Source organism: Phodopus roborovskii, unplaced genomic scaffold, assembly GCF_943737965.1.
Source record: "Phodopus roborovskii unplaced genomic scaffold, PHOROB, whole genome shotgun sequence".
Lineage (NCBI taxonomy): Eukaryota > Metazoa > Chordata > Mammalia > Rodentia > Cricetidae > Phodopus > Phodopus roborovskii.
Window position 1 is genome coordinate 9216698 of NW_026126434.1, and position 120884 is coordinate 9337581.

Consider the following 120884-nt stretch of genomic DNA (forward strand, 5'->3'; position numbering starts at 1 on the left):
CAACACCCACATCAAAAGGTCGAGTCCTTCAAAAAACAGGAAAAAATAAAATCCTAAAACCCTAAAAGGACCTAGATCTGTGAAGACATTAAGGCAAAAATGCAAGCAACTATAGAAAAAGCTGGTTCTCTTCCCAAAGTGGAAGCCAAATTCATTAGTCATGGAAAGAGTTGTTTCCAGATGACTGACCAGGAGGCAATTCAAGATCTCTGTCAGTGGAGGACATCTCTTTTATTTAATTTTTAAAAATAATTTATTTATTTTCATTTTGTGTGCATTAGTATTTTGCTTAAATGTTTGTCTGTGTGATGGTGTTGGGTCCTGGAGTTACAGGAAGTTGTGAGCTGCCATGTGGGTGCTGGGCATTAAACCTAGGTCCTCTGGAAGAGAGGTCAGTACTCTTAACCACTGAGCCATCTCTCCAGTTCCCCTGAAGGAAGCCTCTTTAAGAAAATGGTTTAGGGAATGGAGAGATGGCTCAGAGGTTAAGAGTACTGACTGTTCTTCCAGAGGACCCTGGTTCAATTCCCAACACCCACATGGCAGATCACAACTGTGTAATTTCAGTTCCTGGGGGCCTGACACTCATGATAAAACACCAATGCACATACAAATAAAAATAAATTAATAAAAATGGTTTAAACAATTTGAAATATTCCATCTTACTTAATTTCTGTAACAGTGGATATATCAGGCTTTCCTTTTTATAATGCAAAGTGAGATCTTTTCCTACTTTGTTTGATAAATGTTGTTCAGGTTCCATTGCCAAGAATGTGTTGTCTAAAGTGCCTGTTTGGTTTTCAAGGATGGAACTTCACCCTTCGCTTGATTTTAAGTATGTATGGAATGTTATGATAGGACATAGTAATAATGGTGGTCAGATGCGGAAGTGGTAGGGAGACAAAAATACATGTGAAATAAACTCAGTATTTTAATAAAGTAAAAAAAAAAGCCATGTAGATATGAAAGATATACAAGGATGTGCTCACTTTGGCAGCACATATACTAAAATTGGAAAAATACAGAGGGAGTCTGGATCCTGTATGGCATTGTGTTGTCTTTGAATTTTTTGATAAGAAAACAGCTGCTGGGTGACATGACATTGAGAAAGGGATGGCTGAATTAAACCAGCCTATATACTTTAGGTATGCCTTAACTTTAAAATGAAAGTTAAAAAATGTATTGCTTTGGGGAAGAGGTTATGGTTTTGTTTCCACAGGAAATGAAAGTTTGTGGATTCTTTCAAGCTTGATAGAGATCAGGTTTGATTGGCAAAGATTCCTGAAAATTCTGGCTACAGACATTAAGAAATAAACAACAAAACAAAACAAAAACAAAAACTACAACATAGATGATATATATTTTACCTGCTCAAACATATAAAAAAAAAAATCAACTTTGGCTGGCTTGTGTGAAATGCACAGTCCATACTTGTGTTAATGCAGGTATGTATATTACCTTTGAAAGTTTGTGTATTTTTGGAGCAAGGGAATCAGGCACTAACGAAATTGGTGGTCCAGATGATCCAGCCTCACAGACTGCAACTCTGTTGCAGTTTCTTCAGAGTTCTGTATCCAGAACATCTTCAAGACTGCTGGCTGAGATGGTCCAGCCTCACAGACTATTCTAGCCAGGACTGCAGATAATCCTTGCGCTTTCCGGTTGCACAGAGAGTGGACAATAAATGTTATAGCTGATTTCCTTAGGACTTGACCACTATCTCAATTTTCTCAGGTTCATTAAAGATGCCTTTAAACACAGGCAACAGAGGCAGTCTAGAGAACACAATGCCCGCATTCTCAAGAGGTGGAATGGGTAGATTTTGTGCTTATGGTGGGTTGTGGATATTTGTCATCATCTAGTGGGGATGTAGGAATATAGGCTAAATGACAACTATTAACCTAAAATACTTTTTGCATTGGTATAGATTTTGATAAATTGATATAAATTTAAAGTTTTTTTTTTTTTGGTTATACTGTATATATGTTTCTACTCTTGTTTGGTGTATTGTGCTTATGCAGCTCATTTAAGAATGTAATGTGCTGGTTGTGGTAGCACATGCTCCTAGAATTTGCTGAAGGAGGTGGAGGCAGGAGGAGTATGAGTTTGAGGTCAGCCTGGGCTACACATTTATAAAACTGGGTGGTGATAGCACATGTCTTTAATCCCAGCACTCAGGAGACAGAGGCAGGTGAATCTCTGTGAGTTCGAGTCTAGCTGGTCTACAGAGTGAGTTCCAGGACAGGCTCCAAAAGCTACAGAGAAACCCTCTCTCAAAAAACAAACAACAACAACAACAACAAAAAGGAATGTGTAATTAAGAAATGCAGGTTAGTACTTTGTCATCTATCATAATCAAACTTATAGTTACATATATTTTCAAGGTTAAACATATATTTTAGATATATATGGTCTTCAAACACATCAAATACTTACAGAATATGGCATTTAAGATGTTTAATAACCTGTAGTTTTTCATGACAGTAAGACACGTCTGCTCCTGGCAGCACCAATTTACTTCAGAGAAGATAATGGGCATTGAGGACACTCCATATGGAGTTTGCTTTTATTATGGCAAAGTTCACTGGGCAAAGAAATTGCTCTTGGCTTGAATGCTGACAGTATGCTGTACAAACTGAACAAGCAGGATGCAAAGGAAAAAGATTGCCGAACTTTGCCAAAGCAAGGTAGGACAGTCCTTCAAAATTCCTGCCTCATGGAAAAGTCTGGAGATGTTCTAGGCCTGAAGCCTAAAATTGAATGCCTCAGTGTTGCAGGAGAACCTGTCCAGGCAGCCAGATATCTGTTATTTCTATAGTTTTAGAAGTGGTTTGCACTGTACTTCCTGTTCACTTAGGTAATAATATATCCTTCTGGGGTCTTTGATGTAGTTGAAAACTAGATAGATATAGTTTCCCTTAGTTATAATAGAAAACAAATAAGATATAGAGCTATAGACTCATCAAGATAGAATAGATAATAGAATGATTTCTCCAAATTTGCCAAATGCAAATGGACTGGATAATTTAAATGTAATCCTTACTTGATATTTTTTCCTTGTTATATGTTGCTTTACTATGTTAAAGTTAAAATCCTTTCTGTTTAGGCAAAAAGGGGAAAATGTTGTGGAATATTCTCTTACACTTTCTATTGATATGAAGAGACACCAGGACCATGGCAACTCTTTTTTGTTTGTTTGTTTAAGATTTATTATCTATTATGCATACAGTGTTCTGCCTGTATATGTCAGCATGCTAGAAGAGAGAACCAGATCTCATTGCAGATGTTTGTGAGCCACCATGTGGTTGCTGGGAATTGAACTCAGGACCTCTGGAAGAGCAGCCAGTACTCTTAACCTCTGAGCCATCTCTCCAGCCTCTCATGGCAACTCTTTATAAAGGAGAACATTTAATTGAGTGGCTTACAGTTTCAGAGGTTTAGTCCATTATCATCATGGTGGAACATGGCAGTGTGCAGGCAAACATGGTGCTGGAGAAAGAGCTGAGATTGAAGAAGCTTGCCTTTGGGAATCTTGATCCCAAAGGCAAGAGGAAGTGATCTGAGTGTCACACTGAGTGAAGCTTGAGCAAAGGAGACCTCAAAGCCCACCCCCCATAATGACACACTTCCTTCAACAAGGCCACACATACTCAAACAAAGCCACGCCTCCTAATAATGCCTATGAATTTATGAGTGTTAATTACATTCAAACTACCACACACCCCAAAACCAAAGTAAAGACAAGACAAAAAGGGGAGAGGGGCGGAAGGAATGTTTGTTTGTTTGTTTGTTTGTTTGTTTGTTTGAGACAGGGTTTCTCTGTATTGTTTTGGAGCCTGTCCTGGAACTTGCTCTATAGACCAGGCTGGCCTCGAACTCACAAAGATCCACCTGCCTCTGCCTCTGGAGTGCTGGGATTAAAGGCATGTGTCACCATGATTGGCTTTCTAATTTTAATATTTCATTGCTTAAAAAAAAATTTTCAGCTGGGCATTGGTGGTGTATGCCTATAATTCCAGCACTTGGGAGGCAGAGGCAGGCAGATCTCTGTGAGTTCAAGGCCAGCCTGGTCTACAGAGGGAATTCCAGGACAGGCTCCAAAACAATACAGAGAAACTCTGTCTTGAAAAACCAAAAACAAACAAACAAACAAACAAAAACAAATAAAATAAAATAAAATAAATAAAAAATAAATAAAAAAATCTAAAGCTAAATAGAATGTTTTATTTTTGTAAAAACATTAGCACCTGACCAAACAGAGGCTGTGTGCTCATCATTGCAATCAATGTCCTTTCATTCAAGTGTCTGAGGAAGCTCAGCTTCCACAGGCATGTGTTGCAATTGAAGATGTCCCCACCCGCTAGACCACACTTTGGGGGCACAGTGAGAGAAGGGTAGTGAGGCCCAGAACTGCTGCTTCATTCCCATTTTGCAAATGAGGAAACTAAGGCTAAGAGAGATAAAGGCTTAGCCTAAGGAATGGACTTCTATTTCCCAATTCAAAGGGCAGGCAGGTACTTAAGATGAACAGAAGGACTTTGGGGCTGGGCTAAGTAAATTCTAGGGCTCCTCCTGTCTTTGCCTACCCAGAAATGGGATAATAAGTGTCTGGCTTCATGGGTTCTGGGGATTTGAACTCAAGTCTTTGAGCTTGCACAGTGAACACTTTATTGACCAGTCATTTTCTCGGCCCCAGGTGATTTTTTTTCTTTTGCTTGTCATTTCCTCCAGGAAGGATCTTCAGTTTCCTGTCTGGGCACCTGTGTCTGAGTACAAAGGCTTTCAAGCCATGTTGGAGTTGGACCAGAGAGGAGGACCCTTGCCAGTCAGAACAGGGACTTTCTCAGAGCCTTTACTTACAGTGTAGCTTCCCCAGGTCATGGCTAAGTCTCCAAACACAATTGCCTCATAGGCTTATTGTATCTATTGTTCAGCCTCTATCAGACCCTGTGGTTCTGGGGATGGAGAGGTGCCTCTGTGCTAGATGACAAGGACAGCCTGCTCCTCCTTAGCCACACTAGCCACACAGGGCAGCACCTTCTCTTCCTCTCTGGAGCCCTACTCTGCTCTTCTGACTACAGCCACACCTGAAGGACTAGGGTGTGGTCCAGTGGTTGAGTGTTTACTACCATAAATGAGGCTGCCTTGAGACACATCCCCAACACTTTGCCCAAGCACACAGTCACACACATGTGTTTGTTCTTGGGTTTGCTTACTGGGGATAAAACCTGAGACCTAGACAATGCTAGACAGGGGCTCTCCCATCTACCTACACCCAGTCCTGATATGTAGTCCTTGAAATGTTATGTTTTCTCTCTCCCTATTTTTTTGTTGTTTGTTTGTTTGTTTGTTTGACTGTAGCTTTAAGATGAATCTAGTGTCTGGATGGTAGTGGCAGAGGCAGGCAGATCTCTGAGTTTGAATCCAGCTTGGTCTGCATAGTGAGTTCCAGGACAAAACAAAACAAATAAAAAACCCAAAAAAGATGGATCTTGCTATGTGTTACAGGCTGGCTTTGAATTTGTATTTTGTAATTTTCCCACTTCTGACTCTAAGTATTAAGATCCCAGGCATATTCTGCAATGTCTGAGCAAAAATACTGTCCCACCTCCCTCCCCACAAAAAAAAATTAGAAGAAAACATATTTCTGTTCTTTCCTAGTCAGCCATGGATACTTAGAAGTATCCCTCTTGGCTGCTGGTTGTATAACATGTCTGAATGATGCTATCCTGACAGTTTGAGGATAGGGACCCTACAGCCACAGAACTCTCTAGATCTACATCTGGTGTTTTGTCAAACGCAGCATGGGAACACTATCACATATAGGCAACTGGATCTTGGAAATTTTAAATTTTATTTATATAACTAAAGTTTTATTAGCTGACAGTGGCTGAGTTGTTCCCAAGGCAGTGATTTGAGTTCATCTTCCTCAAATTTACCCTTTTACACATACTTGTTCCAGGTTTCCTTTGTGTCTGGCTTCCTGAGGGCAGAGGCAATTCAGCCGCCCACACCAGATCTGTATCACAGAAGGATGATGGTCCCTCATCCTGGAAAACACTTTTCCACTTTACAAAGCAGTTTTGTAATCATTATCTCGGGAGCCACAGGCTGTGATGGAGATAGGCTGTTTTCTTTTCTTATCTATCATTTACAGATGAAGAAACCGAAGCTCTAAGAAGGTAACTGATTTCTCAGAGGAGGTGATGCATGGTCTGGTGGAGATGGGTAGGAATTTTGGCTTCCCAGATAGACCTCTGCCCTCTCCCTCTGCCCTCTCCCTCTGCCCTCTCCTTCTGCCCTCTCCCTCTGCATTCCCTCTGCAACCCTTCCCTCTTCACCCCTTCCCTCTGCACTCACTCCCTCTGTACTCACTCCCCCTGCACCCCTGCTTCTGCCCTATTCCTCTACATTTTCTCTGCCCTCTATCCTGCCTGCTGCTGGCTGCATTCTTAAAGAGAGCATGGTGTGGCTAAGCATCCACCCCTGACCAACACTGCTGCAGACCTCACTGGGCCTTGAGCAAAAGCCAGGGACTGACTCTTGAGAAATGGATGAAAATGGATACCGATGTCATGGTATCCAGTCACTGAGGTGCTGCAAGCCTTTGAGAGATCTTATCTGACAACCTAGGAGCTAACTAGTTTTTATGTCAACTTGACACAGGCTAGACTCATTTTGGAAGAGGAACCCTCAATTGAAAAACAAACAAAAAATCATGTTCCCACCAGCTTGAGCTATGGGCAAATCTGTAGTATATTTTTCTTAAGTAGTGATTGATATGGGTGGGCCCAATGAAGCCACCCCTGGACATGTGGTCCTGGCTGAGCTGTAGTAGGTGGTGGTAGCGCATACCTTTAAAACCAGCACTTGAGAGGCAGAGGCAGGCAGATCTCTGTGAGTTCAAGGGCAGTCTGCTCTACAAAGTGAATTCCAGGACACCCAGGGCTACACAGGGAAACCCTGTCTGGGGAGAGGGGTGGGAGTTGAGTAAGCCTGGAGGAGTTAGCCAGTTAGTAGCACTCTTCCATAGCCTCTGTTAGCTCATGCCTCCAGGTTCTTGTCTTTAGTTCCTGTTCTGACTCCCTCAAATGATTGATTACAAGTTGTAAGATGAAATACACCCTTTCCTCCACAGGTTACTTTCAACCATGGTGTTTTAGCACAGAGACAGAAACCCTGCCTAGACATCCTGCCTGCCCTACATAGTAAGAATTACCACTTCTATTTTATCATGGAGGAAGCAGCTCCAGATAACTACTTGCCAATGTATCCTGGGTACCTCTAACAATTTCTTGTGCTTGCGTGTATACATGTGTGGGGGCCGGCTAGAGGTCAATGTTGGGGCCTCTTTCTCAAAATGGATCTCCACTTTGTTGTTGTTGATGTTTCTGTTGTACATTTTTATTTTCTTTATTGTTGCTATTAGTGCACATGCGTGTGTGCACATTCAAATCCCATGGTGTGTATGCAGAAGTCAGAGGATAACTTTGCAGAGTTATTTTCTCCCCTTCCACCTTCATGTGAGTTCTGGGAGTTGAACTCAGGTCACCAAGCCTGCTGGTGAGTACCTTTAGCAGCCGAGCCATCTCACCAGCCCCTTCCTTCATCTTCACTTAACCTGGAGCTTCCTGATTCAGCAAGGCTAGTTGGCCTAGGAGTCCCAGGAACTCTCTAATGCTGGGATTCCAAGGCTGCACCAAGACACCAGGCTTTTTATGTGGGTTCTAGAAGGTTATACTTCAGTCTTCACACTTGCATGTCAAACTCTTTATTTTTATTATTTATTTATTAATGTATATTGGTGTTGTCTTAGGGTTTTTATTGCTGTGAAGAGATACCATGACCACTGCAACACTTATAAAGAAAACATTTAATTGGGGCTGGCTTACAGTTTCAGAGTAGTCCATTATGGTCATGATGGGGAGCATGGTGGCAGTGTGCAGGCAGCCATGTTGCTGAGGGTATTACATCTTGACCAGAAGGCAGCAGGAAGTTGACTGTCACACTAGTGAAGCTTGAGAAAAAGACCTCAAAGCCCATTCCCACCGTGACAAGGCTACACCTCCTAATAATGGCACTCCCTTTGGGGGCCATTATTTTTGAAACAGTGTTTTGCCTGCACGTATGTCTGTATAGTGTCAGATCCCCCATAACAGGAGTACAGACAGTTGTGAGCTGCCACGTGGGTGCTGGGGATTGAACCCAGGATCTCTGGAAGAGCATCCCAGTGCTCTTAACTGCTGAGCCATCTCGCTAGCCTGTCAGATGCTTTGTTGATTGAATCATCTCTCCAGAGTTGTTCAGAGTGCCCAGGTTCTGGCTCCCCCACTAGCTTATAGATGACTGTGAGCTGCAAGCACAGAGTCTGAAAATTGTGGGGAGAAAACCCATTCTTTATGGGACACACTTCGGAGGATTCGTGTTAGGGTCAGCAGGTATGGTCATCCGGCACCAAACAGATCCAAGAAGTTTCTGGAAGGTACCAAAGCTGAAGAGGGGTAGGCAGGATAGCACTATGTCTGCCTGTCCCACTATGCCAGAGTGAACCACGCTTTCCTCCTAGTATCCATCCCTTTGGAGGTCCTGGAGGATGATGCTCTCTCTCATTACAGACTTTAGAAAAAGGGGTTAGGGAATGGGGAGGTAACTCGTTTGGTAAAATGCCTGCCATGCAACCATAAGGACCTGAGTTCAGAGTCTACACACCTATGTAAGAGTTAAGTTGGCTCTAATTTCAGCACTAGAAGAGGTACAGAGACAGGGGGATCCCCGGAGCTAGCTGGTTCACTAGTCCAGCTAGGTGGTGTGCTCTAGGTCCAGGGGAGACTCAGCCTCAAAAACTATAGTGGAGGGGCTGGAGAGATGGAGGGGCTGGGGACATGGAGGGCCTAGAGAGATAACTCAGTGGTTGAGAGCACTGACAGCTCACAACTACAAGTAACTCTGCTCCAGGAGATTAACCCTCCCTCTGGATTCTGCTGACATACATACATAGTCACATGCACACATGTACACATAAATAAAAGTTAAAAGTTGAAGCATCTTTGGCTTCCTCAGTACATACATACCCCTATACACACATGTGTATATGCACATACAATGTACACACATGGAAAGAAGGAAGGAAGGGAGGAAGGAAGGAAAGGGGGAGGCGGGGAGGGAAGAAGAGAGGGAGGAAAAAAGGAAGGGAAGTAGGGAAGAGGTATAGCTTGCTTAAGGTTACGTAGCCCTGGTTAAGGGAGCTTTTGAAGCTTGCTTTGAATCTGCTAGTCAACCTGTCACCCCTGTCTTTCTTCTTCTCCATCCTGACATCTACTAGAGGATTCTACAGATCAATAGAAGCCCCAGGCCTGCAGGGTGAAAGCAAGGTTAGAGCCCACAGCAGCCACATTGCATCGGGTGGAATGTGCTGGATCTGAGAGAATCAGCTCCAATGAGAGAAAGCACGGTAGGAATGGAAATGCACAGTCATCCAAACAGTTGAGTATTGGGCCACACCCTGCTCCCGCCTCAGTCCTCAGTCCACAGGCAGGGCACACTGTGTACCCAGCCTTCTAGCCAACAGTGCTTGCCAAGTTGAGGCAAGGGTTGCTGTCCCAGGAACTTGGCCATCTCTTGGGTGGATCTCAAGCTTGTCAAGTGTCATAGTGGGGCTCAGAGTAGAAGACAGGCCAGACTATCAGGGATCTGATTCTTGGAGAAGGATGTGGACAAGCCACCTGGCTTCTTCTTGATCCATCGAGTCATTTATTCTCACATGTCCACTCAGTACTTACTGCAGTCCTGGCTCCAGGTTCAGTGATGAATCAAGCTCACCTCCATGGAGTGCCCAGCTGGCTGCGGGGCCCACCTGCCTTGGCATCAACTCCCTGTCTACTGGATGGTTCTGGATGGAGCCATTCATCTTTAGTGTCAGTACTGGCCATGCATGTTGGATTGTGTCACCACCCTCTCTTCCATAGTTCTCATTGTCGCTTGGAATTTTTTAGAAGCCCTGTGTGGGTGCTGGAGAAATGGCTCAGTAGTTAAGAGTACTCGATACAGCCAGATGGTGGTGGTGCCAACCTTTGATCTCAGCACCTGGAGGCAGAGGTATGCGGATCTCTGAGTTCAAGGCCAGCCTAGTCTACATAGCAAGTTCCAGGACAGGCTCCAAGCAATATAGAGAAACCCTGCCTCAAAGAACAAACAAACAAACAAAAAAACGCAAACAATAAAACAACAAGCAAATAAACACCACAAACAAAAAGAGTACTTGTCGCTCACACCAAGGACCCAGGTTTGATTCTCAGCACCCATGTGACAGTTCATGACTCTCTGTGATTCCAGTTTCAAGGGATCTGATGCCATCTTCTGGCCTCCATGGGTACTGCATACACACGAGGCACAGAGAGACCTGCAGGCAAAACACGTAAAATAAACCTTGAGAATAAAAAAAAAGAAAGAAAAAGCCCAGTAGAGTGTCCTTCTCACCCTACTCCTTCTCACTTTCTTCCTGTCTCTCTGATGGCCATGTTTCCTCCTGTCCAATGGGCCTTTATACATGCCTCTTTCTTTTCCTGGTTGTTATTTCAGCAAAACGGGTATCAAGGTGAACCCTCCTCCTGATGTCACACCCTTAGTGTGGGTGGGACTTCAGGCTTCCTCCTAACCAACAGAATACTGCAAAGGTGCAGGAGACCATTCCTGTCTTTAAGTGACATTAGACTTTTTCTGTGGTCGGTCACACAAGTTCAGAAGCAGAACATTCACTTAGAAAACACTGGAGGCCCAGGTCTGTGACCATCCCTGCCTCGCCACTCACTGGCTTGGAAGAAGGAAGCTGCAGGTTGAATAGAATCATAGCATTGTCGTAGCACTGGCCTTAAATCCAGGCTGGAGTAGGACACCTCTTGGCTGTTCTATGTTCCAGATTTCAGAAAACAGACTGCCTTCCCACTGCTGGATGTCCCCCCCCTCCGCAACCCCCTCCCCAAACACTCAAAAGAAGGGCAAGGACAGGATGTTCTACAAAAAAACACCTCACCTGGTCTGAGTCTGGAGTCGCCTCTGATGCTTTAACACTAGGGGGCGCCGTGAGCCAGGTTTGCCTAACAATTCTGCTGTAGACTTTCAGCCATATAAATTAGAGAGCTTAATAGCCAGGGATGGAAAGTTTCCAGACAAATAGCTGCTTTGGATCGCCCATGATCCTGCAGCCATTTGGATAAACTCTTTCAAACATAAGGTTTGAGCTGTCAGAATATTTCTTGATTCCTCATTTAGGTGTAAATAGATCTTCCTGTCTTATTCTGTCTCTCCCTGTCTCTCCTTTCCTTCCTTTCTGTCTTTGTCTCTCTCTTTGAAAAGATCTCACGTAGCCCCAACTAGCTTCTAACTTCCTCTGTGGCTCAGGCTGGCCTTTTATTCCAGATCCTCTGGCTTCCACCTCCTCAGTGCTAGGGTTACAGGGGTGACCACCATGGCTGTAGCTGGTTTTCTTGTTCACTAGTTTTTGTTTTGGAGACAGGGTCTTAATAGAGCACAGGTCGTCCTGGAAACTCTCAGTCCTGCCTCAGCTTTTTGAGCACTGGAATTTTAGGTGTGAGCCACCAAGCCCAGCTGAACAAATGTTTTTGTTTTTAATGTTTCCTCAGGAAAAGAAAGAATGATGAAACAGATGAGTGGTAGAGCACTTTGTGCATGCTAGCATGCACAAAGCTCAGAGTTTGATGGAGGTGTGTGTGGCACCATCAAGCAGCAAGGCGCTTGGCTCCCTGAGTCCTACATCCACAAAGTTTAATTCTGCCAACATGGAAGCCATCCCTCCCCAGTCCAACCTCCATGTGCGCATTCTGCCCTGACTGGCACCTCCGAAGCCCTGAAGAGGATCCTCTGTGCAGAAATAGCTGGAATGTAACTGCTTTGTAAAAACTTGGTACTCTATGAAATCTCTGTAACCTTGGAAACCTTATGGGCTCAGACTAGCAGTCACAAACCTCCCTTTCCCTTTAAACATGATTCGCAATTGTAAGCAGGCACCTTACTCTTCTGATAGAGTGAGATCCCAGCCGGTTTGGTTCTTAGCAATAAAAACCTTTTGCTTTTTCAGTCACTTCCTTGGAGGTTAAGGAAACCGGTAGGCACAACAATCATCATGAGGGGTGTTCTGGATGAGATGTGAGGTGGCGATTGACCAAGGGTGACTGGTCAGTGGTTAGAGGTTAAAATGGTCTGAGGAGAGACTAGACCATATGTCAGGAGCGGCCCCAAGTCCGTACCTGAATGGAGGAGTGTGGATGAGGGAAAGGCTAGCTGTAGACAATAAAAAAAAGAGAGAAACAGAATAAAGGTCAGGAGGGCAGATCAGTTTTTTCGCCACTGTTATATACCTTATCCAAAAAGGGGAACACGGTATCATGTATATAGAACAAACAGGCTTTTCTTCCTCACTTATTCTAAGGGTTCAGTAACCACACCTTAGCTCCATCTTCTTGTTCCCTAACCCATAGCCACACCTCAGATTCAGGTCTGTTGCTATTTAGACTAAGACAGCCAAAGCATCTTTCTGTAGCCATACTTTTGACCTTTAGGTCTTATGACTTTCTGACAGCTTTGAACTCTCTGTCCTTGTGCCAAGATGGAGTGCAGCCATCTTTATGGGCACCCATAACCATAAATTTTCAAATTTGCTTTTACTGTGGCGCAGGTGAACAAGTCAAGTGTGCTAGGGGGCACGCTCCATCATGCTTTGGTAGAGCAGTGGCCCCAAGCCACAACCTGGCCTGGCAGGAGTGTGCTTCCTTCAGAAGTTCCAGGCTCTTACTTCTCACAGGAATATCTTGTATTCGGATCTGCTGACAATACACTTGGTAATTCTCTCATTATTGCACCTTCAAGGTCAGAGGTTGAAAAACTTGGAGGGAGAAGGCAGGGTGTGGCAAGGAGGAGATAGTTCCGATGTGGCTATTTTATTGAAGGCATAAGAGTCAGGCCAGGAGGCCTATACCTGTAGTCCTAGCTACTGGAAATGCTGAGGCTAGAGTCTTACTTAAGCCCAGAAGTTCCAGCCAGCCTAGGCAAGAGGGAGAACCTCGGCGGGGGGGGGGGGGGAAGGTCCAGGAAATACCAGTACATCATAGAGTTCAGGACATGGGTTGTTTGAACTGGCCTATATCTCTTCAAAACTATTCTTTGTATGTGTTTGGTTGTATGTGGGTGCACTTGTGTATACATGTGGTGCCTGTGGGTCAACCCTGGTTGCTTTCCTCAGATCCCCCTTTCTAGAGTTAAGGTCTTTTTAATTTTTTTTTATATTTTTGGTTTTCTGAGACAGATTCTCTCTGTAGTTTTGGAATCTGTCCTGGGACTAGCTCTTATAGACCAGGTTGGTCTCGAACTCACAGAGATCTGCCTGCCTCTGCCTCCTGAGTGCTGGGATTAAAGGTGTACACCACCAACCCCTGGCTGAGGTAAGGTCTTTTCATCATCCGGAAGCTCACCGATTTGGTGAGGATGGCTAACCAATAAGTCCCAGTGATCTTTCTGCTTCTGCCTCCCCAGTGTTGGGGTTCTAGGCATGAGCCGTGAATTCTAGGTGTCTTAGTTAGGGTTTCTACTTCTATGAAGAGAAACCATGGCCATGGCAACTCTTATAAAAGAAAACATTATTTTAAATAATTTATTTGTTTTTATTTTATGTATAATGGTGTTTTGCCTGTATGTATATCAGTGTGAGGGTGTCAGATTTTGGAGTTATAGACAGTTGTAAACTGCCATATAAGTGCTGGGAACCTGGGTCCTCATGGAAGAGCATTCCATCCAACTGCTGAGCTATCTCTCCAGCCCTGTGAAGGAAAACATTTCATTGAGTCGCTTACAGTTTCAGAGGTTTAGTTCATTGTTATCACAGCAGGCCGACATGGTGCTGGAGAAGGAGCTGAGAGTTCTACATCTTGATCTGCAGGCAGCAGAAGCAGTCTTTGACCCCACTGGACCTAGCTTGAGCAAAGGAGACCACAATACCCACCCCCACAGTGACAGACTTCCTCCAAAAGGCCACACTTCTTAAGAGTGCCACTCCCTATGGACCAAGCATTCAAACACATCGAGTCTATGGGGGCCATTCCTATTCAAACCACCTCACTAGGCATTAACTCACCATATTCCTTGAGATTCTCATGCTGAAGCCTGGATCTTTGGAGAAATCTACAGGGATGTGATCAAGGGCAAATGGACTCCCAGGGAAAGACAAGAATGTCCAAAATCTCTACTTTACCAACATTTTTGTTTGTTTCTTGAGACAAACTCATGCTGTAGTCCAGATTGTTCTGGAGCTTACTATATAGCCCAGATTGGCCTTGAACTCATAAAAATCATCATTCCTCAGCCACCTGAGTGCTGGAATTATATGTGTGAGTTACTATGTGCATGCTGGGAACTCTTCTAGAGAGACGTGCATCCATGCTCTTTTTTTTTTTTTTTTTTTTTTTTTTTTTATATTTTGCTTTGGTTTTTAAACTAAACAGAGTTTCTCTGTATAGTCTTTCCTGGAACTCACTTTGTAGATCAGGCTAGCCTTGAACTCAGAGATCCACCTGCCTCGGCCTCCCAAGTGCTGGGATTAAAGTCTTGTACCACCAATGCCTTTCATCCAGTGCTCTTAACTTCTGGGCCATCTCTCCAGCTCCCAGTTGTTAGATTTCTTGCCTCAAAAAACAAAACAAAAACAAAAAACCCAACAAGGTTCAGGTGCAGACCTTTATCAGACAACAATAACACTGACTGATTCTCTGGTGTTTGATGACCCACCCCACAATGAGGATTTGAGTCTAGAGAGTTCTCTGAGCCTTTGTGGGCAACTCAGTATCACTGCTGGGTGGCGCTAATACAGTAAAAATCAGGAAGGCAGCCTGCTGGGAGAGGGAAATAAGCTTTTTTTTGTATGAGTGAATCTTAACTTTTTTTTCTTTTCTTTTTCTTTTTTAGTTTTAAGTCAGGGTCTTTCTACATAGCTCTGGCTGTCCTATCTAGATCTAAGGCATGCACCACTGCCCTCATCTGAATCGTCATTTCTATGGTAAAGCTCAAGCCCTTTGAGGGGGAGACCAACCTCTTGCCTTGGTTTGTAAATGACCATTTTGCCTGTGACCCCATTTGACCTCCTTTCTATGCATGTCTGTCTGCACACAATTTTCACCTTAAAGACACAAGTCATATTGGATTACAGCCTACCCTAACAACCTTAATTTTAACTTGCCTCTGTAAAGATCCTATCTCCAGATGAGGTCACAATCTGAGGTGGTGGGGGTTAGGACCCCAGCTTCTCCCTCCCTCATCTCCTCTCTCCTGTGGTCCCTTCGTGGTGCTGGGATGAACCTAGGGCTTTGGAGCATGTCAGGCTGTGCTCCACCACTGTGCTCCCTAATACTGTCTTGAGACAGGGTCCTGTGAAGTTATTCGGGCTGATCTTGAACTTTTGTTTATTGTCTCAGCCTTCTGAGTAGCTGAATTATAAGCCTATACCATTAGGTTCATTTTTCCCCCTTCTTTCTTCCTCTTTTTCTTTTAGATGATGTTTCAATGTGTTGCTCAGGCTTGGTTCATAGTCTTGTTTGTGTGTATGTGAAGGCCAGAGCTAACATTGGATGTATTTATCAGCTACTCCCCATCTTTCTTCTTCTCCTCCTCCTCCTTCACTCAGGGTACATGTTATTTCTTCCCAAGAAGATGGGTTCTAGAGAAAGCCTACTGTATTAGCTCAAGGGCCTAAGAAAGGGTCTGGCCTGGTCTTGGTCATACAGATAGCATAGAGGTCATTTGGACTGCTAGCCACCTGCGATCTTGGTTGTGGGAGTTTGGGGAGCCCAGATGGTAAGGGCCATTTAGATTATTAGCCACCTTTGGCCCTGGTTGTGGGAGCTTGATATGGCCTGGCCAGACAAATAACACCAATCACTGGGCTATCAATCACCCCCAATTCCCAGCTTTCTGGATGGAAAAATAGGTTTTTTATCTTTCCCATTGGAAAGGCAATCCTGGTGCTTTCCCTTCCTGGCTTCTCTGGAGATGTGTGGGCACAAGGACCCTCATGCTTTGCTCCCAACATTGCATGCTGCTCAGTCTGTTCTTGAACTCAGAGGCTCAAGTGTATCAGACCCCCTGAACAGCTGGGACATAGATGTGCACCACTGTGCCCAATTGGGTAGTTCAAAACAACAGATACGTATTCTCTCACAGCTCTTAGATCTAGAGGTCAGAAATGAACTTGGTAGGATAGGTTCCCACTAGGGGGAATCTGAGGCCTGAGACTCTGTTCTTGCCTATTGCTAGCTTCTGGTCCACCAACTATCCCTGCATACCTACCCTTGCAGGAGCATCTCTTCATTCCCATCATCACATGGTGTACTGTACATGACCCTCCTCCCCTTGTGGGCCACCAATCACACTCCAGTGTGACCTCATCTTCACTAGTGATATCTACAATGACCCTATCTTCAGGAAGGACTTGTTCTGAGGTACTGGGGGTTAGGAGATTTTGTTTTTCTTTTTGTTTCACTGTTTTATTTTTCTTTTCAGAATGGTCTAATGTAGCTTATGCTTGTTTGAACCAACTAGGTAGCTATCTTAGTTAGGGTTTTATTGCTGTGGAGAGACACCATGACCATGGCAACTCTTATAACAGAAAACATCTATTTATTTTTTATTCATCTTTTTATTTTCAAATACTGGCCATAGCCTCCCCCATCCTCCTCTTCAAGACCCTCTTCATTGCCCCTCCCACCTCCAATTCCCTCTTCTCCCATCTCCATCCAGGAAATGGCAGGTCTCCCCAGAGTATCAATAAAACATGGTATATCAAATCTCAGTAAGACTAAGCACATCATGTATTAAGCCTGGGCAAGGTGACTCAGTATAAGGACTAGGGTCCCAAAAGTCAGTAAGAGTTGAATACATCCCCTGTTCCTGCTGTTAGGAATCCCACATGAGGACCAAGCTACATAACTGTAACATATATGCAGAGTGCTTATGTCAGTTCTATGCAGGCTCCCTGACTTTTCTGTTCGAGCTCCTATGAGCCCAGGTGAACTGGCCTGATCTCATGCGACCGGATTGGTGCCTGGCCCAGTTGTCAGTGAGGTGCCATCCAGCAACTGATGGAAACAGATGCAGAGATCCACAGCCAAACATTAAACAGAGTTCAGAATCCTGCAGATGAGGAGGATAAAGGAGTGCAGGAGCCAGAGGGGTCAAGGACACCATAGGAAGGCTCACACAACCAAAGGAAAACGTTTAGCTGGGCTTGACTTATAGTTCCTGAGGTTTAGTCCATTGTCATCATGGTGGCATGCGAAGCAACAGCAGACAGATGTGTGCTGGAGATGGAGCGGAGAGTGCTACATCTTAACCCACAGGCAGAAGAAGGAAAAATGTCACACTGGCAAGACTTCAGTTTAGAAGACCTCAAAGTCCATGTCCACAGTGACAACTTCCTCCAGCAAGGCCACACCTCCTAAGAGTGCCACTGTATAAGGGCCAAGCATTCAAACACACGAGTCTACAGTAGCTGAGGATGATCTTCACTTTTGAACTTCCTGCCTCCCACTTCTGTGTGCTGGGATTTCATTGGCATTCATGGGTTTTGAGGTGCTGGGGACCAAACCCAGAGCTTCTGCAATACAAGCACACTATCAGCTGAGCTACACCTTCAGCTCCAGGAAGTTTTGCATATCTTTTAGGAGGACACAAACCCTAAGGCCCTAGAATGTGCTGTGCTGCCTAAGCCCCCTCAGTGGCCAAATGTCACCAAGCAATGTATCCTGTCTCTTTCCACAGAGATCTCAAGAATGGAGGAGAGGGGACTCCAAGAGTCCAGGGCAGATGCATCCCTAAAGGAAAGCCTTGTATGCCACGTTTATTGCTTATTCTGGTAGGAGGCCTAGTGACTCACTCTGGTCAACTTCAGGGACTTCCTGAAGCTATTTTGAGTTATTTACTTTCTGTTTAAGGAGGTTCTTGAAGCCATTTTGAATTGCTTATTGCTTAAGGAGATTCCTGCAGGAGGGGGTGTTTTTGGAAATAGTTATGCAATAGAAGCTGTGGACATGATTGCTAGTCTAGCGCTTTGAGTCAAAAATACTAAAAAGAACTGCACCTTCTGTAGTGTGATTTACTGATTAGAACTTTGGAGATACAGAGAGGTTGGAATGATTTATTTTATGTATGTCTGTGTGAGGGTGTTGGATCCTGGAGTTACAGACAGTGGTGAGCTGCCATGTAGGTGCTGGGAATTGAACCCCCGTCCTCTGGAAGAGAAGTATGTGGTTCCTAACCGCTGAGCCATCTCTCCAGCCCCTGCTGAATTGAACTTTGGTGCTATAGAGAGTTTGGGATGTTGTAGGTCCAGAGCCAGGTTATTTTGTGGCATCTTTATGCCCTTTAGCAACCATAAGTTGTTGAGAATGCATGAACAGACCCGAGTTTCCAACCAACTAAAGGGCTGATTGCCCTCAGACTAGCATCTGAGGCCTATAGCTGAGGTGTTTTTCCCATATTCTTTGCTTTGTAACCTGGGATCCTCACCAATATACTTGAAAAGTGCCTGGATTTATGACTTTTTTGTTTGTTTGTTTGTTTTGATTTTCAAGGCAGCGTTTCTTTGTGTAACAGCCCTAGCAGTCATGAACTAACTCTGTAGACCAGGCTCTGGCTTCGATATCACAGAGATCTGCCTGTCTCTGCCTCCTGAGTGCTGGGAGTAAAGGCCAGCGCTGCCACTGGATGGCTGGACAGAAGAGTATTTACTGCCTCTATAGAGGACCAGGGCTTAGTTCCCAGCATGTACATGGTGGCCTCTGAAGGTGCCAGACACACAAGAGGTGTATAGAAACACAAGCAGGAAAAGCATATATAAATCTTTAAAACAAAACAAAAGGAAAACTGTTAACATGTTGGAACATGGAATAACCTACATCTGTGTTCTAGGGCTAGGATCGCTCCTATTTGGCTCCAGATCAACCATCTCTGATCCCCTTTGACCTGAGAGTTGCTTTTTTTTTTTTTTTTTTTTTTTTTGCGTCGTAGCAGAGCTGCACTCATCAGCCCATGTAACAATGCCCACAACGACTCGGTATTTTTAGACTTTAATTCCATGTTTTCTGCGTTTTGGAGAGATGAAGTTGCAATGCGATCTCGATTAGTGTTTCTTCACGTTTTTCAGAGTTCTCTGATCTGCCGAACTGAGCCCCATCTGGAGAAAACTCAGCCTGGAACAGCATCCTAAAGATGTAGACTGCAGGTACCGGCCCCCAGCGCTCTTGTCTTCAGCTGATTCTACACAAAGCAATTTCCCCCCTAGGTTTCTGAGCGCGCTGGAGGAGCTGAGCGCTGATTTGTTCACGCGGCCGGAGCTCCGGCCCTGCCCTGCCCTAGCTCTCATCCTTGCATCTTTATTGGCCAAGCGGCCATGCGCGCAGACCTGGCTGCCCTTGGGCCCCGCCCCTCGAGCTCCGCCTCTTGGGCTCAGAACTTGCCCGGGGTGCGGGCGGCCGCCGAGGGAGCGTGACTGATGGGCTCAGGTCTCTAGGACGCATTGTCGCTGTAAGTGCTGCCTCTAGCGGCCCACAGGCTTCGCGCCGCGCAGAGCAACGGTGGCCCGAGGCCTAGCGTGTCAGGGGCTGGGGAAGAAGGGAAAACAGGGTCCCAGGCTGTGTCCTTTCCCCTCCTCCAGGACACTTGGTAGCACTGAGCAGCGGCTGGGGCGGTGTCCTGGGTCGTGGACTCGCAGGTCCGAGATCGTTCGGGGTGGGGGGAATGAGCGGCTCGTGGTTACCGCTCCCGGACAGCCTACTTCCGTTTCCCCAGGGACACGCCGGTGCCCACGGGGAGAGGCAGCTGCGCATGTCGCTCTGGTAGTGTACCTCTCCGCCCCTGGCAGCATGGGACGCCCCGGTCTCTGTGATCAGCAGCCTCCCCAGCTCTGTTTGCTTTATTTGCCCCAGTTCCCACCTGCCAGGACAGCATGGTACTGGAGCGAGTATGAGGTCTGGGGGAATCCCGTCTTTGGCCTCTGGCTACAGTCACGGGCAGGTACAGTCTGAGGATGCTCACGTGCGGGGCTCCCCAAGACTCACAAACCCGGCGCCGACAAGTCCGGCTCACTCCCCAGCAGGCTCTTTCCCCTGGGTGGGAAAGTGGGTCAGCTCTGTTCTAGTCTCTAGAGGACCTTTGGGATTGCTGGGGTGCGAACAAGTACTGTGCCCTTCATCTCCCCACACCAGCTCTTGGACTTGGCAGGGTCCCGAAGCGTGGCCTGAGCCAGCAGTGGGGCAGCTCGTGCACATGGCTCCAGAGGCTCCAGTTGCCCCACAGCGAGGCTGCCAGACTCTTAAGTTACCAGTTGACCACAACAGTAACTAAATATAGGACCATCTGGTGCAACTGGAGTGTCGCTCTGGTGTCTTTGCAGAGATCTCAGGTAGTAAAGTTCTGGCCCTTAAGGGCTGGGTCACAGCTATGGTTAAGGTTTAAATACCCCAGCCCGTGTTTGGAATCTAGGTGATACTGGTTTCTGATCAGGCAGAGAAATTGCATAGCACTTACAATCACATCAAAGCAGAATAGCGTACCCACCTTCAATTTATTATGTGAAAACTTCCCGTCTATCCTTGTTTGATCACCTATTGATTGGTCATGCCTTAATGTGGGAAGCCCTATGTGGCTTGCAAAGCCCTTCCTGAGAAGTGATTTATCTTCTATTAATTTCTTAACAGCTCCATTGAGGAAGGTGATGTTTACATCTTAACAACTGGGGCTGCTCCACAGCATTAAGAACTTTCCAGAATAAGGCCACTAGAGATCTGGAAGAGACTGTAGGCCTTCTCCTCTCTGGCATGTCTTTGTCTCCCTGTTGCTGGCACTGTATGGTTTCTCCCATGGGGTCTTGACACAGGCTTCCATGCTGCCCCCTACCCCAGGCTATAACGGTACTGGCCTGTAAATGGCTCATTCTGCCTGCCAGTGGGAAGCTTGTTCCATCAGGCGTATCAAGTCTGTGGCCTGTGGGCCCAGTTCATCCCAGGAGCTTAATGCATGTGTAGATGACAGTGCCATGCTGCAGTGTCAAAAGGTGGGGACACCTCTAGTCCCTGTCCTGTCTTTTTGTCCTTGATTGTCCAGGGTGGATTGTCCAGGGTGGATTTTGTAGATGGTGACTAGAAGATTTCAAATTTAAACATGCCCTGGGACTGTATAACAAACTCGGGGAAAGGGCAGGTAAGCCGGTAGGAAGGGTTTGTTCTGTCAGTCCAAGCACCTTGGGTTTTGGAGTGATTTCTTTGGTAATTTCTTCCTTCTCCTTTTCTCTTTGGCTCCCTCCTTCCCTCCCTCCTCCCTCCCTTTTTGAGACTGGCTCTTGCTCTGTAGCCCAGGCTGACCTGAGACTCAAAATCCTCCTGCTTCGGCTTTCCTGGTGCTGGAGTTATAGATAAGTGTCATCATGGCCAGTTTCCTTGAAAGTTTCCGAGTCTCTCCCACACAGTTGCTGGGATGGGTGGCACTGAAACAGCCAGGCCCATGTGGGCTGAAAGCTCCTGTTTTTTCCTGACTACCTACTACTACCACCCATACTCAAAGAGTTGACCAGATCTCTGCTTCTGGAAGCCTACAACCTAGACCTGTGGGCTGGTCTGGGCCTGGGGTTTGTGCTGTTTCCAGAGAGATGCCCAGTGCCTTGATCAAATAGTGCTGATATGCAGATTGTGAATGGACTCAAATTGTTTATGTAGATTGGGGGAGGGAGCAGCCCACAGCGCTGTCTCTTGTTTGACTTGGACAGTTGTCTGCTTCTCTTTTTAAAACATTCAAAAGAAACAAAATAAAAAACAGCTATGTGTCCATCCCATGTCTACTACTCCCCACCAGTACTGGGATTAAGCCCAGGGCTATGAGAAGGCTAAGGTGCCCTTGAATGTGCTCTGTAGTCCAGATTCTCCCACTCCAGCATACTGAGTACCTGGAATTATAGGCCTGTGCCACCAGACCCAGCAAGGACAAATGTGTTTTTCTCCTCCTCCCCAGACTATCTCTTTGAGCTTCCATTAGGTACTAAGTAAATCCATTTGGTCCAGCCTTTGGGGCCAAAGGAGCCACTAAGTGCCTCTTGGTGGGGCTAGGAGTACACTCTAGCCCCATCATGTTTGTTCTCCCTCTGGCCCCTGTGTAGAACGTGACCTGCCATCTCTCCATCGCGTAGTCCTGCCTGCTTTGTCATCTGGCTTGGAAGGGGTGCCCAGCTGGATTGATGGAGCAGTTCTTTCTTGTGGGGAGAAACTTTAGGTGATGTGTGGGTAGCTGTTTGCCCAGCAGTGAGCGTGGTGAAGGTAGGCAGCTGATGTTTTAGGCAGCCTAGGGTATCTTTGCCGCACCCAGAGCATCACTGAAGTAAGGGAGTCCTCCTTCCTAGTAAGTTGGTTTGACACCCAGACTTCATATGTTGTTCCTGTTCATGCTTTCATGACCATTCTGACCTATAGTGTGGGGTGTCTGAGTTTTCCTAGGGACTTCTTTCATCAACAACCTACTGCAACATCACCACTGGTGGCATCTGGTAGAATTGCAGGCATAGTGGTTAATTGACAGAAGCCTAGTCTGTTCTAGGTCACACAGGCCCTGCACATCTTGGAAGTTTTTGTTTCTATATTTTTGTTTTGAGTCAGAATTGTTCCAGTGTTATTCAATTAAAGGTTAAATTTAACCTTTAAAAGAATCACGGGTCAGAGCTAAATCCTGTTATTTTCACTTTTATTCTTATGCCCTGTATACCTAACATAAATATTTATGATTATTGATCATGAGTACTTGAGAGGGGAAAGGAGAGAAGATGTTACAGCAGGAAGAGCCCCCTCCCCCAGGTTGAGAATTAGGAGACTTGGGGTCTTTGTTTCTATCTAACCTGTTGGCCTCCTTTCCTGGATCCTCAGTTCCCTGTTTTGTGAAGGAGTTAGGATAAATGACTGCAGGGCCAGTGAGTTGGCTCAGTGTGTAAAAGCACTGTTGCCATACCTGGTGACCTGAGTTTGATCCAAGAACCTACAGTGGAGAGAACACACTATTGAAAGGCAGCCTCTTCCCTCAAAGTGTGTCCCATAGTACACTTGTACCTGCATATTCTTTCTCTGTCTCTGTCTTACACACACACACACACACACACACACACACACACACACACACACACACACACAGAGAGAGAGAGAGAGAGAGAGAGAGAGAGAGAGAGGTAAAATTAAGAACTAGAGACTAGAGAGCTGTCTCAGCAGTTGAGAGCACTGGCTGCTCTCCCAGAGGACCCAGGTTCAATTCCCAGCACCCATATGGAAGCTCACAACTGTGTGTAACTCCAGTTCCAGGGTATCCGACACCCTCACACAGGTGTGAATTCAGACAAAATGCCAATGCACATACAGTTAACTAAGAAGTAAAATTAAAAACATAAAGACAAGTATGTCACCTCAATTTTGGTAATACTGATTCAGGCCGGGTGGTTTGAAGTGAGAGGCTGCATATTGAAGGTGGTGGGGGTCCCTTTGTCACAGTCCTCCCTTTTCCCACCGTCATGCACTGGCCCATGCTATGCAGGCCTGTGGAGGTATGCAAACTTAGGACTTTCACCTTGGACTCTGCCTTGGACATGTTGGAAGAGTCATTAGACTTGTATTTCAGATTTGAAACCCAAGTGGTGTGTGGGGAATCATCACACCAAGCATCTGTTTGATGAGAGTGTGAAGAGAAGCATAGGGTGGGAGTGCTCATGGGCCAGTGGGGGGGGTGGAGGGAAAGAAAGCAATGTGGAGAGAGAGAGAGAGAGAGAGAGAGAGAGAGAGAGAGAGAGAGAGAGAGAGAGAGAGAGAGGTTTTTACCTTCTTTTGGGTTTTTGAGACAGGGTCTCTTTATTATGTAGTTCTAGCTGTCCTGGAACTCACTATGTAGATCAGACCAGGTCTCTTTATTATGCAGCTCTAGCTGTCCTGGAACTCACTATGTAGATCAGACCAGGTAGGCCTCAAACTCTCCTGTTTTGGAATATTATTTTAAGATGTGTTATATTTGTTGATACTGTGTAAGATGTATTGCATTCTTTTATGTTGTATTTGTTTAACTCTGTGAAACTGTGTTACTTTGTCTATCTAAAACACCTTATTGGTCTAATAAAGAGCTAAATTGTCAATACCAAGGCAAGAGAAAGATAGGCAGGGCTGGCAGGCAGAGAGAATAAAGAGGAGGAGGAATCTTGGAGGAGAAGATCTAGGAAGGAGAAAAGAAGGGGCCAGCCACACAGCCAGACGTGGAGTAAGAAGGAAAGAAAAGATATACAGAAATAGAGAAAGATAAAGGCCCAGAGGCAAAAGGTAGACAGGATGATTTAAGTTAAGAAAAGCTGGCTAGGAACAAGCCAAGCTAAGGCTGGGCACTCATAAGTAAGAATAAGACTCCGTGTGATTTATTTGAGAGCTGGGTCCCCCCAAAGGCTAAAGAGCCAAAAGAGTAAAAAAACAAACAACTACATTCCCCAGGGATGGGATTAAAGGTGTGTGCCATCATGCCCAACAAACAACCCAAGTGATTTGTGCTTGGTCATTTAAGCATCACTGAAGCTCAGAGAGAGGCGGGACTGCTGAGGCTGGAGCAGTCAGGGTACACTTCCTGGGCGTGGCTCCATGGGAATTGTACTCATTCCTCAAGGAATGTGCCCAGGTGTGTGTTCAGAACTCTGTGGGTCATACACAAAACATTTGGTGCTGGTGTCACACCTGCACATGTCCTTCCAGCGGGCGTTTGTTGAGTGTTTATGAGTCCTGGGCTCAGAGTGAGGCAGACGCATGGGCTTTGCACAGTCATGTGTACTCATCAAGAGTGGTGTTACTAGGCTCACGTTCAGTGTGGTTGAGACCTCCTCCCACACGTTCCAGCTCTGCAGTGGTAGAGTTGGACTTGGGGCCTTTCCCATCTTCAGTGTGTTCGTTCTGGCCTTCCTGTGTCAGCATCCATCTCCTGGCTGAGGGAGGGGTGGGCTGGAGCATACCTGCCCTGCTTGTTCAGCTCTGGACACTGTCCCCATATCTCTTCTTTTGGCCTTTGTCACTCTTTCACCTCTGGTCCCTGACTAGGGTGGGTTTGCTGGAGTGACTGTTGAATTCAGGACTGGAGACAGGGACAGGGGAGACAAAGAATCCTGTCTTTGGCATTGAGTTTGAGTTCCTTTCTCCTTGTGGTGATGTAGGTGACTTCTGTGAAGAAGCAAATACCCAGACCTGGTTATAGTCCATTCCCCTTGAGCTTGTCCCTGGTACCTAGTCATTCATTGTTTGTGCTTTGGTTTCTTTCTCTGTAGTAACAAGGTGTTGAAGACATTTTTATGACTTTTTAAATTTCCTATCTATCTATCTATCTATCTATCTATCTATCTACCTACCTACCTACCTACCTACCTACCTATCTAATCTATCACCTATCTAGCAATGATTGCTTGAGACAAGGTTTCATGTAGCCCATGCTGGCTTTTAACATGAAATTTTTATATTGAACTTCCTAGTGCTGAGACTACAGGTGGGTTGCACCTTACCCTGTTTGTGTGGTGCTGGGGATTGAACCCAGGGCTTTTGTGACTGTTTGGTAGAAACCTTTTACCAGATAAGCTATACCCCCAGCCTATTTCTCAAATGACTTATCAATTGCTTTTCTTTTGTGTATATGGTATTTAGCCTGCATGTGTATGTGTACCACAAATATGCCTGGTGCCTTCAGAAGCCAGAGAGTGTGTTTGCCAGCCACCATGCATGTGCTGGGACTTAACCCAGGTCCTGTAGACGAGCAGCCGGTGCTCTTAACTGCTGAGCCATCTCTCCAACCCCCACACTTCTTTAAGTATCTTCTCCCCGGAGATCCAGTTATCTGGTTTCCCTTCTCACTTCCAGCAAGCGCTTCCTCTTTGCTTGTAGATAAATTCCGCAACAAGCCGAGAATGAGGCCTGGGTGCTGACACTGTACCCTCCTCCCCTCCACTCTGGCACATGGACAGGGGATTCCTAGAGACCACCCACCTGCAGGCTCCAAGGTCCCGCTGTCCTGGTACTTCACTTTCTGCTATATCGTAGGAACCTGGTGGATGGGGTGGCCAGCAGGGCAGCTGGCCTAGTTGTGTGGATTGAGCCCTGGCCAGGAGGCTGCAGAGTAGACAGGTGCCTTTCTCCAGCAGTTAGCTGGACCTGGCCTCTCCCTCAACACCCTGCCCTACCTGTTGAGTCACAGGCCATCTGAGTCCTCATACCTGCCTGGCCACTGGTTCAAGCTCTTGCGTATGGTGAGGTCACTTGCGTTGATCCTTTCAGGAAAGTGGTAAGACCCAGCTGCCCTCACACTCTGGGTGGCAGATCAAAGTAGCCCCTGAAAGGCTAAGCCAGTGTGGCCTGGGCTCTGGAGGAGGTGAGTGGCTTGGGGACTTCCTTGTAGCTTCTTAATGACCTGAATCCCTAGGGAGGAGAGTACTGGTCATGGAACCCTGGCTGGCAGCCATATGCTTCATGGTCCTGTGTCTTCCTCAGGCACAGACCCCTTTGTGAGCAGCAGACCAGCCTAGAGGCTGGGAGCCTGACCCCCACGTCTGCATGCTGAGGAAGATGGGTGAGGCTGTGGCCAGAGTTGCAAGGAGAGTCAACGAGACAGTGGAAAACGGCTCAGACACCCTGGGTAAGTGAGGTCTGGCTCTTCTACAGTGTGACTGGCTTGTGAACACAGAGATGGCACATAAAAGAGGTGAAGGGGCTGTCAGTGCGTGACTGGGAGGACAGGCGCTTCATGGAACTTTACTTCACTTGTGGTTAGTGTGTGTGTGTGTCTCACTGCAAACCTTGTTCTTATTTCCGGATGTCAGGGAACTCTCTCTCTCTCTCTCTCTCTCTCTCTCTCTCTCTCTCTCTCTCTCTCTGAGTGTGAGTGTGTGTGCTCCCTTGGACTGCATCAAACTGGCCACACTTGAGTTACCCCATGACAGGCCCCATGCCAGGAGCCTCTTGAGTGTTGTCTTGAACTGTCACAGCCTCCCTGTGGTGAACAGTACTTGCTAGTCACAGCTAGCCTGTGTGAGCTTTTGGGTTCACCCAGCTGGAAGATACTACCACATTCTGATGTTGTGACATGCATTTATTTTTTAAAATTTGAACTGATTATAGCATTTTAGCGGTTTGTTTACCCTGAGACTCCCAAGCATTTAAGCAAGCCATCCGTGTAGTTGAGTCCTGCAGTTGTGAGTGGCAGGAGGAGTCAGGAAGAGCAAGCAATTATGTCTGTGTACACAGGAGTTTCTGGTGCCTTTGTGAGATGAATGATTCATGTGTTCTGCACACACATGAGTGTGTGTGTATCATGGGTATCAGTGCCACTGAAGAGACATAGGCATGCTGGCACAATTGTAGGAATCCAGAGAGCACAGCCCTGTCATGGGGATGACAGTGCATATGGCTTAGATGGGCTTTGTCAGTGGAGAGGAATTTTCCAGGTGTGTGGGGTTTGTGTGTACATGTGTATGTCTTCAAGTGTCTGTGTCTGGAATGCAGGCTCCAATTCAGACGGTAACAACTCAGGTACTGGAGAGGCAGTCAGCCTTGGTCACTGACTCTTCCTGGAAGCCCTCAGTTTTATCCCTTCCTTCCTCCCTTCTTCCTCTGTAGTGACCCATTTGGTACCCCAGAGGGCAGGAACACTGTCGTTTCTCTCTCTCTCTCTCTCTCTTTTTGACTTGTGTCTCTGGCTGAAGTGGAATGCTAGACAGATCAAACCAGCCTCGAACACAGAGTGATGTGCCTGTCACTGCTTCCTTAGTATTGGTGTTAAAAGCATGTGCTACATGCACAGTCAACCCTGTGGTTTTTTGCTCTCTCTCTGTGAACCTAGTATGGCACTATGTTGGCATGTGGAAGGTTTGCTAAGCTGAGCCGAGGGCTGAAATGTCAGGAAATGGGAAGGTTTCTGCTGGCTTTGGAGGGGACACTTAGGGGTAGCTGCTAACTGTGGCCCCTTGGTAGAGCTCTGGAGTCTTACCCAGCATACAAGACTCTCTGTCGGGCTTAGGCTATTGGGTCCTGGGTGTCAATCCTGACTCTGCCCAGTACTAGTTTGGCATCTTAGCAGGTCACCTACCCATCTGAGCCTTGATTTCTTCATCTATAAAGTGGGGATGGTAATTGTGTTCTCTTAGGGCGGTTATGGACAATTGTGTCCTCTCAGAGTGGTTACATTTGTTACTTGCTCAGCATGCAGGGAGCTCAATAATTGGCAGCTATTTTTCTTTTAAAGATTTATTTATAATGTATAGTGTTCTGCCTGCATTATTATGCCTGCACACTAGAAGTGGGCAGCAGATCTCATTATAGATGGTGTGAGCCACCATGTGAGTGCTGGGAATTAACTCAGAACCTCTGGAAGAGCAGCCAGTGCTCTGAACTATCTCTCCAGCCCTGGCAGCTGTTATGCTTAATTTTTTCCTCATACCCCAAAGTGGTGGAGGTAGAGGCTAAGTCCTCATTGGTACAAAGGCACCTCCACAGGTGCCAATCAGCCAGGTCAGGTGGGGCCTGCTTCATATTCCCTCTGAGAGGTAGGCGGTTCAGTACAAGGTGTCATGTCTGTAAGGTGGCGATTTGAGGGACCCAGGCAGCATCTTCTCATCCAGATCTTGTGAGCACAGTGGGTAGTGACTGTACTCAGGGGGGAGAGCCAGACAGGGGGACCTGAACTCTGACCCTAGAAGCTTCCTGGTAGAAGAGGCACTGTGAGGAGGCTGGAGGAAGGGACCAGATGCTGCTGAGTTGGGAGAGGAGATGGCCTTTGCTGGCTTAGTTGTTGCTCCAGCTTCCAGGCAGTGCTGTTTAGGGGTGATACCCCCCAACTATGTGAAATCTGGACCTCTGAAAACCAGAGAGATTGCTGATGCATGTGTCTCAGTGGTCCGGTGCAGATATCAGCAAGCAAACTAGAGTGGCTTCTGTCTGGATGATGTGTGGGATGGTTTGGATAGAAGATGGCACACCAGCTTCTGCACCAGCTAGGGTCCATGCTCACAGAGGATCCCAAAACAGGCCTTCAGCCCCCACCTCAAGAGCACTGCAGTGCCTGGGATTAGAGCCCCTGCCTTGGGCACCAGAGCAGAAACCCTCACTCTACCATACAGCCTTGGAGTAGGGTGGTAGCTGGTGATTGCCAAGATCCTGGGGGCAGCAGAGCTCCAGTCATCATGGGTGAACCTTCAGCCATGGAGGCCCTGCTGAAGCTGGAGACTTTCCTGTGGTGGGGATTGGGCCTTTAATGTCAAGGTTGGAGTGTACAAGGCTTTTTATCCCTTTAGTGAGCCTACACACAAAATGTGGGACCTGGCCACTCTGAGTTCCCTGTAAGTTTGGAAGGTGATCTGACCAGGCTCTAACAGTATGAAGGAGCTGGGCTTTAAGAAAGCTGCTCTTGTTGAGCACCTACTGTGTGTTACCTATCTGAAAAAAACAAAAACAAGGCCTAGGTTGGATGGCTCAGTGTGTAAAGATGTTTGCCACCAAGCCCAAGGACTCAAGTTTAATTCCCAGGACCCACATGGTAGAAGGAAAGAACCAACTCCTACAGGTTGTCCTTGGACCTCCATGTGGGTCTTGTGACATTTGGATGTATGCACACACACACACACACACACACACACACACACACACACACACACTTGTGATTTCAGAATATTTTTTGAAAATAATTTGTTTTTATTTTATGAGCAATGATTGTGTTTTGCTTGCATGTATGTCTGTATGAGGGTTTCAGATCCATTGAAATTGGGAGCTATCGACAGTTGTGAGCTGCCATGTTCTTAACCACTGAGCCATCTCTCCAGCCCTGATTTCAGAATCTTTGAGGAGTTTTTTTTTTTTTTCCTTTTCAGGGCAGAGCTAGAGACAGGTAAGACAGATTAAAGAAAAAGTACTTTTTGCCCAAGCTCACTTGTTTACTGAAGGTAACACTTCAAAAACCCCAGCTTCCTGCAGGGACATGGCCTCAGCTTGGTACCTTGACAGACCCTGAGTGCCCATCCTGCCTCCTAGGGGTGATGGAAAACTAGTTCTGCCTCCCCAGTTCCTCTACTCACCAGGCACCATGTGAGCACTTTGCCAGTCCTGACTCATTTAATTGTCATGAGAACTTGATGATGTTACAATCGTGTTGGAAAGATGATGAAACAAGACAGGAGTGCCTGCCTCCAGATTAAAGGCATGTGCTACCACCACCTGGCTAGATCGTTTTGCTGCATAAACGTTTGCTGCTTTTTGTTTTTAAATTTTGTGAGGAGGTGGCACTATATGGCCCAAACTTACTAGACTCCAAACTCATTATATGGCTTAGGCTGGCTTTGCCCTCACTGTATAGCCCAAGCTGGCCTTGAACTTTAGGGTGACCCTCCCTGCTCAGTCTCCTGAGGGATGGGAGTAAATACAAGCATGTATCATATCATGTTGTGGGAGTTTTACAGAGCTTGAGCTAGAAAGAGTGCAGGTGACTTGCTGGTGATGCAGGTGTGGTTCACACCCTGATCCCCCTCTGGAGGTGCAGGAGATGAAGAGATGGGCTGAGAGCCAAGCCGCTGGAGGCTACCCAAGACTGTCTCCTCTCATGCCTCAGAAACACCTCTGTGAGCCTACCTTTTCATTCTTTTGAGACAGGGTCTCACTGTGTAGCCCTGACTGACCTGGAACTTGCTCATAGAGTAGGCTGACCTTGAACTCAGAGATCCTCTTGCCTCTGCCTCCTCCATACTTGGCTTGTATTTTCAATTATTCGTACTTACACACACACACACACACACACACACACACACACACACACACACAAATGCAGATGCCCTCAGAAGCCAGAGGACAGCATTGGATCCTTTAGAGCTGGAGTTACAGATGTTTTTTGTTTTTGTTTTTGTTTTTTTGCTTTGAGGTAGTGTCTCTCCATAACTCCCATTATTCTGGAACTCAGAGATCTGTTTGCTTCTGCCTTCTAAGAGTTGGGACTAAAAGCATGTGCCACCCTGCCTGGATCTACAAATAAATATAACACCTTTAAAATATACATTACTTGTTTATTGGATAGGGCACCATGGCATGCATGGTGTGTATGTAGAGGTCAGAGGACTTGCAGGGGTTGGTACTCTTCTTCAACCACGTGGGTCCTGGGTTCATCAGGTTTGGTGGTAAATGCCTTTCCCTGCTGAGCCATCTTGCTGGTGCCCAGTTCTTTATATGTTCTGGATCCAAGTTCTGTTTCCCTTCTTTTAAGTTTGAGTCAGGCCCTGACTATGTAGTCCAGACTGGACTCCAGTGCCATCTCCTGCCTCAGCCTCCTAAGTGCTGGCATCCTACATAGTCTCCAGCAAACCTGGCCAGAGTTTTCCTAAACCCAGTTTCTAGGCTCTGCCTTGTCTTTCAGCCTTATAACGGTATCTCCTGAAAAACAAATGTTTTATTCTTGATGAAGTCCAGTTTATCATTATTTTTTTTCAGGACAAGCAGTCCTGGTGGTACAAATAAGATACCTTGCCAAACTCAAGCCTGTGTGTCCTCTTGGAACTATCTGGAAGCTGGGCAAATGTACAGGTTCACGGGGCCCAAGGCCTGTGGAAGCTTGTGTGAGTCCCTTCTGCCTTGAATTTCTAAGGTTGGGCGGGTTCGTTGCCTGGCAGGCCTCTGGATATGTATGAGTGGTGAAAGCAAGAGAATGAACATGAGTTGGGAGAGGCCACATCCTTGGACGGTAGTTGTGACCTAGGCTAGGGAGAGAAGGGATGTAGCTCCGCTCCCTCCTCCCCCCAGGTTCACCAGCTCTTAGCTGCACTTACCAGCAGATGGCACCCTGTCACCAGCTGGCCTGGCTGTTGTAGGGTGTCAGTCCCACAGCCTGACAAAAAGTCTCCCCAGCCAGCTCACTTTCTGTAATGTATAATTGTCTGGGCCCTGTAGGGACCCCACGATCTGGAAATCCCCACTCCTCCCTCCCTTCCTCCAATCCTTCCTCTTTTTTGTTTTGCTTTATTTGGAGATAGGGTCCCAGTATTTAGCTCTGGCTGGCCTGGAACTCCCTATGTAGACCAGGCTGGCTTCAAATGCACAGAGATTTTCCTGCCTCAGTCTCCCCAGAGCTGGGATTAAAGATGAATGCCACCCAGCCAAGAACTCCGTTCTTTTATGACAGTATTTACCATGCACTTTGTGTCTCACTGAATACGAAATCTCTGCTGGCTCTTTCCCAACAAATATACACTGAGCACTGACTGTGTGCTCAGAAGGACCAGCTTCTCCAGGGCTGTCAGTGTGGAAACTGAATAGGTCTCGCTCCACATTCCCTCTCTGTACACACACAGGTTAAGGATAAGGGAAGCAGCCAGGGCTGGAGCAGGAACAGCCTCTCTGTCCTGAATTTAGTTGAGGTTTGCTAATCTACAGTTCCTGGAGCAACCTGTGAATTGAGGGGTTGTCTGTTTCACTGTACTGTTTCTAGTCTGGGGAGTCCCCAGGGTCTGCCAGGTCCCTTTCTGAGGGCACAAGGGTAGGGAGAGGCTCCCGAGGCATCCCTCAGACTCCCATCTCCACTTACTGAGAAAGCCAAAGCCTTTGTTCTGCTTTCCTGTCTCCTGCATCTCATGGGGACAACAGGCTGGGTGCTGACCTTGTGTCCACTGCAGAGCCTTCAGCTGCTCTCCCCAGAGCCCCTGAGTTCCTGTGTGATGAGAGCCTCATCCAGGCTCTGCCTCTGTATGATGCAATGTGGAAAAGGGGCGTGAGAAGCTTTCTATCTAAGCTGCTATTTCTAGACAGTCTCTCCAGATTGCAGGTTTTGGAAACCAAGCCTGAGCCTTCTTCCAGGCCTAGAGAGAGCTTTTTTTCCCTCCAGAGCTCAGGGCCTCTCTTGAAAGTAAAGCTTTGTATCCTGGAGGGGTGCCCCCTTCTTACACTATGGCTGCCTTGTGCACATAGTGTTCAGCACCTTCCCTGGCCCCAACCCAGAGATGGGTTGTGCTTTTAAGCACAGGTGGCTTAAAAGCATCAGAAAGATGGTCCAAGGAGGCCTTAGTGGACAGCATGCTGGCTGTGCAAGCATGGGGACCTGAATCTGGATCCCCAGAATCCACAAAAGCTGTAGCACATGGTGGAGATAGAGATAGAAAGCCTGAGAGCTTGCAACTAGCCTGACATATGAAGTGGTAGATAACAAGGCATCCTGTCTCCAACAAGGCGGGGAGGGGGGGTTTACACACAAGGTTTTTTCCACTTGGGTGTTTGTAACCAATCTCAGGTCCCTTCCAAGAACAGTATACATTCTTAACTGCTGAGCTATACATGCAGCTGCCTGCACATGGAATTTTAAAGAAACGCTATTTATTTATTTGTGTGTGAGTGTGAATGTATGTGCAAGTGTGTATTTGAATGTATGCACGTGCAGGTCCCAAGAGGATGTTAAGTGGTATGTGATGTCGGTCCTTGCATAGCAAGCATTCTTTTAGTTTTTTCAGACAGGGTTTCTTTGTGCAACTTTGGAGCCTGTCCTGGAACTAGCTCTATAGACCGGGCTGGCCTCGAACTCACAGAGCTCTGCCTGCCTCTGCCTCCCATGTGCTGGGATTAAAGGTGTGCATCACCCTTGCATGTAGCAAGCATTCTTAACCTGAACACTCTCTTGAGCACTGTGTGCATGAATTTTTAGCACATATGTCTTTGATTTAGTTTCTTCATTACTTAGAACCTTACGTGTGGTTGCTTGTAGATGTTTGTTATGTGCATCACTGTTGTATCTCACTGCATACATGTGCCTTAGTGTGTTCACCCTTAGCACTGTTCCTAGATTCAGGGCTGCCTAGCAGTTCTCATAGGCACGTGATTCTGTAAGGAGAGACTCAGGCTGAAGGCATCCTCTTCAGGGTAGTATGGGTCTTTAGGACAGATAATGTTCAGGCTGGTTGTAGGGCTGACAGAGTGGTAGAGCCAGTAAGCCAGGGTACCTGTGGTTCCTTGCAAACCTCTTAGGGTAGGCCTGCTGGTAGCAAGAGGAGTCCTGAGGCTTAAGCCTTATCTCAGTTAGGGTTTCTATTGCTGCAGTGAAACACTGACCAAAAAGCAAGTTGGGGAGGGAAGGGTTTGTTTGCCTGACCCTTCAGCATTGCTGTTCATCACTGAAGGAATTTAGAGCAGGAACTCAAACAGGGCAGGATCCTGGAGACAGGAGCTGATGCAGAGGCCACAGAAGGGTGCTGTTTACTGGCTTGTTCTCCATGGCTTGCTCAGCCTGCTTTCTTATAGAACCCAGGACCAGCAAGTCCAGGGATGGCTCCACAATGGGCTGTTCCCCTCCTCCCCCGTTGATCACTAAATGAGAAAATGCCTTACAGCTGGATCTAAAGGAGGCATTTCCTCAGCTGACGCACCTTCCTCTGATGACTCTATAGCTTCAGTCAAGTTGACACATAAAACCACCCAGTACAAGCCTTTAGCTCAGCCTTGTCCTTGCTAGGTGACATTGGCAGTCACTTCCTAACTCTGGCCTGGACTTCTGTCAGTTACGCAGGTGCTGAGGAGCCAGCCCACATTCCAAGGTGCCTTGGACATGTACGTTCTCAGGCCTGGGAGTCTGAGAATGCAGGCTTGTGTGGGCTGGCTGTGACTACAGTGGCTGTCAATAAGCCTTCGAGGGTCTGAGGCTGGTGTCCCTGGCAGGATGTGCCAGTGTAGAGAGGAACAGCGTAGGTGGAACCCTGGTGGGATGCGAGGGTATAACTCAGAAGGAAATAACTGGCTTGAAAAGGAAAATCAATAGATTCACAGAAGCAGAAGCTTTACCACCAGCAAATTGGCCTGGTGCCGAGGCCTGCTGGGCTTCAATGCAGGGCCCGAGCTTGGGCGGCTCTTGTTTTAGAGGCTTGTGATTATCGCCAGTCCTGGGGCACAAAGAAACCAAACATCAAGGACCACTGTAAATAGATGGTCAGTGAGGTCTCTCACCTTACATAAGGCCAGGATCTAGAGTCTGAAGGTGGAAAAGTCACCCCAAACCAAAATGACCTGTAAATAGGAATGTCCATCCACTTCCTGTCTTCGATGGACCAGACTGTCTCAGCTGCTGGGCCTACCTTCCATTTCATCCTTAACTCTGCGATTGGATTAACCTTAGAGGGTACATGTTACGCCTCCAACTTGTTATGTAGGTCAGGAAGATCTCGAACAACTTCAGGTTCTCCTGGCTCTGCTTCCAGAGTGCTTGGATTACAGGCTTGCATCACTATGCCCAGTTTGGATTTTTACATTTAAGTGAACATTGACCAACTGGGTTACATTACATTCCAGCCCCTAGTTCTGTGTTACAGATGAGAAAGCTGAGGCCTAGGGGTACTGAGCAACTTTTCCCAGGCTGTAGCTCCCAGGGGGATGTGGGGAGGGGGGATTTAAACCCAGCCAGAGTTCTCTCCAGGGTGGAGCACACGTTGTTCGCTCTGAGAAGGCTGTTGATTCTGTGTTTGGGAGCACTTGAGGCCCCCACATTTGTAGCCAGCAGGCCCATGTTGTAGGGAAATATGTGTGTTCAATGTCAGAGTCACGCACTGCCTCTGAAATCAGATAAATGAGTTCGTGAGCTGCTTTTGCTTTCTCTGATCTAGGTGGTGACAGAGGTCCCTGGTGGCTTCTGAGGAAGAGAGCTGCATGACCTGCTCGGGTCTAGAAAGGTCACTGCTGGGTATAGGGCCCACATGATTCCACAAGGGAGTCCAAGGGAAGAAACAGCTTGGCACCTTTGTGGGTGACGAGAAGGTGGTTAGGTGTGCTGTGTAGAAAGTGGTTACATTGTAAGAAACAGGGAAGCCTGGGTTATTTGGGGTTGGTAGTATGGGGAGTTCTGGTGAGTTTGGGGACCTTGTAAGATACCATGGAGAGGCTCACAGCAAGGAATTAGACAGATGGCTCAGCCAGCTGACACTGGGGATTTCTGCAGAAGAGCTACTGCCCCAGGAGCCCACCCCACCCTAGGTTGCTCCCTCCCTCAATCCTGTAGACCTGTGCAAGTCTTTGAAATTGCAAGGCTAATGATGCAGCTTCACATAGTGCGTGCTAGCAGAAGAGTGAAAACGCCTAGCCTTAGAAATCAGCAAATAGATAATTTCACAGTATCAAAAGCTCCTGTTGCTCAGGCACGAAAATGTTAGCCTTGGGCAGGCAACTTAACGAGGAGGCTTAGGAATATATTAAAACCAAATATTTCCACAAATGGCTGTTAGGGTGGCCAGGGATAGAGGTTCATCTTGGAGTGGACTGGCCAAACCTGCAGTTCTGAAAATCAAGCCTCTTCAGGACTCTAAATGTGATCTTGGCCTGTGCCAGAAGCCACTTCCTGCTTGATAAAGTTGAGAAATTGTGATTGCTCACAGAGATGATGCTGTCCAGACTCATTATCCTGGTAGATGAGGGTGAGGTTAGGGGGCCCTTTGAATTGTCCTGTCTTGGGTGACTGGATTGCCAAGATGCATATTTCTGTCATGCTCTGGTTTCTCTAGGAGGTTTCTTACTTGGTCAGGCCCTCTCTTTGGAAACACATCTCACCCTGTGCTGTGTCTGTGGTCAGGCTCTGCAGAGGGTGGACCGTGAAGGTACTGGAGGGAGGATCTAGGTAAGGAGCTCTGCAGGTGGCCCCTGAGGCTGCTGCACTTGCTCCTTATTCCTGCCCTGAGGCTTGTCTCACCCCTACCTTTGTAACCAGCTGTCCTAGGATACCCTGAGTGCCCTCTCAGGTCTGTGTCTCTGCTTACTGTCCTGGAGCATGATCTAGGTTCCTAGGAGCAACTAGCTAGCTCCTCACAGGCAGCAGTTGGCTATAGCTTACCATTGTGTCCTTAGACAATATTAACACAGTGACTACCTGGGAAAGACTTCTTGAATGAATGAATGAGTCAAATGAATTAATGATAGCCTTCAACAGGTGGTACTTTTGCATCACACAAAGAAAGAGAGCCAGATATGATGGTGTATCTCTAACCCCAGCACTCATGAGGCTGGGGCAGGAAGGTTGCCAGCGTGATAGAAGAAGAGACCTGTGCATATGTGCACAGGTAAGCACACCTCTGTGTGTGTGTATGTGTGTGTAAGAGTCTCAAGGGGGAGGGACAATGACCTTTATTGAGAAAAATGAGCATTTATATACAGAGAGCTAAAGTTGAGAACTAAAGAGTAACTTGCCAATGTTCACTTATGAAGAGCAGCAGCAGATCAGGACTTGGGTCCCCAGATTCTGCAGGGCCATGAACCTCAAGAGGAAGACATTCTACCCATTCCCAATTTATGGTATGACCTTGAGAAAAATCTCAAGTCCTCTGGCCTTAGCTTCTTCATCTGCAGAGGGGATGCCAGGAACCCCTCTCTTGGAGGTGGATGTCTGGTTTAGTCCAGTGATGTTCAGTCAGCGCTGAATGCCGTGCCCTTGAGGAAGACCATAGGTTCTGCACAGTTCTCTCCAGTACAATATGGCTTCTGCCCTGACCATCTGGAAGCCCCACAGAGCTCTTGGTGTCTGTGTTATCAGCATCATCATGGCTGCTGTTGTGACTCCTGACTGTGGCTGGGATGAGTCACTGACTAAACTAAAATAATGGGTGTCTCAAATCAGAACCTGTGTGCCGTTTTTGCAAAAAGAAACTTTATTTTTAATTTCTAAGTGAATATTGGTTTTCTTAAAATAGCAGATCAGCTTGTCAGCAAGGAAAAGGGCTTCTTTCTTTTTTGAAAAAATGAGTTTATGTTAGTTCCTTGAGAATTTTATACAGTGTACTTTGTCATGTTTATTATTCCCTTCCTTCAGTGCTTCCCAGATCTTCCCCCAACTTTCCTACCCACCCAACTTCATATTCTCTCTTCCTACTTCTCTCTCAAAGCCATCAAGTCTGGTTTGTGTTTGTGTTGACTGACTATTCCTGAGCATGGGGCCTGGAGTGTGACCAGTAAACCAGGTGTCATATTATTGAAAAAAAACTGACTCTTCTTCCAGCAACAATCAGATGCCAATAGCTCCCCAGCTAGGGGTGAAACTTCATACCTTCCTTTATGCAGGGATTTTGTCTGATTTGGGCTTTATACAAGTCCTATGCATGCTGTCACAATAGCTGTGAATGCATAAAAACATATGCCCTATTATGTCCAGAAAACACTGTTTCTTTGAATAGATCCCCAAGTCTTTTGGGGAAGGGCACAATAGATGTTTCATTTAGTATCTTACCCTCTTGCTGACCAGCTATTTGTTTGTGTGTTAACTGCCATTTACTGCAAGAAGGAACTTTGCAGATGAGGCTTGAGAGATGCAGTGACCTGTGGATATAGCAATATATCACTTGGAGTCATTTTTAGTATTATATCCATCTAGAAGAATAGTAGTATTAGGTTCTCCCCTGGGGCCATGTCCTATCTAGCCCCAGGTTCTTGGCTTGGTTGACAGTGTTAGGGGTAAGCTCCATGTTGTGGAGCTGTGTTAAAAAGAGGTTGGTTACTTCAGTCAACAGTTGTCATATCTTGCTTGTAAAAGGATAAAAAATACAGCCTAACTCTCCAATGACCCTGGGAAGCTAGAAGTTTAAAAATACTATCTAAGAAGCCCTAAATACCTCAAATTCCAGACCCTGTCCTCTGCCGGTAAATAGGCAAAAGGTTACACTTCTTGCTGCTTATGACAGGTCCTTGAGTACCTGATCCTGGCCTAGTAAGATAACAGGAAATGAGCTGCTTAACAGCTTATCTGACCTCACTAAATTGTTGTGAAACCCCCACCCCAGTGACCTATCCTAACTGCCATTTGTCACCCTACCCAGGAGCCAGCGCAAACGCAGACCTCTGGGGCTATAAAAAACTGATTGGTCTATAAAGCACGGGCTTGGATGGTTTAAATTGATTGGCCTGCACCACTTGGGCTCTGGATACTATGGGATGATTGGTTTGCAATGTGTGGGCTTTGTTGTAAACCCTATAAAAGTTGTCTCAATTCTGTACTCCAGGTCCTCAGTCCTCTACCCCAGCATGGCGTATGACTGTGGACCCCAGCGCGCTTGAAATAAAAAAGTCCTCTTGCTGTTTGCATCAAGACTGCTTCGCATGAGTAATTTGGGGTGTTGCCTTTCCTGAGTCGGATCATGAAGATCCTCGCTTTGAGGGTCTTTCACTTGCAGGGTTCATAGTGAGGTGAGATTGATCTCTCTCCTCTATAGTGTGCACAGTTCCTTCCAACCTGGTGAGAACTAGCCAATAGGGGTGAAGCTTCCAACCAAGTACTGAGCTAGATTTCTTCAACAATGGGATCTTCTTACTATCAAGTTCTGGAAGATAATTAAGCATTGGCAATAGCTTTTATTATTTGGGGAGGTTCTATGGGATCCCATTGGCCAACAACTCAAAAAGAAATAACCCATTCCTGGTATTGGGGTTTTTATTAGGTAGTGTATAGTTTCTTGTTGGAGCATTGTCCTTCATTATAGAGTAACTGAGTTTAAACTCTATATATGTATATATTTTAATAGTAAGTTTCTGTGTTTAAATTTTTTTAAAAAAATGTTTACTTTTATGTGCATGTATTTTGTTTGCATGTATAATGTGTACTTAATGCCCTTGGAGGTCAGAAAGCAATGGAACTCCTAGAACTGGAGTTAGGGTGGTGGTGAGCAGTCATGTGGGTGCTGGAAGTTGTATCTGGGTCCTCTATAAGAACAGTAAGTGCTCTAAAGTACTGAACCATCTTTCTAGCCCTCCATATGGCTTTTTATAAAAGGTCTTCAGTGTCATTATCTCTCCCCATATTCCTCCATCCCATCCTCCTGTTCGCCACCTCATTTAATCCTTCCAGTTTTTCCTTTATCTTTTATAACACTATACTCTATTTCCCCTCTCTTGAAACATCTGCTCCCCTATGACCCCTGACCCATGACCTCTGTGGGTTCTAAGTGAAACACATTGTATTATATTAGTCAGGGTTCTCTAGAGCCATAGAACTTACAGAATGAATCTCCCTCTCTTACCTATTTATATAATATATATATATATGGGAATTTATTGGAATGACTTATAGGCTGCAGTCCAACAATGGCTAGTTATGAATGGAAAGTCCTAGAATCTTTGGTCTGCTGGGATCTCACAGAAGGAAATGGGTGAGGGCAAGGTGAGGGCAAGCAGGTGAAGAACACCCCTTTCCTTGTCCTTACATAGGCTTCCATTGTCCTTATATAGACTTCCAACAGAAGGTGGTGGCCAGATTAAAGGTGTGTCTTCCAGCCCAAGGTCTGGATTAAAGACATGTTGTCCTCCTGCTTCAAGATCCGGATCATTAGTGTGCCTCCATTTCTGAATTATAGTTCATTCCAGACATAGTCAAGTTGATAACTGGGAATAGCCATCACAATCCACCTCTTGTCAGCTTAACACACAATCATATATCCTTATGTCATGATTAATTTCCAAATAAAAATAATAACCAGGTCATAATAACATCTAAAGACAGTATAACTACTCCGTGTACAATTGCAAATGCACTATATATTTAAACAGGTCATAATTACGCCTAGCATGATATAGCTATCCTTTATACAAATGCAAATGCATTATAAATTTAGAATAGTTGTAATGTTCTTGGGAGACATCCTTTTAGTATCTCAAACTTACATATGATAAATAACCACTGATATTCTCTTAGTTAATATTACAACATATATGATAAGGAATTTGAAAGAAAATACAAATACATTCTTAACAAATTGCAAGAGAAGCACTCATGCCAGTTATAATCCTTGTTTCCACAACTAGTCCCATGACCTTAGATGGTATTTATAACTACCGTCCTCTACTACCCATTCTGTATTTCCTCCACCCTCGCTAGTGCTTCAGCAGGCCTTGGCTCTTTTCCTGGTGGAGTGACACATACATAGTTCATTCCTGATGCGCCTGTGCCCTTTGTCATCCATCCTGCCTGGATTAGGCTGTTGTAGCTTCCCATTGACATTAATCATAGCGCATGGGAGCACCAAGAGACACCCTAAAGGTTCTCCTGCACTCCAGACATAATCGTTCTGACCTCAATTGTGAAGAGGCAATCCAATTTCCCCGTGGTAATCTGGATCTATCACCCCTCCTAACTGTTATTTCCTTCTTAACCTGCTGGTCTAAGGACATTAAAAGCCTGAAGTGACCAGGGGAAGTCTGAGCTTCCAGTTCAATGGAATTATGTTTGCTGTGGCTCCTAGGAGGAACACTCCGCACTCTGGAACCAAAAGCAGAACTTAAGGTTGTGGAACCAGAAAGCAGAAACTTTCCTAGTGGGCCACTAGGCGTGATAGTGAGTGGAACTATTCCCTTTTCCACCCCTTGATTCCTGGACCTGAAGATCCTGGCTATGGGAGAAAGTACCATATATTGGATGCTGATTCAAAGCATATACTGCCTTGGGGAGAACTTTTCCCCAGCCCTCCATGCTGCTGCCACCTAATTGACACTGTACCAGTGTCTTCAAAAGGCCATTCCATCCTTTTGTCAGGCCAGCTGCTTCAGGATGGTAGAGAACATGGTAAGATCAGTAGATTCCATGATTGTGGGCCCACTGTGGCACTTCTCTGGCTGTGAAGTGAGTTCCTTGGTCAGAAGCAATACTGTGGAAAACTGTGATGGTGGATAAGGCATTCTGTATGTCTACAGATGGTTTTGGCAGAAGCATTACATGCAGGAAAGGCAAATCCATAACCAGAATAAGTGTCTACTCCAGTGTCCTTTCCATGGAGGAAGTGGTCCAATGTAGTCAACCTGCCACCAGGTTGCTGGCTGGTCACCCCAGGCAGGGAATGGTGCCATGTCTGGGACTCTGTGGATCTCTGCTGTTGGCAGATCTGGCACTCAGCAGCAGCTGTAACCAGGTCAGTCTATGTTGTTGAGCCCATGCATAACCCCCATCTCAGCCACCCATGGCCACTTTGTTCATGGGCCCATTGGGCAATGACAGGATGGTGGGGAATGAGGCTGACTGTTCACAAAATGGATCCTTCTGTTTACTTGATTACTGAACTTCTCCTCAGCTGAAGTCACCTTTTGATGAGCATTTACATTGACACAAGTGTCTTCACCTCCTTTGCCCATTTAGAGAGAGAGATCTCTCCACATACTTGTTCCCCAGATGTCTTTCCTACAATTTTCCAATTGTTTCTCTCCAAGACCCTGACCATACAGCCAATCCATTGGCTACAGCCCATGAGTCAGCAAGAATATTATTTTGTGGGAGAGACAGATGATCAAGATCCCTTCTAAGTTATGACAGGGCAGGAGTGTTAACGTACCCCTGAGGCAAAACAATAGAGATATACTGCTGGCCTGGCCAACTAAAAGCAAATTGCTTTTGGTGGTCCTTATGGACAGGTACCAAGAAAAAGGCACTTGTTAGAGTAATAGCTGTATACCATGTACCAGGAGATATGTTAATTTGCTCGAGTAAGGATACTACATCTGGTATAGCAGCTATAATTAGAGATACTACCTGATTGAGTTTTCAGTAGTCAACTGTCTCCACGATCCATCTGTCTTCTTGTGCACTGACCAGATAGGCGAGTTAATGGGAGATGTATTGGGAACCATCACCCCTGCATCTTTTAAGTTCTCGATGGTGGCACTAATTTCTGCAATTCCTCTAGGGGTGTAATACTGTTTTTGATTCACTGTTTTTCACGGCAGAGGCTTCCCATTTAGCCTTTCCAACCATAGTAGCCCTTGCTCACAGGTCAGGAAGCCAATATGAGAATTCTGCCAACTTCTAAGTGTGTCTATCCCAATTATACATTTTTGGAACTGGGGAAAAAACCATAGGATGAGTTCCAGGACCTACTGGACCTACTATGAGTTGTATATCAGCCAAAATTCCATTAATAACCTGGTCTTTGTAAGCCCCTACTTTAACTGGAGGGCTACAATGTTTCTTGGGGTCTCCTGGAATCAGTGTCAACTCAGAATCAGCATCCAATAGATCCCAGAAAATCTGATTGTTTCCTTTCCCCAGTGCACAGTTAGTTACCCTTGTAAAAGGCCTCAGGTCCCTCAGGGGAGGAGCTGGAGAAAGGCTAAATATAAAACTTTTAGGTATCTTATCAGGATCCTCCCTCAGGGGAACCTGACCACCCCTTCATTCAACAGGTTCTGGGTCTGCAGACTGGCTCAAGTCTGGAAATGGAGTCACAGGCCAAGACTACCTTTTGCCACGATCAGTGCAGCCTTTCTTATTTGTTTGAACCTTTTTCCGCTTGTACAGATCAAACAGAAATGCAGTAGGCTTATCTATTTTGTACTTGGAAACACTATAATTAGCCATTACCAAAAGTCTGTATGTGTCATGCCACTGTAAAATTCACCTTGACTGTGCTGACCCTGCTACCTCCCGGGCCCAGTTAAACCCATTGCATTTAATTCATACAATTGAGCAGCAGTATCTCCAACCCTAGGTCTGCCCCAAGGAAAAGGGTGACAACAAAACTTTTCAAATGTGCTGGTGCCCCCCTCACCATTTTGTCTTATAGGATCAGTGAAGGGCATGTCTTCTGGGCCTTCCCATTGTGGAGGATTAGGTTTTACACAGCTTATCCACTCCAGCATTGGAGTTTCCCTGAGCCTTAAAATCCCTTCATTATCACTAAGCCATGGGATATCAGGCATCTCCAACTCCCTTTCAGTAGACCATTTTTTGATAAATGCTTTAGCCAACCATTCAAACAAGCTTTTCACACCTTTTTTTAATTGTGCAAGCTTCCATATTAAATCTAGAATCTCCGCTCAGAGAACTCATATCAATAAGGTTAGCCTGGATCTAGTTTTATGTTCCTTCCACCATTATCTCACACCCTTTTTTCTTTTTTCTTCTTTTCTTTTCTTTCTTTCTTTTTTTAAAAAGATTTATTTATTTATTACATATATCATATTCTGTCTGCATGTCTGCCTGCACACCAGAAGAGGGTGTCTGGAAAAATAGTCAGTGCTCTTAACATCTGAATCATCTCTTCAGCCCCTATCCCACAACCTTAAGATTGGTTTCCACACATATTCCCCAGACTTTTGCTTGAATGAATTAGCAAACTCCTTAAGCTCTTTAGTGGTGTAGCACACTTTCCCATGGACTACACTCTCCACTTTTCCTCTAGGAGCATGCTTTGCCTTGAGCTGGGTCAGGTCTAGAGGCAACTATTGGTGGACCTTGAGAGACACTGGTATTGTCTTGCATGGCATTTCCTCCAGAAAATGTCACTGTTGGTTTAGCAGACACTGATGGATTAATTTCCTCAGCGAAATGTGAAAGAGGCAATATTTCAAGGGTTGGGGCTGAGGGTACTACTTCAAAGTTCTGAGCTTCAATAGGACCTCCCCCCCCACACCCAAATCCTATTCTTTACCAATTAGTGCCTTTACTTTAACTGCCAACACCCTGTGAGGCTGAGACTTGAATTTTTACTGTAATTCAGCCAACCTTATAATGAGGGCTTCAGTTTGATTTTCTGAGCTCTGTGTCTACTGGAGAGAAGATTCTCTTTCCAGGGCATACTTAGAAAATTTCACTGTTTATTCACATCTGGAGGCAGTCAGCTTTATCACTAAGTTCGTTGTTGTCCTTTACCATATTCTGAAGGTGGTTAATTTTAGCATGGAGCTCATTCTTGTCTGTTAGCAGTTTATCCAGAGATACTAAGAGCAGCCACCAGCAGCATCATTTCCCCCAAAACTGTTAAAAGTTTCAAATATGACATCACGAAATCCACTGCCACTCACTATTGATGACTTAAGAGAATCAAAGGCATTTATCTCTTTAAAATTTAAATATAGTTTGTACCATGAGCTGTCAGTGCTTTGTGAGCTCCCAGGAGAGTGACTGGAGAGGCTTCAGTGCTGGTGAATTGGAAGAAGGTTCAGGCAAATTAAGAAACCTATTCCAGATCCTTAAGAGATTCACCTTTCTACTTCCGTTTCTCTAGAACCACTCTGGTACCAAAATCTGTTGGTCAGGGTTCTCTAGAGTCACAGAATTTACAGAGTGAGTCCCAATCTCTCTCTCTCTCTCTCTCTCTCTCTCTCTCTCTCTCTCTCTCTCTCTCTCTCTCTCTCTCATATATGGAGCTTTATTGGAATGACTTATAGACTGCAGTCTAACAATGGCTAGTTATGAATGCAAAGTCCAAGAATCTAGTAGCTGGAGGCTGGGTGTCTCAGCTGGTCTGCTGGGATCTCACAGAAGGAAATGGATGAGGGCAAGGTGAGGACAAGCAGGTAAAGAACACACCTTTTTGCTTCCAATGTCCGTACATAGGCTTCCAACAGAAGGTGGTGGCCAGATTAAAGGTGTGTCTTCCAGCCCAAGGTCTGGATTAAAGGCATGTTGTCCTCCTGCCTCATGATCCGGATCATTAGTGTGGCTTCCATTTCTGAATTATAGTTCATTCCAGATGTTGTCAAGTTGATAACTGCAAATAGCCATCATACATACATATTATTTATGTAGATGGATGTTTTATCTACATGTATGTCCAAACACCAAAAGAGGGCATCCTATCCCATGGGGCTACAGTTATAGCTGGTTGGGAGAAGCCATGTGGATGCTGGGAATTGAACTCAGGATCTCTGGAAAAATAGCTAGTGCTCTTAACAGCTGAGCCATGTCTCCAGCCCAGTATCTAAAATTTATAAGCCAACATTACATATGAGAGAAAACATGTAATATTTGTCTTTCTAAGCCTGGTTACTTCACTCAAGATGATTATTTCAGGCAAGGAGTAAGGGTTTTTTTGTTTTGTTTTGTTTTTTTCTCTAAGACTCCCATATCTTGGAGCCTGGGGAGATGGCCCAGTGGGTAAAGTGTCTGCTGTGTTAGCATAAGAACCTGAGTTCAAGGTCCAAAACTGGTAAAATGTTGGGGGTGGTGGTAATTTGCTTGTAGTCCTGGTGTTAGGGAGGCAGAGACAGGCAGACAATTGAGCACAGGGCCAGCCAGTCTAGCTGAATTAGTGAGCTCCAGGTTCAGTGAGAGACCCTGGCTCAAAATACAAGGTAGAAAATAATAGAGGAAGACTACCCTCTCCCTTTTAGCATCCAGGAAATGGAGGCAAGAGGATCAAGACTGGGACCTGCCTGAGCCATATCAAACAAGAGAGAGACCTTGTTTCAGAAACAAAAGGGACTGGGAAGATGGCTCAGTGGGCAGGTTTGCTCAGATCCCCAGAACCCATTTAATGTTGAGAAGATGTAGTCACTTGTGATTCTAGTGTTCAAGAGAAAGAGACTGTGTTGGGGGGGGTGGAGTGGGGGGAGATGTGTTCCCTGGGGTAAGCTAGCTATCTTAAACTAGCCGGAATTGGTGAACTCCTGGGTCAGCTGGAGACCTTGCCTCAGTAGATAAAGTGGAGAATGATGGAGGAGGAAGATACAAAAGACCAACTTTGAACTTCTACTTGTATGCACACATACATACACATGAGAGCACACATCCACACATATATATCCATACACATGTGAGTATTTATCCACACATGTATATCCATACATATGTGAACACACACCCACACATGCATGTACACTAAATAGGCAAGAAAAGGAAATAAAAGGAAAGGAAAAAACCAAGAAAATGAAGATCACCACCTGTACACACACACACACACACATGCACACACGCACACACGCATACATACACTCCTGTATCTCTTCGTTTCATAGCAGTGAACCCTGCTTATTGAATGCAGACTGCCTGGTAGACACTGTGCCAAACACATTTCATTCCATGCCCATAAATTGGTGGTTTTTTACTATAATTACAAGATTGTAAAGCCATTACCAGTGTCTAATTCCAAAACGTTTTTATCACCCTAAATATAAGCCTTTTACCCATTAGTTGCAGGCCTTCATGTCTCTGTGCCCTGTCTTCTGGTCACCACCAATACACTTTCTGTCTCCATAAACTGGCCTTTTCTGGACATTTCATGTATATGGATGTGACTGGCTTCTTTCATCACTTAAAATATTTTCATGGGGGGACCTAGAGAGACAGCCCAGTGGTTAAAGCACTTGACTGCTCTTGCAGAGGTCCTGAGTTCAATTCCCAGCAACCACATGGTAGCTCACAACCATCTGTAATGGGATCAGATTCTTCTTCTGATGTGCATGAAAACAGAGCACTCATATACAAAAAATGCATGAATAAATATTTTCACAGTCTTGCCATGTTATAGTCTGTTGGAATTCTGTTCATTTTATGGATGGATATTTTTCCATTGCATGATATACCATAATTCATTGCTCTATTCCTCTGTGGCTGGACATTTGGGTGCTTTCTGCTCTCGGGCTGTTGTAAATAGTTCTGTGGACATGCACAGACAAGTTTTGTATGGCTCATGTCCTCACTGTACTGAAGAAGTGTCTGAGATAGAGTTAAAAATCTGACCCAGGTGCCACAGCCAGAAAGAATTGGCCCGAGAAAAGCTTTGGTTTGGACCAGAGGAGATCTTCCTTCTTGGGCCTCTGTTTCTGCTGCTGTCTTCAGAGACATCCTAGTGGGTATGAAGCCTGTTGCCTGGATCCAGAGCCAAACATCGGGGTTGGAGATAGACACCTGCAGTCACCTTGCTTCCTATGAGGAGGGGGCTTTGCTTTGGTTGATGCCTTAGTTAGGGTTTCTATTTCTGTGAAGATACACTATGATCATTGCAACTCTTACAAAAGAAAACACTTAATTGGGATTGCTTAAAGTTTCAGAGGTTTAGTCTATTATCATCAAGGTGGGACATGGTAGCATGCAGGAAAGCATGGTGCTGGAGGAGCTGAGAGTTCTACATCTTGACCTCATGCAACAGGAAGTGAACTATTTAACACACTGAGCATAACTTGAGCTAAGGACACCTCAAAGCCCCACAGTGACACACTTCCTCCTAAAAGACCACACCTATTCCAATACTGTACATCTCTTAATAGTACCACTCCTTTTGGGGGCTGTTTTCTTTCAAATCACCACATTCTACTCCCTGGTTCCCAAAGGCTTATAGCCATATCATAATGCAGAAATGCCTTCAGTCCAACTCTATAAGTTCACATAGTCTATAATAGTCTCAAACTTAGTTAAAAGTCTAAAGTTCAAAGTCTCTTCTGGGATTCATGCAATCTTTTTGAAAAATATATGTGTACATTTGTCTGTGTGAGGGTGTTGGATCCCCTGGAACTGTACTTACAGACAGTTGTGAGCTGCTATATGGGCACTGGGAATTTAACCCAAGTCCTCTGAAAGATCAGTCAGTGCTCTTAACCTGTGACCCAGCTTTCCATCCCTCATGCAATCTCTTAACTGTAATTCCCTATACAATTAAAAAAAAAAAAAAAAAAAAAAAAAAACAGATCAAATACTTCCAGCGTATAATGGCACAGGATATACATTATTGTTCCAAACGGTAGGGAAGGGATCATAGTGAGGAAATACTGGACCAAAGCAAGACTGAAAATTAGCTGGTCAAACTCCAAACTCTGCATCTTCATGTCTGATGTCAAAGCACTTTTTAGATCTCCAGTTCCTTTCATCTTTGTTGACTGTAGCACACTTCTTTCTTTTTGGCTGGTTCCACTCCCAGTTAGCAGCTGTTCTCAGTAAGTATCCCATGGCTCTGGCATCTCCAACATCTTGGGGTTTCCAAGGCAATCCAGGCTTCACCTTCAGTTTCACACAATGGCCTTCCTGGACCTCCATGCAGGGACACCCCTGCCACATGCCTGGCCTCAGTGGCTTTTCTTAGTCTTGGAGGGAGATTCCAAAATTCCTTTCTTGTATCCTTGACTCTAAAGGCAGAACCACATGGACAAAGCTGCCAAGTTCTGCTGCCTGCTTGGGCTAGAACATACCCCCTCTCCCCAATCAATTATATCTTCACCAGCTTTCTCTTTTCCATGGTTTCCTTCACTGCCTAAGCTTGGTTGTTCTGGAACTTGATCTGCAGACCAGGGTGGCCTTGAATTTAGACATCCCATCTTTCTCTTCCTCTGGAGTGCTGGGATTAAAGTGTGCACCACCACACCCAGCTCTAAATTTTTCTTTAATTCCCTCTCATAAGTTGGGAATTTAGCTGGGGGGATCTTGCCCCAAGGTCACCACTCCCTTTATTCCATTTATTAATCTGTTTATCTCTTTGAACATTTACCTCCATCCGACCTCTTGGCGCTCCTTTTCTCCTCACATTGTATACTGTGCATTTTTCCTTGCTCAGCTTGCTCCTTTTCATTTTAAATATTCATTACAAATAATACCAGTAACCACACAACAGAGCCTATACTAGGCTGTTTGAGATTTCCATAGGCAATGCAGTTAATCTAAAACTCGTTACTTTAGCCTCAGGCAGACTTTTGGACAAGGATAGAAAGCAGCCACATTCTTCACTAAAATACCACAAGAATGATCTCTTCTCCTCTGAAACTTCTTGAGCCAGCTCCCCACAGTTCATCAAATCACATTCTGCACCTCTGTCTTTCATGCTTCTACCAAGATGGCTCATTAAGCAGCACTTAAAGCATTCAACTGCTTTTCTGATCCACAGTCCCAAGTTCCATATTCCTCAAACCAAGGCACCATCAGGCCTGTTGTAGCAATACCCTAGTTCCTGGATCAAACTTATGTCTTAGAGTTTCTGTTCTTGTGAAGAGACATCATGGACCATGGCAACTCTTACAGAGGAAAATATTTAATTGGGGTGGCTTACAGTTTCAGAGGTTTAGTCTGTTATTGTCATGCAGGTGTAGCAGTGTGCAGGCAGACATGGTGCTACAGAAGCAGATGAAAGTTCCACATCTTGATCCACAGGCAACAGGAAGTGAAATATCTACCACATAAGTAAACTGTCTCCTGAGCCAACACTCAGATATCTTTTCCTTGGGTGGGAAAGTGCATGCCTAGCATGTTCAAATCCCTGAGTTTTATCCTCAGCACTACATAGAATTGAGTGTGGTGGCATATTCCTGAACCCTAGCACAAAACAAAACAAAACAAAAAACATCCTTCTGATCACCCTCTTAACACCCAGCAGGGTAAATTTACCATCTTCAGAGGGAGACCTATTCTCTGTGATTCTCAAACTGGGCACCAGACATCTGTTGGGGCTGCTGAAATCGCTAGTGCCTGGGCTCCATCCACTGTCGGTCCAGAGTGGGGCCTGGGAGTTTGCAGGAAGACCAGAAGTTCAGGGCCATCCTCAGATACATACTATGAATCCTGCTTGGGCTACATGAGACCCTGTCTCAAAACAGTGCTTCAACAAGGGTCAAGCAAGGAGGCCTGACTCCTGAGAATTATCCTTTCTGACCTCCACACCACACCAATGACTTTAGTTATTTTTTAACTAAAAAAAAAAAAAATTTAAAGATTTATTTATTTATTATGGATACAGTGTTCTGCCTGCATGTATGCCTGCAGGTCAGCAGAGGGCACCAGATCTCATTAGAGATGGCTGTGAGTCACCATGTGGTTGCTGGGAATTGAACTCAGAACCTCTGGAAAAGCAGCCAGTGCTCTTAACCTCTGAGCCATTTCTCCAGCCCCCTAAAATTTTGTTTTAAAAGAACCAATTTTCACTCTATGTCTAAAAGCCATATATGAGTGAGTACATACCGTGTTTGTCTTTTTGTGACTGGGTTACCTCACTCAGGATGGTTTCTTCTAGTTCCATCCATTTGCCTGCGAATTTCAAGATTCCATTGTTTTTTTCTGCTGAGTAGTACTCCATTGTGTAAATGTACCACATTTTCTCCAACAATTCTTCACTTGAGGGGCATTTAGGTTCCTTCCAGATTCTGGCTATTACAAATAATGCTGCTATGAACATAGCCCAACAGATGTCCTTGTTGTGTGAATGTGCATCTTTTGGGTATATCCCTAAGAGTGGAATTACTGAATCTTGAGGTAGACTGTTTTCTGTTTTCCTAAAGAACTGCCACAATCCATACTGCCAGAAAAGCTAGGAAACTGGGAGGACCCTAAGAGATTTCATGGTCCCCTGGAGAAGGGGAAAAAGACAAGATCTCCTAAGCAAATTGGGAGCTTGCGGGGAGGGGAGAGGGAGTTAGGAAGAAGAGGAGGGCAGAGGTGGGCATGATGGAGCAGGAAGATTGAGTCAGGGAAAGAATAGAGGAGAGCAAGAAAAGAGATAATAGAGGGAGCCATTATAGGTTTTAAGAGAAATCTGGCACTAGGGAAATGTCCAGAGGTCTACAAGGATGACCCCAACTAACAATCTGAGCAATAGTGGAGAGGCTACCTTAAATGCCCTTCCCTAATAATGAGATTGATGACTACCTTATATGCCATCCTAGAGCCTTCATCTAGTAGCTGATGGAAGCAGAAGCAGACACCCACAGGTAAACACTGAGCTGAACTCTTGGAATCCAGTTGCAGACAGGGAGGAGTGATGAGCAAAGGGGTCAAGACCGGGCTGGAGAAACCCACAGAAACAGCTGATTTGAATAAGGGGGAGCTAATGGACTCCAGTCTGATAGCTGGGAAACCAGCATAGGACTGGCCTAGATTCCCTGAATGTGCAGTTAGTTAGGAGGCCTGGGCAGTCTATGGGGCCTCTGGTAGTGGATCAGTAATTATCCCTAGTATGCGAATGGACTTTGGGAGCCCATTCCACATAGAGGGATACTTTCTCAGCCTAGAAACATGGGGGGGGGGGAGGGCCTGGGCCCTGCTGCAAATGATATGACAGACTTTGAAGACTCCCCATGGAAGGTCTCACCCTCCCTGGGGAGCAGAATGGGGATTGGAGGGGGTTAGTGGGGGAGAACAGAAGAGGACAGGAGGGTTCGGGAACTGGAATTGCTAAGTAAAACAAGCATGTTTCTAATATATATATATATATTAGATATATATATATATCCAATTTTCAGTGTTGCAGCCATGTATGTTTTTTTAGGTCAGAGGGCAACAAGTCAGCTTTTTCCTTCTGCCATGTGGGTTCTTGGGATTGAACTCATGTCGTTGGGCTTGGCAGCAGACCTGTGGATTTTTTTTTTAATAAGTCATGTGACTTGAGCAAGCGGGTTTTCTCGTCTGTTTAGCGATAAGTAAGCACAGTGCTGTTCTGACAGAGTGGAGCTGGTGACTGGTGCTAACAGGCTCATAGCACAGCGTGGTATGTGGTGATCCATGGCAGTGGTGAGGAGTCAAAGTCAGAGCTGGGCAGCTTCTGCCTGTCTAAGAGCTTCAGAAACCATGGTAATGCTTCTACCTGGAGAAAAGTTTCTGGTTTTCTCATTTTCCAGGGAGCCAGCAGCAGAGGGAAGGGGAGGGGAGGAGGCAGGGGTCTAGTAAGTACATAGCTTAAGTTTTGCAAGATAAAAGCATTCTAGAGATTGAAGACAACACATGACCTTGTTCAAGGCCCCTGAACAGCATGCTCAAACACGGTACATTGGTTTAAAAAAATTAATTTTTTTATTAAGTGCAGTTTTAAGTTTGTAGCACAATGGAGGGGGAATTGGAATTCCCACAAACCCTTCTCCACCCAGCCTCCTCGCTAATTCACATCACCATGACCATAGTCCATTGGTCGGTTTCCTTTATTACTTCTGTGAGAAATTTCTAACAGTTGTTCAAGAAGAGGCTTTACTAGCTCAAGTCTGAGGATACAATCCATCATGACAGCATGAGCTTGAGGCTGCTGATCACATTGTACCCACAATCAAGGGGCAGATGGAAATGAACACTGGTTCAAAGTTTGCTTTCACGTCTATTCAGCCCAGGACCCCAGCCTGTGGTTAAGGGTGGGCCTTCCGACCTCACTTAATCCAGTCTGCAAACGCTTGCTCTCACAGACACACCCAGAGCATTTTCTACTGAGTGAGTAGAAATCCTGTCATGTGGATAACATTAAACATCACAGCCGTTACATGGTTAACTGCTAAACCTGCATCCCACACCATCTTTATGTCCCACATTGATTCACTGGAGAAACTGCATTCTCAAGGTTTGAACGGATGTATGATGGCATACATGTTACCATTGCAATACTGGGCATGTTTCCTGCTCCAAACGCCCTCTGTGCTCCCCAGCCTAGCCTCGAACTCTGAAACAGCTGTAACTTTGAAAATTGGTTGTTTTTAAATTTATTGCTGTGGTATGGAGCAGAGAGGTATGTCCTCAGAGAGTACGGTTTTTCCGCCTGCCGCTGCTGGTCTTGTCCCGCCGCTGCGCCAGCCCCAAATAACACACAGAGACTCTGTATTTGATATTAAGCTGTTGGCCAGTTACTATTTTCTTATCGGCTAGCTCTGTCTTAATTATTAACCCATTTCTGTTAATCTATGTATTTCCACGTGGTCTTCTTACCCGGAGCCGGCTGCTGCATACTGCTCTCTCCATCTCTCCATCTAGACTCCTCCTCACTACTTCCTATTTCCTCCTTGTCTCTCCTATCTTCCTTTCCTATTGGCCAACAGTGCTTTACTTATTAACCAGTATGAGAAACATATACAGAATGACATCTCCCATCAGACAGCTTTCATGGGTCAGGCCTCTCTTCTTGCTCCTTGTTGAAGCACTATCTTTTTTTCCTGTTTTTTGAGACAGGCAGGATTCATACTCACTACATAGTTGAGGGTGACCCTCAGCTTCTGACCTTCCTTCCTGCCTCTACCTACTGAGAGCTGGAATTGTGCACCACTGTACCCAGTTTATGCATACTGGGAATTGAAACCAGGACTTCCTGCATCTTAGGCAAATAGTCTACCAACTCAGCCGTCTTTTCCAGTGCATGTTCTGTCCAGCACACTTGACTTATGGCTGGCCACTCTGCCTGCTTCTTGGATTTTGTTTATTGGGACCTAGTTTCTGCCATCCATTATGTACTCACCGGGATGAATATGTTGGATAGCCTTTCATCAAGCACCAGGGACTTTGGAATAGAAGCCTCCTCTATTTACACTAAATACTGTTTCAATTAGAAGTTTGGGGTATACATTTAATTACAAGGATAATTATGCCTGATATTCACTGGTACTGTCTTGCAAGGAACTTCTTCTCTATTGAAACTGGGGAAGAACACTGAAATCCAGATGTGCTCCAGTATTGATGTGGGTGCCCAGGGTTGACCCTGCCTGCCTCCCCAGCTCCTAGTAGCAGTCTTCCACCAGGTAGCTCAGGATTTAAAGAGCAGGAGCCTTCATCTCTGAACATTTATGGGCCAAGGTGAAGCCCAGGAAACCAGAGAAGGCTGACCTGGAAGGTAGATGTCTCACAGAAAGACTCCTCAGGGCCTTTGCTCATGCCATTCTCTTAGGTTGTCTTGCCCTCTTTTCTCTGGATCAGTCTCCATCCATTAGCCTGAATTTAGGGTGACTAAGCATCCTAGTGTGAGGGGATACAGGACTCTTCATAGTAATATTGGAGAAGTCTTGAGTATATTGTTGATTGCCCTGCTCAAATCTCTGGTCCAGGATCTTCATGCTAATTTATTAGCCCATTTGTCTTACTGGAATGATAATGGGTGATCTACCTGGCAACCCAGCCCCAACCTTCCCATTGAGGGAAACTTTAGGTGGTTATAGGAACTGGAGGTCATACATCACAGCACAAGTGCTCAGTGTTATTGGCTGCATGTGTTTCACTGGGTTGAATGGGACCTTTGAGCTCAGCAACTCAGCCCCCATGGCTATAGGAATCCTCTCTGCTGACCCTGACCTGGGCCTCATATTGTGTGGTATATCATCTCTCACTTCTTTTATGATTGTGAACCCTTAACCCTTATCCTGTCTCATTGAGGCCCCCTGGATAATGGGATCCTCTTTCTAAAAACTGCAGTTTAATTCTAATTTTGTGTTGGGGCTTGCACATGCTACAATGTGCCTGTGAAAGCCAGAAGACAACTCTCAGGAGTTGATTTTTCAATCCCCAGGACCTACACATTGGAAAGGAAAAATCAACTCCTGAGAGTTGTCTTCTGGTGGCTGATACCTTTACCAGTTGAGCTATCTCCTTAGCCAGAGCACACTTGTTATTGTTGTTGTTTGTTTTGTTTTTCGAGACAAGGTTTCTCTGTGGCTTTGGAAGCTGTCCTGGAACTCGCTCTGTAGAACAGGCTGGTCTTGAACTCACAGAGATCCGACTGCCTCTGCCTCCTGAGGTGTGTGCCACCAACGCACGCACTCTAACTCAGTGTTGGCAGGATTTTTTTCTTTCTTTCTGCTACTGGAGATTAAACTAGTATATCAAACATGCTGATCAAGTACTCTCCCACTGAGCTACATTCCCCAGCACTAGAACCCCCTCCTGAGGCTGCCATTCTATCTGCAGCCTACACTGGCCCTTTCCTGGTTGAAGACCCTTTAACTGGTTCTTAATTGGGCCTGATGACCATCAACATCCTGGCCATACCTTCTGGAAGCAATGCCACTTGTCCACATAATCAAAGACCCAACAATGAATTTGGCTTAGCTTTTGGGGACTTTAAATCTGCACAAAACCATGGTCAGCACAGAGTGTGCTCAGCCTCTAAATTAAGACTTCAGAAAAACTCCATTGAGAGCAGAAAGCCGGGGAAGCCTTTTTGCCTTTCCTCAGACACACCGAAACCTTGGGATCACAGGCTTTGAAATGGAAAAGCCTCCAGGAGTTGATAGCCACAGCTGCAGTTTCCCATTGGGAAGCTCAACATTGGTTCCTTTCTATTTGTCTGACCTGGAGGTGGGTACCTGGGCATAGTCTTGACCCAAGCAGGTAGTATAGTAGAAGGTTTGGAATACAGACTTATTGGACCAGCAAGGTAGCTTAGCTGGTAAAGGCATTAAACCTGATGGACCTAAGTTTGGTTCCCAGAATCCCCATTGTAGAACAAAAGAACCAACTCCCACAAGTTGTCCTCTGATCTTCACACAGGTACCTACCTCCCATCAAATATACATGTAATAAGCCAGGCATGGTGGCCCTTCCCTTTAATCCCAGTACTTAGGTGGAGTGTGGAGGGACAAAGACAGGTTCCTTTTTGTGAGTTTAAGGCCAGCCTGTCTACATAGGGAGTTGCAGAACAGCCAGGGTTACATAGAGAATCCCTGTCTAAACAAACAAACAAATGAGATGAAATGTTAAAAAGAAAATGAATAGGTCATCTGCCTAATTTGAGTCTAGATTGCTTTCCCCAACTTCTAGCACTACACCTATCCCCAAGCTAAGGAACAGAGAGGACAGTGAGCAAGACACTTGTGTGTGTGTGTGTGTGTGTGTGTGTGTGTGTGGGTGGGTGGGTGGGTGGGTGGGTGGGTGGTCCTGGTCCTGGTGATTGAACTGTGTTAGGCAAGCACTCTCCCACCAAGCTACTTTCCAGTCACTTAGTATCGGTTTCTTTGTGTGGGTGGGTGGGGCATTGGCGTACATGAAGTAATAAAGTGATATTACTTATGGCCACATCCTTAAAAGCATAAACTCCAAGAATATTGCTCCTCATGTGCTGATGGGAAGGTGACTGGACAAGGTAGAGGTTTGTTCCAGGATGGCTGGGTACCTGGATATTTATGTTCTTAGCCTGAGAATATGACTTCTTCACTCAGCAGGGATGATGCTCTGTGGTGTTAGTGGCTGGTGATACAGCAGGAATGCAGCATGTTTGCATCAACTCCAGAGACCTGTTGAAAGGATGGATCCTTGTGATCTCTGCTGTCAATGGTAGCCAAGTGCCCTGATTAGATACCCCATGCTTGGTAGGCAGTTTGGGGTTAGAGGGTACATGAAGTCCCTGGGGAAAACGGCAACAAAATCACAACAGGAAGGGACAAGATAAAGATGTCACTAGATGAGGGCCTGGCACTTAGATGAGCCTCACTAGCTAATGGGGGATAGATGAGGGTAGTAGTGTTTGGGGTGATATCCCTAGCTCTTGGCATTTTTGCAGGAGCAGGATGGGTGGTCCAGTGACTTCCCTCAGTTGGCACAGGAAGCTTCAGACACTGTGTATTGCTTAAATCAGACTGGAAGAATGGAGTGAGAATTTTCTTCCCTTCCTGTTGATTAATTGTCTTGCCTTGGAGAATTAATGGACCTGCAACAAAGGGTGAGGGAGACAAGGAGGGTTTTATTCGTGTGGGAGTGACAGCCTGAAGGTGAAGTGGGCTGTGGCAGCTGACAGGGAGCTGCTTTGCCAGTGAATAGTGACAGCTTTGAGCGCTCAGTCTGTGGGAATAGAAATGAAAGACACAGTCAGTTCTCAGTGGCCTTGGGTTGCCAGCTAAGAGTGAGTCATTAGCTGGTTGCCATCAGGAAGCTGGAGTGAGCCTCTCCAGATGAGAGCCAGAGTAAGCCAGTTGTTTGAAAACAAAACAGGTCTCCCAAAAGGCCATGTCCAAGTATTTATATAGGTTCAGATGGGCTCTGACTGGCTGGCCATCTGCGAATTATGTGAAAAAATGAAAATCAAATAATTGGGTCAGTGGAGTGCTGGCCCAAACTGGGGCAAATTCTTACTTGTGGCTGCTGCTCAAGCCCCTCATCCCTTTTGATGTTGTAGCAGAAGTGGAGAAAATGAATTGAAGGTGGGTCAATACCTCTACCCCAGCACCCATGTGCACCCCACCCCTTCCCAAATCTGTGCCTGACTGGCAGCTCTGATCACAGCTGGGGCCCACCTATCATTTTTTTAATTGAGAACATACCTGACATATATGGATGGATGATTTATTTTGGGTTATGGCTTCAGACCATCCTGGTAGTGGGAGGACATGGCAGAGCAGCCATGGGAGGATGGGGGGAGGGAAGGACTATGTAAGCTGTGCTAGTAGGCTTTCTCATTTCCCTGCTTTTACTCCATCCAGGCTGGACCCACACTGGACCAGAGCTGTCCACATCAGAGAATGCCCTGTCCTAGTTGATCCTCTGGGTTCCTTGCTGATGTAACTCAGATGTACTTACTAATCCTAGGCACCTAGTGAGCTGATCAAGTGACAGTCAAGATTGGCCATAACTCTGGGAGCTAGGCCTAGAGCTTGGCTGTGGATCTCTGAATTGGCTTCCATCACTTGCTGCATGAAGGTTCTGTAATGACAATTAAAGTAGTCATCAATCTGATTACAGGAGAAGGCCAATTCAGGCACCCTCTCCACTAATGCGTAGGGTCTTAGCTGGGATCATCTTTGTGGCTTCCTGGGAATTTCCCTAGTGCCTGGTTTCTCCATAGCCCCTCAATCAAGGCATTTCTTTCCTTGCTCTCACTCTCTGCCCTTCCCCCATCTCAACCATTCTGTTCCCTCATGGGCTCCTCCTCCTTCCCATTCTGCCTTTCCTTCTCCTCCCCCCCCCCCCCCCGCATGCTCCCAATTTTCTCAGGAGATCTTGTCTATTTCCCCTTCCCATGGGGATCTGTCTCTCTCTTTCAGGGTTCTCTTTGTTACCTAGCTTCTCTGGGGTCATGGTTGAAGAGAGGGAGGAGTGATAATATGAGCAAAGGGGTCAAGATCGTGATGGGGAAGCCCACAGAAACAGCTGACCAGAGCTAGTGGGAGCTCACTGACTCCAGACTGACAGCTGGGGAACCTGCATAATACCAGACTAGGCCCTCTCAATGTGGGTGACAGTTGTGTGGCTTGGGCAGTCTGTGGGGCCGCTAGCAGTAGGACCAGGATTTATCACTGGTGCTTTAAATGGGCTCTTTGAAGCCCATTCTCTTTGCTCAGCCTAGATATAGGGGAGAGGGCCTATAGGTGCCAGACTTTATGGACTCCCTATGGGAAGCCTTACCCTCTCTGAGGAGTGGATGGGGATGGACTGGGGGGAAGGTGGGGAGAGCAGGAGGAGGGGAGGGAGTGGGAACTGGGATTGGTATGTAAAATGGAAAAAAAATGTTTTAAAATAAAAAAAAAAATTCTGGGAAAAAAAGATTGACCGTAACAATGATGGAATGATGGAGTCTACTATGTGGCATCCTGGGGACGCATGAAAGAAGTATCTATCTGTTCACCCCAAGTAGCACAGACTGAAGATCAAAGGAACAGTTCCTCTCAAGTCCATCTTGGTGAAATTGTGAGTGTACCAGGATGGCTTACAGGATCGTGGATGACTTAGGCAGTTATGTCTCCAGAATGTGCCCACCCCAGCATGGGTGAATCCTTCCCAACCCACATCCTTGTGTCCAGCTTGTAGGCATCTCCATTGAAGTCTCCTTTCTGTGTAGCTATATATTGCTTATATAACCTTAGAGACAGCCTTTGTGTATCTTGGAACTTTTTGAGCCCCTTTAAAAAAATTAACACTTTTTTATTTGTTTGTTTGTATTCAAGAGGGGTTCTCTGTGTAGTCCTGGCTGTCCTAGAACTCACTCTGTAGACCAGGCTGGCCTTGAACTCGGAGATCTGCCTGTCTCTGCCTCCCAAGTGCTGGGATTAAAGGTGTGCACCACCACTGCCTGATCTATTACATTCTTTTAGTTGTGTCTGTCTGTGTGGGTGTGTTTGTGTCACAGAATATGTGTGGAGATCAAGACAACTTGCAGGAACTAATTCTCTCCTTCTGGGTCAAACTCAGGCTCAAAGTTAGGTTGTCAGACCTGGCAGCAGATGCCTGTACCTGCTGAGCCAGTTTGACAAACTTTACTTATATGAGCATTTTTTAACCTCGATTTCTTGAGTTTGCGGAATCTTGCCAGCCCATCCCCTTCCTCCAGGAGGAGGTGTTTCAATGCGGAGGGAATAGTTAGACAGTAGGATGATGTGTGAATGTATAGGCATGATAAACAGGATGTGGGATGGCCGTTTCTGGGCTGATCTGCTCAGGGTGACAGGCAACTTTGAAGAGCCTTGGAAATGATTCAGATGGCTTTATGGCTTTAGTCTCTTCTCTAATTGTGACCACTTCCCTCACTTTGGGGACCAATGGCTCATTGCACAGTCCTTCACCTGTACCAGATGCTGAAGACCCCACCTCACAGATGCTGCTGTGATCCTGCTGAACTGTTCTTATCTGTCTTTTGTGGGCCTGCTTTTCTCCGTTCTTTTTACCCTTTTTATTTTAATTTTCATTACAAAGAGAAAGATGATGGGGTGGGGAGATGCTCAAGTCAAACAAAGTGTTCGCTGTGTGCACCAAGGGCTTGAGTTCAATTCACTCACATAAAACCAGACATAGCTGAGTGTCAGTAAACCTGGTGTGGTGGGCAGAGATAGATTGCTGGGGCTCACTGGCTAGCCATTCTGTCTAAAACAGTGATTACCAGGGCTCACTGAGGAAGACACCCAGCATAGATGTCTGGCCTCCACACATGCGCTTTCACCCATGTGCACATGTATGGTGTGGTGGTTTGAATAAAAATGGGTCCCATAGGCTCATGTCTTTAAATGCTTGGTCACCAGGAGAGGCAATGTTGGAAAGGACTAGCAGGATTAAGAGGTATGGCCTTGTTGGAGGAAGTGTGTCACTTTAGATGGGCCTTGAGGTTTCAAAGCCCCAGGCCAGGCCCAGGTTCTCTCTCTGGCTGTGGATCAGGATGTAGCTCTCAGCTGCTACTCTGGCTGGTGCCTGCTTGCATCCATGCTCCCTGCTGTGATGATACTGGACTAAACCTCTAAAGCTGTGTTGGGAAATTTAAGTACTTGTCCCTTACAGCTCTCTTCTCCCCACCCAGATGTAGAACTTCCGTGCAAACAAGGTTGAGCAAACAAGGTTGTTTTCAGAACATTCTGGTGCGCAGTGCAGGTGCCTTGACCCCAGGTGTGGGTGGTGCATGACTTCCTCCTATGCTTAGCCCATCCCCTGGCTTGGGTATATAAGCCCATTACTCTCTGTAATAAACAATGGCAGGAGCTTCTTCTTAACTTCTCATGGTCTGTTAAGTGTTTCAATTCCGACACCCTCCGCCAAGTTTGGTACTCAGGCCGCGAGGCAAGCTGTAAGTAAGCCCCCAGGTAAATGCTTTCTTTTATTTGTAAGAGTTGTCTTGGTCATGGTGTCTCTTCACAACAATAGAATAGCGACTAAGACAGTAAGAAATTACCAAGTTACATTTTCCCCCTCCTTTCCTCCTGCTTCCCATTTGCTCCCTTAGGAAGTCTAAGTCTGTTTTATCATCTTGTTGAGACAGGATCAAGGCACCCCACCCCCACCCCCCACCCCCGCCATGTCTAGGCTGAGCAAGGTATCTCTCCATATAGAATATATAGAATGGACTTGACTAAGTCAGTTTGTGCATTACAGTTAGACCTTGGACCCACTGCCAGTGGCCTCATATATTCCTCAGCCACATCATTGTCAACTATATTCAGGTAGTCTAGTTCAGTCTTATGCAGGTTCCCCAGTTGTCAGACCTGAGTCAGTGATCTCTCACTTGCTCAGGTCAGCCAATTCTGTGGGTTTCCCCATTATGGTTTTGACTCCTTTGTTCATATTCTCAATCCTCCCTCACTTTGATTGTATTCCAGGAGCTCAGCCCAATGGTTAGTTGTGGATTTCTTCATCTGCTTCCATCTGTTTCTGAGAGAGGGTTCTAGCTTCTCTAGGGTTGTAGATTGTAGGCTAGGTATCTTTTGTTTTATGTCTAATATCCACTTATGAGTGAGTACATACTATATTTGTCTTACTGGGTCTGAGTTGCTTCATCAGATGTTTTCTACTTCTGTTCAATCAAGTTACATTAAAAAAAAATCTGTCAAATGTTACAGAAATGGAATCCTCACCTCCACTGGGCACTGCAATCTTTGTATGTGGGAAATATAGGCAGAGATTAGAGAGTTCAAGACCAATTTCAGTCACATAGCAAGTTCAAGGTCATTCTGGACTACATGAGACCCTGTTTCAAAAAGTATTTTTTTTTAAAGTTTAATGTTTATAGACACATTTATTAAGAGCATGCTTCAAGTAGAAGACTGTTCCATGGAACACAGGTAGAGAGAGATCTGAGGACAACTTGGTAAGGGTCAGTTCTCTCTCTCTCTCTCTCTCTCTCTCTCTCTCTCTCTCTCTCTTTCTTCCTTTTTTCCTTCCTTCCTCCCTCCCTCCCTTCCTTTCTTTCTACCTTTGCATAGGTTCCAGGCTCAAATTCGGGCTGTCATGCTTATATAATAATCACCTTTATGAGAATTGGGCCATCTTGCTGGCCATGGTGCTCTGTTTCTGATGCCCAACAGTTCTGCTTGCCACCATCAGCCAGTTTCCAAGCCTGGGTTCCTGTCTATAGAATGGCATTGCCTAATTCCTGGGCGGTCCTTCTCCTGTAGGGGGCCTGGCTCCCTAATCCTTTCCCAATAGAGTCAGGTACCCTGACCTGCAAGAAGATGGAGAATGCCAGTGGAAATGGTGGCAACAGCAGATAGAAACCCACAAGTACATAAGGTTAGACTTACCAAAGGTGGAAGAAACTGTCTATTGTGTGACAGAATTCTTCCTGAGGAGATGCAACACATGTCTGCTAACCCTAGGTAGGGAACTCAGGACAGATCAAAGTACAGATACCTCCAGGATCCAACTTGGTGAACCAACAAGTTTTACTGGGGCTACTTATAGGCATGGGTTGGAGGGTTACTTCTATGGGGCAGAAATGACTCAAAAGGATCACCCTACCATGGGTGACAGCTCACAGAAGCTGGGAAACCTGGAGCACCACTGCACAGCCTGCAGGCAGCTCAGCAGGCTGGAGAATGTCCTTTCCAAGTGACTTTGGTCTAAACCTCTTCTAGGCAGCTGGGCTGGCTCACAAGCTTCTTATAGCTTTGCTTGACTGAGAGTCTTCTTTGCAGTTTGGTTTTACTTTTTTTGAGAAAGATTTTCAGCTTTTATTGCTTACTCTGGTAGGGAGGGGTTTAGTGAATCTGGTTGGTTTCAGGGACTTCCTGAAGCTATTTTGAGTTTTTTGCCTTCCTGCTTAAGGAGCTTTCTGGAAGGATGGAATGTTTCAATCTCAGAGGAAACTGTTATACATGTAAAGATCAACCCAAAGTCAATCAATTCCACTCATGGTTTCTAGAAGCAACAAATTTCTCTGCAAATGGTACATTTTTGTAATCATATCAAATGGCCCTGTGTTTTCTAGTGGCATATACCAGAGTGTGTTTTTGGATATGGTAATGGGCAGTGCCCATAACTTCACTGTGACATTGTATAAAAGTGCCTCATTATAAGTCATTGTATCTGCCTTAGCACTAATGACATCTTCCTAGATGCTTTTATTCAAATTGTTCAAGTCTGTGCCAATTGAGAATTCCATCTAGATGGAGGCTGAACACACACACCATCAGTTACAGACGCTGTGGAGGAGTGATTACCCAGACTGCTCCTGGGTGCTTCAGACAGACCTTGCTTTTCTGGCCCATCAGCTGCACACGGCCATCCTCCTGCCCTGCCAGCTTTGCCCTCTGCCTTGTTCAGTCTTATTGACAAGAAAGTGACTGCCTAGTTTATCTTCAAATTTGCCAGGTGTTTTCCCCATGAAAGTTCATTTTGTGATACATGTATTTTTCTGTCCTAAAAGTATCACTGTATATACCTATATTTGACATATTGTTTTATATAAACACAAAGTAATATTTTACTTATGTAAAACAAACATTGTGACTGTTTGTGGTAACAAAACAATCAAATACTCTCAAATAATTACTGTTAGCACTCTTTTTTTTTTTTTTTTCAAGATTGTCTTTCTCAAGCCTGTATACTTTTTATCTAGTTGAAACTACTGTGTATGTAGATGAGACACCATCTTGCTTTATTATCCTGCTGGCCTTGAACTGCTAGAGTCAAATGGTCTTTCTAGTTTAGTCTGCCAAGTAGTTGAGATTATAGTTACAGACCTTAATACTCAGCTTAATTTTAATATTTTGTTTAAAAAATTGCTAATCTTGGGGCTGGAGGTATAGGTAGAGTCTTGCCTAGCACATACAAAACCCTGGGTTCCATTCCTGGCTTAGCATAAAACCAGGCAGGAGGATCAGATATTCAAGGTCATCCTCAGCTAGTCAGTGAGATAGAGGCCAGCCCTGCACTAAAAAAGAAAAAGAAAACAAAAATCTAACCTCTATAAATGTGAACTATAAAAATTGGAAAGTTTGGTATGAATTATGAAGTTGGGAAAGTGTGAGCTATTAAATGTGAAAATAACCAATAGATGTGGGTTGACAGTTCCTGTAGAAGGAGCTTTATCAGGTTGTCAGTGAAAGCCCTCCAGAACACCAAACAAAATAACAAAAGATGAGAGCAGAATGCTTCATGGGGGAAATAAAGATGGTTAATTGACTATGAAATGTAATTAGTCTTATTACCCAAAGCACTGCAGATTAGACCAAGGGATACCATTCCACTGATCATATCAGCAAGGTATGTCTTTAAAGCACTATGCTATTGTTCAGTAGATTTATATAAATCAGCATAATGTTCTGGAAAACAGCTTGCAATCCATGTGAGGGCTGTGTATTTATCTATGACTTATATTTTCCCTTTGTAACTGTCTTAGATTCTATTTATTGATTAGTCTTAATTTTTCTTTATATTATTATCTTAAGCATTTTCATTTTCTTTCTCTTATTTATAGACTGTTGCATAATCTTTTTTTAACCTTATTTTGTTTGAAAGGTCCATTTTTTGTTTTTTTTTTTTTTTGAGACAAGAATTTCTCTGTGTAGCCTTGACTGTTCTGGAACTCACTCTGTAGACCAGGCTGCCCTCAAACTCACAGAGATCCACCTGCCTCTGCCTCCTGAGTGCTGGGATTAGGTTGTACACCACTACTGCCTGGCTAAAACATCTCTCTCTCTCTCTCTCTCTCTCTCTCTCTCTCTGTGTGTGTGTGTGTGTGTGTGTGTGTGTGTGTGTGCCATGTAGTGCAGTGTCCCTTGGAAGCTGGCAATGGCATTGGATCTCTTGGAGCTGGAGTTACAGGTGGTTGTGAGTTGCTGGGAACTGAACTTGAGTCCTATGGAAGGACAGCAAGCACCCTTAACCACTGAATCATTTTGCCAGCTCCTTGCCTTATTGTTATTATTACTATTGTATACAGTTTTAGTTATTCAGAACAGGGTCTCTCTCTGTGTCCTTGGCTGTCCTGAAACTTGCTCTGTAAACCAGACTGGCCTCTAATTCTCAGAAATCCACCTGCCTCTGCCTCCTGTGTGCTAGAATTTAAAGGTGTGTGCCACCACCACCTGGATGTTTTTTTTTTTTTGTTTTTTGTTTTTGTTTGTTTGTTTGTTTTTAATATTCAGTGGTCTGTTTTTTATGCAGTTCCTTACATGATCCCTAGGTTTGGAAAGATACCTTCACTGAGCGGTTACATAAACATGAACTCTAATCATTTCTGAGTTTTCTGGTGAGGATAAAACTTTTAAGTCTCCAGGGGGTCTCCTTTTCATTTTCCCCAAGCTGTTAAGTGAGGGAACCGATGAGTACTTCCCTTTCCCTGCTTCATTTGGGAGGCTTCCATCAGTATTATTCAATTATGATGTGTTTTCTTCTGTGCTAAACCTTCTGGGCTCAACATTTTCTTTCTATTATGTTTGTCCTTTTGCCCTCTCTTAATTAGTGGGAATTCTGAAGTGACTGTAACCCTGCCTTACTCTTCAGATCATTCTATTTACTCATTGAGAGATGGGATTTGTGTACAAAATACAGCAGATGTTCTATTAAATATTTTTCCTTTTAAAAAAGGTAACATGGAGCCAGGCAGTGGTGGCACACACCTTTAATCCCAGCACTGGGGAGGCAGAAGCAGGCAGATCTCTTCAGTCCAGCCTGGTCTGCATAGTGACAGCCAGGACAGCCAGGGCTACACAGAGAAACCCTGTCTCAGAAACAAACAAACAAAAGACAACACAGTCTGAAAGATGGTGCAGTGAATGGCCAAGAGCCTTGCTGCTCATTCAGAGGACCAGAGTTCAGTTACCAACACCTAGGTGGGATGGGTCACAATCACCTGTAACTCCAGCTTCAGGGGATCCAACCCCCTTTACTGATCTCCTTGAGCATCTGCACATTCAAGCATGTACATACATAAACACACACACACACACACACATACATGAATAACTTAGAAGTCAAATGAAATCTCTTTTTAAAAAGCAACATAATATTTGTTTCTTGTTACCAATGAACATATTGTCTGTCTTCACAAATAAAACCTAAAAATACCTAAAAACAGACACAGAAAGATGTCAATAAAACCTAGGATTAAGCTGCCTTCCGGCACTGCATGAGACTCTTGACTGGAGGAGCAGTTGCTTAGGGCAGAGAGAGGGTTCATGGAGTAGGTGACATTTGACTAGGACTTGGAACAAGAGTAGTCAGTGGCTTGAGAATGGCTTCATGATTATTATATGAACATTTCCATGTGCTTTGTATTTTTTTCTTAGTAATAGGACCTTTAAAAGCCATATTCTTCTATTGGGAATATGGCACGTGGTAGAACACTTACCTAGCTAGTCCTAGGCCCTAGGTTCAACTCCCAGTGCTGCACAACAGATAAACAACAATGAATGAAAACCCATATTTTGGGGGGCTGGAAATATGGCTCAGGAGTTAAGAGCTCTGACTACCAAAAGACTTGGGTTCAATTCCCAGGTCCCACTTGGTGGCTCACAGTCATCTGTAGCTCCAGTCCTAGAGGAGTACTGAACACACATGGTGTAAAAAAAAAAAAAAAAAAAAAAAAAAAAAAAAAAAAAAAAGAAAAGAAAAGAAAAAGAAAACCCATATTTTATTGCTGGCACATGGGGTTATTATTGCATGTGTATTTAATCTGGAACCATCTGCAAATACATGGCAACCTAAGAGAGCCAGGCTTCTATGGAGAAGAGATGGGATGGTGCTGCCACAGTCACTGAGAGCCCCAAGGGCTCACAAGGCAATGGCCAGCAACAAGGAAGCTCCAGAAAGGCTCCCAGGAGAGGTCTAGAGGCAGCCAGCCCTAAAGTATAGAAAGAGTTTTGAACAGAGTGAGGAGGGAGGGTGGAGGGGGGTGTGTGTGTAGGGGGAGTGGTGGTACTGTAACATACTAGCTACATATCTGCTGGGCCCTTGGTGAGATGATTTTATCAGTTTTCTCGTTCTGGGAGCTGCCAGTCAAATACCATTGTTGTTGTTTTATATAATAGATGAGGAAACTGAGACTCAGGAAACTTAAGTTAACTGGGGCGAGCTAGGTAGGCTAATAACAGCCTCGGTTACTCATCATCCATGTGAAGTGAACCACCTGAGGCTGGGCATGTGGCTAAGTGGGTTGAGTGCTTGTCCAGCATATGCAAAGCACTTATGAAAGTGGATGTGGTAAGGCACACCTGTATCCCCAGCCCTGAGGAGGTGGAGGCAGGAGGATCAGAAGTTGACAGTCATCCTTGTCCACATAGTGAGTTTGAGGCTAGACTGCATATGCTATGTGAGGCAATGAAGACAAAATGAAGGAAGCGAGGAGATGAAAGAAATTCTTTTAGTGATTTTCATTGTATTCAAGGAGCTATGAAATTGCTGCCACAGTCCAATTTTAGAACATTTTGCAGCAAACAGCTCTGTCCCCTCCTCACCACTCCCAGATCCTTTCTCCTGCAGCCCCATGTATTCATCAGCCGTCTGCTTTCTGTCTGAGTGGTTTGCCTCTTTACATTTCATGTATGTGGAGTCTGGCTGATGTGTGGTGCTCATGAATGGCTTCTTTGGCTCAGTACTGTGTTTCTATGTTTCTTTCATATTATGGTTTTTCTCTGTGGGCATGGGGCATGTTCTTATGTACACATGAGTGTGTGTGCATGTTTGTTGTTTCTTGATTAACATACATTTTTTCCCTGTTTTTGAGGTGGGATCACTCCCTGGCCTTTAACTCAGGAAGTAGGCTAGGCTTACTGACCAGTGAGCCCCAGGTCTAAGCCTGTGTCTACTTCCCATGGCAGGGATCATAGACATACACCACTGTCGCTGTAACTGCTCGATCCTCGTGGATTCTGGAGATCACATGCTTGCCCTTGCACTTTACGAACCATACCACCTCCCCAGCCTGTATGGCATTGTCTTCTTACTGTGGAGCAGTATTTCTGACTATGGGCATGCTACCCATTTCTCAGTCTGTGGTCAGTGGTTGTCTGTTTTCAGGCCTTGCCAGCAAAGCTGCTGAAGACACCTGCATATCTTGCGTTTTCTGCATGGAGACACTTGTCTTCTTGTCTCCTGGATATATATGTGGGAAGGGTGGCAGTCCTCAATCAATCATACAATGACTTTGTAGTTTGCCCTCAGGGAAGTACAAGCCTGTTCTGCTCAGTGGCTTCCCTGCTTGTTTGATACAGGCCTGGGGAGATGGGCAAACCACAGAGTCTGAGCACTGTGTGTGTCCAAAGCAAGTGATGGTGAAGTACTCTTTGAGAGGCTGCCTCATTGTCAGGTCTTTGATTCCAAAGGAACTGGTTCTGTAAAGGAAGGGCCTGAACAATGCTGCCCAGAATGACATTATTATTGTGAATTCAAGGTTCTGTCTCTTGTATTCCAGCTAATCGGCTGTGATAATAGAGATGGAGACAAAACCAAGGTTCAGAATGTGAAGGAGGGACAAGTGAGGTGTAATGCTGATGGGGCTATGGACAGGCCAGAGAACACAAGCTGGAGGGTGAAGAAGGTGAGGGAGAGGTGGGTTATGTTCTTGTGGGTCTGGAGCCGGGAAGCTTCCATTAATGGCTCTGATCTGTCTTTGTCCTTTTGCTGCAGACCTGGCTGACTGCAAGCTTGTTTCTTTCCCCATCTGCATCTACAAGGTCCTGAGGAACGTCTCTGACCAGATCCACCTCATCACACTGGCTAACAATGAACTCAAGTCCCTCACCAGCAAGTTCATGACCACCTTCAGTCAGCTTCGAGGTAAGCCAGGGGTAGGCTTAGGGAAGGAGTATGTGGCCAGGCCCTGACCTTCGGAGTCTCACCCCCTCTGGAGAATGTTCTCAGAGCTAGGTCTGAATCAACCAGACTTATTAAGCCAAGGAGACATGAGTGAATGATTGCCTTTCATCCACAGTGTTGCTCTTTCTTTCATGTTGCTTTCTCAGGGCAGTTGTTACAGGAGCCAGCAATGCTGGTTTCTCTCTCTGGCACACATTGAGTGAGTGGATATGGTCTTTGGAGGGTGCTGGGCAGGAGGCCAGCAGGTGGCCATTTTGGATCTTCTGCAGTGGTGTCCCTGGAGGACTGAGGAGGATATGCTGAAACTGTGGTACTCCCTCCCTCCATCTTTCTGCCCCATAGATAGTAGCACAGCGTGGTGAGATTGTCAGAAGGCACAGGATGCCTGAGGAAGGTGGATCCTGCCTTCTAGAGCTCTCTGTCTGCCAGGGGTATGAAGAGGTCCCGTGATTCTGTATAGGAAAACTAACACAAATTACTGGTCCTGTTTGAAGAACAAGCAACTGTATCTCAGACCCCTGATTTCGGCTGGTCATGTGTGCTGGCTGGTTTTGTGTGTCAACTTGACACAAGCTAGAGTCATCAGAGAGGAAGGAGCCTCAGCTGAGGAAATGCCTCCATGAGATCCAGCTGTAAGGCATTGTCTCTTTCAGTGATCAATGAGGAAGGGCCCAGCCCATGGGCTTGCTGGTCCTGGGTTCTATAAGAAGGTGGGATGAGCAGCCAATAAACAGCACCCCTCCATGGCTCTGAATCAGCCCCTACCTCCAGGATTGTGCTCTGTTTGAGTTCCTGTCCTGACTTCCTTCAATGATGAGCAATGATATAGATGTGTAAGCCAAATAAACCTTTTCCTCCCCAAGTTACCTTTGGTCACGGGGTTTTGTCAGTGCAGCAATAGAAACCCTAAGACAGCAGGCTTACAGGCCTGACGATGCAGGGGAGGAGCCAGGGCAGGGCTTGTTTCCCCAGAGGCTCCTGCATGTACTTTAATCTACCTAGCTGGTCCCTCTTCAGTCCTTTTCTGACATCTGTATGACATAGGGGATGTAGGTCCTCCTAGCCAGCAGGCTCCTCAGACTTAGTTCATGTCCCTTGATGAAGTCAGAACCATCTTAGGAACTTTTCTGTACACACTATCATCCCAAGACCAGATGAGTTGAGCCACCTGAATGTGAGCCTAGGCCTTGGCATTAATACACGTGCAGGCCATTCTGAAGTACTGACACCAACAGTTCTGGGCTTATCAGCACAGGTGTCTAAGAGACTAGTGTGTGATGGGTAATGGGTGACTTGTATTGAACATCTGGCAGTAGGGAGTAATGGGGACTTACCCATCTACCACTGGTGTGTCCCTCAGCCGTGTGTGCCACAAGAGAAGATGGAGTGGTGATATCCATTCTTCTGATCATTTATCCAATTTGATTTTCTTGAGACAGGGTCTCCAATAGCCTAGGCTGACCTCAAACTCACTGTAGAGCCAGAGATGACCTGGAACTTCTGATGCTCCTGCTTTTTCCTTGCAAGCACTAGGATTGTAATCATGTACTACTGTGGTAGCTGGCTGCTGCTGATTGTTTAATACAAGCTGGAAATAAACTGTGTGAGAATCCCCCCCCCCAGGTTTTATGTAATGTGAAAGCCAGTAAGATGCCTTTGCCATGTAGATTTAGCTTGTAAAATAATTGGCCTCTAGTTTTCTACTTCATGGAAGGAGATGGAAAATCAAGGAGGGAAGGAAGGACTTGGCTCAGTAAGGACCCAGAGCAGAATCTCTAGGGCTTGGCTCCAAGTGGGCCGCCTCACGGGGTACCTGTATTAGCTCAAAGGCCTTGTGCTCTTTTGACAAGGTCTTATGTAGCTCAGGCTGATCCAACTCTCTATCTAGTTGAAGGTGACCTTTAACCTTCTGATCCTTCTGCCTCCATCTTCCAAGTGTTGGGATCATATGTCCATCTTACATGGCACTGGGGGGGGGGTGAAACCCAGGGCTTTATCATGCTGGGTAAGTGCTCTCCCAGCAGTGCCATCAGTCCTGAGCATTTCTCCAGAGTCCTCAGTCTTTTTCTAGAGAGCCAGGTGGTGGGGCTGTCAGGGACCCAGGAAGGACCTTCAGGGTGAGGCTTCTTGGGCAGAGGAGAGATCCCATGTGCTTTCTTATCCTCAGTCCATCTCTTAAGACCTGCAGTCTTCCAGACCCGAGTCTGGGGGGTGGGGAGACAATAGTGGACAGTCAGCCAGGTGTCTCCTTGAAGAAGCCTGGATTGCAGGATGCTGGTTCTTACCATCATCCCGCACCCTAGACTGCTGGGAAGAACTGAGAGAGCAGTGTGGGCTCTGAGGGCTGGAGGAAGCACTGTCAGCTGTGGGGGGAAATGCTGCTCAGGGCTCCACCAACACCAGTGTAGTCATTCCAATACCATTGGATCAAATGCCTATTGAAGGATGCCATCTGAACTCTCTTCTCTGCCCCCACCAGCTCCTGACTCCTCCATCCCTCAGCTTGGGGCTTCAAAGGGAAAGCCAGATGGGCTAATTGGATTTCACACAATGTATTGTAGGCTGTGGTGGCCAGGATCAGAGGGTGGGGGTTTGAGGGAGTGAGTGCTGAAGCCAAGGCCCATTCAGCTCTTAGAGAGATGGCTCTGAGCCCAAGTCTTTGTTGTGATTTCTCTTTTAACAGAAGACATACACACGACACGTGCGCGCGCACCCCCCCCCCCCAGAGCTGCATGTATGTGGAGGAGGAGGTATTGGCACTGAAAAGACTGCTTGCTGTGTCTTCTTCTGGGCTCTTGACAGCAGCTGCTGTGTCATGCGTCCCCTGCCTGCCTCAGGCCCCTCAGAACTCTATCCAGCAGACTCAAGGCTTCCTATGGTTGGACCATCTTTGATTCTAACTTTCCATGTCCTTCACTCATTTTTATGAAATGAGAGGCAGAACCTGGTCTGCTGTGGCTTGTCTAGTATGCACAAGGCCTTAGGTCCGGCCCCTAGCACTGCATAAGACAGTTGTGGTGACATGTACTGGTGATCCTGGTTCTTCAGGGGTAGAGGCAAGAGGATCAGAAGTTCAGAGTCATCTTCTGCCACCTAGCCAGTTAGAGGCCAGCCTGAGATATATGATGGCTTAAAAGAAGCAAAACAAAATAGCAAGACCTGAGTGAGTAAAGGGGCCAGACGGAATCAGTGTCAATTGCCGATGGGCTGTGCAAAGGGATCTCAGTGTCTGGGTGTGACTCTTCTGTATCTGTCTCCTTTCTTGCTCTCTGATCACTCGGCTCTTGATAGAGTGTGTCCTGGACCTGCTAGGTGAGAGGAGTGTGAGACACACCTAAGAGATAAATATATGTGCTCCCTCCCAACAGAGACTCTTGGAGTTCCCTGCCCTGGGTACCTGGTATAGAGCAGGAAGCCAAGCCCCTCATGTCCACTTGGCAGAGGTTCCAGAGCTGGCAGGGGACTGGAAATGCTTCATAGTGGAACAAAAGCAAGGGTTATGGTTGGAGCAACCACATGGACAACTGCTTGTGGCTTGCTAAAAGGCATCCTTGGGCTTACTAGAATTGGGTAGAGATAGGTGTAGCTTTCTTTTTATGGTCCATAGTTGGATTCAGAGAACAAAACTCAGGGAAGCTCACCCAGGTGTGATAGCTCAAGCAACTTGGGAAGTAGACCCAGGAGTTCAAGGCCAGCCTCAGCTACATAATTTGAGGCCAGCCTAGGCTAAATGAGATCCTGTCTTAACTCAGTATCTGCCTTGCCCCCCCCCCAAACTTAGAGTAGCTGCAGGTTATTGAGTCCTGGCCTTTTAGAGCCAATTGTCACAGGGTTTTATGGTTTGGCTTGTTGAGTGGTGGTTATAGACAACACTTCCTATGATGTCTGATTTAAGTGAGCAAGTTGCTTCCACAAAGCACCAGGACCAAAAAGCATGTTAGAGAGGAAAGGGTTTATTGGGCTTACACTTCCACATTGCATTCTTATCATAGCGGGAAGCCAAAAGAAGACCTCAGACAGTTCAGGGACCCAGAGATGGGAGCTGTTACAGAGGCCATGGAGGAGTGCTGCTTACTGGCTTGCTCCTTATGGCTTGCTCAGCCTGCTTACAGAACCTAGGGCCACCAGTCAAGGAACGGCATCACCCACCATGGGCTGGGACCTCCTCCATTAAGAAGTAATTTAAAAAATGTCTTACAGCCAGATCTTATGGAGGGATTTTCTCAGTTAAGGTTCCCTTTATTCAGAATAACTAGTTTGTGTGTCGAGTTGACATCAGACTAGCCAACATAGCAAATGTCCAGGCCAGTGGCTTCAGATAACTGGTTGGCTTCCTGGGCTACAGGTTATGGATCAGTATTCTGTTTGATACTGGGTTTCATTGTTTCAGTAAATTCAGTCTTTCTTGAGCCAGGCATGGTAGTACACAGCTGTAATCCCAGCACTTGGGAAATGGAGGCAGGGGGGATAGGAAGGAGTTCAAAATGAGACTTTATCTTAAAAAAAAACAAACAAAAAACCACCTCAACCTCTCACACCCTTACCTCACCCAATCCACTGGATGCTCACAGTCCTGGGTCAACACATGGTATCTCTAAGTGAATAAAAGTACAGGACCCTCAATTCACTGGGCACTCAGCTCTCCTGGCCCCAAGCCTGTGAATGTTTCTATTTTAAGTTTAATTTTGTTCTTTTGTGTATATAAGTGTTTAGCCAGCATATATGTCTGTAGCACTTGCATACTTGGTGCCCAAAGAGGCCAAAAGAGGGGTATTGGATCCTCTGGAACTAGAGTTACAGACAGTTTGTAAGCTGCCGTGTGGATGCTGATAATCAAACCCAGGTCCCCCGTAAGTGCAGCCAGTGCTCTTAACCACTGAGCCATCTCTCCAGCTCACCCGCTCTTTCTGTGATTTGTTGCTGTAACACCAGCATCACTTGGGAATGAGAAGACGTAGAGATAGCTCTTGAGGTCCTCATGATTTCACAGGGGATGCAGATGCAGTGACATGGAAACTTAGGGAGCTGTCTGCTGAGGGGGTGCTTGTGGAAGACTCAGAGGTGTGGGTGGGAACTCAGGGAGTGCCAGAGAAGTAGCTTAAAGTGGGGATTGATAGATGAGGAGGCGTTTGCCAGATAGATAAGGGGGTGTTTCTATAGCAGCCTTCAGGGGAGGAAAGGTATGTTTGGAAAATGACTGCAAAAACAATACAAAACCAAATGGTTCAGAGCAGAGGGATGAAGTGTGTTGTCAGAGACTGGCCAGAGGGTGCTATGTAGTTAAACAGGAACATTCAAGAGGGATCCTTGGCAGGATGAATTGGGCTCAGAAAAGGCAGTGTGAGACATTGAAACATAATGAATCAAAGTATAAAGCCAGCAGATGTAGGAAATAGGACTGGACTTAAAGACTCAACCCCAAGCTAATCTTCAGTCAGGTCCTAAGGGAGCCTCTGAGATGGTGACTCTCCTCTCCACAAGCAGGACAGTAGGACTTGGACTGGCTGAGAGGGTATTTTGGTAGACAAAGTTGGGCAAGGAGGTTTGGGCTATCTGGTCAACAGCCTAGGTACTTCTTTTGGAGACAAAGCTAACGCAAAGTCCCTGCTGTGGGAGAAAAACATGCTTGGCAGAGCTGGGCTTAGGGACAAGGCTCTTGATTAAGTATTGTGAGAATGGGGTGAGGTGACACCTGATCCTTAGGGTGGGACATTGAAGTGTCTTATGATTTCCAGTAATGGACGCATTTGCTTGCTTAAGATAGTCTCATGTGACCCAGGTTGATGTCAAACATCCAAGGATGACCTTCAACCCCTAATCCTCCTGCCTCCACTTCCCCTGTGCTGATTTGACAGGTGTACACCACTGTACCCAGCTGTAATGAGTGTCTCTTTCTGTGTCCTTCCCTTAGCTGTGTTCTCTGAGCCCTTGCTGACAGGAAGATGCCAGGTAGCCATTGGGCCTGGGAAACTGTGCTGTGTGTACTCCTGTTCAGACTGCAGGCACCCTGCGGGGCCTATCTGTTAAGGGCTTCAAGGCTGTCATTTTTCTCACTACAGGGGACTCTAGGCAGCAACTCTTAACTATTGCTAGAGGAAATTATGATTTACCTCATTGCCTCAGCCAACCAGATAGGTAGCAAGAGCTTCATCCTTTGTCCTTCAGGCAAGCCACCTGGTATAAGAGGGCTGCACTGTCCTGCTCCTGGGGCAGGAGGTTTAGGAGGTTTGGGGCATTGGGACAATGTGGAAAGTGTCCTCCTAGGATGGCTTATTTCCTGGTGTTCTGGGAAAAGGAGGCTTAGAGTGGGCTCCCTTAGTCATGATAAAACTTCCAAGCCAAGGATGATGGAACCATCCTTACATAGGCCGCCAGGTGACAGGACCAAGTGTGACTGAAGTTGCAGACACTGGGCCTTCACTTCATGTTCTTCCTTAGCTTTCCTCAGCTCATGTCCCTTAGCTGACAGAGGAATAGAGAAAGGTGCCAGCAAGCTGGCCAGACACAGAGGCAGTGCTGAGGTGAGTGTCCACATTTTAGTGGCTCCCAGGTAGCAATCAATCAGGGCTACTGTTGGGCACCCATTTTCTGCTTCTTCAACGTAGACCCTGATTAGACAGGAACCCAGAAGGACCTATCTCCTTTGATTATCCATAGGGTCAACCCCCATAGCCATCCTTAAGAATTCTACCAAGAATGGAGGAGGTGACAGGGATGTGGTGGCCTCTTGCATCAACTTGTGCTCTCTGTCCTCATGGGTATCTGACCCTGGGTTACCCTGATTGAAAGCAACAGAATACGAGTGTGAATGTTTGTGAGATCTGGGAGAAATCACTTCAGGTCCCTTTAGGACCTGGTGGCAGCCTGGAGAGGTACACCTGTCACTCAGGCAAGAGGCCACCGCCTCCATCCTGCACCTTGGCATCCTAGCTCTCTGCCTGCCTAGCCATGGTGAGTGTGCTAGTGCACACGGGGTAAGGCACACCCAGAACACAGGGACAGGGTGACTGAGTTAGCTGTGTCTTCCAGCTCAGTTCCCAAGCTCATATTTTCTAAATCCTGAGTGACAAAGGACTTTGCATTTCCCTCTCCCCAGTTTTCCCCCAAGCCCTCTGCCCAGACTTCCTTTGCTGCTGTGCTGCAAGCCCCCTCTGCCCCTCCTTCTCCCTCACCCCATCCATTTCCCTGCTGGTTGTTCACGTCCCCGCCACACCTGCACAGCTCCACCACATCATTTGAAAGAATGGGCCCTGTCTGCTTGTTTATTTTTGAATAGGCAATAGACACACACAATGCAGTGGTCCAGTCAAAAGGAATAATAGAGCGAAATAAGTCTCTCTCCTCCCCCAGATATCCAGTTCCCTGCCCAGCAGCAGCTGTTGCTGCCAGCTCTAGAGATGCTGCTGGCCTATGAAATAGAAATGCATTAGTGACATTTACAGCATCCCACCAAGAGCAGGCATTGTTGTGAGCCCTTTCCAAGTATAAAATTATTAAAATTTTTACAAACCTCTCCTTTTCCTGTACCTTCTTTTCTGCCTCCTTCTCTCCCTCTCATTGTGTTTCTAGCTCTATCTTCTTCCCTTCTTTCAGGGAGTGCAAGGAACCTGACCAAGGTTGCACAGCAAGAGGGTGGGCTGAGACCATTCACTAGAAAAGGATACATGTATCATTTTACATGATAGAGTTGACATTGGTCCAGTTAGGGATGTAGTTAAGTTATAGAATGTTTGTGTGGTGTGCACAAAACCCTGGGGGATTTGACCCATAATACTGCCTACACCCAGCATGGTGGTGCATACCTGTAATAGTAGCACTTGGGAAATAGAAGCACAAGGGGTAAGAGTTCAAGACCATCCTCTGCTGCCTAGGAAGTTTGAGGTTAGCCTAGGCTGTATGAATTAGGACCAGCAATAACAAAACTACTGCCTTATTCGGCTTTTACAGGGCAGAATGGTAGGCACTTCCTTTTTTATCACGGCCCTCTCACCATCCCACAATTCCGGGTGCGTTTTCTGGAAGCTTGGCTTTTGTTTCCTTTCCAGCTAACTACCTTGATAAACCTGTGCTCTACCCAGCACACACATGGCCCTTACTTACTGTCACATTGACATCTGGCTCTTGCCACAGGGTAGGCAGGCACAACTCTTCAGTGATGCAGAGTCAGCACCTACTGGCTGGCTGACCCTTGGTTTGCAGGCGTGGGAGCTGGCACATTCCTTCACAGAGCAGCTGCACTGTCACTATGAGGCCAGCCTTGCGTGTCTCCTAACAGAATCGACTGGTTTTCTCTTCCTGCTGGGTTGATCCCAATAGACTTTGGCAGCTGTCCAAGGTGTAGTGGATTTAGAGAGTGGTGAGATGAGAAAGGAAGGTTGCCTTTGACAAACACTGGAAACCACAGCTCAGGGAGTCACTGCGCAAGGAAATGTTGCTGCTAGGGCTACTGTCAGCTAGGATACCTTCAGAATGGGATGCAATGGGGTCTTCTTCCAAAGCCTCTTTTATCTTTGGATTCCCAAGTTGTCCAGCTCTGATCCTGGCCCCTCAGACAGTCCTTCAAACTCAGTCCCTCAGTCACGAGATCCTGGGCAGAGGACCTGGGTGGTATGATCCTTGGGTGAAGAGCAGAGTCAGGCCTGACTGTGGCCATGGCTGTGGCTGTGACCGTGTAGAAGGAAGGTTGGCACAGTTGCAGGTTAACTAGCTAGGACCGTTTCCTCTGACATAGGAACAGTAGGGAAAAAGCACAGGAGCCCAGAGCAGGCCATTGGGAAGATGAAGCATGGTCATTAGCAACCTTGCTGGCCCCTGTTGGTCTCTTTAAGTCTCTCTCTCTAAGCCTCTCCTCTGTGCCAATCTGTGTTATCCTAACAAAAGACCTAAGCTGAGTAATTTCCAAAGTAAAGTGGTTTGGCTCACAATTCAGGCAGCTACATGGCTTGAACAGTATGACTCCAGTATCCTGACTAGGATACCTGGCCAAGAGGCAGAAAGGGAACCAGCCATGTGCAAAGGAAGTTGGTGCATTGGGTGGTTTCAATTTAAAATTGACTCACACTCTTGAGAACTATTCCACCCTGCAAGAAAGGCATGAATCCCTTAATTCACAGTGCCCCCATGATAAACACCTTACATTTGGTGTGTTCCCAACACCACCCCTGTACTTGGAGACAATGTCTCTATATACCTCTGGCTGGCCTAGAACTCACTATGTAGACCAAGACTCAAATTCACAAGATCCACCTGCCTTTGCCTTCCAAAGTGCTGCTACACTGGCTTCTCATCCTAAAATTGCACTACCCCAGCACCCTCCTTCCACAGGGCTCAGGCTTCTGGCACAAGCATGTTGTAAGGACACACTCAAACCCCATCTGAACCATGGGCAAGCAAGCATTCATCCCATGGTAATCCTGTGAGGTTGGGGACGGTGTGTGCAGTGCTTACTAGCCATCATCAACGTGACTGGGTTCAGAATCACCATGGAAACACACCTCTGGGCATGTCTGTGAAGGTGTTTTCAGAGGTTTAACTGGGGAAAGAAGACCCAACCTGAATGTGGGTGGCACCATCCCTGATTCCAGATGGAATAAAAAAAAGAAGTCGACTAAAACCAGTTCAATTTCCTTTTGGTTCCTGACCATGAACACAGTGTGACCTTTAACCTCACCTCCTGCTTGCACATCTTCCCTGCCATGATGTCCTGTTCCCTGAAACTGTGAGCCACAATATACCCTTCCTTAATTTGCATTTGTCAGCTGTTCTGCCACAGTGACTTAAAAGTAACCAGTGTACCTCAATAGGCAAATGAACGTTTTGATGAGTTGTGGTTTTGGTATAGAGTGACAGTCACATTGAGAGGCTTATTGTGTCTGTAGGGAGACTGCTACAGCCAGTTAGTTGCAGGAATGAGCCACTGCAGGAGAAACTTTAGTGGGACCTGAACTAGATTTAAGCTGTCAGATATGGGGAGCCTGAGGTTCAGATGTCCCACCTACAGGCAGAAGCTCTGGATCCATGGCCCAAGGTCTATGCCATAGAAACAGGTGCATTGGTCAAATACTAGCAACACGATTTGTCTTGAGCCATTGAACTTCCCCAAGCCTCACTCATGTTACTTGCAAAATATATTCATGATGCTGATGTTGAGCTGGCAGGACAGTTGCAGGAGCTAACAGGCCATGCAGGAAAAACAGTTAGACCAGTACAGCTCTCCAAAGGTACTTGCTGTAATCCTTAATAGTTTAGAGGCTTTGGGCATGGAAGATTCCAGATCGACCATAGAGGGTGTGTCTGCAAATGGTCAGACTCTTACACGCTAGTTCCTAGATTTAACAAATGAAGTGTAAGATACCCTTAAATGACTTTCAGGTTAGAAGTGACTAGGTTTCCAATGTAAATATACTCCATGAGATATAAGGTATAAAAGTAAATTAAAAAGTCATTTATTGGCTGGGCAGTGATGGTTCATGCCTTTAATCCCAGCACTTGGGAGACAGAGGCAGGTGGATCTCTGTGAGTTTGAAGCCAGCTTGGTCTCCAGAGTAAGTTCCAGCAAAGCCAGGGCAGTTACAGAGAGAAGCCCTGTCTTGAAAAACAAAATCATTATTTATCTGAAATTTGGCCTTAATTGGATGTGCTCCATTTTATCCTGAAACTCATATCCCAGTGCCCATAGAGACAGTTTAGTTCACTCTGCTCTTGTCCCCACCATTCCTGTACATGGGGAAGGGTTGAGCCAGGACACATAGGGAGACCCCCTCATTGGTCTGGAAGGATGTTACATGGACCCTGTTCCCGTGTTGCAGATTCCATCCTGTGCCAGGCCTGGGAGAATTTGGGGTTCATTGTCAAGTCATCCCCCAGCTTTTCACTTGTCCCTTCATTTCCTTATTAATTTATTTATTGTCATATAGTCCCTGTCTGTGCTGAGCACTGTGCTGGGTACACAACATGCATGACCACCACACTGCTTCTGAACCCAGCTCAAGGTTCACCAGACAGCACTGTCCCCTTTGCCAGACTCCACACTGCTTATGTAGCGGTGTGGGGTTGTAGCATTCCCACACAGCCCATTGTCCCTCACTCTGTCTGCTGGTCTCTCTGTCCTGCTGAAAGGATGGGCACTTCATGACCACTAGGTCGCTATTCCCCACAATGGAAGGATTGGTGGCTTGGTTACAATAGGGAGGTTGGAGCAAGGGGTAGTGTTTGGCCTAGGCTAAGAAAGCCAGTAGACACTGATACCAACTGGTGCCCTCAGTCCTTTAATGTGAGGTTCAGAGGAATCTTCGCCAAGGTGTGAGCTCTGGGCATGGCTGACATCAGTTAGGAGCCAGGAATGGGCTGATGCTCTTTGGCTCCACCACTGTCTATGGATAGGTCTTGGTGCCTTGGCAGAGGACCTCACACCCGCTCCCCATATAGGTACTCTCTTGATCTGGATGGAACAGCAGGCAAGACAGTCTCTGGTCATCCTGGATACTTCTAAACAATGTTACTGTCTTTGAAACAGACACAAGTATGATCTAGATAACTCCTGAGCAAGTGAGGGATGATGAAAACTAAAGCCACAGCCTTCATTTTCATGTCTGGAATCTTAAGTTTCCCGATTAGATGACTCCCACCTCTGCCATCCCTGTGCTGATTGATGGCAGAGCCATAGAGTTGTGAGGAAAGTGAGATTCCCCACCAATCATGAGCAATGCTGAGGTAGCCGAGGTGGTAGAAAGGATGTGGGATGAGGTCTCTGAGATCTTCAGAGAGCATTCCGAAGAGGTACAGAGGCAAGATGGAAGGATGGATGGACAGAAAGATGGATGGATGGATGGATGGACACACAGGTAGACACATACATACACATACAGAAGGCTATAGATAAGATAAATACAAAATACAAATATAGAAACAATGTATAGACACACATATATAGGAGCATAGCTGTGTAGATACACAGAGAAATAGATACCAACTAGATATATGCATAGGTAAAGGTAATCAAACACACACACACACACACACACACACACAGATACACACATATAGAGATGTGTGGATATGTGTTCTGGCTCCAAGGCAAGCTCCCAGAAGGCTTTCTTGTAATCTGCCTACAGGGACACATTTCTCATATTTCTGAACCATGCTGGGGCTGTGATAAGACTCAGGTGTGAATTGGTTTGACAAAGTCTATCTTTTTTTCCCTTAATAACAATTGTGATCCTGTCGGGAAATTAGAAGTAACAAAGAGGAGAGCTTCTCTCCCTGCCTCTGCAGCATGTGCAGAACTTGCCCTCCTTAGCGGTGTGTGTGTGTGTGTGTGTGTGTGTGTGTGTGTGTGTGTGTGTGTGCAACCATCTGTCTAGGGCACTGGGGCAGCAGTGGGTCTGAGACCCCTCACGTGGACACACGTGTGTGGGTGATATCATGGCTGTGATTTTTTTTTTTATTTTAACCAACTGTTGCAAACACCTGCTCCCATATGACTTGAGAGATGGTAGAACCCACTTGGCTCTCTTCCCAGATGCCATTAGGGGTACAGGAAAGGAGGTGACCAGTGGCCCCAGGAGTTCCAAGATTGTTTTTCATTCTGTGACTGGGAACATAAGCAAGCCTGCACTAACCATCTAACTCCTCATCCTCTCCACAATTCGCTCCTCCCTCCCTCTTTCCCTCCCTCCCTCCATTCACAGATTTTGTCTGCCTGGTTTTAATTGACTTCTTGCCCCATGCCAGGGGAGAGAGGCCCCTCTGCATTTCCTCCCATGCTATCCAGTGAATGGCTATACACCATGGGGTTCACAGACACAGTCTCTAGAGTCAGATATCCTGGGGTCAAAGTCAGTATGGGTGTGGTGCTGCACACAGTTAATCCCAGCACTCTGGAGGCAGAGGTATGTGGATCTCTGTTTGAGGCCAGCCTGGTCTACATATCAAGTTCCAGGCCAGATTCTAAGAAGCTTGTTAGGCTTTGCAGGCAGATGGGAGAAGACACAGCTGGACAACATGTTTCTGGAAAGTGGGTGCTTTGGGAAACATAATGCATAGAATCTGAGCAGCCTGAGAAAGTGGACTACCCTTACCTGCTCCTGAGAGCCTCCAGGTCAGCCATCCCTGGGAATGTCCTCCTCATCTTCCTCTCTGCTGTCACCTGCCTGGGGCATAGAGTTTTCATCTGTCATCAGTGTTCAGTGAGACGTGAACAATAGTACTTTTTTAATAGAAAGCAATCATAGGTTTTTCCCTTGCTTTTTGATAAAGGAACAAATCAATTTAAGGAAGAACTATGATGTATTTGGAATAGGAACTTAGCAGGATTGTAAGGGTGGGATTGAAATCCATTCACTTGTTCACTTGTTTACCTGCCCAGTATTCTCAGATACTCACTGTGTACTGGACCATTTGGATGTTATTGAATGTTCACTGTGGACTGCACTGTCGGGGAGACTTTTCTAGGACAGTTTCCATTCTCGAAGCAGGAGGCAGAGTGTGGACAAGCAAGTATGATTAGGAAATGGGAGATCTGTAGGGACAAGTCCTGAAGGGAAAGGACAGTGACCAAGGGGAGGGAGTCCCGCTTTAGATGGGGTGATGCTTGAGTGAAGACACAATCTCACATGAGGCTTGCAGCAGGACAAGGGCTTGCACATACATAGTAGAGGACATTTTAAGAAATAGGAACTAAGCCGGGCAATGGTGCCACACACCTTTAATCCCAGCACAAGGGAGGCAGAGGCAGGTGGATCTCTGTGAGTTCGAGGCCAGCCTGATCTACAAAGCTACACAGAGACACCCTGTCTCGAAAAACAACAAAAAAAAAAAAAAAAAAAAAAGAAAGAAAGAAAGAAAGAAAGAAAGAAAGAAAAAAAGAAAGAAAGGAAGAAGGAAGGAAGCAAGAGGAACTGAAGACTGCCCATAGCCAGCACCTTGGAAGCTGAGGCTGGAGGACCACACATTGTTTGAGGCTAGCCTGGTTTACATAGCAAGTTTCAGGCAGGTAGGACTACAAAGTGAAACCCTGTGTCCATATGTGGAGTGTGGGGCGCTAGAGTGGTAGTCAACTTGTAAAATATTTGTCTAGCATGCACAAAGCTCTTGGGTTTGATCCCCGACATCAAATATACATGAGGTATGGTAGTAATTCTAACACTTGGGAGGTCGAGGCAGAAGAATCAGGAGATCAAGGTCATATTCAGCTATCTAAGGAATTTGAGGCTAACCCTGGCTGCATGAGATCCCATCACCCCAAAAGAAACTGAGGGGAAGGAGGAAAAAAGGAAAGGAATGAAAGAGAGGAAAGGAAGGGAAAATAAAAGGAATCAATCAATCAATCAATCAATCAATCAATCAATGAGGACCCCAAGGCAGTAATCTGCTCAGCATTAGGAAATGCTATTTGGCCAGGGCACAGCGGGCTAGATGACTAGCATTATCCCCAACCCTGTAACTAGTAACCATTATCCAGATGCAGGGTTTGGGGGTTCTTATGAGACTTGGGATTCCAGATGCCTGATCTTCTGCCTGAGCCTCCTGGTGTTTTATGATTATTCATGAGCCTAGCTGCTAAAGGAGTCAATCTTTGGTTGCATGGAACAGGTCTTGAATTTGCTCATGGATTGGGGATGTTGCCAAAGATAGGACACTGGGAGGTACCACCTGACATCCCCTCCCCCTTACTCATTGGATATTTACTGAGTGACCACATAAGCCCTGAAGGAAGCTGGACATAGAAATGAAAAAGAATCACATACAGTTCCTGCCTTAGCATAATAGAGCAGAGGACTTACAGTGTGGCTAGAATTGTGTGTGTGTGTGTATGTATGTGTGTGTATGTGTGTGTGCATGCGTGCATGTGTGCGTGCATGTATCCAGAGGCCCTGCAGAAGGGAACAAGGTTCTGGATCCCTACTGTGGCAAACCCTAAGGTGGGCTGTAGGGATCTCAGCAGGCCATCAAACCAGGTCCACATCATAGGAACCCTCTGAGAACATGGAGCACAGAGGAAGAAGCTGGACTGGCTACAAAGATGGAGTGCTAGACTCTAGTTCTGGGGGAAGTGCTATAAAATAAATAGAAAGCTTTCTTTGGCTGCCTCTCCCATAGCTTGCCATGCTGCTTTTTATTTTGCTACTTAACATCAAGGAAAAATAAAGACAGGGTGAGTTATACAATTCATCTTTATGTCACACAAAACCTGCTTGAAGAGCAATTACAGGGGCAGTTAGCTCACAGGCAAAACCCTGGAATTAGACAACTTGAATTTTACTGCTAGCTTCTAGAGGTGCTGTGAGTGGGCCAAAGAGACTGGACTCCAGCCAGGCTCAGGTGGGTTAAAAGGAAAAAGGGAAGCAAGCCATTTTCTGCCCAGGACCACCCACGAAGCCAGATGCTGGTAAGTGCATGTTCAGGCAGCTGTTCTGCTCTTGGCAGATGCTAGACTACCACACTGGCCAGGTGTCCCCTTAACTGAGAGCCCCCAATTTTGAGCAGATAGACAACTCCAGCTCCCCTTCTTTAACCCTGGGGTGGGCAGTGTCAGTCCTGCCAAGATTCAGTCCCCAACTAGCCACCCAGGTGCACTACAGTACTGCAGCCCAAGGTCCCTGAGCAGGGGTGGGATGAGGGACAGCCATCAATTTCCAGTCTGAGACAACACAGGATAGTCACACCCGACTCTGATGTTCCCTATGGAAGGTGGAGGGCTGCATAAGTCTAAGCAAGACCTAACACAGGCCGGAAGGAGAGAAAGGGAAGCTGCAGACCTGCCAGAGAAGGAGGCAGGGTTACATGTGAAACCAGACATCACAACTCAGAGATGCTTATAAAGCAGTTGGAGAAAATGATGAAGACTTTCAAGGCTCTACATGGGAGCCAACCATGGTGGGACATGCCTGCAATCCCAGAACCTGGGAGGCTGAGGCAGGAAGGTCTTGACTTTGATCAAGTCTTAAACAGAAAATATGGCATATGGGCATTCCACTCCAAAGGAATGGGACTGTATGGGACTACATGGGTCACATGTCCACAAAGTTGGTGCTGGGTGGAAGAGCTGAGGGACATGATGTGACATTTCTGGGTCTCCACTTCCTTTGGGTCAAACAGGGAAGCAAGCTAGTGTAAGGTGGATGGTCTTCCTCCACAAGTGGCCACTCCAGAAGCACAGATCCTGTCCCCTCCATCTGTTGGTGCTTTCCCCTTGTGAACTGACACAGTCCTCCACATCTCCATGAGGCAGGCACCTACCAGCTCCTGTCTCTGGGGAGGAAAGTTGGATCTAAATGGGCAAAGTGACTAAGTCAGCTGGAGGAGGCCAGGCTGGAGTTCACACTCCAGCAGCAGCACTGCTTCCCCTCCATAGCCCTGTGCTGTGTTATAGCCCTCTTCGTCCTGCTTCCCTTTTCCCTCTTCTTACACAGGGCCCCTATGGGAGCCTCTTCTTTCCTTCCTTTCTGTACGGTACCATATTTTATTTAACGGTATTTCTGACAGTTACACTATAGCCACACAGTTAACATCTACCTTATAAGAATATTGTTTTTGTTTGTTTTTTGTTAAATAGAATAAGAGGCAGAGGCGTATATGAAATGGACATAGCTGAATAGGTCATCACAAAATAGAAGTCTCCTTCTGTGACAATCTCTCCCCCCACCATGACCTCCAAAAGGACACAGTCTAGACAGGAAGCCATTGAAGAGAACTCTTAAAAATTGTGATAGGGATGCTGAAATGTAGCTCTTCACAGTTGATGGCTTCAGGCAGGGATGCAGGTGAAGAAGTCAGTCTTCTTTAAGGGGCAGGTGACTGCAGGTTTTAACCTGCTGCAGTGAATATATGAGCAACACAAATTGGACTTAGTATTTCTTCTCTTTTTTTCCTTCCTTCTTTTGTTTATTTCTCTTCCTTTCTTGTTACTGTTGTTGAAACAGTGTGTAGTCCTGGCTGTCCTTGAACTCACTATGTAGACCAGGCTGACCTTGAACTCACAGAAATCAACTTGCCACTGCTTCTTGAATGCTGGGATTAGAAGCATGCACCACCACATCTGGCCCAGGAACCTTCTTTTCCTTGATGTTTTTCAGCTTCAGCTTCCGCCCTGGTCCATCTCTCTGTTCTGTCTGGACCTCCTCATAAGAGTCCTTTCCGCAGGTCAGGGGTCAGGTTCACAGTGACCACTGCAGGGGAGGAACCTACCCATGTGTGGTTGGTAGTGGCTGGGTGAGGAACCAAGCGCTCCTGCAGAGCTGGGCTGTCCTGAAGCAAAGGGCCTTGAGAAAAGTCGTGACCCTTTTGGTGCATATCCTGACACGTCCCACAAGGCCTGTCTGAAGGAGCTATCACACCTGGACCTTTGGCCCCGGCTTCTGTTAGGAGAGCCTCCTACAGGACCAAGTGGGTGTACCTCTGCTGGAATAATGGCAGAGGCCTGGGCAGTGGTGGGGGCAAATAGACCTGGAGCCATCCTCTTGGGGCCTTCCTGTGAGACAGGGCCATTCTCACTGTCCTGGCTGAGCACCGACAGCAATCCTGGTGGCCTCTGGGTAGGAACTCTTCCCTCACAACTTGTCCTTCTTCCCTCCTGTGGCAGAGCTCCACCTGGAAGGCAACCACCTCTATCACCTCCCCAACGAGGTCAGCAGCCTGCAGCACCTCAGGGCCATTGACCTGTCCCGGAACCAGTTTCGAGACTTCCCAGAGCAGTTGACCACCTTGCCTGAACTGGAGACTGTCAACCTGGAGGAAAATGAGATAGTGGGTGAGTGTGGCTACTGCTGTCTAGGGCGCTGCAGAGTGAGGAGTGCTGGGATTTGTTTTTTTTGTGGGCACAAGGGAGGCTTGACTTTGCTGTACCAGACAATGAGCCTGGGAAGATAACCACTGCACAGCTCTGCCACCTGCCAGATGTTAGCTCAGACACCCACCTCCATCAGTGGCCTGGGCTTTCCCCCATAGCACAGCCCTGAACTTCTCAGGACAGTGTGGGTCTCAAGCCCTGTGTCACTAGATCTTCATTTGCCACCCTAGGCCATCTCCAGTCCCTTTCAGCCATAAAACCCTTTACACTGAGCTCTACTTGAGTTGTCTGTCTTCACAGTAGGTAGCAGGGGCCATACACGGTCATGCTCAGAATCATCACTCAGGGCCCCCACCATGAGGAAGCGGCAGGCCAGTACCTCCTATAAATAGCAGCCCCCAGAGTGTAGTTTCTGTAAGGTTTCAAGTAAGCCCTCCCTCCTTTCAGTGCAGCGCCTCTCTGCCACACAGAACTCAGAACTGAGTGTCCTCTCCAGCTAGGAGCCTGATGTCCCCAGAGAGAGCAGATGCTCACTGGTCTCTTTGTGTCCTTATCTTCTTGGCTCTTAGCGCCATTGGCCCCATCTTACCCTTTCCCTGTGCCTCTATCATTACAGCTGTTCTAATGTCAGCCACGTTACCTCCAAACCCCTTCAATTCTGCTCTGGGTTTTCCTAAGTAGTTTTATGGTCCTTTATGCCACTTAATTAAAAGCAGTGACCTTTGGAGTGGTCTGGGCTGCAGCAGGGGAATGCCTTGGGCCCAATACTTGCCTTGTGTGGTAGTGAGTGAGTGCCTGAATATCTGGGATATTGTAGGCAAGATTTCTGACTTGGCCAGGTCGGGAGGAGGTGAAACCAGCTGACATTTTCAGGTCTAGGTCCATTTTGTTATTGTTTGTGTTCACATGTATGTGTTCACTTGTGTGTGTGTTTGTGTGTACACATGCACATGTTGGCTACACAGTGTATATAGAGGTCAGAGGACAACTTGCAGGAATTAGTTCTCTAGTTCTCTCCTTCTACCATGTACATATTGGAGATTGAACTCAGATCATTAGGCTTGGCAGCAAGTGACTTCCCCAACTGAGCCATCTCACTGGCCCCTGGATCTGTTCTTTGACTAATGAGAAAAATAAGTTCCTAAGCACTACAAGAGAGCATGAGATTGCATGGAGAGACTGCACAAGAACCTCAGCCCTGTGTCTCCCCAGCTGGTCTCAGAGAAGCCTTTGGCCACGGGCACTCCCAAAGCCTGGGATCCCTGAACAGTCTGGCCTGACTTGGCTCATTCCTCACTTGGTCCACTGTGCCATCTCTAAGCAGAAAGCTCACCCAGGGTGTCCTCTCACTTCAAGGTCTCCCTTCTGTGCCACCCATGTCACCCAAGCTGTGCTGAGCTCTGTCTCATATTCCCAGCTCTGCCTTCTCCGCTGCCTTTCACTGGCTCCGTACTTCCTCTGCCTGCAGCCGATCCAAGTCAGCTAGCCATCAGGCAAGGGCTCCCCAGGTCAGTGCCAAGGCCAGAGCTGAGCAGGTGGGCCAGCTCTCTGGATGAAAGTGATATGTGGTCAGTAGCCACTTGGATGTTACCCCAGAAGGTGGTCAGAGATGAGAAAAAAAGGGTCTCTCTTCCAAGCTTGGAATCAGACTAAACATCTGTGCTGACTGCAGCCCTTATTGTGACTGTCACCAAGTCAGGCAAGACCAGGGATCCAGACACTTCCATTATTCCTTTCCCTCAGTGTTGACAATGTCCCTCCGCAGAGCGGTGCCACAGCAAGGACAGGCCACTTTGGCTCACTGCAGCATACCTTTCTATGGAGTGACAGTAATAACCTGTCACATGTGCTTATGGCTTAGCAAGTCCATGAAACCTATCCTTGATTGACACATGGAGAAACTGAGGCTCAAAGAGGTCTTCCTAGCTTTTATCCAAGTTCCTATTGCACACTTGACCAGGTAAAAGTGACCTCGGTGCCTAGGCTGTTTCCTAGTCAGTTTAAGCCCTAGTCAGAGGCCATTGTGGGGAATAGAGATGCCAGGATGGAGAGGGAGTGATCTCTATCCAGCAAAGACCCCCGGTTGTCCCCCAAACAGCAGCTGTTCTAGAGGTGCCCTGTTAACCTCAGGTAGCCATCAGATTGCAGGCGAGTTGATTGTTCTCATCTGGAGAGAGGAAATGGACTGAGGCAGCCATCGTACCCTGCTGAGTTGCCCCAATTCTACTGCTCCCTGGTCCATTTCCAAATCAGTGGGAAGGCCACACTGCATCCTTCATAGCCCTTCTGGAGAGAGACAAGCCCTGGGGTAGGAGGGGGGCTGTTGCTGGTGAGCACAAGGACGAGTCCTTCAGTGTGAAAGAGCTTTGTGCTGCTTACGAGCTCCAGCTCATCTCCCATAGGTCCATAATTGTAGTCAGAGCTTGAGATGTCTTCAAAGTGACTTACTCCCTTTTAGAACTTGAAAATGGTGCTGGAAAAAGTAAAGCCAAATTTTTATGAGAAATGTCTTTAAAAAAAAAAAAAAACCTTTTGCCATGGATTTTTATTAATTTGTTTACTTATTTATTTTATGGGGGTTGAGCCATGAGCCCCAGTGCATATGAAGAGATCAGGGAACAATTTGCAGTAGTTGGTTCTCTCATGCCTGGCACGGTGGTGCACATCTTTAATCCTAGTGCTTGGGAGGCATAGGCAGGCAGATCTTTTGAGTTCGAGACCAGCCTGGTTTAACATAGTTTACAGTAACTCAGGCATCTCAAAGCTATTTCTGAGTTACTGTAAAGCTGTTACCCAGCAAGCAGAGTGAGCCCTGAACCAACTGTAAGTTTTTGGAGGGATACCTCCATTCCCATCCCAGAAGGGCCACCTATCTGGGCCCTGGAAGACTGACCTACCCTGTTTTTCCAGCTAGTGGTGTCATCTGATTCTACTCCACATTTCGGGCTGTTCTGGGGTGAGAGGGAAAGTGTATGGGATCCATTTCATGGAGAGAAAATGTCCTGGGCCCTCTGCAGGGCATGCCAATTGGGAGGAATAGGGGTACTTCCGTTTGCTTTCTGAGGCCCAGAGTGGGGTGCCACCTATCCTGAATGTCCTCAGGTGGCATGGCTATCAGCATGTGACTGCACTGCCTGTGCAGCAGTCTCTGGTCTATGACTCTGTTTCTCTGTGCTCTCCCTCTGTTGTAGCCGCCTGCCCTGCTACCCCATGGGCACTGCATGTAACATCCGCAATTCGCTGGCTAGAAAGCACAACTACAACACAGAGTAGGGATTTGGAAGCCTCAAAATGCCTGTAAAGTCCCGGGACCAAGTCAGGTTGATTATTTCAGTTGCAGGCTGTGATCCACCAGGGAGCTGTAATGGCAAATTAGTGGGTTGAAACCAGCAATTTTTTAATAGAGTATAAAATATCAGGGTACTTTGCATGAAGCATGGTAAGTTGTTACTTTGTGACTTTTAATTTTAGTTTTACTGTGTGTTTATTTAGGGTCATGGTGAAAAATTGTTTCTTAGCATGGTCATAATAAAAACTACCAAGGCTGTCAAGATATAATGTGCTTGTCAACCAAGCTGGTAAGAACCTGGCCACCTGAGTTTAATACTGGGAACCCACATGTAAGTAGAAGGAGAGGACCAACTTGACAAAATTTCCCTTGAAGCTGAGCATAGTGGCACATGCCTTTAGCTTCAGCATTTGGGAGGCAGAGACAGGTGGGTTCAAAGCCAGACTGATGTACATAGTAAGTTCTAGGACAGCCAGGGCTATGTAAAGAGACCCTGTCTGAAAACAAACAAAACAACAAAAAGTTGTCCTTTGGCCTCTTGGCACACATACACATAATACTATTGAATCAAATTTTTAAGAATTACTACTAATAATAAACTACCCAAAGATACTTCAGTAAGTTGTTCTACAAAGAAGTGAACCTCTGTTCTCAGCCAACCTAGCCACCAGTCCCTGCTGTCCAGTCCATGTTCCCAGCTGTAGCGTACAGCCTTGCCCTCTGTTGTCCTCTAACTCGCTCTGGTCTGTGTTTTTAATGCAGAGGACCTCTCATGTCTTAGTGCCCTCTTTGCCAGTGGCCAGATTCTCCAGGGTCTAAGCATCTGCTTCAGACAGACAGGAAGGGGAGCAGATGGAGGAGCCTCCCTCCCCATCCCTTGGTGCCTCCCATATTGATGGCAAGCTTTTTGATTTTGGGGAACAAGGCTGTTAGTTCTTGGGGGGGGGGTGTTTGTGGCTTAGGAGTATTTGTTCAGTGCCAGGCATGTTGGTGCACGGCTTTAATCCTAGCACTTGAGAGGCAGAAGCGGGTAAATTTCTGAGTTTGAGACCAGCCTAGTCTACAAAATGAGGTCCAGGACAGCCAGGGGTGTTACACAGAGAAACCCTGTCTTAAAAAACAAAACCAACCAAAGAAAAGAGTATTTGTCCAAATAATAATCACCTAAAAGTTTCTGGGGTATGATATGGTTCCTCTGTTTTCCAAACCAAAAAGTGGTAGTTGCCTCTTGGAATCCATAGTGGACAGGTGCCAGGACACTTGAGGTTACCAGCCCTACAGAGATGATCAAATCCCTTGCCCAGAGTGGAAAGCCTTAGTACAACCTACACATGGCCTCCAATGCATTCCGAGTCAACGTTCATTGTAATACCTAAGTGAGTGTAAATGCTGAGTGAATGGCTGTCACAGCACATTGTGTAGGGAATAATGACAAGAAAATTCTGCATGTGTACGATACAAACATGGTCCTTTTCCTCACTATTTTGGCTTGTGACCAGTTGACTTGTTGAGTGAAGAATATACAGGTCGGGAGGACTGAGTCTCTGTGTTAGTATTTATAAACAAAACTGCTTGAGGGAATAAAGTCTCCTGAGAGGCATGAGCTACTTGTCCTGATAGTGGGACTTGCAGATGTTAGTATGGACAAATACCAGCTACCCTGCTGGAAAGGACATAGCCACCAGGAGAGGGTGGATATGCTAGGGCCCAGAGTGGAGAGAACTCTGTAGAAGCAGGTGGCTGTCCATGTACTTTTAGGGAAGGGACTCCCAGAATGCCCCATAGAGGGCTTCTGAGGAGGTGAAGTGCTCAGTCTGACTGAACAGATGTGGGCCTGTGACAGGGTACCAGTTCCATGAGGAAGAGTCAGCTTTCCCATATCAGGAACCTACTTGTGGGTCTCGGATCGGAGGGAGCAAGCACAGCAGAAACACATCCTCACTTGGTGAGTGTTTGCTCCTGCCTGGCAGTTCAGTGCTGGAACATGTGGGGGTGAGGAGGAAATCACATGTTTCAACAACTTCATTTTGTTAAGCAGGAGGCTCCAAGTTAAGTGAGAATTTGGCTTTCCAAGACCCTCAATTCTCTTGTTGTTTTGCACCCACGTTGTTCCAGAGAGCAAAGGATCATAGGCAAATCCATGCTGTTGAAGACTTGATAAATAGCTAGGCACGATGGCATGCCTATAATTCCAGCACTTGGTAGGTAGACATTAGATCAGGAGTTCAAGGCCAGCCTCAGCTACATGATGAATTCCAGGCCACCTTGAACTACAGGAGACCCTGTCTCCATTCCCTCACACGCACAAAAATAATTTAACAAACAAAAACTGGGCTACAGTTTAGTGGCAGAATGTTTGCCTGGTGTGTGAGACCTGAATTAAGAATTCAGTCCCTCAGAACTGCAAGTTCCTTCACCTGCGGTGCCAGCTGGTTTTTATGTCAACTTGATACAAGCTAGAGTCACCGAAGAGGAAGGAACCTTAATTGAGAAATTGCCTTCATAAGATCTGGACGTAGTCAAACTTGTTAGGCATTTTCTCAATTAGTGATTGATGTAGAAGGATACAGCCCACTGTGAGTGTGTCTACCCCTGGGCAGGTGGTCTTGGGTTCTATAAGAAAGCAGGCCACACAAGCCATGGAGAACAAGCCAGGTAGCAGCACCCCTCCATGGCCTCTGCATCAGTTCCTGCCTCTGGGTTCCTGCCCTGTTTGTGTTTCTGTCCTGGCTTCCTTTGATGGTGAACAGTGATGTGGAAGTGTGAGGCAAATACACCCTTCCCTCCCAGGTTGATTTGATTATGATGTTTCATACAGCACCTACTGAGTCATCTCAGCTTTTCCCAGCCCTCATTCCACCTGTTTTTGAAGCAAGGTCTCTCAGTACTCTGGAAGTAGGCTAGTCTGGCTGTCTCTACCTCCCCAACACTGGGATTAGTGTGTAGAGGGGTCGCACTAGAGAGAAGGCTCAGTGGGAGAGCACTAGCTGTTCTCCCAGAGCGCCCAGGTTTGATTCTCAGCATCCACGTGACAGCTCACAAACTTCAAGTCCGGTTCCAGGAAACTGATGCCCCCTTCTGACCTTCACAGGCATTGCATGCAGGTGTCGCACAGACAAGTGTGTAGGCAAAATACCCTGAGAGATGTAATAAAAATAAGTATAAAGCCGGGTGTTGGTGGCATACGCCTTTAATCCCAGCACTCAGGAGGCAGAGGCAGGCAGATCTCCGTGAATTTGAGGCCAGCCTGGTCTATAGAGCAAGTTCCAGGACAGGCTCCAAAGCCATACAGAGAAATCCTGTCTTGAAAAACCAATAAATAAATAAAATTAAAGGCTGGGCAGTGGTGGCGCATTCCTTTAATCCCAGAACTCGGGAGGCAGAGGCAGAGGCTGTATTTTTAAAAACAACAGTAAAAACAAGTATGCCGGCTCTAGGGGTTGTCCCCAGGACCTCATGCTTGAAAGAAAAGTGCTCAATCATCTGGCCCACAGCTTCCTGCCTGTCACTTAATAGTGGTGGAAAGGAAGCTGAATGTGGAGTAGGGACCTGGAAGTCTGTGTTTGGGTCCTGGTTTTGCCATTTACACTGTGAAGTCATTGAACTAAAGACAGAGACTCCGTTTTCTCATCCTTATCCTTACAGCCCCTCTTAAACTTATGGACATTTGGGCCAACAAGATGACTCAGCAGACAGAAGCTCTTGTCACCCAGGCTTGAGGACTGGAATTTGATCCCTGTGGCTCACACAGTGGAAGGCGAGGAACAGCTCTCCCAGGTTATCCCCCAATCTCCGCATGCTTACTCTCCTGCGCACAAACGTGTGGGTCTATACATGCACATAAAAGAAATGAATAAAAATGTTTAAGAAAAACAAGGAGCTGGAGAGCTGGCTCGGCCACCAACACCAGGTTCCTAGCATGTATGAGCCCCTAGGATTCAATCCCTGGTATTGGGAGGAAAATACACACCCAGGACAATGGTTGAACCCAGGCCCTTTTGCAAGGTCTTGTGTGGTCAGTGGGTGACAGTTGTACTGGGCAGGGCCCTGGGACTCCAAGACAGAACTCCACTCCCTGCTGTTGCTGTGGCATCGATTGCCAAACCTAGCTGCTGGCATTCAAGGGCGTATAGGTTTTCTTTTCAGGTTTGTTCAATGTGTGGGTGTCACCATTTCCTGCGGTGACTAGAACAATAGATGAAATGAGTTCATTGTGTGTCTCTGACAGGAAGGAATCTGTCATTCAAGCCACCACACATGGACTGTTAGAGTGGGGCCAAACCTCATTGAGTTGTCCAAGGTCACACAATGACCTTGCTGTAGCTGAAGATTAGAGTCAGGACAGAATGGCAGTCTATTGGTACCCATGTCATTTATATTTAAAGGGTTTCTTTCAGTTCTGGCTGGTAAATGATATCCCCTAGTTAATAAACCTCCTTCCCACCATGTGCCCCACCTGTTACCCCAGACACCTGTTTGGGAAGTACACATGGCTGAAACCACCAAGAGCACTTCAAGTCAAAAGGGTCTGTGGGAACTTGGATGTTTACAGATGCATCCTAGGCTATAGAATACACTTACAGAAGGGATTGAAAGCCAGGGAGAAGGCTCAGTCAGTAAAGTGCCGAGTGAAGGACCTGAGTTCAATCCCCAAAACTCACAGAGAAAAGGAAGCTGGGCATGGGCAGGTAAGCTGGCTCCTGGGGTAAAGGCACTTGATGCTGGGCCTGGTGACCTGAATGAGGTCTCACCAGATCGTGCCTTGGTGGAAGGAGACAACCAACTGCCGTATGTTGTCCTCTGACCATCACACACACACACACACACACACACACACACACACACACACACACACATGCAAGTTGGTCAGATAGATGTGTGTGCATGTAACCCCAGCATTGGGGAGCGGGGATAGGCAGGTCCCCAGTACTAGTCAGCCTGGATGCAGTTGGTTTATTTTTACTCTGCTACCCTGCTCTCAAATAAATGCATGGAGACTTATTCTTACTTGTCCAGCCTTAGCTTGGCTTGTTTCTAGCTAGCTTTTCTAACTTAATTTATCCCTTTTCTTTTTAAGTTCATTTTGCCTCTGGTCTTTTTTTTTTTTTTTTTAACCTTTATTCTCTGTGGCTGGCTGTGTGACTAGATGGCTAACCACCCCTGACATCCTCCTCGCTCTCTCCTATTTATTCTCTCTGCCTGGCAGCCCTGCCTATCTCTCTCCTTCCTAGCTGTTGGCAACTCAGCTCTTTATTAGACCAATCAGGTATTTTAGACAGGCAAAATAACAACTAAACAAACGCAACATAAAAGAATGCAACACAGCTTTGTGTCTTTAAACAAATGTTCCACAGCATAAATAAATGTAACAATCTTAAACTAATATTCCACAACACCTGGCATATTTGATGAGCCCCAGGCCAGTAAGAGATCTGCTTTTAAAACTAAGGTAATTAGCACCTAAAGAGCGACACAAGAGAGTGCCCTCTGGCCCCCTTATGTATACATGTATACCCAAACACACATATCATTGAAAAACAAAGGGGATTATAGATGGTGTCTTAGCATTTGAGAAGAGGGAGTGGTCATGGTGCCCCACTTTCAATCCTGGCAAAGATGTGGCCAGGCAGGGACCCTTAGTCTGGTATATAAAGGGCAAAACCAAACTCCGGCCTTTCCCTCTTGTCCCTGCATCTCCAAGCCTGCCTAGGGGGAGATGGAACTGTCTTTCTGGGTGTGGGGTTTGGAATTTCCCTGATTTTCCAGACTCAGCCCTGCCTGGTAGCTGTGCAGGAACATCCCAGGACCTGGGAAGGACAGTATGTCCTCCCAGGTGGTAGCTGCCTGTGTGCACAGTAGGCACGCTCCACTCCTCACGTAGCATCTGCAAAGCTCTATATTGTGTTTGTGGAATCAAACAGTTGGTGCAGGCAGGGGTTGTGCCAGCAATAGATCACTGGACTGACAGTACAGGGAGTACCTGCTGAGTCATCTCACCATTTCCCAGCCCTCACAGCACCCTGGCACAGCTCTGGAGTCAACAAACAGCATTTAGTACAAAGAAGTTATGGCCCAAGGGGAGAGAAGATCCTATTTGCAGCTCCACCCACAAGGGACTAGCAAGGCCATGTCTAGGCAAAATACCTTTCATAAACTTAGTCTTTGCCCAAATGGCATTATCCAAGATGGCCACTATGTGGTAAAGCCTTGATGAACAAAAACTTCCAGTTATCCAGGATACCATTGGTACTTTGCTGGTAGTGTACAGGTATATTTTTAAAGTTCTTTGACACTTGTTTAAACTGTAATTGAGCCTTGTGCAAGGCTCATTTGATAGAGTGCTTGCCTGGCTTGTACAAAGCCCTAGGTTTGATCCCTAGCAACTCGTAAACTAGGTATTTGTGACAGCCACCTGTAGTCCCAGCACTGGGCATCAGAAGGAGCATCAGAAATTCAAGGCTATCTTTGGTTAACTAGTGAGTTACCCACCAGTCTCCTGACACCTCCTACTTTTGGCTCTGCCTATAGTGCTAGGGAACTGTGCGATGGTCTAGGTCTTTAAGCCCATTGTTGCAAGGATTTCTACCCAGGGCAGAAGCAGCTTGTTGGGAGTCACAAACATGGGTCTAGGCAGGGTATGTTAACTCTGTGCCAGGCACTGAGCTGAGACTTAAAGAAAAACAAATCTCTCCATTCCTGTGGGGTTTGTGGCATCATGGGTTCCTAGTATCTGGTATTAACCAGTTTTCTAGTTCATGCTTACATGTTTTTCTAAGAGCTTCTCAAGGGTGCTCTCATTTAATCCCCATCATAACCTTGTGGAACAAAAAAAATGGTCATGCCATCCAGACAGAGCAAGGATTCTAACCCAAGCTCCCTCCTGTCACTCCTGCCAGCACTTTGCACAGGAATAGGAGTTTTCCTCCGACCTCTGGAGCAGAGAGCCCTGGAAAAGCTGTGTCCAAGCACAGAACTGTGCTTGAAAGAAAACTCCAGTGGAGTGGAAAGAGTATATAAGGTAGTCTCCAGAGGCACATCCTACCTGCTCAGTCAGTCCCACACAGGGAGGCAGCAGGGCGGGCAGCATCCCAGGATGGGCACACCCCACGAGTATCTACAGCAACTTCTTACGAATCCTCTTGGAGAGAGGAGGTGGTACTCACACTAGCTGTATGTTCTCATCATCCATTGAGCTTTTAAATAGGTCCAAGTCCAGATCACATCCTATGCCAATTAAATTAGAACCTTTGGTGATGGCATTCTGATCTGTGACATTTTAGAACTCTCTAGATGAGGCTGAGGAAATGGTTCAGTGGATAAAGCATTTACTGGGCAAGTGTGAGGGCCTGAGTTCCAAGCATCAGAGCCCATATAAAGCCAGACAGTTGTGCAGCACATCTGCAGAGATAGAAGTTGGAGACAGGAGAATTATAGAAACTCATTCATTCATTGGTGCATGTGTACACACACACAAATAAATAAATAAATAAATAAATAAAATAAAATAAAATGCTCCAGATGATTCCAGTGTGCAGGCAAGACTGGAGCTGAGCCTGACCAGAACCTTCCATCAATAAACACAATTCTGCCCCAGACTTAGGGTCTTTTCCACTTGGAAAAAAAACCAAGTAAACCCAGACAAAACCTCATTTCAGCTCCTAGAAATGCTATAACTGCCCTCCCCCAACCTCTGGGGGAGTTCAGGATAAGGACAATAGCCTGATCCTGGGAGCTGACATTCTGTTGGAAGGTAACTGAGTTGAGCTCTGTGACATGTATCTTCCTCCCCTGAACCGCCTCCTGGGACCCCAGGCATGGTTTCATGATGCCCCCAACCCTGCAGCCTGCCCTGCCACCACCATCATAGGCATTAGGCTTCTGACAGCCCATCATTCAGTTCCAGCCCTCCAGTTAGAGGCTACCAGCTCTAAGGGAGGGAGTGGCAGACACTAGAGAGACAGAAATTGTCCTGCTTTTGAGGCCCTCCCTAAGAACATCTAAGCTGGATCCTTGGAGGGTTGGGGCTGGCCAGAGGGAGGGAGAGCAGGCCAGGTCTGGAGGAAGGATAGCTAGCTGTTAACCAATGATTTGAGTTCATCATTTCTCTGTCTCTGGAGCTGTTATTTCTAAGGAGAACTATTGTGATTGGACTTGATTGCGTCAGAACTGGGTACAGAGAATCTTGAGGGAAAGGCTATGTGGCTAGTGATCTTCCTTGATGCCCAGTTGCCCGATTATCATACCAGCCTGTGGTGAGGAGGAGGACATAGAAGTTGGGGCTTTTCTTTGTCTTTCCTCCTTTCTAGCTCATACTTTAGCAGGTTGTGTATGTGTGTGGGTAGCAGACTGTTGTAGGTTTACGGAGCCTTAGAAATGCAGGTTTCCTTTCCTGCTCTCAGAAGGGTTGCCCACCACGGGCCTCAGTAACTCCCTCCTGCCTGGAAAGCAGTTTATGGTGTTCTTAATGTCCCTGAGGCCCCACCCAACAGTCTGAGGCAGATGAGAGGTTTAAAAGCCAGGCATGTGGTATGTGGCTATAAGCCCAACCTTTGAGAAATGGCTCAGTATGTCTGAGGCAAGCATGAGCTACCCAAGACCCTCTCAAAGTACATAGGGACTGGAGAAATGGCTCATTCAGGAAAGTGCTTTCCTTGCATACGTGAGAGCCTGAGTTTAGGACCCCACCACCCACTAAAGAGCTGTGCATGCGTGGTTGTCCCAGTTTGCTTCCTGTTGCTGTGATAAACACCATGACCAAAAGCAATTTGGGGAGGAAAGGGTTTATTTCAGCTTACAAGTGACATTCCATCATGAACCAGGCAGGGCAGGGCTGGAGGGAGGAGCCTGAAGCAGGAATCAAGGAGAAAATAACCCAGGCCCACCTGCGTAGGTGTGTGAAGTTGACAACCAGCATTAGCTGTCACATGGTGTACATACTTGAGTAAGCTGAGACGGGCACCCCAAGGCTCACTGGCCAGCCTGCCTAGTTAAATGGGTGTGCTTCAGGGTTCAGTGAGAGACCCTGTTTCTAGACATAAGGTGGGACCATAGATCAAGACATCTGATGTTGACCTCTGGCCTCTACATGCTCGTGCATGAACACACATACATGGACACATACACACCACCAACCTTGGGTGAGGTTGACTGGGAGACTGGGTCCCAAGCCCTGGTTTCTTCAGTAGTAGGTTTAGAATTCTACATCATACATAGACCCCCTCCAAAGACTGGAGCTCAGTATAAGGATTGACTGAGGCCAGCTTTGTGTTTCTCCCAGAAGGCAAGGATTATTCTATTTCTGTTGGCTTCCTGCCCAGAGTACTGGGAAGATGGGAGAAGCTTAGTTACTTCCCCATCTGGCTCACTAGCACCGTCTGAGGAACTTGAGTATGGCCCAGAAGCAGCCTGTTCCAGGCACCATTCCCTATCCCTCCTGGGTCACCTGAGTTTATCTGCTGAGTGTGGGATGTGAAGCTAGGCTCTATATCCTTAATCTTACTTAGTTTGGTTTCTAGGCACCAGGAGCTGCTGTTATGCTGAGGTGTGAAGCCTGGCCCCCTACTTCTGGCCAGCCTGGATTCCCAAGAATCTAAAGTCATTCTGGATACACAAACCTCTAATTAACTCTAATTAACTCTGCTGGAAATTCACTACCACTGCCATGTCCCTGGGCCCTGTGCTCTCCTCCTCCTAGCCTCCTTTTAGGCCGTGGGGGGTGTCACAGAGATGAAGGAAATTGCTCAGAGAAATGGTATTTGTCATTTTGCCTCTCAGCTGGTCCCCACTGCATCACAGAACTATCAGTCAACAGTGCTAATGGCCAGCAGGATGAAGTCTTCAGGGCAGTGATGTCTGTAAATCCTGCCCACTTGTGTGCCCCCATGATTGATTACCCAAGCCTCCCATCGATAGACAGAGCCTAGAAAAGCCCTCTATATTTTGAGGAGCATCAGGGAGGGCATTTGTTCTTGGTTTGGGTCTTTCTCTGCAAGGTTTGTTAAGGCATTGGCTACAGTCCCCACCTAGGACACCAGGCTTTGCAAAAGAAGCTTGTGGCCAACCACTTTCCATACACTAGTGGACCATGAGAAATTTAAAAAGACTCAGGTTTTTGCTCAGTATGTATCCAGGGCTTGCCTCGAAGTCCTGACCCTCCTCCTGCCTCGAACCTTCTCTTCTTTCATGGCAGATAGGGTCCCATGTAGCCTAGAGTGACCTTACCAAAGGTGACCTTAAATTTCTGATCCTCCTGTCTTCACCTCCAAGATCCTAAAGTTGCAGGTGTATACTGCCACATGTGAGCTAGTTATGCAATGCCAAAGATGGACCTTAGGGTTTCCTGTGTGAAAGGCAAGCTCTCTGTCAGCCCCATACCTAACCCTGTGAATCCTCTCCAGTGCTGGCATTATAAGTGTATACACTACCACATCTGGACACTTGACAGAATTTTGCTTTAGTTTCATGAGAGGATCCTAAAGCTTCATATCATACATTCTTCAGGTTTGGCCAAAGGAGACAGAAGCCACTCCAGAATGTCTCGTTAACCCCATATTGTTCTAGGTGCCAAGATGTGACATAGATGCATTGGCTGCTCTTGCAGAGGACCCAGGTTCAGTTCCCAGCACCCACATAGTAGCTATAACCATCTATAACTCCAGTTCCAGGGTATCTGTTTGCGTTCTGTGGCCTCTGCAGGTGCACAGACATGCACAAAACATCTACACACATAAAATTAGATCATTTTTTAAAGTAGAAGGAAGCAGGGTACAGTGGCACATGCCTGTAATCCCAGCACTTGGAAGGTCATGGCAAAGGATTAGGAATTCAAGGTCAGCCCTGGCTACATGGAGAGTTTGGGGCCAGCCCATGCCACCTGAGACCTGGTTACAAAACAAAAACAAGAACCTGGAAATAACGGCTCAGTAGTTAAGAGCACTTGCTACTTTCCCAGGAGACCTGAGTTTGGTTCCTAGCACCCACATCATGCTGCTTATAACTGGCAGTAATCCCAGCTCCAGGGGATCAGATTCCATCTTCTGGCCTCCACAAGCACACATACACCCATGCCAGGTGTGCACACGCTTCTTTTAAAAAAATCTTTAAAATGCCCAGTGGTGGTGTTATACCTTTAATCCCAGCATTTGGGAGGCAGAAGCAAGTGGATCTCCGAGTTTGAGGCCAGCCTGGTCTACAGAGCAAGTTTCAGGACAGCCAGAACTACATAGAGAAATCCTGTCTTGAAAAACAAAAGCAAAAGCCTTTAAAATAACAAAAATGTTAGAAGAATTTGAAAGAGAACCAAGGGACTTGGCAGGAGGTGTTCTTTGAGCAAGAATTAAGGAGCAGAAGTTGGGGGGAGGGGGGTCAGGAATCCACAGCCCTGAGGGGATGTGGAGGCCAAAGTGGCAAGCTCTTTTTCTGTTATTAGTGGCATACCGACATGCTCTGGCCCAGGAAAGTGCAGTTGACATGGACACATTTGGTGTCCTCATCAGAAAGACATAAATCACTTCATCTCCTCTCCATCCTGTATCCATCTCTACCTCTTGTCCAGATTCAGGGAGCATAAATGATTTGTCTGAAACTTCATCCTGAAGCTCTTGGTTGGCTTCTAGGGCTTGTCATCTGCTAGTCACACTGCTCTAATTTGTCACTTCTGCCAGCCTTGACTTGGGCTATGGCTCCTAACTCCTATCCCTGGGCTGTTTCTGTCACGATAGCAGTTAATCACTGGAGGAAGAGTCAGCTACTCGGTGCTTCCTCAATGGGATTTGGAGAAAGGCTTCGCACAGTGAAGATACCGGCTAGGCTTGAGGTAGATGTGGAAGCAGCAGCAATCAAGGTAGCCAACCTCTTGCAGGACCTGGAGTCTCCAGCTATCCTCCAGGGCTGGTCTGCAGCAGGCCTTAGTGCAGCATCCAGCAATCTGTAGCAGTGCATTCAAGGGACACCAGCCACTGTGTACACCACTGGCCTTCCTGGTAGAACAGAGGAGGCATGCAGTCCAGCATGGAGACAGGCTCTTAGCAACTCCCCAGTACAGTCCCCTCTAGAGAAAGAGACAGAAGCTGCACTCTCCAGTGATAGAAGGGGAGATGAGATGGTTTCTCGGGTCCAAGCCTCTTCTTTGAATCAGGAGCACTGTGACAGTCGGTGTTACAAGGGCCTGAGCAGCCTGCTCATCACGAACTTCAGGAACTGAGAGAGCCAGAGAAAGCAGACTGGCATCTCATCTTGGCCCTGACCCCCTCCAGGTGGGTGTTAGGATCAGGGACTGCCCTTCCTGTTTCACTTGCTGGCTCCATGACCTCGGTCACCATGAATCTGAGGCCCAATTCCTTTGTCTATAAAGTTGATCATTGTAAGGAACCTTCTAGAATAGGACCCCGGACATCCGTTTCTAAAAGTCTCCTTCTCTGCTAGGCCCTTTTAGATAAGCTGCCAAGCTCCTGTGTGACAGGCACTTTGAGGCAGCTTTTGCTAAAAAGCATTAACTCCCCATTTGGACTCACAGGTCACTCAAAGCAAGACAAAAGCCTGGCATCTCCACCTTCCACTGTGTCTCTTTGAGTTTGATTCCTGCCTGACAGGTATGTTAGTCACTCAGGAATGCCTATTGAACCCAACACACACACATACACACACTGACACACACACTGATACACACATACTCACACACACACACAGACAGACACACACACTGATACATACTGACACACACAGACACACCTTGAAGCTGAAAACACACAGATGAGTCCACTGTCATACTTTGGATTCCTGGGACAGCAAAGGCTGGCAGGACAAACCACCATCGTCCACATGTAGGCACCCATCATCTTGCCAGAACCATATTGGTCCCCATTAATGATGACAGCAGTTGACAGTTTAATAATTCATTTGTGAGACCCCTTTGAAAGACCAGGGTTGTTTTATTATATGCACATCTCTTACCCCTACCCCAATTCTTCCTTCTTTAAAACCTGAAGTTCCTATCAGTACCCTTAGGGTAGATTTGATATCACGTTGTCTCTGGGGAACACAGGGTCCCTTTTGTGTGCTCTTAATCAGATGGTTAAAGTAATTTTAGAATGGATTAAGGCAATTAGGGCAGCTCCATTGCAGTCTGAGAGAGAAATCAGGGCTTCCCTCTTGGCCCTGTTGAGCTGAAGGTGAGATTTAAAGGGAATAAGAGTTTACTCTGGAACCAAGTATGAGTGACCATGGCCTCAGAATATCAATTCAGGTAACCTCAAATTTCATAATGGTGTGAAGCTTTTATAGTAACAAAACAGAGTTGTAATAAATCACTTTTCAAAGGCATTGGTGGAAATGTTGAAGTATGTGGGTCTCAGAAAATTGGGAAAAATCTCAGTTCCAAGCCTGGATGCTATCTGATGTACTTTCAACACTTGGGTTGGTAGGAACTAGGGTCTGTCTCTACATTTTGAAGGATTTACCTAATTGTCATGAAGATGTAAGGTCACACATAGAGGAAAGCAGTAATGACTGTTAAGAGGGTAACCAATGGCCCAGGATAATTTGGCTCTGCACAATAATTGAAGTTCTAATTAGTCAGCCTACAGCACTGTCAGTGGAAAATGAGACTCTTTTCTGGAACTTTCCTTCAAAGCACCCACTTACACCTGTCTTGAAAAATTGATGGTACTTTAGTTAAAGAACATTTAGATAAACAAAACAAAGCAAAAAAAAAACCTTGACAAACTCTGATGTAATTACCTCAAACATGAAATCTTTGTTCTTTCTCTAAGTGTTACTAAGAACAGATCAGTAACACCATTTTTAAATTATTTTAATTTTGTTCATTGGAGTGTTCCACCTGAATGTATGTCTGTCCAGTATGTGAATACAGTGCCCTTGGAGATCAGAAGAGAGTTCTAGATTCCTCTGGGACTGGAGTTACAGATAGTTGTGAGTAGCCATGCAGGAGCTGTGGGACTTGAACCTGGGTCATCTAGAAGGCCATCTTAACACTGAGCCATCTCTCCAGCCCCAGTAGCCTGCTTGAATTAAGTGTTTTAGGGGAACTTTTATCATGTATTTATTAAAGATGACACAGAAATAAATATACTGACAAACCAAGATAATACACCTGTGATGTGGTGTATTTGTATGTGGTGACTTTGTTGTGGTGATCTGGAGGGATGGCTCAGTGATAAAGAGCACTTCCAAAAGGACCTGGGTTCAATTCCCAGCACCTACATGACAGATCAAAACCATCTTAACTCCAGTTCCAGGAGATCCAATGCCATCTTCTGGCCTCTTTGGGCACTGCACACACAATAGTGCATGTCTATATAGACAAAACATGCATACATATTAAATAAATAAATATTAAGACTAAAAAGAGCATATGTTGTTCTTGCAGAGGACCTGGGTTCAGCTCCCAGCACCCACATTGTGTGGCTCACAACCACCTGTAATTACAGCTCTAGGAGATATGACCTCTTGTGGCCTCCATGGGTATCTGTGTACACTCTGCAAACACACACACACACACACACACACACACACACACTGCACATACACGAACACATAAACATATAATTAGTTATGAGACAAAATTATGCACTAAAACAGATTTATCCATTTATACAGAATGTGAGCTTAAACTTATAACACAGTGATCAAATTAAGAGCTGTTTATCTGAACCATCTCTGAACCCTTTGCTTTTGGTAGTGTAGTTTTTTGTTGTCAGTTGTTTTTGTTTAAATCATCAGGCTGAAAGCCTGATCAGGCCCATTTATACTATACAGAGAGACAAAATGGCATTTTAAAGAGTACAAGCTATTGTTTCCTTCTCGTGGTCTGAGAATCAAATTTGCCTCTTTTTTTTTGTAAGATTTTTTTTAAAAAAATATCTTTATTGTTTTACATGTATGGGTGTTTTTGTCTGCATGCATCATGCTTGGTGCCTATAGAGCCCAGAAGAGTGTCTGCTCCCCTGAGGCTAGAGTTATTGATGCTTGTAAACAGCCATGTAGGTGCTGGGGATCAAACCCAGGTCCTCTGAAAGAGCCGTTAGTGGTCTTATCTGCTGCACTATCTCTCCAGCTCTAAGATTTATTTTATTTTTAGCTGTGTATGTATGGAGAGGTGTACTTGCTCCCTCCCCTGGAGCTGAAACTATAGGTAGTTATGAGCCCCCTGGCATAGATGCAGGAACCAAACTCTGGTTCTCAGCAAGAGCATCAATCACTCTAGCCAAGGGGCAAAAGCACTCAGGAGGCAGAGGCAGGCTGATCTCTGAGAGTTCGAGGCCAGCCTGGTCTACAGAGGGAGTTCCAGAACAGGCTTCAACACTACAAAGGGAAAACCTATCTGGAAAACCAAATCTATGTATCAACCACTAACTGCTAAGCCCTCTCTCTACCGATTGCCTCGGTTCTTCAGGACATCCCAGAGGTGAGTCTGAAGAGATAAAATGGCCTGTGGCACACTGAGACAGGATCAGTGATACTCATTCTTTACCATCAGGGTGCCCCTCCTTTCAAAAGGATCATCTGTGGCTGGAGAGATGATTCAGTGAGTAAAGGCACTTGCCACCAACCCCGATGACCTCAGTTTGATTCTGGGAACCCACATAGTGAAAATAAAGAACTGATTTTGGCAGGTTGTCATCTAACCTCCACAGGTATGCCATAGTGGGCAAACACACACACCACACACAAGCATGCACACACATACTCACATACACATGCTTATGCACACCTATACACATGCTCACGCAGGCACAACCATGCACACATACACATGCTTACACACACACATACCCATGCTTACACACACATATACATGCTCATGCCTGCATACACACATGTACATGCAGCTGGGGCCAACATTTAAAGAGCAGAAATGCTGGGCCAGCTTGTAAAGGAAAAGATGAACCATGCTGTTGTCTCAGGGAGATCCTAGATGCCTGAGATGAACATTGTCAGGAACATGGCTACAAGAGAAGGGAGGGAAAATAGACGTACCTGGACACACATAGCAATGCTGGGGCTGCTTTATGCAAACGATGTTGAGAGCAGAAAACAATAATCTTCTCTGTCCTGTGGGGTAAGCTATGAGCTGCCATGGCCTGAGAATGTCAATCGCCATAAGAGCAGGGCATCTCTACTCAAAGCTGCCCCCAAGGGAAGTCATCAATGGCTACTACAGGAGACAAAGTCCTGAAGCAGAAGGAGGCTGCAGGCTGCATCCCTCACCCCAGGGATGCTGGCCAGTGTGAACTGGAGTAGGGAGGCCATCTGCAAACACCAGGTGGGAGGGAGTTGGTGGGGATAGGAGGACTGGTGAAAAAATTCCTCCCAAGGCCAGCAGAGCAGGGGGGGGGGGAAGTCGGTTTATTTATATATTGCAAAGCTCTCAGAGGACATGGCAGCGACAGAAGAGCTACTAGAATGTATGATGAGACACAGGTCTCTGTTTCCGTGGAACCTTCATTCAGGGTGAGCTCTGTAAATGAGGGCAGCTCAAGCCAATGGGTGTGTATTCCTAGGTGGTTAGGGTGAGCCACCTTGTGTGCAAGTTTATTGGCCAGTGACTCCTGCCATGCAAATGAGGGAAACCTGGACTGGTTGTCAGGTCCTAGACAATTTAAGTGAGCCATTTTGCATGTTCTTTCTTGTCATGAATCCCCAGCACATGGATGAGGGCAACACTGGAGATGGCTGGAGCTAATCTTGTTTGGCCTGGCCATTCTGTTCAGTTCCACTGTGTGTGTAGAGCAGAGTAGAGGGGAGCCTTTTCTGTTTGGGGTGTGCTTTCCAGGCCAGGCTCATGGGAGACCCATTGCCTTTCTGCTCTCCCAGTCAAGCTCCTCTACAGCTGGTCCATGTTTTTGTTTTTGTTTTTTCTGTTGTTGTTTTGGTTTGGATCTTTAAAGACAAGGTTTCTCTTTGCAGCCCTGGCTGTCCTGGAACTCACTCTGCAAATCCGGCTGACCTTGAACTCAGATCCGCTGCATCTGCCTCCCAAAAGCTGGGCTTAAAGGCATTCACTACCACACCAGGCTGTAGCTGGTCCCTCTTTAATCTTGTAATTAGTTACTCTTGGCTGTACATCTGAAGGCCAGCACTTTGGGAATGTGTTCCCAAAGAGACTTTCATCATGGCATTTGAAATCTATCTCTGTTAAAAATCTTTCATTCTCTATCCGTTAGTAATCATGCTGAGACCTCTGAGTCTCACATGATTCCCTGCAAGTGGGTGGCTGCAGAAGGCACCTTGGTTCCCTTTCCCCCTGCTTAGCATGCCCTCCCTGCTTTCCCTTCATCTCTTTAATTGGCATATTAGATGGGATGTCCAACCTAGCTTGTTGGTACTGCTGGAGCCTGGGATTTTACCCCTAACATTCCAGTTACATCTGGGCCTTGACTTCCCTCTATGTCCTATGGAAGTTAAGGTCAGTGAAATGACTCCACTAAGCCAAATGCAAGGGGTTTCCTAATTCTTGGTGATGGGACATAGGGCTTGGGTTGTGTGGCTGCATCCTCTAAGCTGACCTCTACAATGATGAACCCAAGGAATGAGCCTTTGTCTTCTTGCCCATAGCCCCACAGCCAATAAGGGGCAGCAAGGAGCTTTCCTGGCTCCTGCAGGTGTTCAGAGGAAGCACAAGGAAGTGGGTAGGCACTGGCAGATGTCAATCACTTTGCTTCCCCTCTGCTCCTGGGGGTAGGTCTGTTTTACCTATGCCCTCCCCTAGTCTGTTAGGGATCACCTTGCCCTTTGACCCGCAATGGTTCATGCTTGCCAGGAAGGTGATAACACTCTCACATCTGCCTTGTGGATCTGGGTTCTTCTGTGCAAGCTGTCCACTGAAGCCGATTGCAGCCCTTATCTAATAATAGCCCTCCGTCAGGGAGCTTAGTGGCCCATCACCCTGAAGTCTAAAAATGAGTGAACATCCTTTTTCTAACCCCTACCTGAAGATTGGGCTGCCTGTGTGTTGCTCCTCTCTGATTAAGCCCACCCAGCTTAGGAGGGGTGTGGAAGGCTGCCTGGGAGATGGCACAAAGGACACAGGGCCACTAACCAACCAGCCTGCCATCATACATCCCCTGTTTTACCACCTAAATGCCCCCACCCATACACACACACACACACACACACACACACACACACACACACACACACACCTTTAATCTCTCTAGACTTCATCCCACACAGAGCATAGAGATAATCATGGTACTTGGGGCTGGAAAGAGTTCAGCAGCTAAGATTGTGTACTGCATTTGGAGAAGACTTGGGATTTTGTTCTCAATTGTCAATATTAGATGACTCACAATACCTGTAACTCCAGCTCCAGGGAATCCAAGGCCCTCTTCTAGTCTCCCCAGGCACACATGCACATAAACACATGTTCTTCCCAGGCACAAGAACATGTACATACATGCATGTGCATACACAAATAAAAATAAATCTTTTAAAAAAGAAATGGTCCTCAGCTCATTCAGCTATAGAAAATGTTAAGTTAAAAATGTTAATAATTCATGCAGAGCATAAATTAGCAAGCCCTCAGTACATATTACCTAAAGCTCTGTAGCTCCATTGGTAGCGTGTCTACCTAACATGCATCCAAGCCCTGGGTTCTATCCCCAGCACCACATATACAGGAAATGGTAGAGCAGCTGATGAAATGGTCAGAAATTCAAAGTCATCTTTGGTCACAAAGCAAATTCAAGGCCAGCCTTCAATATACAAATCCCTGTGTAGAAATAAAAACAAATAATAAAAACCCAAAATGCTACCAGCAATCAAATGACCCAGCACAGAGGACCTGAGGCACTGCAGAGTCCCACTTTGTGATGCTTGTGCTGGGCTTAACAGCTTTGGGGCAAAGAGGCCCCTGGGAAGCCCCATGGGCGTGGAGCCTCTAGGTCACTTTCTCCAACCCGATGCCTACAGTAGCCAGTCCCTTGTAGAAGATACTTTGGAGCAGGAAGCCCATACCCTGCCCCTGCTCTGCTTCTTAGTAACCAAATGTCCTTGAGCTCGGCCTGCCTGGCCTCAGGCTCCTCATTTGTGAAGTGGGGAGAGGAGCCCCTGAGCTGCCCTGACTTCCTCAGTTTTGTAAGCTCTGGTACAAGCACAGGGAAAAAGACTCGCCAGAGGGGGTTGCTTCTCTGTTTTCATCCTAGCAATCAAGCCTACAGGAGAGGGTAGTTGTTTGTGCTTTGGGAGTCTTCACTATCTACCATCCTCAAAGGACTCAAGGTGTGTGTCAGGAGGGAGAATAAGGGACCTTGCTGAAGGTATGGAGTGTATCTCTGCCATGGGTATGGGGACAGCCTTAGTTGAAAGCCTTGGGGAGATAGGCTGACCAGAGCTGGGGTCCAGGAACCATCAGAGGCAGCTACATACGCATCCTTTGATGGAGCCATTGACTCTGCTCCTGGCAGGCAGCTGAAGGCATCCTCAGAGTAGCCTTTAGAGACAGATAATGCAGCATGTGTGTCCGTCACTGGCAGAGTACAGGGGGAAATGCAGCAAGGAACCAGGGGGAAATGCAGCAAGGAACCGAGCATGGCACATCTGGCTGCAGTTCAAAGCAGGTGATTATATATGTGCAGAGCCTTGTAAATAGATCCCACAACATGCTTTAATACGTTCCAAAATGTTGGTTGCTTGCCAACCCACACAGCCATGGCTGGGGGTGAAAGTACAAGACAGAACACTTGCTAGTGTGCTCAGTCCCCAGCACTACAAAAATACAAAAAAGCCATTAGGAGCCAGGTTGAAGGGGCTCGCTCCCACAAGCCAAATCTGAAACAAATTGAGCAACAAATTAATTAAACACAACAGTCAGGAATCAGCAGAAGCATAGAGGTTCCTCTTAATAAACAGATGGGCAGCCAAGAAGGGCAGGCAGCCTGTGTTATGCAGTGCAGTGCTGCGCAACAGTCTACAGCAATCACGAAGGTGGATAGAGCGCGAACCAGCCGTGGCAATGGGTGGGAAATGTTGATGAGGCGACTCTGCTTGCCTGCTCTCAAAGTGTATTCCCACAGAGTTCTTGTTATTTGCAAATGAGAAAAACACGAAAGCAGCAGTAATTATACGGTGGGAGAGTCTAGCACCACACTGACAGAGTGATCACAACAGCCTTCAAGATGACTGTGCACCTGCCAGGCGCACACCACCTGTGCAGGCTTGCAACTGAGATCTGTATTCCCATGGAATTACGGGGCTGCGGAACATAAGGCATGGGGCAGGACTAGAAATTATTATGGAGGAAAGATGGGCTCTCGTCTATGGGCTTGCTGATGCCATGTTTCTTTTCATTTTGTTTGGTCTTTTTGTTTATAGATTTTTTTTTTTTTTTTTTTGAGACAGGGTCTCTCTATTTAGTTCTGGCTGTCCTGGAACTCGCTTTGTAGATGAGGCTGGCCTCAAATTTACAAAGATCCACCTGCCTCTGCCTCTCCAGTGCTGGGATTAAAGCACCCACCACCACACCCAGCATTATTTTTTAGGCTTATTTATTTGTTGTCAGAAGGGGTATATACCATAGCGTGTTTATGGATGTGAGAACTTGTGAATATCAGCTCTGTCCTTCCACCTTGTGGGCTCTGGGAATTGAACTCAGGTCCTCAGGTTGCAAGTTCTTTTACCAGATCAACCTTATCACCTGCCACCCCATTTCTGACTGTGTATTGGAACTTAAATCAGTACATCACACCTATATTTGTGACAAAGTGCCTCGGGTGTGTTTTTGAGAAAGGTCCTATTTTCTTTGGATAAATTGAATGGGTGATAATTTGAAACTTGATTTCCACATTCTATCTATTAGCATTTGGGACCCAGAGCTATGACAGGAAAGATTTGCTGTGACTCCTGAGGCCACACAGCCTCTGCTTGACCATCCAGGGCACTCCTACAGGCATGTGACTCAGAGGACATGGTGTAGGGAGTCCTGATGATGTCAAACCTTGAGCCGGTGTGGCGGTGAAGAGATGCTGTTCTGTCCAGGTTCTCAGGAGTACTGGCCTATGGTGGGTGGAAGGAAGCCCAGTGCATACTGTGTAGCCCTGTCTTAGGGAGTCCTCAAAGGCACAGTGGACCAGGTGATGGGACAGAGAATGGTGCTGCCACCATTAATGGAAATTTCACGTGTTACCAGATGCAGCCTCATCCATCAGGTCACTTACACAATGTGTTTTGGTCTTTCTTCTTCTTCTTCTTTTTTTTTTTTTTTATTAGATTCTTTTTTTTATTTATTTATTTTTCACATTGAGTTCAGGGCAGTGTACAGGAGTGTGGCGGTCCCAGGGATGGAATTTAGATCCTTGAACTTGCAGCAAGTGCCTTTACCTGTTGAGTTATCTTGCCACCCTTACCTCTCTACCTTTTTTGAGGCAAAGTCTCATGTAGCTCAGGCTAGCCTCAAACTCCCTATGTAGCTGAAGAAGGTCTTGAAAGTTCTGTTATACCTCTGGGTGGCCTTGACTGCTTTTATAATACCGTGTAGCCGTCACCACCATCCATTTCCTGACCATGACCTCTTCTCCCAGCTTCAGGGAGAAGGCTGTCTGCCGTCTCCATGAACTTTGTTCTAGATGCCAAGCAGAGCTGCTGTGCCTTCCTTTCTCAGCATAACATTTTCAAAGTTATTCGTGTTGAAGCATGTGTCCGAATTTTACTCCTTTTTATGGCTGAATGCTATTCCATTACATTCACATACTCTGTTTCTTTATCTGTTGGTAGATATCAGGCTATTGTGAATAACTCTCCCGTTCTCTCTATGTAACAGGATTTAAGTGCCTGTCTTTAATTCTTTTGAATTTGCTTAGGAATAAAATTGTGTTTTTATAGTGATTCTTTTTGAGATGCCTCATCTAATCCCCCGCCATAACTACCAACTGGTTTTGAAATGAGGTCTTGCATAGCCCGGGCTACCTTCAGACTTGCTGTGTAGTAGAGTGATCCTCTAGCCACTGCTTCCAAGTCCTCATATATAAAGCTGCTTTTCCACATGTGACTTTAGTGTCCTGGTGTGCCCCTGATGACCCCTCCCTCAGGGCTGGGATCCCTGAGCTGAACCCTACATGGCGGTCCATGAGCAGCAAGCGTATGCCGGCTCTGTATGCTCCTGTCTTCCTGCTGTGTCATCTTGGCAGGCCTGCTTGCTCCCACCAGGCTAACCTGTCCCCTCTCTCCCCAACAGATGTGCCTGTGGAGAAACTGGCCGCCATGCCAGCTCTGCGTGTTATCAACCTGCGTCTCAACCCACTGAGCGCTGAGGTGCGCGTCATCGCCCCGCCACTCATTAAGTTTGAGATGCTCATGTCTCCAGAGGATGCACAGGCCCCTCCTCCTTAGGATGCACACCCTGTGTTCACCCAGCAAGGGACAAAAGCTACTGGCCTGCCAGCCTGAGAGGAGGGAAGCCTGTGGAAGGCCAAGCCTGGGGAGTGGGGTGGGTGGGCCAGCATAAAGTGGGAGGGGCGAGGCTAAGCCAAGGTAGATAGCTTATTGCTATAATGAGCCCTGGTGCTCCAGAGGGAGAAGTTAGGTGAGGCCAGAGCCTGGGCTCAGGGCACTCATCACTACTGTGCTGACGTAGATAGGTTTCTTTCTCCAAGCTTTGCAGCTTGGGAGGAGGAAGGTTGGTTTCGAGGCTTTCCTGCATGGGACTCTGCTGTGGTTCTGCCTCTTCACTGTCAGGCATCTTCTAAGCTTGTGGATGAGCCTTTTATGGGCATTTTATGGACCTTATCATCTGAAGCCTTGTTTCTGCGGTGAGAGCCAGTTACCATCATGAGAAGAGACCACCTCTGACTATTTGTCACCTTCTGAGGACTGAACACAGTTGAAAGACACCCTTCATGGTGCCATGACCTGGCCATCTGAGGGCCTGGACTGGTCGGAGCCTGAACTAGGAGTTCAGATGCCTAGGTCCCGTGGTTGGGTCCTGTAGCTGGAGTGTTTATGAAGGCTGGGGTACAAAGGGGCAGCTCCAGGCACCTCATCCTTCCTTGTACAAGATAAGGGGAAGAAGTTCTATGCACTCTGCTCTGTCCCTCCCTGATAATGGCCCAGTGTGGTAGGCTTCATCCCCAGGGCCACAGGAGAGGTGGCCCAGAGAAGACAAAGCCATATGCATCTGTGACTTTGACCCGAGGTCCTTAGGTGACCTCCTTCATTATGGCCTCCCTCTGATAGCAACCTGGTTGCCTTGTCATTGCCCAGAACCACCACCCTCAAGGCTATTACCATAATCACCAATAAACTGCCATCTCCAGGACCTTTGCCTGTGGCCTAGAGGACTAGCCAGAGAGCAGGTTGTCCAGCTGTCCCAGTGTACCCAGAACTGTAGAATTTACCAGGAGTTGGCTGGACACTCACTCCTCCCTAGTAAGACCTATACTTAGGGACATCCCTGGTCCTCTCCATCTCCATGTATCTACCTCCTTACCTGAGCAAGCAGGCCTAACAGCCGCCCTGGCCCTGGCTGGTCTACATCTTTGTGTAGGTCTGTGAAGGCCATGGAGGCCCCAGGTCATAGGTAGGGCTTTGCCATTTTGCCTCCAAGGTTTTGCAGTTTAGAACTAATGCTCCAAGCAGAAACCTGTTACAGAGTTTGTCTGGGTTCCTGCCCACTCACAGTGCCCCTGGCTCTTGGTAAGGATGCAATAGGGGCATTGCTGGTATCACTAAAGTTACGTATCCTAAGAGAAACTTCGCCCATCCTGCTGTCATCCCAGGGCCAGTCAGTCAAATGAGGAGGTAGACACGGGGCAAACAAGGGCTGGGTACAGCCCAGACTGGAGTGGCTCCTCCCACCGTGTCCCTAAGTTGGGGATTTCACCTTGTTGAAGAAGAGAGGGACTCCTCTGGGATTCAAGAGGGATCCCATTGTTGGAGCTTAGCAATTCTAAGTGTGGACAGGCTAACAGGAACTTGCTGAAAACGCAGCCTTTGGTGGTGTGCACCTGTCATTCTAGCCCTTGGAAAGCTAAGACTGCAGGATTGTAAGTGTGAGACCAGCCTGTGTTGTAGATTGAGGGCCTATCTCAACATGACAACAGCAGGCAAACAGAAGAAAAGAGTGTCTGGCATAGTGATGCCCTCTTGAACTCCCGGCCCTCAGAAAGTAGAAGCAGAAGTGTCAGGAGTTCTAGACCAACCTCATCCTAGAATAAAAAGTCTCTGGTCTGCGTGAGATCCTGTCTCAGTAAAGGGGAAACTTTAAAATGCAGGTTCCCAGGCCTCACATCAGCTTTCTGAGTCAGAGCTGTGTCTTAACAAGTACCAAACCTGGTCTCTTCAGGAGTGTCACAGTGTGAGAATCAGTCAAGGGCCTGAGTGACCTGGGCGTGTCCTCACAATGCAGAGCGAAAGTCATGGATCTGAGTATATGCTTAGCCTCCCACTAACAGCACTGGGAGGGAGACCCTTGCATCTTAGATCATTTCTTAATCTTTGTCACTGGAATGGCCACTGTAGTGATCATCAGATGGTGGTTAGGTGTGTCCCCACCCCACCTCTCTGGTTCATCCCTGCATGGCATTGAGGTTGCTCCTGGAAGTCATTCTCTATGCTGCCTGTACATTATGGCCTGTCTAGGCAAGCTTGGGCAGCCAGAAACCTCCAGGTCCAGGCTGCCAGTGTAAGAAAGCCCTTTGCTTCTGTCTGCAATAGAGGATGGATGTGTTAGTCTTGCCTGCCTGGGTAGTATTTGGTTTTTAGTTTCTTTCTTTCTTTCTTTCTTTCTTTCTTTCTTTCTTTCTTTCTTTCTTCCTTTCTTTTCTTTTCTTTTCTTTTCTTTTCTTTTCTTTCCTCTTTCCCAGTGTATATATGTGGTATTTGATTCATTCTCCTAGCACACACTCTGGGGAGCAGGGACTAGCTGTCACCTGTCCACCTTTGAAGGAAGACTCCCTCTCTGGTGGAAAGCTTGAGTTATAGAGTCCAGCTCTCTAAGCAACAGCTGCTACAGTCGTTAGATGAGCTGGGCCTGCCTGCCCAAGTCCATCGGGAATGAGCTGTGGACTCTGAGTGTCCCTCAGAGAAGGAGTTGGTAAAGAAGATCATTAGACCTGAAATCTGAGGTGCCAGCCACTTTCCCAGCAATTTGTGTGCAAGGCTGCAGGCGAGGGAAAGTTAACTGCAAGGCCCCATCTGTATGGCTACAAGGAAGTCAATATCTACCCTGGGTGAAGACTTTCCAGTGAGGCTTCGGTGGGGGAGGTCACCCACACAGCTACAAGCAACTCCTCACCCATGCTCTGTAAAGAAACCCAATAAACTTATTGCTTCCCCAGATTTAACTTTGGTGAAATCCTACTTTGGTTTATCGATGGGATTGCACAATGGGAAGATAGACATTATTTACATCTCCCCTAGGGGAGGCATTCTCAAAACTACAAGGCAAAGGAAGCTACACCGGACCCTGGTGGTGATGGTTGTATGCCTTTCATCCTAGCACTCAGGAGGTAGAAGCAGGCAGATCTCTGTGAAGTGAAGACCAACCTGGGCTACACAGAAATGCTGCCTCAAAAAAAAAAAAAAAAAAAAAAAAAGGAATGTACAGCCTGCAAAGCAGTGGGATGGGTGTGGACCTTGGGAAGGATGATCAGCTCATGTCCCCAGTGTCCCTCGCTAGTGCCAGACATTGCACCTTTTGTTACTCATCCTCCCCAGTCCCAGTGAGGATGGGGTACTGGTTAAAAGTACAGCAATTCTGCTCACCCCAGGAGCAGCTTCAGAGGCTCAGGTTTGGCCCGTGCTATCCAAACAAACCCTCTGGATGACAGCTTTGATGGCTTTGGCGTTCCAGCAAGAGAGCTGCTATTCTGGGTTCAGGCTTTTTTTTTTTTTTTTTTTTTTTTTTTTTAAGTTGAATTGGCCAACTTCAATTGGAATTGTAAAACTAGATGCACTATGGCTTTTATTGAATAGGCACAGAGCACCCAGCAGGTACCAGGCACATTATGGTTGTTAATGTGTTTATCCCTTGATGCTATCTTAGCAGCTCTGTGATTTCCAGAAATCTCTGCCTCTCTCCAAGCCTTGGTTACTACCTGGAAAATGAAGGGGCCATGCTAGGAATTCCCGAGGAGCTTTCTGGAACCACACAGTCCACGTTGCTTGGATTCTAAGGGTTCTGCTATTTAATGTCCCCTTACAAATCAGGCCTTTCCTGTCAAATGCCAGCTTTCAGGACTTCAGCCAGTGACCTGTGAGGAGACAGCCTCTCGTTCTTACTGTGGGGAGTTTCCTCTGAAGAGGCTGGCCGAGACTCAGATTTCCATGGAGATAGGAAACATTGGTCAAGATGGGATGATTACAGTGCAGTTTAAGATGGGTGGACTGGGCATGCACAGGGCGGTGGTGGTGTATGCCTTTAATCCCAGCCCTTGGGAGACAGAGGTGGGCGGATAGCCAAGCTTGAGGCCAACCTGATCTACAGAGAAAGTTCCAGGACAGCCAGGGCTACACAGAGAAAAAAGGGAAAAAAGATAGGCATGGCAAGGAAGTATTTGGGGACAAAGGGCTCAGAGAGTTTTGGGACTGATGATGCAGTCCCAATTAGACTCCTCCATTAAGTGAAAGTTCCTGAGTTGAACTTTTATTTCCTGGGCAGGCGGGTCCCGGAATGAAATTTTGTATTGAAGATGACAGAATAACAGAGTTCACAGCGATATAGCAGTGTGGGGCCAGAGGGTGTGCATTGCTAGTTTTCTCCAACAGAGCATGTTGGACCCCTAGAATCCTGCTTTGAAGCTACTATGTGTCTGAAATGTGCTTGCCCCTTCTCAGAAAGGCAGTCAAGGGATTGGGAACAGTTGACATTTATCTCAATAGAATCCTGGGAGAGGGGCCACAGCCAAAAAGGGCAGGTCTAGGGTCAGAGGTAGGTTTGAGTGGGAAAGTTCTCAAACAGCCGGATCATGCTTTTATGCTCTAGCTAGGGTCTCCAGGCCAAGCAGGTAAGACCCATCCTAAGAAAGTGGACACAGGCTGCCAGTGCTCATGAGTTCCTCGTGTCCACTTGTCTCCAGAGGGAACTTGTTTTTACATTTTAAAATTTTATATGTATGAGTGTTTTTGGCTGCATGTATGTGTGCCTGGTACCTAAGGAGGTCAGAAGAGGGCATCAGATTCTCTGGAACTGGAGTTATGAATGGTTGAAGCCCATTAGGTGGGTGCTTGGGACTGTGCCTGAGTCCTCTTCAAGAACAACAAGTGCTCTTAACCACTGAGGCCTCCCTCCAGCTCCCTGCCCCCCAAGAGACTTGTGTTTCCTTGTCTGCTATAGCAGCATTACTCTCCTGCCAGCAGATGGGGCTGGAGGGATGAGCACATGACCAGGAAGCATCAGATCCAGAACTTTAGGTTGGGCTGTTTAACTTCTGCATGTCTAGAGCCTTCAGTTGAACCTGAGCCTTATAGGAGGCCTGCTTGAATGGAAGTAAGCAATGGCTTTCTCCAGATGGCATAATTCTGGAAAATGGCTTCTCCAAGCCTTTGCCTCCCCATCTAGTCAGCAGACCGGCTCACACAACACAGGTAGGTATATCAGGGTTACCCACCTGCCATGCCCTGAGACTGCCTCTCACAGCCATTTAACACCCACCACCGTGAGCAAAGCCCTCAGTGTCCAGACAAGAACTTAGCCTCCTGTTGCCACAGAAAGCTGCAGGACATAAATCCATGACACACATCAGGAGGCTGATGGGGAACCTTTCCTTGTGATTCAGAAGCCTACAAAGCTGGGAGGCTGAAGCCGGGGGGATTGTTATGATGTGGATCCCAGCCTGGGCTACAGCATCAGAACCTTTTCCCAAAGAACAAACCGCCAATCAATCTATTAAAAGCTGTCCGAGCTGTCATACAGCTAATGAGACTATGAGGTGAGGCAGTGGAGGCCTTACAGCCAGCTGGAGCTCACGCTATTCCACAAGAACAAAACCAGATTTCTTCCAGCAGAAGCACCTGTGCATGCACCCTCTTTCCTGTTAATGGTGACACCTAAGACTGTACCTTTCAGGGTAAACCCCCGAAGGCCTGTCTCACTGCACAGTTCACAGAGGGTGTTCATAGTACAGTTGCTATAACTGATGCCTTCCACTCAGAGCATAGTGAGGTCAGGCATTGTGCAAAGGGTGGTATCAGATCTCAGGACTGAGGACAGCTGGGTAGTAGTGATGCACACCTTTAATTCCAGCACTTGAGAGGCAGGGGCAGGCAGATCTCTGAGTTGAGGCCAGTCTGGTCTACAGAGTGAGTTCCAGGACAGCCTGGGCTACACAGAGAAACCCTATCTGGAAAAACAAAACAAAAAAGAATCACATGTGGGCTTTCTAAGAAGCAGAATCCCAGGCCCACCTGAGTTGCCAGACAGATGGACTCTGGAAATAGGACCCATGCACCTTAAACCACCCACACAGCACCCAGAAGATCCTCTAGACCCTAGGTTACTCCTGCTTCCCCTCCCAAATGGCTCTCCATTCCTTTCAGGGGAAATCAAGGGCTTACAAGGCTATCTTGGACTGAACATCATCTACCACCTGTCACTTTCCCAACTCCCAAGTTTTTCTTTATCCATAGAGCTTATTACGTACTATATAGCCAATGAGCATTTCTCTCTGACCATTATTTACACTTGCTAGGATCATGGTCTTGGTTTCCATAGCTGTTCCTCCCTCTCACCTCTTGAGCAATGCCTGGCACATAGTTGGTCTATCCACAAGTGGCTGAAAAGGTAATGAATCGTAATGTTTCAGAATTGGGATTTTTGAGAAAATTTTTCACAGACAGGGCCACTGCTAGCTCAAGGTCAAGTTTCACATTAAATTTCTGTGTATCCAACAAGTGATATTGGCTTAAACATTAGGTAATCCCCCTTGCGTTGGTCTTCCCAGACCCTCACAGACCATAATATTATGGCTGGGTTTTGTTCTAAGTGGAGCACCCAAGAGTCCATATGCACAGCCCAAGAGAAAATGGGCAGCCCCCAAACGCCAGCATTGTGCTCTCTGCCTGAGATTTTACCAATAGGAGACTGTTGCTTTTCACCATGCAATACCCTCTCCTGTTACCCTAGTTCCACCCCTATCAGGATTAATGGAGTTCAGGGACTAGACCAACCAGACCCTTGGTGGTTCTCAGCCAACAGCATCAGTAGAGGGAGGGTGTGGGTGTGCGTGCGTGCGTGCGTGTATGTGTGTGTGTTAAAAATGTGCTTAGCTTATTCAAGAGCCTAGATTCAAATCCCAACATGCAGGCTCACACACAAAAAAGCACAGTATGTTCCTTCTGAGAATTTGAGAATTTACCTTCCACCGAGATCTGTGTGTGACATGTGGGCATGAATGTTCCATGAGACTGCAACAGCCAACTTAAAGGACTCCTTCCCCTCTCACTTCCCCCATACACATAAAATAAACGATTCTCTTTAAGTTCAGGGTCAAGGAGTTTGAGGTCAGGCTGGGCTACATGAGGCCTTGCCTCAAAAATAAAATGAAATTTAAAAATAAGGTAAAATACATTTCAAAATAAGGTAAAAAGCTGCCACTTGTCAAGTTTTTCCAGTTACTGTCAAATTCAGTTGCCACCACAACAAGGAAGGTAGTTACAATCTATGCTGCAGTATAGAAGAGACAAGTCGGGCACCACATGCCTGTGATCTCAGCACACAGGAGGAGCAGGAGGAGGAGGCAGGATGATGACAATTCCTTCTTTCTTTCTTTGAGACAGGGTTTCTCTGTGTTTGTTTGTTTTTGAGACAGGGTTTCTCAGCCCTGGCTGTCCTAGAACTCATTCTATAGACCTGGCTGGACTTGGCCTTGAACTCAGAGATCTGCCTGCCTCTGCCTACCAAGCGTGTGCCACCACAGTTTGATGGAGGATGACAATTTAAGGCTAGTCTGGGCTATAGAAATGAAGCCAAGAGACAGGCTTGGAGATGATGGAGCATGTGGCCAAAGACACATATCATGGGGATGTCCCCAGTTGGAAGAGAAACTTCCAGGTCTTTTGACTAGACTCTGTATCATTTCTAATTAGTGTCCGGGCTTACACCTATGCTCTGGGAAGGCTGTGGACTCCCCCTCTCCTGCCACCCCAGATTACCGTCCTGGTCCTCTAAAGCCTGAGATGCCCTAGAGATGTACTGAGTCCTTCTTGGCTCAGTAGCCATCACTGTCACAACCTAGAGTGTGAAGCCCAGCCTGAGAACAGGACATCTGTGGGTGTACCTAGGCTCCAGGATGGGGCTTGTGAAGATGAAGAGCTCTCTGTCACCCTCACATTTTAGAGGTTGGGTACACTGAATTCCCAAGCGAAGGTGTGCAGGAGGCTGGTGTCAAAGCTGGGAAGAGGAAAACACGCAGGTTTCTGGCTGCCTGTTGGAGGAGTTCTGAGGCCTGTTGGGGGACTTCTCTAGGCTTTTCTGTCTCTCTTGGTGGCTGCTCTCCAGATCTGCAGCTGGATGGAGTCAGTCATCTGAGCCCTCTATTGTCATTTATAAATGCGGAGGATGGTGCTGACCTGCTTCCTTGGGGAGAGCTTGCTAATAAGCATTTTAAGGCTTTTAGAGTGAAAGGCTCCTCAGAGGCTGTTTCCAGGCTCTGGGAAGGCATCCCACTCCTGCCTGGGCCTTACTTAGCTTCTCTGCTGCTACCATGGCCTCACTGTGCAAGGGAAGCCTCCCTCCTCCATCAGACAAACACTACAAAAGTCTGCAGTGTGGGGTCTGATTCCCAGCAGCCACATTCTCTCCATCCAGAGAAATCTCTTTCTCCTACCCTAAGAATTCTCAGCCTTTTCAAAAAGGGCAGCTTACTCCAATACCCTTCTTTGCCCCAAAGGCCCCTGTACATTTCCAGCCAGGGAGAGAGACAGAGTGTCCTGCTG

General features: G+C 46.5%; 1 protein-coding gene and 1 pseudogene across 2 annotated transcripts; both read left to right on the forward strand.

Annotated features, from left to right (window-relative positions):
* Window positions 1-246, forward strand: part of LOC127223889 (nucleophosmin-like) — an 844-nt pseudogene extending 598 nt beyond the window's left edge.
* A 19190-nt stretch (window positions 247-19436) lies between these two features.
* On the forward strand, window positions 19437-112404 carry Lrrc20 (leucine rich repeat containing 20). 2 transcript variants are annotated; one of them, XM_051186775.1, is made up of 5 exons: window positions 19437-19581; window positions 26580-26724; window positions 68734-68883; window positions 86504-86671; window positions 112189-112404. In XM_051186775.1, the coding sequence occupies exons 2-5, from the start codon at window positions 26643-26645 to the stop codon at window positions 112341-112343; spliced, it is 555 nt and encodes a 184-aa protein (XP_051042732.1). In that variant the 5' UTR covers window positions 19437-19581; window positions 26580-26642; the 3' UTR covers window positions 112344-112404. The 2 variants fall into 2 exon arrangements, with proteins under 2 accessions (XP_051042732.1, XP_051042731.1); XM_051186774.1 differs by lacking the exon at window positions 19437-19581 and adding an exon at window positions 19957-20070.
* Window positions 112405-120884: the final 8480 nt, after the last annotated feature.

Bases quoted from the DNA above. Each gene is read 5' to 3' on its own strand.
- Lrrc20 (XM_051186775.1), top strand. From the start codon at position 26,643: ATGCTGAGGAAGATGGGTGAGGCTGTGGCCAGAGTTGCAAGGAGAGTC. The intron at 68,884-86,503 runs GTAAGCCAGGGG...CTCCTGTGGCAG, and splicing joins CACCTTCAGTCAGCTTCGAG to AGCTCCACCTGGAAGGCAAC. The intron at 86,672-112,188 runs GTGAGTGTGGCT...TCTCCCCAACAG, and splicing joins GGAGGAAAATGAGATAGTGG to ATGTGCCTGTGGAGAAACTG.